This window comes from Vitis riparia, chromosome 18 (assembly GCF_004353265.1).
Source record: "Vitis riparia cultivar Riparia Gloire de Montpellier isolate 1030 chromosome 18, EGFV_Vit.rip_1.0, whole genome shotgun sequence".
Classification (NCBI taxonomy): domain Eukaryota; kingdom Viridiplantae; phylum Streptophyta; class Magnoliopsida; order Vitales; family Vitaceae; genus Vitis; species Vitis riparia.
The window spans coordinates 32,199,525-32,343,703 of record NC_048448.1 but is presented as its reverse complement, the minus strand read 5'-3'; the positions used below and the strand labels follow the sequence as shown (position 1 = coordinate 32,343,703).

The following is a 144,179-nucleotide window of genomic DNA, read 5'->3' as shown; positions in this document are numbered from 1 at the left end:
ATGAAATCATAAGATATAAAGTACGACTTATTGCTCAAGGTTTCTCTCAAAGCCCTGGTATAGACTATGAGGAAACTTATTCCCCTATAATGGACATAATCACATTTGAATACTTGATAAGTTTAACAGTCTCTAAAGGACTAGATATACGTCTCATGGATGTTGTTACAACTTATTTATATGGGTTTATAGATGCTAACATATATATATATATATGAAAATCCCTGAAGGATTCAAATTGCCTAAAACAACTAATTCAAAACTTCGAAACATATACTCAATCAAACTACAAAGATCTCTATACAGATTAAAGTAATCTGGATGCATGTGGTATAATTGTTTGAGTGAGTATTTGCTAAAAGAAGGATACGTGAATAATCCAATTTGCTCATGTGTTTTTATTGAGAAATTGAAAACTAGGGACTCCTAAAGAGCTCACAAAAACAACCAATTATTTAAAGAAAGAATTTGAAATGAAAGATTTAGGGAAAAATAGATATTGTCTCAACTTGCAGTTGAGCATTGTTCAAATGACATATTAGTCCATCAATTGACATATATAAAGAAAGTATTAAAACAATTTTATATGGACAAATTACATCCACTTAATTCCCCTATGGTTGTTCATTCACTTGAAGTGAACAAAGAAGAAAATTTTTGTCTTAAAGAAGAAAATGAAGAATTCCTTGGTCTAAAAGTACCATATCTCAATGCAATCGGTGCACTAATATATCTTGCAAATTGTACTAGACCAGATATAGCATTCTCTATCAACTTGTTGATAAGATATAGTTCTGCCCTAATTAGAAGGCATTGGAATGAGATTAAACATGTATTGCAATACCTTCGTGGAATGAGTGACATGGGCTTATATTATTAAAAAGAATCAAAATCATAATTGATTGGGTATGCAGATGCATGATATCTTTTAAACTCTCATAAAGCTCGATCTCAAACGGGATATGTCTTTACTTATGGTGATACGACAATATCTTGGAGATCCGTCAAGTAAACAATGGTAGCCACATATCTATGATCAATAAAGTTTTTGAAATAACCAATACAAGAAATTAAGAAGAGAATACTTTAGGACCCGTTTGGCCATGTTTTTTAAAACTTTTTTTAAAAAATTATTTTTCATTTTTTTAAACTTAAAAACGGTTTTTAAAAACAAGTTTTAAAAAACATGGTCAAATAGGCTCATGTTTTCCTTTTGTTTTTAAAAATTAGTAAAATTAACTTTTACTTGTTTTCTATAAATTGATATGTATTTCACTTTGTTTTTAAAAATTGTTTCTAGAGAATCATGACTAAATAGTGTTAGAAATCTTTAAAAACAGTTTTATGTTTTAAAAAACAAAAACTGTTTTTAAATTATACAACCAAACAAACTCATATATTTTCTAAGTTAGTTTCTACTATGTTTTTAACTCAAAAAATTGTTTTTGATAAGTTTTAAAATTATATTTATCTCTAAATTGGTGATTGATTCTAAAAAGAATTGTTGGAATGTATAAGAGGCAAATGCATATATTGGTAAAGTTTTTGGAATGAGTAACACAAAAAAAATAAAAAAAAATAAAAAAAAATGGTTAATACTACGTTTTTAACTCCAAAAATTGTTTTTTGGTAAGTTTTAAAATTTTGTTTATCTCTAAATTAATGTTGATTCTAAAAAGAATTTTTTTAAAATGTTTTTTTGGTAAGTTTAAAAATTAAGTTCATAACAATTTATATTTAATTCTCAAAAATATTTTTGGAATGTTTTAGAATTAAGAAACTTCCCATAATTTTAAAAATGATTTTAGAAATATAGAGATATTTTATTTAAAATAAAGTTGAATTTTTATGAACCCTAAAACATGGTCATTTATGAAAAGTTTGAACTTCAAACCCTCAAACTTTCAAGATATATCTTGATATTAACTTTGGTTTTAACAAAGGTTAGTGATCTCATTACGAAACTTTGGTAAAGGTTTTGAGTGATCCGTAAAGGAGTACAAGGGAGTGTTGTATTGGGGACATTAAAAAAATAAGTATATATGACGGCATAAAACCATAAGGAGTAGATGCATTATCATGTGAATGTGTACTATTTTTTTATAATTAGCGGATTGTTTTGAGGCCAATTGAGAAACCACTCAGAGTTTCTTACACCTAGTAGGTTGTTAGTTGATTTTTTGCACTATTCCCTTTTTTGGTGTAAAATCAAATTTATTATCTATGCATGAGATTTTTGCTCAAGACAAATATAAAATAAGCAATAAAAATTCTAATTTGAGAATTAGAATCTATTTTCCAGTTCTTTTTAAAAGTGTTTGTAACTTTAAAAACACTCTTAAGTGTTTTTAAGGTAAAGAATATGTGTTTGATAATATTTTGAAAAATGTTTGAAAAACAATAATTTTTTAGATAAGCATTTGGGAAGTGTTTCTTAAAAAAAACACTTCAATTTTTTTATATATTCCTAAATACCCTTTCCCCCTATCCTCCATTTTCCTTTCACTCTCCACTTCCTTCTCACTCTCCTTTTCATCTTTCATTTCCTTTCCATAAAAATATATTTTTTTAATTTTTTTTAATAATATAAATATTTATATATTTGTTTGTAATAAAATTTTTTAATTTATTATAATATTTATTGTAATAAATATCTTTTTTAGTAATTTATTATTATTAAAAATGTTTTTGTACTTATACTATGTTTAGATTATCATAAAAGTGTTTTTACGAAAGTGTTGTGGAAGAAAAAGTAAAAGCCCTTCCACTAAAAACAGTGCCGGTCTATTAATTGATGGAGTATTATTACCTATTTACCTGTCAAACATAAAACAGATTGACGGGTTGCTGACTGCTCTACTCCTCGTAGGGATGGAAAATAGTTGAATTCAACGGCATTCTCTATCAATAAGAAAACTGGTTGATGGCACCAGCCTCTCACAATAAAGAATGCTGATGAATTTGATTGACCAGTGAATGCAACCGCATGGACTTAAGGATCCTTTTTGCATGGACCATTAAGGATGTGTTTGGTCCGTGTGAAAACGAGAAATAGAAATAAATATTTTGTTTTCATGTCTATTCTCTTTGAATAGAAAAGAATTTAATAATTTTAATTATTGTGTTTGAATGTGTATAAGAATGTAGAGTTAAAATGATAACTTGCTTTCATTTCAATGTTAAAGTAAAGATGATAATGAAAATGAAAATAAATAAATAAATTATCAATAATATCCATGGATATAATTTAAAATATTTTTTTGATTTTTGTTTAAAAAAAATCTCTAAAATCATTTTTTATTTTCATTTAAAAAGAATCTTTGAGAGTGTTTTTTTTTTTTTTTTTGATAAATGACAAAAACCTAGTTGGGCACGTGATTTAAAAATAAAATTGTTTTTAAAAATTTACACCACTATTTGGTTGCTATTTTTTATAAATAATTTTTAAAAGCAAAATAAAATAGAGATTTTTTTTTTCTTTCATTAGAGAAAATAAATATCAAATCAATTGTAATAATCCAAAAAATAATTTAAAACTTAGAAAATATATGTAATGGTTAAAAAATTTCATTTTCGTAAATGTATGCTTATAATAAAAAATTAACAACAAGGGCTAATGATAAGCAATAAAGTGCTTCCCCTCTAATAAGATAATTAAGTATTCCTCCCATGAGTACAACTATAGATAAATTAATATATATATATATATAGATATATTATTAGAAATTATTAATTTTAAATTATTATTATTGTTATTATTTATTTTTAACAAAATAAATCAATTAACGTTAATATCAATATTTTTATAATATTTATAGAAAAATATAATTTATGAACTTATTATATAACTAATATTCATATTTTGTTAAAAAAAACTATTTATTTTTAATTTATTTATAAATAAATAAATATTTTTATTTTTAATAAGACGTAAATTAAATTTAATTTACATTATATAAATTGAATTTATAATTTGTGTTTTTTACAAAGTTAAAAAAAAGTTAAAAACAAGTTATCTAAAAAACTCTTTATTTCTAAAAAGTATTTTTAAAATTAACTTACACTGGGAAATGGGGAATCAAAATATTGAGATTAATTAAAATCCCACTTTTGATTTCATTTTTATTATAATTTAAGTTATTCAAATACGAGAATAAATGAAAATAGGATCAAGATACTCATTCATTCCCACTTTGCAGTCCCAAAGAGGAGTGGTTTTGCCATATTTGGTTAATAACTTAGAAAGTTTGGGTCGTTTTACATGTTAAAGAGTATTCCACATACATGCATTCTCATGCAAAAGTCTTGCATCTTCCTACACCAGAAAATGCCTAAGCGCTATTGCCCATTAATTCTCTGGGCACCCACTTGGTTTAGAGCCTCAAATCGCCTTCACTTTTTTGTTCCAATCAAGCTTCTGGTCATATTCCAATGCTCTACTCTAGTAAAACCAAGAAAACATACAAGGCAACACAAAGGACTCTCATTCATTTCATGAATAGAGAAGTCTCCAGCCCCTTTCTATCATTTCTCTGAGCTTGTAAACTTACCGATTAATTATTCCAATATATTATCATATTATGTGATCATAAGCAGTTGCACCAGCGGAACCACTCAAAGCTTCAGGAGGACTTTCTTGAGCTCTGTATAGGTTCTTTATTCCTTCAACATTGCTATATATTCAGCTTCAGTGGTTTAGTCTGCAATATTACATTGTCTGAGGTTGCCCCTTCCAAAAATAAACTTATAGCTGGCCTAATGTTGCTTAATTTCTAAGTTCTTATCTAACATAAAGTCAGCATCTCTGTCCCCAACAGTGGCTTGGTCTTCATGAATCCCATATATCATCTATCTTCTCATGAATCCCACAAATAGGCATGTAATTAATCTCCGTGCTTCACGACTACTTGAGAATATCTTTACAAAACTATCCAGTATTGTGGACTGGGTAGACTGATATGTTCTGAATCCCTGTCATGCCAACTGCATAATAGGAATCTGGTTTAGTTTATAGCATAGCAAGAGGCTTCCTCTAGTCCATAGAATCACAGGACCATGCATTTTTATTTCTTAATTTCTCCTCGAAAAAGGTAATTAAGAAACCTTTCTTGGAGTCATGCATTGTATACTATACTAGTATTTTATTTCATGATCCAACATGACATAATACAGTTGAGATTGGGATAGGTAATTTGCCGATATATAATCGAGATTCTCAGCTTCTTGGTCATGGAGAACTTCTCAGGTAGAGTTGTTCCACCAAGACAAATTTGTAAGAAATTTGAGTGACATGGAACTACTATAAATGCTTTGCAAGAATTCTAAAAGAGGTTCATCATTATGATGATGTATTTACAAGGAAACCTTTGTTGAGAGAGTTCTCTTTATATTAACAAGGTAATTGGATGATTGAGAGTGGCTTGCATGGAAGACTTTTCCATCTATGCATTAAATTCCTGCAAAATTATTTTTAACACAATTAGTGCTCAATTCAATGAACATTTAGGACCAATAATAATCAAGGTGGTCTTAAAATTACCTGAATGCAGCATTGATGGAACTTCTACCTAATCGATCAAGGCTTAAAATTTTAAAGCACAAACGCATTTACTACCTCTGGGTCAATCTAATTTATTGAGACAAGTTTTTTAATATAACATATATAGTGCCAAGGACTGTGAACCAGCATATACAACATCAACGAACCATCTAAGCTCCATTTTCCTAACCTCAAACTCAAGTTCGATATACCTTGGAAGACTTAATTAAGTAAACTTATGAGACACACAGATTGAATATCGGGTGCTCATGCCTTAAAAATACACCTAATAAAAACGCCAAGCATCATATATAGTCGAAGGTGGACATCACTTCACGCAAGGAAAAAGAAGAAATGCAAGCCCTACTGGAGCAAGTTTTCAGCCTGATTTATCTCCCAATGAATTCTGAAGGTGGAGAGAGCAGGCCTCCTGTTGGAGGATACTCCAAATCCTCCCTGAAAGAGACCGGAGGTGTGGCCGGCCACACAAAAGGAGGTTTTTCAATGGGGATAACTGGTGGGTCTACCTCTCCTGTAAGAACCCTTAAAGCAATTCTCATGGATGGCCTCTGGTACGGGTTGGGATGACAACAGGACAATGCCAACTTCAGTGCACATTCAGTCTGCTCCTTGTGGAAAACCCCATTCAGTCGCAAATCTAAGACATCCAGAATTCTTTGTCTCCTATAGTATTCCCATACCCATTCCACTATCCCGTTGTTGTATTTGTTATTCAAGCTTTGATCTCCAGGCTTTCTTCCACAGACAACTTCCAGTACAAGAACACCGAAGGCATATACATCAGTTTCAACGGCAGCCCTACCAGTATGAAAACTTTCTGGAGCCATATACCCAGGTGTCCCTGCAATCTCTTTTGTTGAGTGGTGAGTTTGATCACTTAGTTGAATGATTCTTGCCAATCCAAAATCTCCCAACCGGGCGTTGAAATCTGAATCCAACATTATATTGCTCGCTTTTATGTCTCGGTGAAGCACCCTCTTCTCGCATCCATTGTGAAGATAGTCCAATGCCTGAGCCACCCCACAAATGATTCCATATCTTGTTTCCCAATTCAGTGTGATTGGATTCTCCACATCGGATTTTTTGCAGAATATGAGCTTGTCTAGGCTCGTATTTGGCATGAACTCGTATATTAGAAGGAGTTCATTTTTTTCATAGCACCATCCAACTAATTTGACAAGATTTTTGTGATGTAGATTGCTGATTGTTGTGACTTCTGCTATAAAATCTTGCTTGCTTTGATGTGAATTCCTTGAAAATCTTTTCACAGCTACCTCCTTATTCTTCAAGAATCCTTTGTAGACTGTCCCAAATCCACCTTTGCCAAGCTCATTCTTGGAGTTGAAATTTTCTGTACCAGCTTTAAGTTCTTTCAGTCGAAATTTCCTTGGAGCTGTGGATGAGCCTTGAATCTGTTGTTCTACCCTCGGATCATCCTCCTCTTCCTCCTGCTTTCCACATTTGCATTTCCAAGAGAAATAGAAGGCAACCCCACTAACCAAAACTGTTACTGGAACCATGATCCAGACCCATAACAGGTCAGGATCTTCATCTACACTCGAACCACTGAATTCCCATGACCTTACACAGTTCAGTTGAGTGTGATTCCCCGTTGAAGCCGAGAATCCCACAAAAACTTTCTGTGGCAGATGGTCTGAGAGGTTAATAGGAAGAGCGATTGCTGGAGCCTTCATCTGTGTTCCAACAAAGGCACTCAAATTTTTCCCATCATATTGAACCTTCACTGTTATATCGGTGCCACTTGAAAGATTGATGCTTAGGTTCGCTTGTTTGATTGAGTAGACGCTGTTCACGTTCACGCCAATGTGGTTGTTGCTCAGGTCCTCCATGTAGCTTTTCCTTGTGTCAAATTCTACTGCCACTATCTGGTTTTGAGCTGATCCATTTGTGCTTGCATTCACAATCCCAAGCCATTTCCCTTCACTGTTCTCTGGACGAGTGGCATGCCCAGTTAAGATAAAGGCCAAGCCTTCACCACCTGGATCTGTCCTCGGAGTGATTCTGAACACAAAGGTCGTATTGAAGGATGCTGTGCCTTTGCTTTTACTCCACAGCTTGAATGGCCTTTTATACAGGGCCTGGCCAGACAAATTTGTAATAGGACTTCCAGAAACATCATGTGTAACTTGGATGGCATGCACAGCGATCTCTGAACGCATTAAGTGGAAATCATTCTCTGTAGACTCATTGAACAATGGATAATTGAAATGGAAACATTCAACTGGACTAAAAGAACCAACCAAGAGAAGTGCTAGAAGTAGAGACTCAACAACCACTGGGGAAAAGCATGCAAAATGACTTATACCTAACATGCTGTTAATTAACTGAATACAAAGACGCAGAGAACTGAAGAAAAGCTAAAAAATGGCTTTTATGGGATATACGAAGGAAAGGTTTTGTTAACTTCTTTGCAATAAGCCCTATTTAAAGGAAAGATGTTCTCTTCTACGTATATGACAGGCCTGATGAAGGTGAATTTTCAAAGTTCAAGAATTTTCAAAGTTTTCAAATTATGCGGTAATGAAAATTAAGTTTATTCCTTGATGAAATTCTCTATGAATTTACCAAGTTCATACCAATGGAATCAGTTTGGTAATGCTATTGACCCCACATGCCTCTAGAGAAAATAACTTCTAATTGATCATCATGGTGATGGTTGATCACAAACCTGTAATTTTGGGTATAAGAGATCATGACTATTGATCTATATATTGCCGATTGAAAGTCTTAGTCCTCAGCTCTACAGCATCTATTCTCATCAAATTATTTTGAGAATAAGTTGGATTATTTGTTCCTAATAATACATATTTCTGTTTTCTGATCTCCAACTATCGACTAGCCAAGATGTAGTCTTATAAACTAATAGCTTACTTCAAAAGTCATTGTTGATCAAAATCAAAATCGTGAGTTCTACCATGTAACTATCTTCATTTTTCTACATTCAACGATGCAGCTTTCCTGGACCTTTATGATTACAACATTCAACGAGGGAAAAGATGAATAAATGCAATACATTAAGCCCTTTATAGAATATTAAGCAGGCCCTGCCTCATAACTCCCTATCCCTGCTAGCTGGTTTCTAGGAATAAGCCCTTATCGGAATTAATGACACATACAAGAGCAAGACTTTTCCTTGTTCTGAATATCAAGACTTCTAATAGATGTTGGAAAATTTTTCTCCTCACGAGCGAGGACCAACGTTGTCGCACTCTCTTTTTCCTTTTCTTTCCACTTCCTTGAAAAAACGTGTGATGGCTTCTTCAGAAGTTTCATCAAACATCATCCAAAATCATACAGAAATTAACAATCGCTGGTACTGGGCTGGGAGAAGATCCATCTAACCTGGGTGTTTGACAGAGAAGTATACATGAAATCTATATAGTTCTAGTTCATTAACAAAACCCTAAAGTATTTTAGAAGAGCTGATGTATATGAATGTGCTGCACAAATTTATAGTATAAAACTATTAATATTATGGATTCCACTTGGGCTGATTTGATATGAAGCAATGTTTAGAACAATGAACATAAAATGATGTGCAGTTTCTTGAAACAGTACAATTACTTACTGATGTTGTCTGCAAGAAAACTTAAGCATGCATGATGAATAAGAATCTTCTGCTTAATTTGATTATTCGTCTAGTATTATTTGGTAATATGAACTCCTTGATGAATTGAGTTTGAGGCTTAACTGAATTGAACTTATCACTCATATATTCCCAGAATTCTGCAACTTTATTGTCCTATTAAAGCTAATTGATTAGTTGCAGCAAGATAAAAAGGCCGGAGACATATATAGAAGGGATGAATGCAAATCTGCAATATTAATTTGGAATTGAGAAAGATAAATGAATAGGTGAGCTACTCACTGAGATGGACTGGTTCTTTGGATGATAAGCTCTCTATATAGTCTTTCTGGTGTTCACTTGTGCTACCTCCAAGTTCCTAATTCAAACTAAGAATCTTCATAAGATGATCTAGTCTTTAATCAATACAGATGAGTTAGCTTGCTACATGTATAGAGCTTTCTTTCTTTCATTTTGTACACGCCAGGAAAAATTGTAGCCATACCTGCTGATTTAAACTAATAAGCAATAATATGTACTTCTATTGTTTTACTGCAGTTTTTTTATGATTCTAAATGTTATCATAATGCAAACTCTGCGTTGAGATGAATATGGCTTCTTGTCTGATTTATTCATATTGATGTGCCTAGTTTGCTCTTTAATTAAACTTATGAAACCACTGGACTTTAGTCTATTAATTTGTAAGGGCTGATGATATAAAAATTAATATAATAGACAACCACTAGTCAAATTACCACATAAACAATCTATTAAATCTGAAAAGAATTAAGATATACTGTTTTACTTTATCTGAATGCACATGTTTTCAATGGTACATTTATATTAGTCTAACACTTATTACCTCATGCTCCTTAGTAGATTACCTCAACATTTTGTTCAGGCTAGGACTTTTTGGCAAAACATCGCAAATTTTTCTAAAATCACAATTTTTTTTCTAAAATCCAATTTTTTGTTTTTTCTAACTTATCTTTTATTCTAAATTTATATTAACCTTTTATTTTATATTATCCTTTTATTTTTCATTTTTATCTCAATTATCCTATTTTAAAAAATTACTATCACTTCACTTTTAACTTTTTTTATTTATCCTTTTAATTTTATTTAATTTTAAATCTTTTTATTTTAAAATATGAAAAATAAAAATTTATTCAAATTTGTTAAAATATAAAAAGTTCTAATATTTTATTAATTAAAATTTATTTGATAAGATAAATTATTAATATAATTTTCAATAATTTTAATTATTTAAATAAATTAATATTAATAGCAAAAAGTGACCACAAATTTGTAATAAAATTTTAGAAATTAAATCTTAAATAAAATATTTTATATAAATCAATTTAATTTTTTATTTAAAATATAATAAAACATGTTTTAATAAAAATAATTTTGTTATAAAATGTGAGAATTTGTAACATTGTGGGAACTCATGGATGATTATCCGTTATTTCTTTGTGGCTTTCTATAAAAGAGAGGGACTCCTAATGAAAATCAATTCAATTCTCTCCGTGCATTTTATTCTCTCTTTCTTATTTTCCTTCTCTTCTCTCACTTTATTTTACAACACGCTATCAACACGAATAATCTCTGCAAAAAAAAAAATAGAAAGGCTTTTTCTCTCTTCAGAGAAATAGAAAGGCTTTTCCCATCTACAGCAACATCAGTTTCAACAACAGTTTGCTATTCACACACACATTCAAGGTAATGACAGGGGTTTTGAAATCTCCGTTCAAAATGAAAGTTTTTAAATTCAATTAAAGTGTGAATGCATTTATTTCTAACATTAAAATAATATAAACATTTTCTAACAAATTTTTCTTCTCTAACTAATTGTTCTTTGATATAATCTAGGTTATTTCTTAGCAAGTTATGGTTCTTGAAGTCTTCCAGCTTATTTTCTAATTTCTAAGATTGTGTTTAATTTTTCTACAGGTTTTATTTATCTTTTCTTGATTTCTTTTAAACAATCTATATTATTTTGGTCGATATTACTTTGGTTTTCTTCCTAAATTTGTTTCTTATGTTCTTGTAAGACTACGTTTGTTATTTTTAATTGTGTTTCTACTAGAAATTTTAACTGTTTTACCTCTTGGGTTTGTAGATGAGGGTTCATTAGTTTTAATGTTTCCTAATGAGATGAACTAGCATATAAATTATCAATATAATATTTTATAATTTCTCTTTTAATTAAGGTTTCTATAGCAAAAAGTTCGTCAAAAGCTTCTTGTATAGCTACTTCATATTCGTTTAAATATTTAAGAGAGGTTAGGTTTTTTATATCAGTGGTTAAATCTTTTACAGTAGTTCTTAAATTATGCAATTTATCACAAGTTTCCCTAAATTCTTTACGTTGAGCATACAACCTATTATTAAGTTCTTTTACACGATCGTAATCTATATTATATATACCAGGAGGATAAGGAATAACAGACATTAATTCATATCAAATAAGTAGAGTAAATAAAGATACAGAATAAATCAAGCAAATATAATCAGACTTTAAATGGGGTAAGATAAAGTTCGATACTTTGAAAAGTAATTTGAATCTATAGTCTCATTTCCTAATTAATATACTGCAATACATAGAGAAGCTCTGATACCAACTTTTTCCCATCTGCAACAACATCAGTTTCAACAACAGTTTTCTATTCACACACACAGTCAAGGTAATGACAGGGGTTTTGAAATCTCCGTTCAAAATGAAAGTTTTTAAATTCAATTAAAGTGTGAATGCATTTATTACTAACATTAAAATAATATAAACATTTCCAAATACTTATTATTTTAATATAAACATTTCAAACACTCATTATTTTAATATAAACATTTTCAAACACTTATTATTTTAATATTTATTTAACTTAAAGGAACAACAACAGTTTTCTATTCACACACACGTGACAGGGGTTTTGAAATCTCTGTTCAAAATGAAAGTTTTTAAATTCAATTAAAGTGTGAATGCATTTATTACTAACATTAAAATAATATAAACATTTCCAAATACTTATTATTTTAATATAAACATTTCAAACACTCATTATTTTAATATAAACATTTTCAAACACTTATTATTTTAATATTTATTTAACTTAAAGGAACAACAACAGTTTTCTATTCACACACACGTGACAGGGGTTTTGAAATCTCTGTTCAAAATGAAAGTTTTTAAATTCAATTAAAGTGTGAATGCATTTATTACTAACATTAAAATAATATAAACATTTCCAAATACTTATTATTTTAATATAAACATTTCAAACACTCATTATTTTAATATAAACATTTTCAAACACTTATTATTTTAATATAAACATTTCAAACACTCATTATTTTAATATAAAAATTTTCAAACACTTATTATTTTAATATATATTTAACTTAAAGCTCTCTACTTATAGTATGAAACCATTTAATGTATAAAAGTTAAGTTTTTGAAATCGGATATCTCAAAAATTCAGGTAATAATAATAAAAAATTTTAAAACATCACTTCGTGTCAAGGTAATACCCCCCTTCTGACCAGACAAAGTCTCCCTAACACACCAATTTTTTGGCAAAAGCGGGTTACAGGTCAAGAGTTAAGACTAAAGACTCTAGTTTAAAAATCTGATTTTACACCCAAAATTTTCTAAGCAACCCGATTTTTTTTTTTTTTTTTATGTTGTCGGGAACATTATATATAAAAAGGATCCATGTATATTGTAGGTATTAACTAGTAAAGAGAACTGAAAAATAATTCAAATAATTTTCATTTCTCTACTTTACCTTTTTACCCCTTTCACCCCCTAAGGGTAAGAAAAATATACAAAATAAAATAAATTCTAAATGAGCATAAATTTAACAAAAAAAATTCTTACTTTCTTATTGCTGATGAATTTATAAGGCTGAAGATACACCTTTCTTTCACAGACACATTTACACACTTTCGCACACTCCTTCGGACACCATACTTCTTTCTTCTACTATAACTAATTTATAGACAAAGCATTTACAAGTGACAGGTGAAAATTAATTTAAGTGGTTAGGGCAGTTGATGGACGGCAGGAAAAATATTTACAAGGTGTTCAGAGGTTTGGTACAAAATAACTACAAAATGAATACAAAGATGGTAAAGTTTTTATGAGATTTGACTTTTATTTTCTTTTGTTTTCTTTTACCATCCGACTTGTACTTCTTCCACTTTCTTCTTGTCTTTTTCTTCTTTTTTTAATCACATGCATAATACGTGGCTTGTAAATGCCTTTACTGCTTCTGAGCTTGTATTGCTACATTGAATTTTTGTAGTTGAAGACGCATTTACTACTTCAATGTCGTAATTGATGTCATCATCCTTCCATTGCATTTTGTAGATTATGATAACTTTCATCGTCCAGGTTTTTCCAAAATAATGCGTCATCGCTGAGGTAGGAAGATGGTTCTGGTATATCTACACTGAGCTCGGTTATAAAATCCTATTCTTTAAAGGTAATAAAAGGTTTTGGAACAATGATGTGTTCTAAAGGTTTGTTTCTCCATATGGACATAGTTTTTGTCTCACCAATGAGATGAAATAATTTGTTCCGAGTTGGTTCTGAGTTGTCTCACCAGGGGTTCTATCTACTCTAGCAAGGATTGCATATTTCCTAAATTTTTGTTCATATTCCCTTATATACAAAAGGTTACATAATTTTAATTGCTCTAACTTATGAAGGTGTATTGCGGGTTCTTTTACATCTTCTTGAGTTGTTCCTAAAAAATATAGTTTTACTAAATTTATAAATACAGATATGCTAAAATTATTTCTAACTTCTTGAAAATAACTATTGTTTTCTTGTTCCATGTTTCTAAGGGACTGTAATACGGTTCTTCTAAGGGTGTTTTTACAAAATTCATAAATTTCTTATTAGTTTTCAAAGAATACTACTACACCTGCTAAATTTAAAGATTGCTCCCAATTTTCTATGGTTTTTCTGAGATCTTGTGTATTATCTATATCTAGTATTGTTCCATATTCATATATTGGTTGCAGAGAACTAGAAGGTTCTGTTTTAGTTTTCCATTGATGTCCTTTTGGCTTACTGTACGACTTATTATATCTTACTATTTCATTTTTTACATTTACAAATTCTTTTTCTTCATTTATTGTATTTACTGACTCGTTTGAGACTATTTCTATGTTTTCTTTAACTTTTGGTTGAATTGTAAATTGATTTATTATTTCTATATCTATCAGTTTTTTGATCAAGTTGGCTTTATAAAGTTGTTCTATTATTTGCTCATCTGTATAGTTTTTACACATTATATCAACAAAGTTTTCTTGATTTACCATATTTATAATTGATAAATCTTAGGTTATTATATTTTTAAATATTATTTACTTGAAATATTGTTAAAGCATTTTGTTAATTTATTCATAGTTTATTCCAATAATTAAAATATTTTTCTCGTTAATATTATGCTATATATATAGTTTTTCAGATAATGTTAAACCTTGCAAAGTTTGAATTTGTTGCCCTTGATATTTCAGGCAAGAACTACTTATCTTGGGTTTTGGATGCTGAAATTCATCTAGATGCGATGAATATTAGAAATACCATTAAATAAGGAAATGATGCATCCCTGCAGGATAGCGCCAGAGCTTTAATATTCCTTCGTCGTCACATTGATGAAGGATTAAAAGGTGAATACCTTATGATCAAAGATCCTTTAATCCTTTGGAATAATCTAAAGGAATGATATGACCACCAAAAAACCATAATCCTTCCAAAGGCACGCTATGATTGGATGCACTTGAGATTACATGATTTCAAGTATGTTAGTGACTACAACTCGACCTTATTCAAAATTAGCTTACAATTTAAATTGTGTGGAGAAAAAATTACTGAAGAAGATATGCTTGAAAAAATATTTACAACTTTTCATGCCTTGAATGTGCTCCTACAGTAGCAATATTGAAAAAGTCGTTTCACTAAATATTCAGAATTTATCTCATGTCTTCTTGTGGCTGAACAAAATAATGAGTTTTTACTACAAAAAAAAAAAAAAAAAAAAAACCATCAATCTTGTCCTATTGGGTATGTTGCCTAAAGCCAATGCCACATCTGTTCAAACTCTTGGACATGGACAAATACGTGGATAGGACAAGGTTGAGGTAGAAGACGTGGTCCTAGTTGAGGTCGTGGTAAACACAATTCTTCTCATTGTAGTAGTTCTCAAAGTAAAAAAAACAACTCAAACCACCAAAAGTGGAATAATTCAAAGGCATAACCTGAAAATGGGATAAAACCACAAAGTAAACATGCTCGTGATAATAAGTGTCATAGATGTGGTATGAAAGGACATTGATCAAGTACTTATCGTACTTCAAAGCATTTGGCTGACCTTTATCAAGCCTCAATAAAAGCAAAAGGAAAATAAAGTTGAAATGAACTTCATTGATAGTGATGGCCCAGTAGATCTAACCCATTTAGATGTTTTAGATTTCTTTGAGAATCCTAATAGGAAAATTGACCATCTAATTGGTGATGGAAATATTTGTTATGATTAAATGTTATGTTTTTTTTCTTTGCAGACAGGTTTATTTTGTTACCATCTATTGAACACATTAATTATTATTCATATTTTATAGTTTATTTCACATTTTATTATTTCTTATTTAAATTTATTATTTATTTATACTTGAAGATGCATGGATTTCTCTTATACCTTGATACATCATACAACATCCAATGTAGATGCATGTCTTGCAGATTGTGCCACAACACACACAATCATTCGTAACAAAAAATATTTTTCCAACTTATCATTGGTTAAGTCTAATGTTAATACAATATTAGGTCCTATAGACTTGATTCAAGGCTTCGGAAGAGCAACTATTATTTTACCTAGTGGAACTAAAATCAACATTAATGATGCTCTTTATTATGCTAAATCCAAGTGAAATCTTCTTAGTTTCAAGGATATTCGCCGAAATGTATATCACATTAAAACTATGAATGATGGTAGTAATGAATACTTTCTCATTATTTCAGTTATTTCTAGAAAAAAAAACACATTTTGGAAAAACTTCATTCTTATTCTTGTGGGTCAAACAATCATTAGACCCATTAAGTCGTATGTTGATCATGAACCAAAAGTTCTATGACTTAAAAACTTTTTTGATTTGTCATGAATGTCTTGGTCATCTAGGATTATCTATGATGCCTCGTATCATCAACAATTCTTTTGGGCATCCTTTGAAGAACTAGAAGATTCCGATGCCTAAAGATTACAATTGTGTTGCTTGCTCACAAGGCAAATTAATTATTAGTCTATCTTTTACCAAAGTTGAATATGAATCACCGACCTTTCTAGAACACATTCAAGGTGATATTTGTGGACCTATTCATCCACCTAGTGGACCTTTTCATTATTTTATGATTTTAATTGATGTACCAACCCGTTGGTCTCATGTTTGTCTTCTTTCAACTAGAAATATTGTCTTCGCCAGGTTACTTGCTCAAATAATTCGACTCAAGGCACAATTCCCTGATCATCCTATTAAGACAATTCGTCTTGATAATGTTGGTGAATTCTCCCCTAAGATGTTTCTTGATTATTGTATGTTAGTTGGTATTGATATTAAATATCCTATTGCTTATACCCACACTCAGAATGGATTAACTGAATTTCTTATTAAGCGTTTACAACTAATTGCAAGACCACTACTCTGAGAACAAAATTGCCTTTGTTTGCCTAGGGGCATACTGTTCTTCATGCTACCACTTTAATTCGAATTCGTCCTATAACTAATCATGAATGCTCATATTTACAACTCACTTCAAGTTCCAACCAAACATTTCACATTTATGTATTTTTTGTTGTGTTGTCTATGTTCCCATAACTCCACCTCAAAGTTCCAAGTTAGGTCCTTAATGTCAACTTGGTATATATGTTGGTTTTAATTCTCCCTCCATTATTTATTATCTTGAACCTTTCATAAGTGATGTTTTTACTACACGCTTTGCAGATTGTCATTTTGATGAAATTGTTTTCCCACCATTAGGGTGAGGCAAGTCAATTCCAAAAGAATGGTGAGACATTACATGGTATGTATCCTCCTTGTCTCATCTTGATCCCTGTACAAGATAGTGAGATCTAAAAGTTCATAGGATTGTTCATTTGCAAGGACTTCCAAATAAGATACCTGATGCTTTCACATAAATAAATAAAGTAACAAAGTCACACATGCCAACTGTGAATGCCCCAACACATATTGAAGTCCTTGAAGGACAATTGGAGAATGCCATAGCAAGTGAATCTAAGAAGTGCTTGAAGCATGGTAGACCTATTGGCTTAAAGGATTAGTTCCTAAAAAAAAAAATGAACAACATATGAAAAACTTGGTACTCTTGAAAAGTTCACAAATATGAAAGGGTCAAATAATGAAACCCAACTTGATAAACAGTTAGCCCTTAAAGAGGCACAAATTAATCAAATACCAATATCTAGAACTGAAGAGATCTCAATGAGTCACACGGGAGAAACAAAGAACCATAGTAACATTATCATAGATAATGTATTTTCATTCCAAGTGGCTATGGACATCATGAGAAATGGTGAAGATCAAGAACGACAAATTGTGGATGAATGTCGAAAAAAGAATGATTGGCCAAAATAGAAAGAAAAATCCAAACAGAGCTAAACTCATTAGAAAAACGAGAGGTATTTAGACTTTTAGTTCAAACACCTGGAAACATAAAGTCTATTGCATATAAATGGGTCTTTGTGAAAAAATGAAATGAGAATGATGAAATCATAAGATATAAAACACGATTTATTGCTCAAGGTTTCTCTCAAGTACCTGGTATAGACTATGATGAAACTTATTCCCCTATAATGGACGTAATCACATTTCAATACTTGACAAGCTTAATAGTCTCTGAAGGACTAGATATGAGTCTCATGGATGTTGTTACAACTTATTTATATGGGTTTATAGATACTGACATATATATGAAAATCCTTGAAGGATTCAAATTGCCTAAAACAACACCTCGAAACATGTACTCAATCAAATTACAAAGATCTCTATACAAATTAAAGCAATCCAGATGCATATGGTATAATCTTTTGAGTGAGTATTTATTAAAAGAATGATATGTGAATAATCCAGTTTGGCCATGTGTTTTTATCAAAAAATTGAAAACTGATCTTACAATAATTGTAGTGTATGTGGATGATTTGAACCTTGTAGGGACTCCTTAAAAGCTCACAAAAACAACCAATTATTTAAATAAAGAATTTGAAATGAAAGATGTGGGGAAAACAAGATATTGTCTCGGCTTGCAAATTGAGCATTGTTCAAATGACATATTAGTCCATCAATCAACATATAGAGAGAAAGTATTAAAATGATTTTATATGGACAAATCACACCCACTCAATTCCCTTATGGTTGTCCGTTCACTTGAAGTGAACAAAGAAGAAAATTTTTCGTCCTAAAGAAGAAAATGAAGAATTGCTCGGTTGAGAAGTACCATATCATAGTGCAATCGTTGCACTAATATATCTTGCAAATTGTACTAGACCAGATATAGCATTTTTTATCAACTTGCTAGCAAGATATAGTTCTGCCCCAACTAGAAGACATTGGAATGAGATTAAACATGTATTGTGATACCTTTTTGGAACAAGTGACATGGGCTTATATTATTCAAAATAATCAAAATCACAATTGATTGGGTATGTAGATGCAGGATATCTTTTAGATCCTCATAAAGCTCAATCTCAAATGTGATATGTTTTTACTTATGGTGATACAACAATATCTTGGAAATCAACCAAGCAAACAATGGTAGCCACATTTTTAAATCATTCAGAAATTCTTGTAATTCATGAAGCAAGTCGTGAATGTGTATGGTTAAGGTCAATGATTCAACATATTCAACAAGCATGTGGACTATCTTCCATCAGAGGCAATGCAACCAAGTTACATGAAGATAATGTTGCTTGTTTTGCACAAATTAAAGGAGGATTCATAAAAGGTGACATAACTAAACATATCTCCCCTAAATTCTTCTATACTCATGAGCTCCAAGAGAAAGGTGAGATTGATGTTCAATAGATTCGGTCATGCTATAATCTAGCAGACCTATTCACAAAGGTGTTACCTTTAACCACATTGAAAAAGTTAAGGTATGGCATTGGAATACGAAGATTGAGAGATCTACTAATTGAAATGTTGAAGAAATAATAATTATGTCTACTTGAGAGAGAGGATACTAATACGGATATATTGCACTCTTTTTCCCTTCGTCCAGTTTCTATCCCACTGGGTTTTACTAGCAAGGTTTTTAACAAGGCAATTATCATATTCTTATGATCATCCGAGGGGGAGTGTTATAAAATGTGAGAATTTGTAGCATTGTGGGAACTTATGAATGCTCATCTGTAATGATGTTTATCTCTTTAAGGCTCCCTATAAAAGGGAAGGACCCCTAATGAAAATCAATTCAATTCTCTTTGTGCATTCTATTCTCTTTTTCTTATTTTCCTTTTCTTCTCTCACTTTGTTTTACAACAAGTTTTAAAATTTTAAAATAAATAAATATAAATATATTAAAGGAACTTAAACTAATTTTTTCTAAAAGAATTTGATAAATATAATATTTGATCATACTTATATTAATTACACTTACAAAATAACTTTAATATGTATATTCTTACTTATTTTATCATTTTTTGAAAATTTTCAAAGCATTTTTATGAATTTTGAACAATTTCTGTCTCACCAATATTTTTGTCAAAATATTCACTGATATTTTATTGATTTTTCCGATATATCCGTAAAATCTAAGTACCGATATATCTATATTTATCGATATTTTTATCCTTGATTTAAATAAAGCACATGCATTCACTCATAAAAAATTAGTCTTAGATATTTATTAAAAAAAAAACCCTAGGTATTTAAGTTGGATTCTAATCGGAAAGTAATAAATGATTAAAGTTGGAATATTTATAATTAAAATATGTTTTTCCAAAAAATTAAAAATGAATTTTTATAATTTAATTTTTTTAAAAAAATTCCACGAAATATTTGAACATTCACTATTGATGGTTCCAATGTTGCATTGTTCACTACTCAATTGTTGCACTACTCATCATTCAAACTTGTATTATTAACCACCCGAGCCTTCCATTTTTTTTTAAAAAAAAAAAATATTTACAGTGTCATTGATTACTTTAATCCACACATACGTACCTCACCATATATTCAAAACTCGAAAAGCTTGAACTAAATCAAAACCATTAAAACCAAGGAAGTAAGTTGTGTTAAATATTTATACCATCATTAATTTGACATACACATACTTCTCCTATAACTTTAATGCTTGAGAAGCTCTTGAACTTGATCAAAACATTAAGAGCTGAGGATAGTTGTACCAGACCATTGCATAATTAGAACATAATTGTCAATCAATTCTAAAGCATCAACAGTCTCCCTTTTTGTCAACTTTGTCACAAAACATAGTTACAATGAACCCCCCAAACTCTTAAATTTAAGGTTCAGTAATCTCACTAATAATCTTGTCTTAACCAAGATGCACTCTCTCACTAAAATCTATACTAAGTTTTTGAAGCAACACATCCATCACCTAGACACACTAAAACAATAAATCCACATAAAGCAATGTGTGAGAAGAATAACCAAAATCAATTTTTTAAAAATTAAGATATATATATATATATATATATATATATATATATACTACAAATCCCACTTTTGTCACAAAAGTTAATATGCAAATGTAGGATAGTATGCTGCAAATGATATCCAAGATGATACAAAACACTCACAAGAATGATAAGAATGTATCAAAACCATCAAAAGAAAACAAGATAATAAATAGGCATGATCATATATAGATCATCAAAGAAACAACTTAGAAATATTCAAAGTATCATCAATATATACAACCAATGGTAGTCATAATATTCAACTCATTGAAAGGTAAAAGTCTTTCCCCAACACAATGATAAGAATTTGTTCATTCCAGTATAAAAAGTTGGAACTGTTTCAATTGCGATATACCATAAAAGTCCCCTAATAAACAAGTTGGTATCATTATTGAAATAAAGAAACATGTTCATTAATACTGTTATGTTATGAGTTAATAATATTTACTATATATAATCCAGAATGTCACATAATCTATCACAAGATTTATATCTATGAAATTCCTAGTTTAGTTACTTTGGTGACTAATAAACCAATATATATTAATCAAATACCACGATATATATCTATATCTTCAAATAACTTCAAGATATAAGAAAATATAAATAATTTTTCACATGAAACTTCAAGCCACGAAAGTATATAAAATACTTTGACATAGCTTTAGGTCATGAAAGTAGACTTCTAAAATAGCTTTCTACTATTACACATCACAAAGTCACTTCTAATGAGAATTTGTAAAAGAAATTGCACATAATTTCAAACTATGATTAAAAAAATAACTTGAGGCTATGAAATTCAAATTCATTTATTCGTAACTTTAAGTTATAATATACACAAACTTCTTCATTCATAACATAACTTTAAGTTATGATGTGTGTAAATTCATTTATTCATAACCTTGTATTATGAAGGTAACATATAACTTCAAGCTATGAAAATATATTAATAATTTCATCTCAACTTCAGGTTATGATAATACAATTTTTTTTTATAATTTCAGACTTGAAAATCTAATTTTAATTCTTGAATCTTTACTCTCCCACTCTCACTTGCATACAATCATTACTAATAAGTAATGAATAATACTCGGATAAAGAGAATAATGAATTGAGAAAGGGACCAAGAATCTTGTATATATAGTGCTTTATAGTTCTATCTATAAATGAACTCAAACTTAGGTTCTTTATATCTTATTCTTGAACATGAACTCAATGAATGATGAATTCTTTTAGGAGAAATCTAATTAGTGTCATTAGAATATATGAATGTGTCCAGAAACACGTGTCAATCCATGAATGTAGTGTATCAATTACATGTATGAAGAAACCAAAAATTTGGAGAAACCTTTAGTAAAAATCAAAGATAAACGCTATATAATTAGCAACTGAAAAGCAAGGCTGTAATTTGACTGTGATGCTCCATGTGACCTTCTGATATTCATCTTTCATGGATTTGGAACAAGGTAAATGCATTCTAGCTCTCAGTCTCTATTTCTCCTTTGATTAATTTTCTTTTTTCGGGTTTTAATTCATCCTGTCAAGGCCTCAATGCCACTCAATTGCAAAAATACAACCAAAAGGAGAAGCTAATGTCATTAGACCCTCAGTTCAAGAGAATTGGTAATTCTGAAGATCAAGCAAGATTGCTCACAAAGGTTAGAGCGTTTGACCATTAGAACTCGGCGTTTTTTCCCCAACCAAGTACTTGTCCATGGCGGATCTCCTGAGACAACTGAATAGCCTGCATTTGAGTACAGTTTTCGAGCACCCAAATCATCTTCATAAGCTCTCAAGACCAGGTACTCAAAGCCCCATAAGAATAGAGAGCATGTCACAAGCTTTCAGCAAAGCTGTGGCGACCTTTTGCCTCCTGTTGGGTAATAAAATGCAGGTTAGAATCACAAAACCAGGAACAAAGAGAAGTAGTAACTAACACAGAATATATAGAAGCATTCTTAATCTGAAATCCTTCAAAACCGCTATCCCAGACACATAAAGATACTCTTCAGCTCCTCCAAGATGCTGAAGTACACCTTCATCTCTCAATGCTGTGACATCCACCACCCCCACAACCTCCTGCTCTGTCTCAGAAGCAGGCTCAGCAACCAGGCATGCATACCTATTTGATAATTACGAGTATTAACAAAGACTAATCTATAGAAAAAAGGAGGGTGGGGGGCAGTCTCTTGTAGAATGGAAGTTGTTATGAATGATCCATATTTTGTGGTGCCAATAGGCCCAGAAACTCCAAGATCCTCAAATGGTGCTTCAATCACAACTCAAAATAATGCTCTATTTTCCAAATATAGTCCATTTTTACCTGTCTGGAGGAGAGTTCCTAAGTTTGTATACAAGCCCAGAAGGCACTTCAGCCTGTATTTTCCGTGAAACAGCGAAAAAAGAGAGCTGATCACAGAGGGAAATACAGCAACATGGTGCCCCAAATGGGAAGAGATGAAATATACTAAGAAGAAGCTTCCCCAAAAAAAAGAAAGAAAGAAAGGAAAAAGAAGACTAGACCTGAAAGAACTCAAAGAATAGATCATTGAATAGGGCCACAGGCACATGAAAAGCTTGAGCTTGAACCTGAGCTACCTTTCTCATCTCACCATCCTCCTCAACCAACCTTCTCACCTTCCAGCCATACTCATTCACCAAACAGTCAAACTGGCCCTTACCATACTCCGTTTTTCCGTGCAAGGCAACCTTCCCAACCAGCCTCAGTACCCTTTGATCCTCAGCTGATGGGGTTGAAGAAGAGCTACAGCATTGCACCACAAACCCTCTTTCTCCCTTGAAAAGCCTCCCTTTCTCTATGTTGATTCTCCAACTTCTGCCACAACCTTTGATTCCAATTCTACCACTGTTGATTCTTGTGTATCTACATGAAGGTTCTGTGTAGTATTTTTGAAATACTGGGGCAGTTTTGCTGTGAAAACTAGCCATGATTCGGGGCATTCCTCTTCTGTTTCTCTCTGTATCCCAGGGAGAAGATCTATATTATAACTCATGCTATCATCCTTTCCCATTTTCTTTTTCCTTTCTCCACAAATGATATTTATAAAAAATAGTTAATGCTTTCTTAAAAAGGAAATTTAATTTAAAATTAATTTGTGGGAAATAATAGCAAAGATGTAGACCCCAATTTAATTTCTTCATAGAATTTTTTCCTTACCTTTTTCAATCAAAATGGTTGTGAAACAGCAACCACCCTCAGTTCCATTTCTTTATAGCTTACTAATAATTAAAAAATTTCTTATTTAAGGTAGGGTTTGTTTTTTAGTTTAATAGAAAAAGTTAAAATTTTTAATTTTTAATTTTTTTTATTCAACCAAAAAAAACATTACCTGAGTTCCATTTTTTTAAAACTTATATTATTTAAAAAACATCATATTCCAAATTTAGTAAGATTTAAATTAAATTTTGATATGATAAGGATGTTATTATGGAATTTTCTAAATGCTTGTGGATAATCTTAATTTTCTATTTTTTATTTATAAATATTCAACTTAATTATCACCCTCATAAAATTTGAGTCAAATGGTGTAGAGAGTTGACCCAAAAAAAATAACTTTAAAGAAAATTAATTAATCAATAATTATAATATGAATAATAGGCATTATATTATTATTATTACTATTATTATTATTACTACTTTGAAAAGCAATTTTGTCTTATTATTATTACTTTGAAAAGCAATTTTGTCTTATTTCAAGGTAAGATGTACATATGAGTGGCAAAGAATCTCAGAGAATGTGATGCCACGTGCAAACAAGGCAACGTAACACGTGGATTTCCAAAGTAGCCATATCTCTATACTCTGGTCAGTGGTCCAACTCACCATTGCTCTTAAAATTTTTATTTTTTTCAAATAAAATAACTTTTTGGAGCCACAAATTTAGTTCGTGGACCTCGCACAACTTTCTATTTGTTGAGAACAATGCCGCACTAATTTATTTGGCTAACTGCCTTTTTTTAAAATAAAAAAAAAATTAATAATCCTCGTATTTGTGATTTTAACCTCTTTTATGTTTTTTCTTAAAAAAAAAAAAAAAAAACTCATTTTTGACATAAATAATCTGGACTATTTCAAATATTTACATATAAGGTTTAAAAAAAATAATTTTATAAGAAAAAAATAAGGGTATTTTAGTCCAAATGTGGTTAAAAATTATGGAGGATTAGATTTCCAAAATTGAGTTTTCATCTACCCTTTTAATCAAATAACCCAAAAATTTATATAATTTTTTTTTTTGTACAATACAATTTGAGAGATTTGTTAGGATTTTTTTGGACTTCTTCCTCTTATCTCATAAATATTTGCATATAATATAATCATATAAAAATGATTTTCTTTTCTAACCTTTTTTTTCTTATTGATCTTTCAAAAGTGCCTTTTCAAGATCATGGAGAGAACTATATATTTTGGATTAACGTATAGTATGGCTTGTCAGATTTATTGGTGCAATTTCTTTTCCGTTGATACGCCTTGCAATTTATACTTGAATTTTTTTTATATCTACTCAACTCATAATTGATGAATTCATAGATTCAATTGTAGTGTCGGCAGCAGATTTGATGCAAACATCATTAATCAATAATGCAAAGATAAAACAATAACACATACAAGTACATATATAGCGTTTTAATGTGGTTCAGCCAACTATACCTATATATACGGATGAAAGAAAATCATTCTACTATACAATGAATTATGATTGATAAAACTTTTAGAATAACTAATACAATGAATTATGAAGATAATACTTTATATTTTCTAATGTGGTTTTTACTATATATGTTTTTTAACTCCAAAAAATATTTTTGGTGAGCATTAAAATCTGGTTGACTCTTAAAGAGAAAAAAAATTGAAATATTTTTTGGTAAATTTAAAAATTGTGTTTATCTCAAAAATTGATATTTAATTCTAAAAAAGATTTTTGGAATGTTTTACCATAAAGAAACTCTCCATAATTTTAAAAATGATTTTCTAAATATAAAGAAAAATATTTTATTTAAAATAAGGGTAAATTTTTATGAATCTTAAAAAAGTATAGTCATTTATCAAAAGTGTGATAATTCAATTCTCAAACTTTCAAGATCTTTTTTAAAAATAACTTTGATTATAACAAAGGTTAGCAATTTCACCGTAAAACTTTGATAAGGTTTCAAATGATGTACTAAGGGTATCAAGTGATCCAGGAAAGTGTTGTGTTGGGATGTGAAAGAGTATAGATGTTAAGGATATACGATCCTGGGAAGTAGATACATCATTTGGGTCGTTATTAGCGATCAAGAGACCATCCATAGTTTCTTGCACCCAGTAGGTGGTTTTTCAATATTATACCATGTATAGGGTACAGAATCAATTCTATTACCTATGTATGAGATTTTTCTCCTAAAAAAGAATTAATATAAATGGACCAATATAATGTAGGTAATGAAAACATTAATTTAGGGAATACTATCTATTCATCACTTCAGGTAGTAACATCATATTAAGATTAGACATTAAATTTATTCCATGAAATTTGAAATGATGGATGACAATGGAAAGATGGATGGGTGCCGATATGGGGTACTACTCTTATCCTCCTAGGGATGGAAAATTTGTCTTTTGGAATGAATTCTTATAGTTGAATTCAACAACATTCTCCATCAACAAGAAAACTAGTTGATGGCAGCAACCTCTCACAATAAAGAATGTTGATCAATTTGATGAATCATAAATACCAGTGAATGCAACCGCATGGACTTTGATTTTTTTAGGTAAACGATCCCTTTCACATGGACCACTAAGAGGAGTGGTTTTGCCATATTTGGTTAAAAACTTAGAAAGTTTGGGTCGTTTTACATGTTAAACAGTATTCCACATACATGCATTCTCATGCAAAAGTCTTGTATCTTCCTACACCAGAAAATGCCTAAGCGCTATTGCTCTCACCTGTGAAGAAGCTTACAGAAAATGCCTAAGAGTATTCCACATACATGCATTCTCATGCAAAAGTCTTGTATCTTCCTACACCAGAAAATGCCTAAGCGCTATTGCTCTCACCTGTGAAGAAGCTTACCCCATTAATTCTCTGGGCACCCACTTGGTTTAGAGCCTCAAATCCCCTTCACTTTTTTGTTCCAATCAAGCTTCTGGTCATATTCCAATGCTCTACTCTAGTAAAACCAAGAAAACATACAAGGCAACACAAAGGACTCTCATTCATTTCATGAATAGAGAAGTCTCCAGGCCCTTTCTATCATTTCTCTGAGCTTTTAAACTTACCGATTAATTATTCCAATATATTGTCATATTAAGTGATCATAAGCAGTTGCACCAGCGGAACCACTCAAAGCTCCAGGAGGACTTTCTTGAGCTCTGTATAGGTTCTTTATTCCTTCAGCATTGCTATATATTCAGCTTCAGTGGTTCAGTCTGCAATATTACATTGTCTGAGGTTGCCCCTTCCAAAAATAAACTAATAGCTGGCCTAATGTTGCTTAATTTCTAAGTTCTTATCTAACATAAAGTCAGCATCTCTGTCACCAACAGTGGCTTGGTCTTCATGAATCCCATATATAATCTTCTCATGAATCCCACAAATAGGCATGTAATTAATCTCCGTGCTTCACGACTACTTGAGAATATGTTTACAAAACTATCCAGTATTGTGGACTGGGTAGACTGATATGTTCTGAATCCTTATCATGCCAACTGCATAATAGGAATCTGGTTTAGTTTATAGCATAGCAAGAGGCTTCCTCTAGTCCATAGAATCACAGGACCATGCATCTTTATTTCTTAATTTCTCCTCGAAAAAGGTAATTAAGAAACCTTTCTTGGAGTCATGCATTGTATACTATACTAGTATTTTATTTCATGATCCAACATGACATAATACAGTTGAGATTGGGATAGGTAATTTGCCGATATATAATCGAGATTCTCAGCTTCTTGGTCATGGAGAACTTCTCAGGTAGAGTTGTTCCACCAAGACAAATTTGTAAGAAATTTGAATGACATGGAACTACTATAAATGCTTTGCAAGAATTCTAAAAGAGGTTCATCATTATGATGATGTATTTACAAGGAAACCTTTGTTGGGAGAGTTCTCTTTATATTAACAAGGTAATTGGATGGTTGAGAGTGGCTTGCATGGAAGACTTTTCCATCTATGCATTAAATTCCTGCAAAATTATTTTTAACACAATTAGCGCTCAATTCAATGAACATTTAGGACCAATAATAATCAAGGTGGTCTTAAAATTACATGAATGCAGCATTGATGGAACTTCTACCTAATCGATCAAGGCTTAAAATTTTAAAGCAGAAACGCATTTACTCCCTCTGGGTCAATCTAATTTATTGAGACAACTTTTTTAATATAACATATATAGTGCCAAGTACTGTGAACCAGCATATACAACATCAACGAACCATCTAAGCTCCATTTTCCTAACCTCAAACTCAAGTTTGATATACCTTGGAAGACTTAATTAAGTAAACTTATGAGACACACAGATTGAATATCGGGTGCTCATGCCTTAAACATACAAGGACAAATTATCTAAGACACCTAATAAAAACGCCAAGCATCATATATGGTCGAAGGTGGACATCACTTCACGCAAGGAAAAACAAGACATGCAAGACCTACTGGAGCAAGTTTTCAGCCTGATTTATCTCCCAATGAGTTCTGAAGGTGGAGAGAGCAGGCCTCCTGTGGGAGGATACTCCAAGTCCTCCCTGAAAGAGACCGGAGGTGTGGCCGGCCACACAAAAGGAGGTTTTTCAATGGGGATAACTGGTGGATCTACCTCTCCAGTAAGAACCCTTAAAGCAATTCTCATGGATGGCCTCTGGTAGGGGTTGGGATGACAACAGGACAATGCCAACATCAGTGCATATTCAGTCTGCTCCTTAAGGAAAACCCCATTCAGTCGCAAATCTACGACATCCAGAATCCTTTGTCTCCTATAGTATTCCCATACCCAATCCACTATCCCGTTGTTGTATTTGTTGTTCACGCTTTGATCTCCAGGCTTTCTTCCACAGACAACTTCCAGTACAAGAACACCGAAGGCATATACATCGGTTTCAACGGCAGCCCTACCAGTATGAAAACTTTCTGGAGCCATATACCCAGGTGTCCCTGCAATCTCTTTTGTTGAGTGGTGAGTTTGATCACTCAGTTGAATAATTCTAGCCAATCCAAAATCTCCCAACCGGGCGTTGAAATCTGAATCCAACATTATATTGCTCGCTTTTATGTCTCGGTGAAGCACCCTCTTCTCGCATCCATTGTGAAGATAGTCCAATGCCTGAGCCACCCCGCAAATGATTCCATATCTTGTTTCCCAATTCAGTGTGATTGGATTCTCCACGTCGGATTTTTTATAGAATATGAGCTTGTCTAGGCTCGTATTTGGCATGAACTCATATATTAGAAGGAGTTCCCTTTTTTCATAGCACCATCCAACTAATTTGACAAGATTTTTGTGATGTAGATTGCTGATTGTTGTGACTTCTGCTATAAAATCTTGCTTGCTTTGATGGGAATTCCTTGAAAATCTTTTCACAGCTACCTCCTTATTCTTCAAGAATCCTTTGTAGACTCTCCCAAATCCACCTTTGCCAAGCTCATTCTTGGAGTTGAAATTTTCTGTAGCAGTTTTAAGTTCTTTCAGTCGAAATTTCCTTGGAGCTGTGGATGAGCCTTGAATCTGTTGTTCTACCCACGGATCATCCTCCTCTTCCTCCTGCTTTGCACATTTCCATTTCCAAGAGAAATAGAAGGCAACCCCACTAACCAAAACTGTTACTGGAACCATGATCCAGACCCATAACAGGTCAGGATCTTCATCTACACTCGAACCACTGAATTCCCATGACCTTACACAGTTCAGTTGAGTGTGATTCCCCGTTGAAGCCGAGAATCCCACAAAAACTTTCTGTGGCAGATGGTCTGAGAGGTTAATAGGAAGATCGATTGCTGGAGCCTTCATCTGTGTTCCAACAAAGGCACTCAAAATTTTCCCATCATATTGAACCTTCACTGTTATATCGGTGCCACTTGAAAGATTGATGCTTAGGTTCGCTTGTTTGATTGAGTAGACGCTGTTCACGTTCACGCCAATGTGGTTGTTGCTCAAGTCCTCCATGTGGCTTTTCCTTGTGTCAAATTCTACTGCCACTATCTGGTTTTGAGCTGATCCATTTGTGCTTGCATTCACAATCCCAAGCCATTTCCCTTCACTGTTCTCTGGACGAGTGGCATGTCCAGTTAAGATAAAGGCCAAGCCTTCACCACCTGGATCTGTCCTCGGAGTGATTCTGAACACAAAGGTCGTATTGAAGGATGCTGTGCCTTTGCTTTCACTCCACAGCCTGAATGGCCTTTTATACAGGGCCTGGCCAGACAAATTTGTAATAGGACTTCCAGAAACATCATGTGTAACTTGGATGGCATCCACAGCTATCTCTGAACGCATTAAGTGGAAATCATTCTCAGTAGACTCATTGAACAATGGATAATTGAAATGGAAACATTCAACTGGACTAAAAGAACCAACCAAGAGAAGTGCTAGAAGTAGAGACTCAACAACCACTGGGGAAAAACATGCAAAATGACATATACCTAACATGCTGTTAATTAACTGAATACAAAGACGCAGAGAACTGAAGAAAAGCTAAAAAAATGGCTTTTATGGGATATACGAAGGAAAGGTTATGTTAACTTCTTTGCAATAAGCCCTATTTAAAGGAAAGATGTTCTCTTCTACGTATATGACAGGCCTGATGAAGGTGAATTTTCAAAGTTCAAGAATTTTCAAAGTTTTAGAATTATGCGGTAATGAAAATTAAGTTTATTCCTTGATGAAATTCTCTATGAATTTACAAAGTTCATACCAATGGAATCTGTTTCGTAATGCTATTGACTCCACATGCTTCTAGAGAAAATTTCTAATTGATCATCACGGTGCTGGTTGATCATAAACCTGTAATTTTGGGTATAAGAAATCATGACTATTGATCTATACATTGCCCATCGAAAGTCTTTGTCCTCAGCTCTACTGCATCTATTCTCATCAAATTATTTTGAGAATAAGTTGGATTATTTGTTCCTAATAATACATATTTAGGTTTTCTGATCTTCAACTACCGACAGGCCAAGATGTAGTCTTATAAACTCGTAGCTCACTTCAAAAGTCATTGTTGATAAAAATCAAAATCATGAGTTCCATCATGTAACTGTCTTCATCTTTCATCATTCAACAACGAAGCCTTCCTGGACCTTCATGTCTACAACAGTCAACATGGAAAAAATGAATAAAATGCAATAAATTAAGCTCTTTATAGAATATTAAGCAGACCAGTCCTTATCAGTCCCTATCCCTGCTAGCTGGTTTCTAGGAATAAGCCCTTATCGGAATTAATGGCACGTACAAGTAACTCCAAGGAAGGCAGACTTTTCCTAGTTCTGAATATCAAGACTTCTAGTAGATGTTGGAAAATTTTGTTTCCTGCAAGGACCAATGTTGTCCTGCTTCTCATGTCCTTTTCTTTCCACTTCCTTGGAAAAACATGTGATGGCTTCTTCAGAAGTTTCATCAAACATCATCCAAAATCATACAGAAATTAACAATTGCTGGTACTGGGCTGGGTGAAGATCTATCTAACCTGTGTGTTTGACAGAGAAGTATACATGAAATCTATGTAGTTCTTGTTCAGTAACAAAACCCTAAAATATTTTTGAAGAGTTCATGTACATGAATGTGCTGCACAAATTTATAGTATAAAACTATTAATATTATGGATTCCACTTGGGATGATTTGATATGAAGCAATGTTTAGAACTATGAACATATAATGATGTGCAGTTGCTTGAAACAGTATAATTACACCCTGATATTGTCTGCAAGAAAACTTATGCTTGCACGACAAATAAGAATCTTCTGCTTAATTTCATCATTTGTCTAATATTATTTGGTAATATGAAGTCCTTGATGAATTGAGTTTGAGGCTTAACTGAATGCCTATAAATATGAACAACCCTTTCTCAATTCTCTTATGGATATCCAAAAGTAATGTGTTTGCATCCAAACTTATTGAATAAAGGAAAATCACTCATATATTCCCAGAATTCTGCAATTTTATCATCCTATTGAAGCTAATTGATTAGTCGGAGCAAGATGAAAAGGCCAGAGACATAGAAGGGATGAATGCAAATCTGCAATATTAAATTGGAATTGAGAAAGATAAATGAATAGGTGAGCTACTCACTCAGATGGACTGGTTCTTTGGATGATAAGCTCTCTATATAGTCTTTCTTTTGCTCACTTGTGCTACCTCCAATTACCTAATTCAAACTAGGAATCTTTATAAGATGATCTAGTCTTTAATCAGTACTAATGAATTAGCTTGTTATGTCTTATGACTAAATACATGTATAGAGCTTTCTTTCTTTCTTTTTGTACACACCAGGAAAAATTGTAGCCATGCCTGCTGATTTAAACTAATAAGCAATAATATGTACTCTATTGTTTCGCTGCAGTTTTTTTATGATTCCAAATGTGATCATAATGCAAACTTTGGGTTGAGATGAATATGGCTTCTTGTCTGATTTATTAATTTTGATGTGTCTAGTTTGCTCTTTAATTAAAATTATGAAACCACTGGACTTTAGTCTAGTAATTTATAAGGGTTAATGATATAAAAATTAATATAATAGACAACCACAAGTCAAATGACCCCATAAACAATCTATTAAATCTGAAAAGAATTAAGATATATTGTTTTACTTTAACTGAATGCACATGTTTTCAATGGTACTCTTATATTACTCAACACTAAATTTTAATTTTTTTTTACATTCATGACATGGTACCCCATGCTCATTAGTAGATTACCTCAACATTTTGTTAAGGCTAGCAGACACCAGAAAGACTTTCATCCAGACACATTCTTGACAGGTTTTGAGAGTTTGAAGATTAGGGTAGAATAATGACAGATATTTAAATCATGGATTGGAAAATAGGGATATTTTACTGAAATATCGGCAAAATATCGGATATAAATGGATACAAATAGCTAAGATGCATGTTTGTTTGAGGTCTTTTAATTTCAATTTTACTACATAGCTGTTACTTATGTTTTTTTTATTATTATTATATGCTAATGAAGTGATCATTAATTTCACCTTTAAGGAAAGGGGCTTAGCATATGGAATATTAGGTAGATTTGGAGATATGAGATAGAAAATTTTCACATTTAAGAATATTTGTTTTATTTCTTATTTTCTACCACGTTAGTTTCTTTTCAGTCACACTAATGACACTTAGATTGAGATATAGGTAAGCAATAGTTTAGGATTCAGAACCACCGTTGACTAGGCAATTTTTTTGTTGTCTTTGTTTAAGATAGGCTTGCTTTTCATTATATGGTTAGACCATATTTTGAATGACTGTATAGCAACAAATATTATGTTCTGGTTGATATCTAAGAAGTTAGACAAAAAAAAAAAAAAAAAAAAAATTATCCTTTTTATTTTAGCCACTTCAACCCAAAAATAAAAATAAAAATGCAGGCAATTCTCTTACTAGTGTAAGTCTCTCTCTCTGATGCTAATTTTCTACCTCAATTGCTCAAAAAATAGAGGAAATTAAGCTAATAAAATTTGGATTAATCTTACAAAAGGGTATCAAACACAAATATTTGCATGTTGTACAAATCAGTTAAGGTTGAAGTCATCCCACATTAGAAGAAAACAAAAAGGAAGGAACTTTCTTGTGTTATAAAAGGAGGTCTCCACTCCTTACACTATTCATCCTAAACAAGGCTTTCATTATTTTGTAAGTTTTTATGTTCTCTCATCCTAATTAAGATATATTGTAATTAATTTTATCTTCAAAGTAGATATTTTTTCGAACTTGTCCTCTGAAGGTTTCCCTCATAATTAGAAGGGTTTTACCATGTCAGTACGTAGTTTTACCCATTGTTTTATTTATTATTTTCTTTATTGCTATATTTTTTATTATTTTTTTTTGAAATTATAATTGCATGTATTATTTCGTAGTAGTGGTATCAAAGCCCTAGGTTTAGGATAGTAGGTGGTTACTTGTATGGTTAGTACACATCTAGGAAAATTATGTCAAAAAGGTGCTAAGAGCGTAAGGAAAGTGGGAACATTGTGACTCATCCACTTTCGTAGTGTATTTAACACATAAACACTTACTACTATTTTGGGTAACCGTTCACTATAAAAGTGAACAAATGTTGGCAAAATTTAAAATATAAAAGTTTAATAAGAGAACTTTTAGGCTATGGAAAATGAAAAGAAAGCCACCTTGAGGAAGAAAAATTACCTAGAAGCAATTGGTGAAAAATCAGAAAATGTTGAAGGTAGAAAGCAGGTGCTAATGGATGAGAATGTCATTTTCAAGCTTGCATTTAGCAGGCAAATAATATATTTCCAAGCATCTCATAATCACAATTGGCAAAAGGAATTTGGGATAATTTGACCAAACTATATGAAGCAAGTCATTGTACAACAAAATCTTTTGAAAAGAAGACTCTACACTATTTAGATGTCATAATCTACTTTGATGATTGAACAAATCAACACCTTCAAAACTCTATTCTCTCAGCTATTTGTCATGAAGCATAACATAGAAGAGAAGGAACATGTTGAACTTCTACTTTAAATTTTACCTAATTTGCATGATCATCTCATCATAAATTTACCCAATGGTGCTTTGAGAACAATGCTAGTCTTTAATGATGTTGTGAGTACTGCACTTGAGAAAGAAAGTAGGCACAAAAACAAGGAAGACAAAATATCATCTACCTAGCAAAGTGAGGCTCTAATTATTTTTAGAGGAATATCAAGAGAACGTAGTTTTAGTGGGAGTCACAACCAGAACAAGTCAAAGTCCAAGGTAAGAAGAAAGATAAATGTTATCACTATGGAAAATAAGGGCATGTGAAAATAGAGTGTTGGCACTACAAAAGAGAAGCTAAGAAAAACATGAAAAAGAAATAATATGTGCCATCAAATACTCAAAGTTGTGTATCAAATATTTTAGATGAAGGTGAAATCTTATACAACAAGGCAATAACCATTGTGAAAGGTAGAAAGGAAAAGATTTACTAAAGTTTGGTTAATTGACTCAATAACATGACACATGACGTCTCAAAGAGAATGGTTTCACCAATATGAACTTATCTTAGAAGGATCAATGTACATATGTGTAATTATCGTGCCTTGGAAATGGTTGGTATTGGCTCCATCAAAGAAATGATGGATGATGGTGTGATTAGCACTATTCCTAAAGTATGACATGCGAAGGGCTTAAAGAAGAATATGTTATCAATGGGATAATTGGATAACCTTAGAGATGAATTTTAACTTAAAAAGGAAATCATGAAGGTTGTCAAAAGTATGCTTGTGGTGATGAAAGTAAAGAAGATTGTTGCAAATTTGTACATGCTACATGGAAGGACATATCAAGAAGCGAAGACTTTTGCTACAAACTCTATAGAAGAATTGATAATTAGGTGGCATCGTAAACTTGGTCACATGTCAAAAAAGGGATTGCAAATCCTCTTCAATCAAAAGTTGTTTCCTAGACTCAAAACTATAAGTCTACCATTCTATGAGCACTGTGTTATTAGTAAGCAACATAGATAAGATTTAGTAAATCTACTGTAAGAAGTAAGGGCATTCTAGACTTGGTTCATTTTAATGTTTGGGAATCGTCGGTCACATCTCTTGGAGGCACAAACTATTTGATATTGCTTGTAGATTATTATTCTAGAAGATGTTAGGTGTACCCCATCAAGAGAAAGTCAAATGTTTTTCCAATATTCAAAACATTTAAAGCATAGAAAGAGCTTAAAATAGGAAAGAAAATTAAATGTTTGAAAACAGACAATGAAAGAGAATTTTGCAGTCAGGAGTTTGATACATTTTTAGTCAAGAAGGCATACAACGGTAGAAAACGGTTGCTTATACTCCACAAAAAAAAAATGACATAGCAAAGTGGAAAAATAGAACTCTCATAGAAAGAATGAGATCTATATAGAAGACTACACGACTACCCAAAACATATTGGGTTAAAGTAGCCAAAAACTGCCTATTGTATAATTAATAGGTCTCCATTAACAACAATTGAGATGAAAATGCTTATAGAGAGATGTCAATTGGTAAGCCAACAAACTATTCCTCCTTACACATATTTGGGTGCCCTAATTATGTAATGTATAATGCCTAAAAAAATAACAAAGTTGGATCCAAAATCCAAAAAAATTATATTTTTTGGATATGCTGATGGAGTAAAGGGGTATTGTAGATCCAAATTTCTCACATTCGTCCCCACTCAATGCTAAGACTTGCTTTTAATGGTGAAAAACTATATTTTATGAAAAACTGGAGTCACCACTTTTTTTTTAAAAAAAAAAAAGAAAATAAAATTAGAAACTAAAACCCTAAGAAAAATAACTCTTTAAACTTTTGGAAAAATGTGTTTTTGAAAAACCCAAGTCTAAGACCGACAATCGGGTTACTTATTGGAAAAGTATCTTAGAAATCTAGCACCTCTCTAAGCTCTAAAAAGGTCTCTACTAGTTAGGTTGAGAGAAGTATTACAATTAGTTGATTGATTGAGGATACCTAGAAGTTGGAACTTGGGCGATAAAGGGATGACTCAACAGCCTTTCAGTTGTCCATATCTCTATTGAATCCTTCTTTAGACATCTTCTTAGAAAATATTTTGCGTCTTTTAAAATATTTTTTAGTACTTTAAGCACTTACCTCCAAGAAACTATTCGAACAACCAACTCATCCACATCTTTTCAAATCATCCAAACTAATTTTCTAATAAACATCTTGATCACCATACACCTAAGAGATCATATATCCTTAGACATCTCATTTTCACTGTTTTCACTAGAATTCTGCAACTATAGGGACCTCTTAGGATGGTATAGTGGCATGAAGTGGAGTCTCAACTGTGTAGACCCCTTTGTATGCAACCATGTGAATAGTGGACTATGATGTATGTGATTTCTTTTTCTCTAAAGAAAAAATAGAATCTCAAAATTCCATGGTGTAAGTGGCAGCATGCTTATTCCTTCAAAGTGGGTTGTGCATGTAAGTGTCTTTTTGCCATGAATACGTGTTGACCTCCTTCTCCAATGGAGGCATGTTTTCTTTTTAGACTCCAATGGTACCACCTCTAGATGTCTGAAGATCGAATCCCCTTGAGAGGGTGTGGCCCCTGTCTTCCTTAGTTGATGTTTCATTTGTCCTTCTTGAATGGGTTGCCCCTCCCTTTTAAAGATGTCGATCCTCCATATATGAATCCTTGATGTGTGTTCTAGAGATTTTTATGGAAAGTGGACTGTGCATATCTTCTTTTAAATTGCAGCCCCATGGAGTTTAAATCAAAGTTTTTAAACACAAAAGCGTAAAGCGCAACATTTTTGTGTCTGTGAGGCAAGGTGTAAGTCTCGAAGCATTAAGACATAAGCCTTTTGAGACCATCATTTAACAATTAATAAATAATTTAAAATATATAAAAATTAATAGCATAAATGAAAAAACATGAAAACAATCCACTAGAATTATAAAAAATCATCATTAAGTCACAAAATAACAAATAGAGTTAATCATGCTAATAGTTTCATACTTTCACAAATAAAAACCATAACTAAGTCACAAAATAACAAATAAAGTTGAATAGATATGATTAAAATGTTTCAACTTAAATCCTTCTCTCAAATGTCATCATTATCCTCATCTAATGTATCAATAGTAGGAATGTTTCCACTATCAAATCCTCTCATTTCATCTAACTCCTCATCTTCATGAATTCATGTCAAATTCAACTCCTTTTATTTGTCTTTGCCTCTACTTTTACCTAGCATAAAGTATAAATTAAGTGTAAATATTACAAATTTATAAGTTCATTAATAAATTTAATCCAATTTATAACTTCCATTTTTTAGTACTTGCAAATTCATCATGTTTTCTTTTGTGGGAATGTGAAGAAACTATGTTAGCTGATGGTGCTTGAGTCTTTAGTCTTTAGATGACACAAGTCTAATGACATCAACATTAAAGAGTTCATTATCTTCAAGCCAACAAAGATCAAGTGGGATGAGGGGAGCTTTTTTTTTCTACAATCCATTCATCATTTGAATCAATCTCCTCTACCATAATTGGATCAATATTTTGGTTTTTTTGTAGACTTCGCTCTCTCAATCTAGTGTTGTATCTCACATACACTAGAGCATTTAACATCTAATGTTCAAATCTATTTCTCTTTTTTGTATGAATCTACAAATAATAAAAATAAATAAATTTATATGTTAATATTAAATTAATTTTCTTTGACATTAAAAATTTAGAATATATATATATATTAAAAAATAGAAGTATTATCGATTCAAAAGTGCTCCAATTTCTCTCACACCCTAAAGCATTACAAATGAGGCTAAGGACCCAAACAAAAAACTTTTGTAACTCCGATGTTGAACCCCCAAAACGCATCCACCAACTCGTATGACTTCTTAATTTTCGAGAATCAATTGCAACACGATTTCCAAATTCACTCTTTGTATGATCATACGCATCCAATTGAATGTCAATTTTTAAATGGTCATGGTAATTTAAGATCCTATCCATTCATTCAAATAATCCCTTCCTCACCTCATCCACATTAGAAAACTTATCTTCACAGTGCAATTGAGGATTAAGATAATATCCTAATGCATGTAAAGGTTGATGAAGTTGTGGAGTCCATCTTGCATCTATTTTTCTCCAAATTAGACCATATTTTCTCTCTATGCCCCCATAATTAAATGCAATATTCTCCTTCGTTGAGTCCATCAACTCATAAATATAACTCATGGTTGGTCTTTCCTCCGAATCAACCTTTCTTAAGACACTAATTAATGGAGTGGTAGTTTTTATACAAAAAGCAACATGAAGCCAAAAATTTGGATCAAACAACACTGTACTTCAAGCTTTTACACCTTCAACTTTTTTTCCCATGTACTCGAACACCACTTTTCAAAGGAGAACATTGCTATGAGAGCTTGTTTTTGTTTATAAAGACTTTGAAGAGTGAGAAGTGCAGTAGCAAATTGTGTGATTGTTGGACAAATAAGTTCATGATTTTTTGTAAATGTTCTCATCAAGCTAAGAACCCAAGTACGTCCATATATAAACTTCACCACTTGCCTAGCTTGTATAAGTGTATTAGCATGAACCTTTAGCTTCCCAACATCCTCTAACATCAAATCTATGCAATGAGCAGCATAAGGAGTCCACCATAATTTTGCCATTTTTTCTATGAGTCTCATTCTATCATTCACATAGTTAAAGGCATTATCAGTGATAACTTGCACAACATTCTCATCTCCAATTTCTTCAACCACCTTATCAAGGTATTTGAACATCAATTCTCCATTTTTTATTGTATCAAATACATCAACTGATTTTATAAACCAAGTGCTAGCAAGACTATTCACCAAAAAATTAATAAAACATCTTTTTTTTTTATTTGTTCAACTATCTGACATAATCGAGCATCCATATTGCTTCCAAGATTTTTCATATTCTTCCATCATGATGTTTATGTCTTCACCTCTTCTTTAAGAATCCATATCCTCAATTCATGCATAGATGGAGGCTTAAACCCATGACCAAAATTTGGAATAACATCTATCATAAGAACCCAATAAGGATCATTTACTATATTAAATAAGAGACATTTTGAGTACATAAAACAATCAATTTTTCTACACACTTCCTTTCTTTATTCTTGCTTCCACTTGGAAGACAAAGTACTTTGTCTAGGTTCTGAAGTGGTGAACTTATCCATGGGTCCCCTAGGTATAGGTTACTCTCTCCCACTTTTACACTCACTTTCACTTTCCAATGTTTTTAAGAAGGCACTCTTATGCATTGTTTTTGGACTCATACCAATTTCTTGGAGCAATTCATTTTTTTTTTTATTCCTTAAAATTGGTCAATGTAATTTTGCATTCTAATCCGACATCTTCATTGACTTTACTACATGGTTTCATACCATGATGAGTTCCAGTCAAGTGATTCTTTAGTCTATTTACCCCTCTTGAACATCTTTGATTACAAAACTTGCATCTTATATACTTCCCTTTATAAACTTCAATAACATATTTCCACAAAATCTTTCCGTAAAACTTTGGAATTAAAAAAACTCATGCTAAAAAATAATCAAATTAATTTTTCCTATATACTGTATTGTGGACCTGCATTTTTCATGTGCATCCCCACTCGATCGGCGAGACTCACTTTTATATTTGTGAAAAATTAATTTTTGGAAAAAGTCAGAGTCGCCACTTATTTTATTTTTATTTTAAAGGAAAAATAAAACAAGAAAGAAAAACCCTAAAATGTGACTCCATAATTTTTGGAAAAAGCATGTCTTTGAAAAACCCGAGTCTAGGTCCGAGGATCAGGTTACTTATTGGAAAGGTACCTCACTCTTCTGATCGTGACTCAGATCCCATAGATGAGAGAGTTTCACCTACTATAGGGAATGTTGAGACTATTGATTTTGGCATAGAGGATCAGCCTAGAGAGCTAAAGATTGGTTCACCCCTATCTACAGATGAGAGAGATAGACTTATTTATTTACTCAGGTCATACTTGGATGTTTTTGCATGGTTTTATGAGGACATGTCGGGTCTGGATCCCTCTATAGTCCAACACTATCTACCTATCTTGCCACATGTTAGACCAGTTAAGCAGAAATTGAGACGATTATACCCACATTGGAGTCTACAAGTGAAAGAGAAGATTCAGAAACAACTCAATGTTAGGTTTATATCAGTGGTTGAGTATCTAGAGTGGTTGGCTAATGTCGTCCTAGTTCCCAAAAAGGATGGCAAGGTTAGAGTGTGTGTCGATTTCAGAGACCTTAATAAAGCCAGCCCTAAGGATGATTTTCCTCTCCCACACATTGATCTGTTAGTTGATAACACTACAGGTCATTCGATGTTATCCTTCATGGATGGATTTTTGGGGTATAATCAGATTTTGATGGCTCTAGAGGATATGGAGAAGACAATCTTCATTACCGAGTGGGGTACCTATTGTTACAGAGTTATGCCATTTGGGTTGAAGAATGCAGGAGCTACTTATCAGAGAGTCACTACCACTTTGTTTCATGACATGATGCATAGGGATATGGAAGTTTATGTAGATATATGATTGTGAAATCCCAAAGCAGATCAGATCACCTAGCGGCTCTAGAGAGATTCTTTGAGAGGATTCGGAAGTTAAGATTGAGACTGAATCCCAAGAAGTGCACCTTTGGAGTGACTTCTGGGAAATTGTTGGGGCATATGGTTAGTGAGCGGGGTATAAAGGTTGACCCAGATAAGATCAAAGTCATACTTGACATGCCTGTGCCGAGGACTGAGAAAGAGATCAGGGGTTTTTCTGGGTAGGTTATAGTATATTAGTCATTTCATAGCCAGATTGACAGACATATGTGAGCCCATATTTCGTCTTTTGAGGAAGAATTAGCCAACAGTTTGGAATGATGACTGCCAGACTGCATTTGAGAATATCAAGGAGTACTTGCTTTCTCCTCTTGTTTTAGTGCCTCCTATGCAAGGACGTCCACTTCTTCTGTATTAGTCAGTTTTAGACATGGCCTTGGGATGCATGCTAGCTTAGCTCGATGACTCCGAGAAGGAGCGAGCTATTTACTATTTGAGTAAGAGGATGTTGGAGTATGAGATGAGATATGTTATGATTGAGAGCCTTTGTTTAGCTTTAGCTTGGGCCACCAGGAGATTGAGGCATTACATGATTGAGTATTCAATGTGTTTGATTTCTCAACTAGATCCATTGAGGTATTTGTTTGACAGACCTGCATTGACCGGTAGATTGATGAGATGACTCGTACTTTTGTCAGAGTTTGATATTCACTATGTTTCTCAGAAGTCTATTAAGGGAAGCATTGTCGCCGATCATTTAGCCTCATTACCTACATCTGAGGGTAGACCAGTTGATGATGATTTTCCAGATAAGGAGTTCATTGCCATGACTAGCTTATCAGGTTGGCATATGTACTTCGATGGTGCAGCCAATCAATTAGGGTTTGGGATAGGCGTTTTGTTGATATCCCCTCAGGGTGATCATATTTCGAGGTCAGTTCATTTGGCTTTTTCAGATCGACATCCTACCACGAACAACATATTTGAGTGTGAAGCTTATATCCTTGGTCTAGAGACTGCATTGGAGCTTGGCATTAGACAGATGGAGGTATTCGGTGACTCTAATTTGGCACTTAGACAGATTCAAGGTGATTGGAGGACTAGGGATGTAAAGCTTAGGTCGTATCATGCTTAATTAGAGTTACTGGTTGGGAGGTTTGATGACTTGAGATACACTCGTCTACCTAAAGCGCAAAACCAGTTTGTTAATGCCTTAGCTACCTTAGCTTCTTCCGTGGACATTTCGACTAATGTGGTTATACGTCCATTGCTAATTGAGTCGAGGTTTGCACCTGCTTATTGTTGTCTGATTGGAGAGACGAAGGCCTAGGATGATCTACCTTGGTATTATGATATTTATTAGCTTTTAAGATCTGGCACATACCCAAAGGCTACCACAGCCAAGGATCGAAGGGCATTGAGGCAGTTGGCCACTAGATTTGTGATTTGTGGAGAGACTTTATATAGGCGATCAGCTAATGGTATGTTTTTATTATGTTTAGATTAAGCCTCTGCAGATCGAGTTATGAGAGAGGTTCATGCAGGAGTTTGTGGTCCACATATGGGAGGACACATGTTGGCCTGTAAGATTATGAGGACAGGTTACTTTTGGTTGACTATGAAGACAGCTTGCTGTCAGTTTGTTCAGAGATGTCCCGAGTGCCAGATTCATGGTGATCTCATCCATGCACCGCCATCAGAGTTACATGCTTTGACCTCGCCATGGCTGTTTTCAGTATGGGGTATTGATATTATTGGGAAGATTTCACCGAAATCTTCCAATGGTCATGAGTTTATCCTAGTTGCCACAGATTATTTCACCAAGTGGGTGGAAGCTACATCATATGCAAGGTTGACATATGCTAGAGTTGCCAGTTTCATCAGATCACACATCATCTGTCGTTATGGGGTGCCACATAAGTTGATTTCAGATAGAGGGGTACACTTTCGAGCTGAAATTGACACTTTGCTATAGAAATATGACATTCGACATCATAGATCTTCTGCATATAGGCCACAGACTAATGGGGCAGTAGAGGCCGCGAATAAGAACATTAAGAAGATTTTGAGGAAGATGGTTGAGACTTCTCAAGATTGGTTAGAGAAACTCCCTTTTGCATTATGGGCATACCGTACCTCTTTTCGCACCTCTACGGGAGCCACACCTTGTTCTCTGGTGTATGGAATGGAGGTTGTTTTGCTAGTCGAGATAGAAATGGGTTCACTGAGAGTAGCTCTCGAACAGTGGATCTCTGAGATAGAGTGGGCTCAGGCTCGATTTGATCGACTTAACCTTTTAGATGAGAATAGATTGAGAGCAGTAGATCATGTTCAAGCCTATCAGAGAAAGATGGCTCGTGCTTTCAAGAAACAGGTTAAGCCTAGACCATTACAAAAAGGGGATTTGGTTTTGAGGATTCTCAAAGGCTTAGTTGGAGACCCCAGCGAGAAGTTCAGACCTAGTTGGAGTGGGCCTTATGTTATTCGAGAGTTTACTCTAGAAGGGGCTGCATGGTTGACCAACTTAGATGGAAACAAATTTTTAGAGCCTACCAATGTAGATCAGTTGAAGAAGTATTACGTTTGAGATTATGGTCGTAGGATGGGTGGCCACCATTTCGGTTAGCCTTACACCTTGTCACCTTTATTGATATATTAGACCGTTGCTAGCCCATTGAGCCTCGTGTGATATGCTATAGCATTTTCTTCTCTGTAGCCTTGTTTATCATTTCTATACCCGGTTGGGGCCCTTTGATGTATAGTTATGCTTTGCTAGGAAAGCCTCATGAGTTGTGGACTTATAGGTTTATCTTTCTCATATTTTCTATTATCGCTTCATCACCCTGTCTGTTTGTGGACCCGCATTTTTCACATGCGTCCCCACTCGATCGGCGAGACTCGCTTTTATTTGTGAAAAAATAATTTTTGGAAAAGTCGGAGTCGCCACTTATTTTATTTTATTTTAAAGGGAAAATAAAATAAGAAATAAAACCCTAAAAAAAATGACTACATAGTTTTGGAAAAAGCATGTCTTTGAAAAACCCAAGTTTAGGTTCGGGGATCAGGTTACCTATTGGGAAGGTACCTCTGAAAGGTAGCACCCCTCTAAGCCCTATAAAGGTCTCTATTGACTAAGTTGAAGGAAACGTGGCAATTAATTGGTTAATTATAAATACCTAAGTAGGCTAGGTGATTTCAAAAAATAGCATGCCAAACAAGATCAAATCACAATAAAGAAGAGTGAGGGTGCGTACCTGAACCACTTCTTAAGCACTATCATGGAAACATCAAAGTTAGTTTGAAAATATGACACATAACATGCATTTTTATCAAAAATGATCAAACAAGCATCAAGGCAATCAAGTATGGCATCAAACGTGGATATGGCAATGGAGGAAAATATCGGGATATATCGGTGATATATCGCCGATATATCTTGTATCGGGAGGCGGCGACACGACATTTTGAGGAGAAAAATCGAGGAGAGATATTTCCGTAAATATCGCCAAAATATCGGCGATATATCGGCGATATATCGGTTCTGGGAGATATATCGGAGATATTTTGAAAAAATCGCCTCTGGTGACAAAATATCGGTGATATATCGGCGATATATCGGAGATATATCGGTGATATATCGGAGATATATCGCTGATTTTTTTGTGATATTTCCCCTCCTTCATGCAACTTGATCTGACGGCCCAGATCACGCCCGTGTTGATCCGACGGCCTATATGTGATTCCAATGGTAATATGGCGATCCAACGGCCAGATTGCTCCCAATTTTTTATCCAACGGCCAAAATTGATTTTCAACGGTAAATTAATGTTCCAACGGCTATTTTGGCCCAAATTTATTCTATAAATAGCCCAAATTTCATCCATTTCATCCATTTTTGCTTTCATTCTTCATTTGCTCTCTCATTACTCCAATTTTTATTAAGGTTGCTCAATTATTTAATCATTTTAAGGTATATTTGTTTTAAATTGTAATTAATTTTGTTTGTAATTGTAATTAATTCATGTATTTTCAATTAATTAGTATGTTTGCAATATGGATGATTTAATGCTATTTTTACATTCAATTGTAATTAATTTTTATATTTTTATTGAATTAACTTAGGTTAATTTGATTATTTAATTATAAATTGATATGTTTATTTTAGATGATTATTTGTGATTTATTTTCACATCTAGAATTAAATTAAACTAGTTAACTTAGCTAAATTATTTAATTAATTTAATTAACATGCTAAATTATTTAATTAATTTAATTAACATGAACTAGTATATTTTGAATATGAAATATGTTTATTTAATGAATTTAATGTGTACAAATTATTGATATTTAATGAAATGAAATATTTTATGTGACTTTATAATGAGAACAATTACAAAATTAACATTTCTTATAGATCGATATGATATAACTACATCTAATATCGCAAATTATATTATATATATATATCAAATTTTTCAATAAAACAACTTTAAAATGTCCATTATACTTCTAATTATATTATTATGAGGTTTTCCTTGCATTTCTATGAGTTTTTAATAATTTTAAGCCTACCGATATTTTTTTCCAGAATATCTGCCGATATATCTCCGATATATCCGATATATCCGTAAAATCGAAGTACCGATATATCCGTGATTATCGATATTTTCCTCCATGGATTTGGCTCATGATAACATACACATTCATAGAATTTTAGAGTTTGAGGGTAGAAAGAGCGTACCTGATTAGCGAGCATAGTACTCCTCTATGGAAAACAAAGTTAGCTAAATAGTAGATTCAAAATATATACCACAAAGAGGAAGCACAATTAATTAAATATCAAACAAAAAGTATTGAAGAAAATATCACGGATGTTAGGCCCCCACCAAAGCCTTAATTGATTTTGCATGAATTGATTCTATGAATCCCATTGTTTGGAATTATGAAGTTTATTCATGCTTGTTGGAAAAAAAAGGAGAAAACCATGAAAATTAGTTGAAAATGATGAAAATGCATGCCGGAAGGGAAAATGGCAGCAAATAGTATGTTAAAATCTGGATTTTATGCCTAAAGAAAGTTTGAGGATAATTCTCTAAAGTCAGGGTTATTTGGATGAAAACGATTTTGAAAACACAATTCAAAACACGTAAAAGCACAAGGAAAACAGGAGGGTGCAAGAGGAAGAGGGTAGTGTGCACCAGAATGGCCATGCCGGACTAGGGCTGCAATACTGGCATTGATGGTGCTGCTTGATGATGTTTTCCTATGGTCAAATGCAACCTTCAGAACTGACACATTTGTTGTACTCAGAGATTCAGCAAGATGTCTAGGATCAACAACCATGGGGGAAAGTCCTCTGACTACAAGCGATTGCCTTGCTTTGAGGATTAAAAGAGAGAACGCTTCAGTAAAGGAGACTTCGAAGGCAGAAAAGTATGATGCTTCAAACGTGACAGCTCAAAATCACAAGCTTTGACAACCCGGTCTTTATCAAGAAGAAGATCTGGAGACTTCAGATTTTCATGTACAGTAGTAGGATGGCTTGCGTGCTAATGATTTCATTCCCTTGGCCACGTCAAGAACCATTCTCAATCTCCATCTGTTAAAATAGCAGGCCTAAAGTTCCCATCCTTTTAACTTGGAGGAGCAAAAGCGCCAACTGAATGATTATATGCAGTGATACCAACAGATTGCCTACGCTGAAGAACTAAGTATAAAGGAAATCACAACTCCCCACCATTAATCTCATACTGATCTTGAGTTTTATGAAGCAAGGTAGGCCAAGAATCAAACTCTGCATTTTCTGAGTATGTCAAGAGAATAATAGGTTCCAGTTGATCTGAGAAAACAAATTTGAAGCCATTTTCTTGTAATATCCAGATTCTGCAAAGCAGGAATTGCAACCCTGAAAGAGCCTTAGCAAGAGGGGTGCTTGAAGGAATGACCAGTAGCATTTCTATAACACCCAAGATTTTCTAGAGATCAAGACGTTCTTCTCATTTAGCGTCTGCCTGCAATTTGATTTATGAATGTATTTCCAACTCCAAACTTTGGTTCTTGGTCAGTTAATAACAGTCTTACTTGATACAGCGCTGTTAGGATGGCTAAGTCTGCTAGGACAAACTAATAGGTTGCCTGTACTCCTGAATTTTAAGTCTGGATTCCAGTCTGGTCCTCTCTTTATGCACATTGGAGGTGGCTAATGATATGTGGACTGAGGGTGCTGTGCTGGAGCAAGGAGCCCATGAAACTTCTACTTTAGAGTTCTGAAAACCTGTACTCTGGTGACCATATCATCCGATTGAAGTTGCTGAGGCAGGAATTCCAGCGTCAGGTTGCATTTTGTTGTACATTGGAGATGCATTTATTCCCAGCAAATTGTCTTGAGTCAAAATTGTTGGAAAAAGAATTAGCACGGTATGGAGAAGCTACCCCAGCTATATTTGGTTTAGCAGTAGAGCCACCAGTGGGTGAACTATTGCCAAAAGATTGAGAATGCCATTGACCATGCAGTACTGGTTATGATTGTTCTCCAATAGATAGGTAGCTACAGTCATTTTGAGATTTCGTAATCAACTACTGTGGATGTAACAACCCTTGAACTTGTTGTGAATTTTGAGACGCTGATGAACACATATTCTGTGTTCCAGATGATAGAGAGTGCAATTGAGCACCTCTAGAATGGTCTTCAGAAGAGATCTGCTGGAGTTGATTCTGCAACTCAAAAAAATTGAAACCGATCAGAAACCTGTGAATTCAGAATTTTGTTATGGCGTTCCCTTCCAAGCTCAGCCTTTACTTGACTGCTTAGATCAGATGTCAGCTAAAGTTGACCAAGGGCATCATTCTTTATCAAGATCTGGTGTTGCTGACTTGATGGCTTCTGTTGACGTTGACGTGGAACGAACTGTTGTTGAAACTGATGAGGTTGTTGCTGAAATTGTTGCTGTTTTCTATGAAAAGGTCCCTGTTTCAGAATAACATGTATTTTGAGTCCACTTGCAAACTGACCTCTACGAGCCTGTGAATTTGACAGCTTAATTCCCAAGTGATTCACACAATTTCTCACTCCCACTACTGATTTTTCTATTTTCCGCACTCCTTGCATAGAGCTTCTTAATGTTCCAGAGCCTATTCAGGACTTATTTCAAATGCAAACAAAAATAGAGAATCAGGACCTTCAATTGATACCTGTGTTCAAAAGCTGTAACTAGGCATCCTAAAATCATCTAGGCATAGATCAAAACCCTCACTAGGCACCTTAGCAATTTATTGGCTTGTCTTGAATCTCCTTATTGACACTTAAAACATGACCGGAAACAGTTTTTCCTACTCCACAGCACTTCGGGAATTCTTGAAGTTCATTAGGTTCACATGAAGTGTCAAGTAGAAATAGCTGAGCCTTAATATGACGCGATATCATTAACCAGATCCATTCATTTTCCACTCTATACACATAACCAGTTACCCGTTATCCAGTTGAAATCCTGAATTCTACATCCACAAACTTGTTCTCAACTTCAATGGAACCTGTAAGCATCTCTGGTTTGATTGGACAGCTCACATTGGTGATTTTACCATTATTTTATGATTTATTGGCTTTTGCAACAATTCTTGCAGACACTGTTTGCCCAATCCTGAAGTTACTAAAGGGATTCTCAATAACATTTTCATCACATACCTCTATTATATGAACCCTCCCATGGAAACCAATTCCAAATTTCAACCTTAACTCGAGAGGCTTTATTTCAGTAATCTCTGCTTGAACCAGAGGTCCCACATTATAGCTGGACTTCTTTTTGGCTCTTTTCGAACTGGAAGTCTCTGTAGCCTCAATAACAGATTTAAGAACCAAAAGCAACATTCCAACTATTGAAGGGCTTGGAAGTGCCATAACAATAGCAATGACACTTTGCCTATGAGGGAATTGTTTTTTAGCAAACTTTTGTGTGTTGTAGTCAGATATAGAGGCATATCCTGTAGCATAGTTATACTCTGGCAATGAAAGAACCAAGTAATTTTCTTTCACAATTTCCGCAATTGCATTTATAGTTTAACGTGGTTACAACTCCTTACGTGTTTCTCTTCTGCATTTCTTTTTACCAACCTGGCTGTTAGAACTGTCTTCCCTGTGTCTATCAAGAAACTCTGGCTTTAAAGATAAATCCACAAGGTGTTCTGTCTTGGCAACATCAAGAACCACAGCTTGAACTGGGGAACCTCTTTCCGTCGTAGTTCCGTTTAATTGATAGTACGAGATAAAACCAAAAACATCATTATACTTTTCAAAGTTGATGACAACTCCAAAATCTTTTGCATCTTGAATCCTTCCTTCAGTGACAGTGCCAAAATTAAAACCTTCAGCCCATTTTAACTCAGAGTCTTCGGAGTCTGATTACTGAAGCTTAGCAATCTTCTCCTCCAAAAGAAAATATTCTTGAATAAATGATGCATCTGTTGATGAGCAACATGACTGTTTCAAAGAAAGTGTTATTCTACCTGTTTCACTGTTAACATTGAGTGTATCACTCTATACAGATTACCCAATGAGAAAAAGGGTCTGTTGCATAACAAGCTTGCTCTGGCTCAAACCTGAAGGGAGAAAAAAAAAAATGAAGACTGTATTTCACATGGTAGTTGATATTAGATGCAATCTCAACAGGTTCTTCTGCCAAGGGGTGAGCAGTAACCGGAATTTTAGCAGGGATGCCTGGAATTCTGGAGATAGTGACTTGAGGCTTCTTGTGAATCAGTAGCAAGCTTAACCAGACCATTCTTGAAGGCAACTTCTCATGTCAATTTTCACCCCCTGAAGTCAAGCTGCGAGGCTTCGTCTGGTCTATGAAATTTGCCCCACATAAATAGGTAATACCAAAAATACAGCAATGTCATTGAGCCTACTGACAGTTTCTATCACGGGGATAGAAGTTCTAAGCAATCACCTGTTTTACAAGCGATCGAAGCATAAACAGGAATACGGTCTTGCATAGTTTCCTTTCAGCAAACTCTTTTCTTCAAACAAGTCATGCATTCCAGAATATGCAACTCTCCTCTTTCTGAAGTACATAACATGCCTAAGATCTACGTCTGGGGGCGAAATGTTTTCATAATCTGCATAGGACTATGCTCAATTGCTTACAGAAATATCATTGAATCAGTAGCGGATTTGATGTTTTTTTCATTTAGTTGTTATGTGACCATCATCAAAATTGTGCTACTTGTCTTCATCTAGAAGTTTTCTATGTGCAGTGCAGTACTTCGTCTTTCGTTACCAAATCAATTCAATAATAAGTCTTGAATCTAGGCTGGTCATTTCACTCAAAGGACCAGCTTAAAAAAAAAAAAAAACAAAAGTGTAATAGGTACTGTTAGCATTCTGTTCATTGGGCAAGGGATCATACTCTGTGCCATGATGATTTAGAACACTGTTATTTGGAAAATAACCTTCATAAATTCCTGGATTATATTGAGGCTACTTGATGAATTATTCGCTCATAGGTTTATAGTGCTCAGGCGCACGATAGAACTGGTCAGACACGGCATGAAATTGAATTCCATTTCTTTTATTCCTGTAACAATTTACGAAGTTTCTGAATCAATGCTGTCCCACCAGGCTTCGAAAATTCAAGATTTCTTTGAACTTTGTTCAATATAACCTGAGGATTTGTTGACGAGAAATACATCATAGAGCTATGATATCAGAACTCACGAGACACCAATCTGTTCAAAACAAGGCACCGAATCTGGCAATCATGGGAAGTTCTCTAATTTCCATCCTGAAGTCTCATACTGATTTGAAATGTTTTCAGGAATTAGGAACGACGTCTCGAGAAAGCCACTTCTGCCGATTCTTAAACTGCCGTTCCCCGTTTGTGTTTGCTGATTTACAGGCGGCAGCACTCAATTGAGAGCTTTGGAACTTTTACGGTCTTTATATTTCAGCTCCAGAAAATTATCTATAATAGACATTACTTCAACACACTGGAAAGAGTTCAAGACGAATCTGCGTGTCCACTCCTGAGTGACTCAAAGATGACCTCATCTGAAACTCAAAGCCTGTAGAATTCTCCAACAGCATCCTCTACTTCTCAGCTGCTATGAGAGGAGATATCGTATTGAACAAACACTTCCAGCTTTAGGGCTGCAATCTCTTTGATCAGATTCTCAGAAGGCCAGGCACTAAGCTTGCATTTTTTATAGCATTTTCATATATTATGATATGTGAAAGACCTAACAGTATTCAGCTCATTCTCTGACTTCTCCATTGAGTCTTTAGGATGAAAATTCCCGGTTTCTGCCATCCCCAAACCTCGACAAAAATTGGACAAATTTAACTCTTTGATTCTGATTGGATACCGACATTGTGAACGATCTTCCTTTACCTTTCATATCAGTCTTTCTTCTCCTAATACTCTGCTTGGAAATAGCAATGACTTCATTTCTACTGCCTTGTTTAGATCCTCCAGGATCAATATCTTCTTCGTCTCTCACAAATTCTGGTTCTGTTGATAAAGTCCTGCCCTCAGTCCATTTTGCAAAGCATAACCTAATTTTACATTTGTATAATTCCAGGTTTACACACAAGTCGATGGAATTCATAGCCTGACGTAGCCTTTTCTGAGAAGTTAGAGAAATTGCTTCTCTGGTAGAAAAGCTTTCAAGACCGTGCTGAAGCTCTAAATGTTGATAGTTTTCCATTACAATTGACGTGAGTTCCTCATCAGTAGTGTCATAAGAGTGACTTCATGAGAAGTTTCTTGCTGGATCAGAACCAGCACACATTAGGGGTTGCTTCACCTCTATTGCAGGCAGATCTTCACCTTCAGGAACCAAACAGCTAGTTGGATCATGGCATGAATTGGAATTCTAAGATGAGGTGCAAATTCATGGTTCAAAATCTCGGTCGAGACCGGTACAACTCGGCTGAGTCGTATCCGCCTCGACCATGGCCGGTACCAGACCGATACCCGAGTTGGAGTAGAAATTGTGGAGAAAATCAGATGAGAGGATGAGGATCAAAACCCATGAAAATGAAAAATACAGAGTTAGAACCCTACATCTTGGAGTTGCCGACGAGGTCAAAGAAGCATGCCTGCTTGTTCGGATCGCCCAAGTTCCCGCCGGAGATGGAACTGAGCGACATGAGGAGTAGAGTCGCCGAACTTCGGCACCGCTGTTATCATCGACGGTCCTGATGGGTTTGTAGTCGGGACAAACTATGTTATGGAACTTCTGCAAGGATTTGCCTCCGGTGATCATGTAGGCAATGTCAACACCCACTTCTACAATCACCTGTTGAGGCACCACAATCCAGAGGCCAAGCTTTTCACCGAAGGCATGCTATCCTAACTCATTGTATCTGTCAAACCGCTTTCCAGGAACCATTTCATGCATCTCAACCATTTGCCAATGAAATGGGTACCTTTGATACAGACGGGTGTTCAGAGGATTTAGGTTTTAAATAATATGTATTTATTTTTTAATTAGATTATGAGTATTTGGTGGGGATATGGATTTTAAATAATTTGATAAAAATTATAATGATAAAAAATAAATAATAAATATTAGACTTATATCAAATAAATACGAAATTAATATTTATATAAAAATTAAAATTAATGAATATATTTTATAAGAAAAATTATATTTATTTTTTTAAAGATGAATCATGGTTTTATTTTTTTAATAATTGAAAATATTTTTAAAAAAATTCAAAATATTTAATTTAAATAATTTTTTATTAAATTTTTTATTTATTATTTTCATCTTCAATAAGAAACATTTATCAAGTGATTAAATTAAAATATTTTTAAAGATTTTTAATATTATTATAAATCATCCAAAAAGCATGCTTTTATTATAATTTGAATAATTTCAATATAATAGAAGTTTATTTTATTAATTTTTTTACTCTACTTATTTGTATTTAATTTTTTTAATAATTTTTATAATTTTTTAAAATTATTTTGAGCTCTTAAATTAAAATTTTTTGTGTATCACCCGATACCGATCCGAGATACCGCGACCGATGTGCCTCAGGACCTCCCGAGTCAATGACCGATACCGCAACTTTGAACTATGGGTGCAATTGCCACCAGGGATAGTTACGGGATTGGCTTGAAGGGTAGAAGGCAAATCCCCCGTATGATCGTCCTCAAACACATAAGCAACACCTCCATGATTTGGTTCCATGCAATGAAGGCTATTATCAAAGACAGTATCAGGCACTTGAACCGCATTACTATTGTTTAAAGAATAACTTTCGGAGCTATTGCATATATCAGAACTATGTTCTGGAGAGATATCCAGAAGTGAAAGTGTTTGTGGAGAGATGCTTTGGGTCAATAGCTGTATAATATACCCTTCATTCTTAATCTCTGATGCAGGAGAAGCTGAGGCAAAGTTATGCTCCCTGGTTGGAGAAATTGTTAGTGGAGGGATGCCTTGGAGCAATCGATAAGTAATGAAATCCTCATTCTTAAATTCTGATACAGACGAAACTGGGGCTTGGTTACCAAGAAGGTGTCCAGTGGACTACTCTGCTTTGAGCATCTTAATCTGCTGCAGCTCTTCCATAAAGCTTGACCAAGCCTGAAAGTGCCTTGATTGGGATCATCTTTTTGGGGTACAGTTTCTTCATTGAGAATTTTGCCAAGTGGTTTCTGGATGCCAAAAGGATATTGATGCAGTTTGTGGGTTGAATACGACAGGAGGCCTTTTAGGCGGAATGAAACTCTTTATATTGGGATTGAACTTGAAATCCTCGGCGTGGGGATTCGGTGTTGACTTTTCTGAAGACAATGCGCCCACGGATGAACTTGGTGGCAAACTGGAATCAATTGAAATTGGAACAGCATGGCCAAAGGAACCAACCATCAGATTTCTTCGTTTAATGACCTTAAATGCTTCTTCCATTTCAGCACTGAAAACTGTGGATGCTTCAACTGATCGTGAATCTTTATAAAATTCATTCAGCATAAAGGAGAAGCTAGTGGCCAATGTGTGCGCAACATCAACCTTTCCAGATTTCGCATTTGAGGTCAGGTGACCTATGGTGATAGGAGACAAACGCAATTCAGAAGCAATAGCTGGCTTTCCAGATCTGAGGCTTACAACTTTTGGCGCTCAAAGATGAAGAGTTCCTGATACTAAGAACATCAATAGAAACTAAATCTCCTCTACCCCTTTCCTGATGAGGCAACTCCCTTGATAGGCTTTCTGATCTTTAGAGTGGATGGACTAGTGTCATCTAACGCAATGGTTTTGGACATTGGAAACAGCTCCGCTGGCATAGGATTGAGCAACGTCATCTTAAGCATGATTTCTGGACTCATTCAAATCAAGAGTTTCCTCGTGAAATGAAGAATAGACAGTAAACAACTGGACAATTGAACATTCATTGCAATTCAAAATTGAAGAATTACTTGGTCTGCACTATGCTTCAACACCATTGCTGTTGGATTTGATTTGATCTAATTTATTAAAAATAGTAAAATTGTTTACAGAGTCGATCAAACCAGTGGACTATTGAAGAGAATGGTTCAGTCTGATGAGTGTTGATAACACTAGAAGTCATGCTAAGCATAGCAAAATCATCAGACTCGTGTACAACTGATTTTCCGGGATCGTGCGAATTAATGCTTTCATTGATAGAAACATCATCAGATAATTCTGTACTGCTGGTAGGAATAGAAACCTTATCAGATGGTTCAGTTTTCCCCTTTTTTTTTTACCATATAAAACCCATAGAATGCAGAGTCATCCATCAATCACGAATATCAGAGGAGCATCTTCATAGTTTAAATCTCCGAACATTGAACCTAGAATGCCACAAACTAAGAACCCTCAGGAACTATGGTAACCTTTGCATCTGTCTAGTCTAACTCCAAGTAACCTCGTTATACACAACCTTTATAAAGTTCCCACCTTTCTCAGAATATTCATCCTGTTATGGTCTTTGTAGCCCAAAACACCAAAGGAGGGAGAAGGAAGAAATACATAGATGCAGAAGTAAAGAAAAATAATCCAAAAAAAGAAAAGAAAAAAAACAAAGCAAGGGAGATAGAGATGGGTAAGCAGGCAAGCCACATTTCATTATTTTCAAAAGGGCTTGAAGAATTGAACACGTCAAGACGAATTTAGTTAAAACTTTATCAAGATTCCACAAGTATTCAAGCTCAAACATAAATCTCTGTTTCAGCTATTTGTAGAAAGAATCAAAGAAATCAAGAACACAACCATAACAGAGCAAGTTTATAGGCAGTTTTGATTCGATCAACACAAATAAGTGGCCCTTGATGTCCACTCCAATCATCAAAATAAATGCTCAGAACCATCATTGAATCATCAAGAATCGAACACAAAAGAAGACATGGAAAATAGCTGAAAACGTACCTGGTAGTCTCCACCCAGTTATTTGGCTCCCCTGCTATGGTTCTTCTCTGAAAATCCTCCCCAAAAACCAATCCTGTGAACCTCCTTCCCCCCCTATTCTCTCTGCGTGCTGCTAGTCCTTCTTTTCCCAAAAAAAAACCCCACACCTTTTTTCCTCCTTTCCAGCATCCTTTCTTACGTATATATATCAGCCCCCAAAAACTCAATTTTCATGAAGGAAATCCACTTTCCTTCTTTCTCCATTTCCATGCAGGATTTCCTCTTTCCATATGTATGCTGCCACATTAATTCCCTTTTCCCTCCAAAAATATTTTTCTTACCTTCTTTGAGTGCACGTGCCTTAGTGAGAGTTGAATAGCAACCCCCATTCTCTTGTCAAACAATAAAAACAAAAATAGAGAGAATAAAACCAAAAAAAAAAAAAGTTAGCAATGTTGCAACAAATAAATAAATAAAGTAAAACAAAATAATTAAATAAGTTAAAATAAAATAGTCAATCCTATGTGTGCCATGCAAGTCATGTGACTATGTGAATCATGCAAGAAACGCTAAAAAATGGTTTAATAGGCCAAGTGTGCCTAAGAGGGCCTAAGTGAACCTAGACAAACCTAAGGTATCTAAATGACCTAAGGTGGTGCCTAATGGGCCGGGTATACCTATACGGGCCTATGGTGAGACTAAGTGGGCCTAACTAAGTCTAACTTGAAATGCACCTAAGTGAAGCCTAATCTAAACTTGAAGGGCTACCAAGGTCATAATGTGGAGTTGGACAAACCCTCAACCAAAGTCCCCAAAGTGGCTTAGAAAAAAAGGTAAGTAGTATGAGTAGCAATGGGCCACTAAGGAACTATTGTGGAACATTAGAAGTGAACTTAAAGACATGTGCTAAAGGGACAAAATAGAGGGTCTACACTATTGCACTCCATTATTTCCACATTTTCATCTCGATCCCAACTCTTATCATTTGTTGTTACACTTCATATTTTCTTCACTTGGAATGTTGATTCTTCACATATTGATGCATATTGGGTAGTTGTATTACTCTCTTCATTCCATCATTTGGCATTGATTCGGAGACTTTAGCTTGAAAGGTTGTCTCATAGGATAGGGTTTCGTGTGTTCATCAATGATTTGAGAGAGTTTATTCATTCCTTGTAGTTTCTCATTGGAGTATGACTTATTAATGACTAGAATACGTGTAAGCAAAAAAACAAAAAACAAAAAGAAAGAAAAAGAGTAATGACATGTTCGTATATGGTACCTTGCTCCATTAGACACTTATGTCACCTTTTGAGGTTTTTTATTGGGTATATTTGTCATTGTGGATTCTTGTGAGATTTTTATATGAGTTTTCACTCCTTGAGCCACTCTTGTTATGCATTTGGAGTGTCGAGGGTTCATGTGAGAGTTCTATGAGATCCTATGCTTCTTGGATCATGGTTGTTATGTATTAGGTATGAGAGATGAGTAACTTTTTTTTAGTAGGGTCTCTGGATCATTGTCCTATCTGCCATTCCATCATTAGTGATATGACTTTCTTTTATTGTACTAATATGGGTTGATTATCATTCATTCCACTTTCTTATTGCCTTTTTTTTTCGTGTCTCATTACTTCTTTCCAGATCTCGTTCCACCTTTTATCCATTTCCTACATATTAATACAAATTTTTTATTCATACCTTCTTCACATCATTCACATGTTTCATTAATGGTTTAAGCACTTATCCTTTTTCTTGTTCCGCCATAGACATTTCCTTTGGTTACCTTTAGGTCCATGGCTCATGAGATTTTCCTATGCGTTGTACACTATACACGAGGGTATGAGTTTGATCATTGGGTATTTGATCCTAGTTTTCTTTAATTTCTTTGTTTTCTCACCCTGGCCTACGTTACGTCCCGTGTCTTAAGACCACCCTGAGGCCATAGATCAGACGTTATCTTTGACAGTCTTCACTTGGACAGACTTTTGTATATTGGTTGAAGTATAGTCGTTGCTATGCTTTCTCTTATGCAAGATACTTTTGGAAGCATTTGGTTTCTCTTTCTGTTTGGTATATCGATGTTTGCTAGATTTTTTAGTTGAGACAATCCATTGATGATATTGGACTCATCATTTTGTTGTGCATCAAATATCCACACTAGGGCATATTTCCCTTTTGCTCTGAGATCCTTAGTTGTGGTTGGGTTGTGTGGCTATCCTTGATCTTGATCATTGAGATGCTTGATTGATGTTATTAGGAGATTGATTGATGTTGACAGATGTTTGTTTGATGATGTCATGTTCTTTATTGTGTACCAGATATCCATATTGGGGCATGTTCCCTCTCCTCGATGAGATTGTGTTCGAGCAGTGGTACAAGGATGGACGATTAGTGTTGATTGTTTACCTCACAACTTCGATATCATACAATATACTGGGGCATATTCTCTTCTCCTTGATGAGATTTTGTTTGCGCTGTGGTGTGACGATGGATAATAGGTGTTGTTTATTTACCTCATGACCTTGACATCAGATCTTATTTTGGGGTATATTTCCCCATTTTCCTTGAGTATCCTTGAGATTAAGACAACAGCCAGCTTGGTTTTAGATTGAGTACTAGTATGGGGCTTTCGACGATTGACTGTATCAGGACCTCCCTACATGGATTTGTTGAGACAGAGATGGATCACATCAGGTTTCATCCGAGGAGCATAAGTGGATCCTTTAGCTAGGTGTTCATGAGATAGATTGCTTTCGTCATTATTACCTTGCGGGTTGGGTTATCCAGATGAGCAGTATTTTCATGCACTTTGAGATTTTCTTTTAGATGAGTCACGATATACACACTCTGAGATTTACCACTTAAGGTTTGTCACCAGAGCAGTTTGTGAGACATAGAGAGCTCTTTCAGTTCATATTTTTCAGAGGTTTGTCATGATGCATCGGTATCTGCCTCATTAATTTTAGCGGATGATTGGTTTATTGGTTGTTTCAGCGGTGTGAGCACCTTGGATATTGGGGCATATTTCCTTTCCTAAGCCTAGTAGTCTAACCCTTGGCATGTCAAGTATACGGCTTTGATCCCATTTGCTTCCTATCCACTTTCGAGTTAGTCATTGTTTTTTCATTTAGAGCCCAAAGCTCTTGACCCATAGTCGTTTTTCATTTATGACCCAGAGTCATTTCTTTTCCATTTAGAGCCCAAAGCTCTCGACCCAGAGTCGATTTTCATTTATGACCCATAGTCATTTCTTTTTCATTTAGAGCCTAGAGCTCTCGACCTAGAGTCAATTTTAATTTATGACCCAGAGTCATTTCTTTTTCATTTAGAGCCCAGAGCTCTCAACCCAAAGTCATTTTTCATTTATGACCAAGAGTCATTTCTTTTCCATTTAGAGCCTAGAGCTCTTGACCTAGTGACCTAGAGTCATTTTTCATTTATGACCCAGAGTCATTTCTTTTCCATTTAGAGCCCAGAGCTCTCAACCCATAGTCGATTTTCATTTATGACCCAGAGTCATTTCTTTTTCATTTAGAGCCCAGAGCTCTTGACCCAGAGTCGATTTTCATTTATGACCTAGAGTCATTTCTTTTTCATTTAGAGCCCAAAGCTCTCGACCAAAAGTCAATTTTCATTTATGACCCAGAGTCATTTCTTTTCCATTTAGAGCTTAGAGCTCTCGTCCCAGAGTCGTTTTTCATTTATGACCCATAGTCATTTCTTCTCCATTTATAGCCTAAAGCTCTCGACCCAGAGTCGATTTTCATTTATGACCCAGATTCTTTTTTTTTTCATTTAAAGCCTAGAGCTCTCGACCTAGAGTCGATTTTCATTTATGACCCAGAGTCATTTCTTTTTCATTTAGAGCCCAGAGCTCTCGACCTAGAGTCGTTTTTCATTTATGACCCAGAGTCATTTATTTTCCATTTAAAGCCTAGAGCTCTCGACCCAGAGTCGATTTTTCATTTATGACCCAAAGTCATTTTTTTCTGATTAGAGCCTAGAGCTCTCGACCTAGAGTCGGTTTTCATTTATGACCCAGAGTCATTTCTTTTCCATTTAGAGCCTAGAGCTCTCGACTTAGAGTCGATTTTTCATTTATGACCCAAAGTCATTTCTTTTCCATTTAGAGCCCAGAGCTCTCGACCCAGAGTAGTTTTTCATTTATGACCCAAAGTCATTTATTTTCCATTTAGAGCCTAGAGCTCTCGACCCATAGTCGATTTTTCATTTATGACCCAGAGTCTTTTCTTTTCCGATTAGAGCCTAGAGCTCTTGACCTAGAGTCAAGTTTCATTTATAACCCAAAGTCATTTCTTTTCCATTTAGAGCCCAGAGCTCTCGACCTAAAGTCAATTTTCATTTATGACCTAGAGTCATTTCTTTTTCATTTAGAGCCTAGAGCTCTTGACCTAGAGTCGTTTTTCATTTATGACCCAGAGTCATTTCTTTTCCATTTAGAGCCCAGAGCTCTCGACCTAGAGTCATTTTTCATTTATGACCCAAAGTCATTTCTTTTCCATTTAGAGCCCAAAGCTCTCGACCCAGAGTCGATTTTCATTTATGACCCAGAGTCATTTCTTTTCCATTTAGAGCCTAGAGCTCTCGAACCAGAGTCGATTTTTCCATTTATGACCCAGAGTGATTTCTTTTCCATTTAGAGCCTAGAGCTCTCGACCTAGAGTCGATTTTCATTTATGACCCAAAGTCATTTCTTTTCCATTTAGAGCCCAGAGCTCTCGACCCACAGTCGTTTTTCATTTATGACCTAGAGTCGTTTATTTTCCATTTAGAGCCCAAAGCTCTCGACCTAGAGTCGTTTTTTTCCATTTATGACCCAAAGTCATTTCTTTTCCCATTTAGAGCGCGGAGCTCTCAACCTAAAGTCATTTTTCCATTTATGACCCAGAGTCATTTCTTTTCCATTTAGAGCCTAAAGCTCTCGACCTAGAGTCGATTTTCATTTATGACCCAAAGTCATTTCTTTTCCATTTAAAGCTTAGATCTCTCGACTCAGAGTCGTTTTCTCATCTATGACCTAGAGTCATTCTTTCCACATAGAGCCTTGAGCTCACGACCTAGAGTTGTTCCATTTTTGTGATTGCGACCCTGTGTTCCGAGCTTACTCCTGTCATGTGCTAGGACAAAATCTCTAATCCTTTTCTTTTAGTTCTTCGGTATAGTTCACTTTGTTCCACTCATTATTCGTATGTTACTCACATTCCCTACACTCATGATCTCCACCGAAGAGGGGCATATTTATAGACCCTCCATTTTTTCCTCCTAGCACATGCCCTTTACAGCAATTCCCTGGTGGCCCATTACTACTCGTATAACTTATATTTTCTAAGCCACCTTAGGGACTTTGGTTAAGGGATTCATTTAACCACATTGTGACTCTTGGCAGCCCTAATTCAGACTAAGACTCACTTAGCCACCTTAGGTTCACTTAGATACACTTAGGCCCATTAGGCACCACCCTAGGCCCACTTAGGCACTTTAGGTTCACTTAAATACACTTAGGCACCACCCTAGACCCACTTAGGCACTTTAGGCCCACTTAGGCACCTTAGGTTCACTTAGATACACTTAGGCCCATTAGGGCACTTTAGGTTCACTTAGATACACTTAGGCACCACCTTAAGCCCAATTAGGCCCATTAGGCACCACCCTAGGCCCACTTAGGCACCTTAGGTTCACTTAGATACACTTAGGCCCATTAGGCACCACCCTAAGCCCACTTAGGCACCTTAGGTTCACTTAGATACACCTAGGCCCATTTAGGCACTTTAGGTTCACTTAGATACACCTAGGCTCGTTTAGGCGCCTTAGGCCCACTTAGGCACCACCTTAGGCCCACTTAGGCACCTTAGGTTCACTTAGATACACCTAGGCCCATTTAGGCACTTTAGGTTCACTTAGATACACCTAGACTTGTTTAGGCACCACCTTAGGCCCACTTAGGCACCACCTTAGGCCCACTTAGGCACCCTAGGCCCACTTAGGTACACTTGGGTTCATTTAGGCCCACTTTGACTTTTTCTAGGCCCATTTAGGTATGATTAGCATGTGCTTGATTTTCTTATTTTACTTATTTATTTATTTATTTATTTATTCATTTATTAGTTTTATTCATTTACTTATTCACTTTTTCGGAAAATTGAATGAGAATCGAGATTTTAGTTTTTTTTATTGCATGAATTGGTATCTCATATATATTCATATATTTACTTTACTTTAATTGTAGGAAATTGCTTGAGCTTCATATTTTAATTCTCTTAATGTATTTGATGTCTTAGTTTTAATTGCATAATTTTAATCTTAAATTTGAAATTTTCAACTACATGATTTTTTGTTTCATTTTTTATTTTTTATTTTATTTTACCATTTACTTTCTATTTCACAAAGGATAAGGAAAGACTTTTCTTTTGGCAAGGTAGTCCAATCATCATGCTGCAGATTGAGAATGAATATGGGAAGGTTGAAAGCTCATTTTGGTCAAAGAAAGAAAACCTTTGATGTTGTTCCTTCCAGGACCGCGATTGGAGAAAGGAGTTGAATGTGGGATTGAAGGAAGCTTACCAAAGCGGTTTGTCATAGAAAAGGGAAAGTGTAGCATGTATGTAGATGACGGGAAGGGTTGTATTCAAAATGAAAAAGAAAATTTTGAGCACTGGACTGCTGCTGAAGGATTTTTTAAGGAACACCGGGCTGCTGCTGAGTTTCTTTTGGGGATCACTCGGCTGCCATTTTGGGATGAGAGAGAGGTTTTGACAGTGTGAGAGAGTGCCATTTTGAAGGGATCGGTGCAGGGAGTTTTTTTTTTTTAGAGCAGAAGGTTGTTGTTAAAGGGAATAAAAAAAGAGAGTTTTTGAGAGCGGGGGTTGGCTGGTTTTCTTTGAGAAGAGAAGCTGACACCTTTGGGGAAGGAAAGACCGACCAACTGCACCAATATTAACACGCTTTCAGCCGTATCATTCTTAAGGCGCATTTAGCACACACCAGAAAAGAGAGTAGAACGCAAGAATTTCGAAGAAAAAATGAAGGCGACATTTGGACCCATCGACGCCCGTCCACTCACGCATCATTGAAAACACATACCAAAATACCATTGTTCCCGAGCACATAGGAGAAAATATCTACATACCATTGTTTTAGTAAGCTGGCTAGGTGAGTCATTTTTTATATATATGGGTTTTCATGTAACAGTGAAAGTTTAATTGGTTTTTTAGTGGAATTATTATTATATTGCGTTGTTTGACTACCATTACTAGCTCCAACGTGAATTTCTTTAAATATGGCAGCATTTAACTTTTATATATATGGGTTTTCATGTTACAGTGAAAGTTTGATTGGTTTTTTAGTGGAATTATTATTATATTGTTGTGGTTTGACTTTATTTACTAGCTCTAGCATACATTTTTTGTTTTAATATGTCAGAATGAGAATTGTGTTTAGGTTTAGTTTGGTATATTATATTAAATTCATAAAATACAAATTCATGTAATTTTACTTTTGAAAATAATAATAATAATAATAATATAGTTTGATCTTTATTTAGTTTAGTTGTGATTCATTTAATTATTAGTTGTTTATTTATTTATTTGCTACTAATCTAATGTTTTGTAACTTATTTATTTATTTATGAGATTGAACCTATGGGTTAAAAATTCAGTTTAAAATATAAAAGAAAAAAATCTATTGAAGGTGGTTTGAATTGGCTTTAGATTTAGTTAAAATTATAGTTTGTTGGAATGATTGATTTTTATGTGTTAAGTATTATATTTTAAACTTGTCTTAATTAGTGATAAAAATGTTTGTTAAGCTCAAATTTATTTTACTAACGTAAGTTTATTATAAAAAAATTATTTAATTCATTGAGTTCGTATTTCGTTTCATTCATATTTTATTTTATTCATATTTTTTTGTCTGTGTCCTCAATTTATCCATTTGATTATGAGTTTAATTTTATAGGTTAGAAATTTAGTCTAAGGTAATTTTATAATTTAATTTTTGGTTAATGTAAAATTTTAGTTTGTTAAAATAATTGATCACGTGTGTTAAGAATTTAAGTTTGGATTGGCTTTAATTAGTGTTTAATTCATTTTAAGCTTAGATTTCATTTTTATAATGTAAGTTTATTTAGAAAATTGATCCATTAATTCATATTTTTTTAATTAATTATATTATTTATTTATGTGTTGTCTATTTATCCATATGTCAATAAAATTAATTCTATAGGTTAGAGATCTCGTTTTAAAATATATTATGGTTAGTGTTTTTATTTAACTTCAGGTTTGGGTGCTCTTGTAAAATTTTTGTTTGTTAAAATAATTAATATTAAGTGTTAAATATTTGATTTTAGACTTGTCTTTATTAGTGTTACAAATATATATATATATATATTATATATATATATATATATATATATATATATATATATATTTTTTTTAAGCCTAGATTTCATTTTAATAATGTAAGTTTATTTAGAGAGTAGATTCCTTGAATTCATATTTTGTTTTTAGTTTGCTTTCATTTTAATTATTTTAGGTGTATTTATAATTTTAAGATATTAATAAAATCAATTATATATTCAAAGGTGTCTGTCCTTAGTTTATTCTGATTTGCTTCACTCATCTATTCAGTTTAGGTATTTTCTATAATATTAGTTCACTAATAAAATTAATTTTAGGATTGAAAATTATTGTTTGCCTTGATTTGATTTGGTCCATTTTAATTGGTCTAGATGTGTTTGAATGTTTAATCGATCACATGCTAATTCGTTATTATTACTCTTAATTGATATGCTTTTTTAAAAAATATATATATATTAGTCATTAATTTAATTGGTTTAAGTTTGAATAGTTTATTGCTTAAGTAATCTCTAGTAAAATTTACTTTTTGGAAGCCATCGGAAGATAGTGCAAATTGGCTTCCATTCTCACCACTTCAATTTTTTATTTTTTTTTCAGTTGTCAAAAATTCTACTTGGTGATTTTGTTTTCTATTGTTTTGCCCGATATTCTGTCTCATACATTTTGTTGTTTTTTTCAAATTAATTTCTTTTATTTTAAAATAAAATACTTTTCTCAAAATGTTCCTCATAAAGATCTATTTTAAAAATTAATTTAAAGTCCTTAGAATCCAAATTTCATTTTCTTAAAACAACATGCAACCATTTTCGATCGATTCACATCTTTCTCGGTTTTCAATGAAAATTTTGGTTTTAAATAAAACACGAATCAAAGCTTGTGGTCCCAAACAAATAGGATGATTCTAGGCTAGATTTGTGTATACCAATTGGGGAATTGGTGAAACCCCTTCATAAGAATTTTTTCAAAACTCCTCCTTGCTACCAGTTTTCACTCGGCCACTGACCTTTTAGATTGAAAATTCGTTTTAGGAACTTCAGAATATTTTTAAAAATTTTCCAAAACTTGTATGACTTTCCTCACTTCTCGAACTTGAATTTAAAGTTTTGTTTGAGTTAGAAAGTCACTCTAGAATAGAAGATATAAACAAGTCTTTAGGGGGGCTCCGATTTCACCCAGTTTTGGACACCTGATAGCTTTTTGCAAAAATAAATACCAGATGACTTTTTAAATTTGATTCAAAATTTTTTCTCAATTCTAAGATTTTTTAAATTGATATTAGACACATAAAATATTAAAAAAATATGCCTTATTGAGGGAGATATGATTTTTCAAAGTCATGCCTACCGTGCATGCTAAATTCTGGACATATAATTAGCTTGAGTGTCTTAAAAATATTTTTGAGTACTATCTAACCTCAGATTCATTTTTTATGTGATATAGACACTTTGAAATATGTGTACGATTTTTTTTATGATTTTATGTGATCATTTATCATTATTTTTTTTTTAAATTCGTTTATGCAAGACAATTTTTCTTACTTAATCTAAACCTTTTGGAATTTTTGGGTGTCTTTGCTACAATTTGTCATTTGAATTAGTGTTTGGCTTTGGGTATCTCGTTTTAGATGTGTAGGAGTTGTTTCCTAAAAATTGTTTTTGTGATTAAATTCCACTTCAAGACGTTTTTTTAGAAATTGTTTTCTTATACTCTCTTTACTAATTGCATGATAATAATCCTTGTATTTTGCCTAAATTTGTTATTTATTTTTAGGGTCATTTGACTTATCTTGGCTTAGTTTTAGTACTGTATGTTAGACACTATGAATATGTTACATAATTTATACTTGTCCTAACCACTCTAGCATTTTTGAGGAATCTTATGGATCATGCATCTATCCAAGTACACTCTCTATCACTTGTTTTTTTGGAATTTTATGAACATGCATGTTGTTGTGAACCATATCTATATTTGATTCCATCCTTGGGTGTCTAAATGTCTATTCAATTTGCTTTGATTAAATGCATGTCATGTGCTATATTTCTGTGTTAACTTTGATGTCTTTTGATGGCGCTTAAGGAGCGGTCCAAGTACGCATCCTAACTCTCCTTTATGAGCGTGATTGGTTTTTCTTGTTTGACATGCTAGTTTTGAGATCACCTTAGCTAAGTACCCTCAATTAATCAGTTGATTGCCACATTTCCCTCAACGTAATCAGTAGATACCTTTGTAGGGCTTAGAGGGGTGCTACCTCCTAGAGGTACCTTCCCAATAAGTAACCTAATTCCCGGACTTAGACTGGGGTTTTTCAAAGACATGCTTTTCCAAAAACCATGGAGTCATTTTTTAGGGTTTTATTTTTTTTTTCCCTTTAAAATAAAACAAAATAAGTGGTGACTCCGACTTTTCTAAAACAAGTTTTCACAAATAAAAGCGAGTCTTGCCGATCGAGTGGGGGTGCACATGAAAAATGTGGGTCCACAAGTATGTTTTAGATCAAAAAGGAAAATAAAACCATGTGGTGCATTTCCATTTTTAAATACTTGGAAAGTGATGATATAAGTGAACTAGAATGGAGAAGCATATTGAGAATTTCTTGATGGGTGTAAAGTAGGCGTCTAGGAGACTGAAATTACTGAAATTTGTATTTGGAGAGGAAGAAAATCCTTGGGAGAATCGGGGATAAATTAACAATCTCAAGTGCAGGTTCTCTGTCTCATGTCTGTCTTCACAATTCTAGCTAAATTGATTACAACTTACAACAAATTGTGGATAAGAGAAAGCTGAGCTGGCACTTGATATGGCAGCCACCATGTCTGTCTTCACAAGGAGACCTAAGATTGGTGGTGTTTTTAGATAACACAGAGGACATATGAGTAGAGCCTTCTCCAATCTTTCAGGGGTAGGATTGGTCATTGAAGTTGAGATCCTGGCTTTGGGAAAAACTAGAAAGCCTATGCATTGCAAACAGATTGGGCTTCAACAACCTTATGGTAGAGGGAGACCTGGTGTTGGTGATAGCATGGATATCTTACAGGGTGCGGCCATAGAAATTAAATTTATGGTTCTGTAAATTTGTTTAAATCCTTTTAGCGGGAACTTTTTCCATCTCATGTTTGTAGCTTTTGTTTTGATAGCTTATTTTTCCTTATCCATGTCATGTTTTGAGGTTGTTCTTCTTTCTGAAGGATTATTCATCGTTCCTGTTTCATTTGAAAACAGTTGTTGGCAACAATAGAGAACATCAATTTGTTGTCGTCCAAGAAATATCCTATGTTTTAACATGTTTTTGAAAAATAATTTTCTGAAAACACCAATTATTGTTATTTATATATGAAAAAATTCAAAAGGTTTAACATTTGCATTTTGAATTCTATTGTTATTATTATTGTTAAAAAAATTTCCTTTCTTCTTTTCCTTCTATCAATTCCTAAGGAGGAAGACATGTTCAGATTTTGCTACGAGACATTCCCTGGATTTCTATTGAAAAATCAAACTGACCCCAATCCACCGTCATACAAAATTTTTTACAGTACCGGAAAGGGCGAAAGACATGAAGAGTTCTTGGAGGAAACAAGAGCTCACACTTCTGATTCTGTATGCTGTCCTCTTCTACGCTGTCATCATTCGTCGCTCCCTTCAAATTTCTCATGGTACTTTCTGGGCAGATTGGGTAGACTTCCAAATCTTCACTTTTCAATCACAATTTCTTATATTTATCTATTGTTTTGCAGATTATTATCACAAAGTCTTGGGCTTGCGTCCTGGTTGGGTTGCTGATTGGCTCAGTGTATGTTGTCTTTGCATCAACTCATTCGTCAATATATTTATTTTATTTTTGGGAATTGGGTTGTTGGGTTTGTGGTTTTGAGGGTAAAAAATCTATTAATGTGTTGTGATTGAACTGCTTCTAGTTTTGTGTTTTATTTTCTGTTTTGATTGGGTTTTTGCATGTTTTAAAATGACCCACTTTCAGGAAAAGTCACCAGGGAATGATCCCTTTTCTGGAAATATGATTGCAAAATGATTCATTTTCAGAAAACCTTTTGACAAACTAACTGGTTTTGAGGCTAAGTTTTCATTTACTGAATGCGTTTTTCCCCTCTTTTGGTAGCATCATATTTCCTATTAATTGCTTCAACTATTTTTCTTCTCATAAAGGTGGGTCTTTGCTGTCATCTTTATTATTTTTATTATTATATATTATTGTTGAAATTGTTATTTTGCAATTTTCCCTTAAATTAATTTACTATACTTATGTTATTGTAGATATTTGCACAGACGAAGTACTTCTCATTTGTACTTTGGATTTTTAACATATTTTTTCTTATATATAACTATGTTCATGAAGGATATTCATTCTCCATTATTGGGTGAGTTCTATACGCTAGTTTATAAATTCTTTGTTGCTATGAGTAGCTGGATAACATGTTCAACCTGTGCACCATGCCTAGTGACCTGTGATCGTGTTTGCTTATTTTGTGTAGGCAACATTGGGCTTATTTGGACAACTTCCAGGGTACCTTTCAACTTTGGTATTTCCTTTTGCCCTTTTATTTCTTGGGCTCTAGTCCTGATCATATCCATAATCCTTTATCCACCACTTGCACAGATGAAGTCATATCTCAATTTTTTTTAATAAGAGATGATGTATGTGATGTAAATTCAAAATGCCAGTAATGAAAAGGCTCAACATCCTTCATTGTTATTGTTATAATTTATAATGTATTAGTAACTCCACATGTGTTGTATTTAGTGTCTAATTTTTCACTCCATCTGCATCAAGCTTAGAGAAATGGGAGGTTATTTTTTTATTGGAAAAGAAGTGGTATGTTATAGATTGAGATTAAGTAACAATCTCAAAGCATAACCTAGCCTTATAACAATCACACCCTTGGATTCCATTAAAGGTGAGTTTCTTCGCTTGAAAGGCTTGTTGGGGAAAGGTTTTGACTTTGGATTAGCTTCAAAAAAGAGGGTGGACTTTGGCCGATAGATGTGCTTTATGCAAAGAGACCATAGACCATATCCTTTTTCATTGTGACAAGGCGAGATTACTATGGTAGCTGGGGTTCTCCATTTTTGGTGTTTGGTGGGTTATTTATAAGATAGTTAGGGAAACTCCCCTAGGGTGGAATGGAACTTTAATTTTATAGAGAAAAGGCGTAGTAAGGCTTGGAGAGTACCCCCTATTTGCATTTTCTGGATGCTTTGGAAGGATAGAAACAAAAGATTTTTTGATAGTGAGGAATTGTTTGATCAAAGGCTAAAAAAGCTTATTCCTAAACAATTTCTCTATGTGGGTTAGGGTGTATATAGGTGATGGGCATACGCATTTAATTGATTTCATAGTATTGGGTGAGGGAGGGAGTTTTTTTTTTTTTTTTTTTTTTTTTTTTTTTTTTTTTTCTGCTTTTTGCTTGTTTTACTTGTATATTCTTTTCGCGCTTTTTTAATACAATTTCTTACTTATAAAAAAAAAGGAAAAAAACCTAACCTTATAACTATGAATCCTTGAAAATTTTCATAGAATTTAAAGAAAGATATAACATTAGACTGATTTGAATTGCATAACATGATTCATGTTGTGTTCACTAGATTTTGCCATTCTTGAATTTCTGCAGTTGTTGGGTTGTGAGTTCATTCTTTAAGCTTGTAAGATTGATGAATCATGATGTTATCTCAATATGTTTGTGCTTCATGGCTATATGCCTGCTTTCTGGGCACTTTGACTGAATCTAATGAGTGTTCACATGTTTGCAGTGGTAACTTGATTTTTATTTATCTAATATTTTCTTTAATACTCAATAGCATCTTCATAAACTATTTTGATTTAACTATTAAGGATGATATGACAACCATATTTTTCTTTAAATGGTAAGATAAATACTTCATTAAAAAGAAAGAAAGAGAAGGTGGTAGCTGATGAACAAAGACAGTTCTTCCTCAGGCTAGATATGCAGTAGAACAGCAAGAAATTGACTGACCCTGAACCATGATTACAATGATTACTGTTTATTATTACAAAAAAAATTATGGTTTTTGACTTCTATCAAAATGCATACTGTGTTGATCCACTTCCAGCTGATTTTTACTTGAAACTTGTGGAGAAGAGAACTGCCTCTATTCAACTGTAAGCATTGTGCTAAAAATTCCAAACTATAAATCTTGAGAGATTCTTTGGATGGTTGTTATTTTCAAGTACAGTTTTGGGTTTATTTTGTATGACACTTATTTGGCACATGATAAGCTTCGAATATAATTTCCATTGGGCACATCAAGATTCTCATTTTGATAAGAAGCTATTCCGTTTTCTGTGACTTCCTTAGTCTAAACATCAGAGCGTTTTGATGGACTGCTTGCTTTCTACTTAAACTAAATGCCTACTTCATTTTTGAGGTGTTTTTCTTTTAAAACCTTGTTTATTGGGAAACTGAAATTCCAAATGTTTTAAGCTTCTGACAGCGGCAGTTTTATTTTACCAATGACAATGTTTCTAAAGGACATTTTTCATCTAAATCCCCAGAACAATAGCTTTGTGTTTTCCTATAAAACCAATGTCTTAGGCTACCACCTTTGACATAATCTTTTTGTTCTTGTAAAAATCATATTGGTTTGAAAGTTTTAGGTTGAAGATTAAATTCTTTCACCTATCTTGTTATTTTTTTGTGGTTACAAGTGATCAATGTTAAAAGGCTAAAGATGATCTTGAGTCATTTTGCCTAAATGAGGTGAGACATAAGCCTCGACATATGCCTTGACTTAAAAAAAAATAATAAAAAAATATTTAAAAATAAAAAATACTCATAGAATCATGATAAATTGAATAATAAAAAAGACGTAAACTTTGTAATGATAAAATTAATTATTTTTTATTGTTAATAGTTCTAATTTAGTTCCTTTTTCTCTCATCAAATTTGGCTCTCTCATGGTTTATTTTTTATGAACATTCTAAAGCCTTGACGAGGTGAGGCTTAAGCCTCGATTACCTTATCTGAGGCTATAGCCTCAAGGCCAATTTGTAGAGCCTTGCCTTGAGGGTGAGCCTTGAGGCATAAGCGTCAATAGCCTCCCATACTGCTCTAAACTTCAAAGATGCACCTAGAGAGAAATCTAAATAAGTAGGAAGCCTCCCCATTTTGCATCCTAATAAAGAAGCAAAATCCTCCCCATTAAGGAACCCCTTATTGAAATCTCAAACCACATAAGGATCCAACTTAAATACATCATTTGCTCTTCACAAGCATCGCAAAAAATAAGAGTATCATCTACAAACAAAGGATCACTTCAATCCTTCACCACTCTCCCTCCTACCCTAAAGCTTGACATGAAGCCTCCTTCCCTAGCCCTTTTTGAAAAATTGCCAAAGGCCTCTATTGCCAAAATAAATGAGTTAGCAGCAAAAGGATCTCCTTCCCTCAAACCCCCTGAACTTTGAAAAAAAAAAAAAAACTACAAAGATTCCATTCTCCAACACAAAGAAACTAGCTATTGAGATGCACCATTGAATCCAACCAATCCATTTATGCCTAAAACTCATCTTGTTGAGAACTTCTAAGAGGAATTGACATGGTCATATGCATTCTCTATATCTAGCTATTAGAGCACTCCTCCCTTAGAGCTCTTCAATGATGAATCTATTGTCGCATTTGCAATGAGAACAATATCCAAAATTTATCTTCCCTCCACAAAGGCATTCTAAGCATTGGATATCACTATTTCAATGACCTCTTGAGTTAATTAACCAAAACTTTTACGAGGAGTTTATACAAACTACCCACCAAGCTAATAGGTCCGAAGTCATCTATATCATTTGCCCTTCCTTTCTTAGGAACTAAGGCCAAGAACATAGCACTTAAGCTTCTCTCAAGAACACTATGCTCATGGAACACCCTAAAGAGATCTATCACTTCGTTCTTCGCAAAGTCCTATCTAAACTGCTAAAAACTCGTGGAGAAACCATCCAGGTCAAGGGCCTTATTCCCAAACAATCTTGTTAAAGCCTCAAAGACACGCATTAGAGAAATACTGTAGGAAGGTGCTTCGCTATTAGTTATGTATTTAAATTTGAATTAGAAGCTTTATAGGTTGAAGAACTTGTAACTCAGTAACTCTTAACTGATACCGTATATAAGAAATTCATGCAAATTATAGTAGATAACTCAGTTGAAACAAATACTAATCTCATTAAAATTAGAGCCACAAGGTGATCTAGAATAGCAACTACACAAAAGAAAGTTAAGGTCCCTAGAGCTTCTCAAAACACAACTTAAAACTGTAACACTTATTTAAGGTATGAAATTTCCCAAAACTAGTGGCTGGGTACGTATAAAAGAAGTAAACTATCAGCTAGTGTATCACCATGAAATTCTATTTTGTAATTTGGTCATACAACTCAAATCACACTGAAACAAAAATTCTAACAGCAAAGTCTTGCTTATGGAAAAAGTATTTAAATATAAAAGAATCAAGGCATAAAGGATATTTGTGTAAAAATTAATGGAATTTTAACCCAATGTGAGATAAGTCTTGCTTTGTTGTTCATGAGCTATAGTTCCCAGTTTGCTGACCTATTCTCTTGTGTTTTTTTTTTCTTTTGTTTTTGCACAACATTTATCTTACACTAGCTGTCAGCCAGGTTTAGATCCAGACATAACACCTGGATTGCATTGATGTTCAATGTCAAAATGGATACTGTTCATCCATTAGTTTCAGACCTTTGAATGATACTAGATTTTTGAACAAGATTGATTGCAAGAATAGTCATGTTACCTCCATGGAAAGCAGAAAGAAAAAAAACTTCCTCCCAAGAAAAATTTGCCAGAGAAAAAAGAAAGGGATTCTAGGTACTGTGCTTGAGTATTTGTTTAGCAGACCTCAGGTATGAACTGCTGTTTGGTTTGCTTTGAATTTGTGCTGTGTTTTACCTTTGGTTAAGAGAAGTGATGGAGGTTCTATGGTTCCACTGAAGAGAGAAGTGGCGAAAATTGTTGGATAGGGCTGGAGAGAGAGGAGAAGCCACTCTTATTTGGTTTTCAGACAAGTTACTCTTTGTTTCATTTAGAGATCCAATGTCCATTTTCAAGAATTAGTTCCCTAGAGCAGTTGGTTAATTTCTTGATAAACTGTTTCGTTAGAAGTTTCAGGCATAATTGTAAGAATAAACATGAGAACCAATAGAAAGAATAGAAGTTGATAATCTTTTTCTCTTTCGATCTAAAAAAATTAAATAACCAATAGAAGTTGTCCTTGAGGCCTGGCTCAAGCAGTAAGGTTTGTGGGAGGTTCCAGGTTCAAGTCAATGGGAACACAAATTTACCTAAAAAAAACAAAAAAAACAAAAACAATGGAAGTTACCTGATGTATATTAAGATGGCTTTCAGATCATCTGCTTCACCACCAAGTTTTCACAACTAAAAAGAAGGTGCCTATAGAGGCGTCAAGAACAAATGCTCCAGATGGAAACTCGATCACCTGAATTCCAGTTTTATAACCTACATGGAAAGAGCACTCAACAAATGTTGCATTTCTTCCAAAAGGAGGATTTCGCTTTGGCCATCTGAACACTGACAATAGGCATTAGGCATCTTGTTGTTACTCGAAACTTTCTTCCCCAACACGAGTCTGGTTTCCTGCGTCAGAAACCTCAGAAAATTTCAAGGGTACCTGCTAATGATTGGAAGAGCTGTATGAGATGAAAAATGTCATGTATGGTACTGGAACTGATAATTTTTAAATTGAATTATGACCATCTCCTTATTCCATATCACTTTCAGACACTTTCAAAGGTAACTTTTCCAGCTTTATTTTCCAATCTCGTTTCCTCCACCTGCTTCTCGAACTGATAACCATGGTTTTCCATGGTTAATCCATCTCAATTAGTTAAAACATTATGGATTCAGGAATTATGTGAGACAAACAATTCAAATACCCAATTTCATCCCCATTACCAGTAGTCTCCACAAGAACAAGAACCATCTCTGAAGCAATGGAAACGAATTGGATCCCTAAGAATTATTTCCCTATTTTCCAACCTTGAGAAGAGCTTCATTGTTTCATGACAATGCCAACAGCTTCTCAAGTTCTTCATTACTCTCACAGGAGCTGATCTTGGTAAACCAATTATCCCAAAAGTCACAGCTAACTTTTCACTATGGTAGCTGACCATTGAGTTGTCCTTGTGCTTTGGTTCTGAGACATCAGAAACAGGCTTCTCATCAACATAATCTAATTTCTTTATCTTCTCCAACATTTCCTCCAATCGCACATAAATGACTTGACTATTAGGGTGAGACCTATCACCCGCCACAAAGGAATGAACCACATTTCCAACCTCAATCCAACTTAGACCAGGTTCTTTTTTAACTCCTCGATCTTTCATCAAGTTCCTGATTTCTGTGGCCAGCATTTGTATTCCAGCATCATTGTAGATGTTGTAAAGAAGCACATATGATGCAGCAGCTTCAGGTTCAAGCTCAATTACTCTCTCTGCAACACGTTTCCCAGTGTCAGTGGCCTTATGGACCCTGCAAGCACTCAATAAAGATCGCCACATTACTGGATCGCCCTCAAAGCCTGAGTCCATAATGAAGCTTTCTGCCTCGGCTAGTCTTCCAGCTCGACCCAGAAGGTCCACAATGCAGGCAGAATGCTTTACATTTGGCATTATGTCATGATCCTTCTTCATGATTTCAAAATACCTGCAATCAGTAATAACAGTTAGATTCTAGCGACAACTCAATCACTAAACTCAAAAAAGGCCTTAAAGAGTCATATAAATTAGATGTCAAAAAATAACAATCACCCTAAGATTCAGAAAGTGCAGTCATGAGCACACTCATCTTATTCCATATATTATACCTTTAATTCAGGACGCACGAGCCCCAGCGTAGTTTTTATAATTCAGTTTTTTAATTCAAGGCCGCACAAACCCATTTGAATATCAAAGGATAAACAGATAAATAAATAAAAAACCACCATCAGCACCAAAATATAAGAGAAACTAATGTAGCTGAAACTTACCGTAATCCTTCTTCTACAAGTCCCCCATGACTACATGCAACAAGAACTCCAAGAAAAGTAATGTGGTTAGGTGCAATCCCAGAACCCTTCATCAATTCAAAGAGGTCCACAGCTTCTTTTGCACATCCATGTTGTGCATTGCTAGAAATCATCACAGACCATGACACTACGTCAGGATTCTTTGTCTCTTTAAAGGTCATATTAGCAGAATCTATGTCTCCACATTTGGCATACATGCAAATCTGTGAATTTTGAATGATGGTGAAGTTTCCGATTCCAGTTTTTATTGCATAGGCATGGATCTGCTCACCAGACTTTACTGCTGCCAAATTTGCACAAGCACTCAACATGATTGATATTGTGAACTCATCCGGTTTTCTTCCAGAGAACAGCAGTTCATGGAACAGAGTCAGTCCACCCTCAAATTGTCCATTTTGAACATGACCCACAATAAGGGACGTCCATGAAACAACATCTAGCTTGGGAGTTGAATGAAAACATTTTAGGCCATCCTCAATTGAACCTGACAATGAATACAGCTCAACAAGTGCATTTCCAATGAACTCATCAGACTGAAGATTGTATTTACAGATTTGAGCATGAATTTGCTTTCCGCACTCAAATGCTTCAATGGTGCTACAAGCTTTGAGTATGCTCGAGAATGTAAACTCAGAGGGCTTCATTCCTCGACTTTGCATCTCAAAGAAAAGATACATGGCTTCATTTGTAAATTCATCAGCCATAGTCTCCATTTGCAGGAATCCAGCAATCATGGCATTATACATGACAACATTTGGATCAGGCATGAGCTTGAAAATTTTGGTTGCGTTGTCTAAATTTCCAATTTTTGCATATGTATCAAGCAATGCAGTTCCAACAACAACATCCAAATCCAACCCAAGTTTGACTGCACACCCGTGAAGCATTTTCCCACATTCTATTGAACAACTAAAGTTTGAGCCACATGCCTTCAGGGCACTTCCTAATGCATAACTATTCAAATTCAGTCCATGCCGAAGCATTTTCACAAGAAGTCTCAACATTTCATCATTTGAGCCAATTCGAACATAACCTGCGATCAAGGAGTTCCAGGAGACAGAATCTAATTCATCCACACTCTCAAACACCAGCCTTGCCCAATCAATCCGGCCACACTTGCAATACATATCAATAAGTGAATTGGTCAAAAGAACTGGACCACTCAACCCACTGACAGTAATCAAGGCATGAATCAACCTACCCAATCTCAAATCCAGAGTTCGTCCACAAACGCTCAAAGCATTTGAGAAAGTGAATTTGTCAAGCCTTAAATCGGACATTCTCGCTTCCTTAAACAGATTCATAACCTCATGATAGAAACCCATCTGTATATACCCAGAAATCAAGGAGTTCCAAGAAACAACATTACGTTTAGGCATTCTATCAAACAACTTCTTTGCAACATCCGTTTCACCACATTTACAGTACATGTAAAGCAGATTGTTCAGCAAAAACAAACACGGTTTGAAACAAGTTTTGATCATGTGCATGTGGGCAAGCTTGCCATGGATCAAAGACCCAGTTCTGGTAGAGCATTGCACAAGTTTTGTATAGGTAACTGAATCCAGCGGCAACCCCAAATAATCTGGTTGAGGATTATGAGGTGGGGTTTGCATCGCTTGATCGAATGTGGTCAATGAGTTTCTGGGTAGCCCTTAGGACTTGATTTCTGACAGATATTCAAGCTTTGCCTTCAGCAATAGACTCCTATTACCATAACTGCTGTATGTTGAAGAGAAACCCGAATCATATGAAGCCCAAAGTATCATAAAAATTAATTCAAATCCACCATATAGCATATCACTAGCTTATAATGAAACTGAGGATTGGCAGTTACCATTAGAATCGAGGAGAAGTTATATTACCAATGACATAACTGCATTGCAATTTGCAGTTTAGATCACTGAGAAACAACAAAAGTAAGGGATGACATTTTCCTTTGAGGGTCTTCAACGTAAAGCCACTTTTTCTGTAATATCCGGTTGATCACCTGGTCAAAGGGGTCTCACTTCTGACCTGGAGAATCATGCAATGATGCACTACCTAAAAATCTAACATTTTTGTGAACTTCGACTAACTTTAAGAGTCCATGAATTTTGAGGAAAGTAATCCGTAAAACGTCCATTCTAATTGTAAAAATAATCGATATATCAAAATTACCCTCTAACCCTCCCTCCTTTCATTTTATTGCCAATTACCGTAAATTTTTCGTTTTTTCTTTTTCTTTTTCATATTTTTACCTTCACATCAAGTCAAGCAACCAATCATGTCACATGATTTTTCATTTTTATTCTCTTTTCTCCTCATAATACCTCCATCTTTTTGTTTTTTTTAAACGTATTGGCTTCATGAAATATTTTAAATTTCAATTTTTTTTACAATTTCATCTTTCAATATTTATTAATTTTAATTATTTATGAATATTTTTAAAATAAAAAATATATATTAATAATTAACAAAAAAATTTAATATAAAAAATATATAAATATAAATTTAAAGATTTAGGACATAAGATTTTTTATATTCTTACTAAAAATTTATTTATTTATTTTATAAATCTTATTACATTGTCATATTATTTTATTATTTATATTTTAAAAAATTTTAAATTTTCATATGAAAATCAGAGTCTATGATTATGGTTTTAACTTTTTACTTAGGGCTATTTGGTTAAATGGGTTAAAATAACATTCATATTTGCAAAAGTAACCCATCCTCAAAAAGCATAAAAAATTACTAGATTAGGACAAAAATGCCCTTTTTGTTTTATTTCCCTCCACCACTTATTCTCTTTCAGATGCTTTTGTCTCTCCTTCACGAGCCCTAGATAAGTTCTCATCTATCATTCCCAACCCTAGAAGGCTTCTCATCTCTCATCTCTTCTTTCATTCCCAAACCTTAAAAACTTCTTATTCTTTTTTTGTGAAGTTGTCTCATATTTTATCTCTAAGCAGGAAACAAAAAATGATTTTATTGAAGAGTGATAAGCCGAAAAGATTGAAAATGGTGGCCAGAAAGCAAAAATCTCAATTGCAAATGGGAGAGGAAGTAAAACTACTAAGAAAAAAATCTCAATTGTCAATAAAAGAGGAAAGTGAATCTCTGGAGCCAGTGAGTGCAGTCTTTATATTTCATAAATTTTTGGAACTTTTAATGATTTTATAGAATAATGTTTGAGTAAGATTAGATTTGTTACTTAATGTTTTTAAAATTTTGGGAATTATTGATTCAAAATAATAAATTGTATATTTATACTTTTTTTTAGTTCTCCATTACTATTAGTTATGTATTTGGAGTGAATAAAAAATATATAACGATTTCATGCAATGACATGTGATTAAGGACATATTTTCAAATAATTTATGAAATTTTAGGGTTTTTTTTTAATTTTTAGGGATATTATGTAATGGTGTTTGAGTAGGATTATGTTTGTTACTTAATGTTTTTACAAATTTGGAAACTACTAAAGTGTGTTGAAAATAATAAAAATCTCATATTAATTATACATACATACATACATACATATATACATACATACATACATATATATATATATATATATATTATCATCAATCTTGTGTTTAGAGTGAATTAGATATATTCAATGTAGTGATATTTGATTGGGGTTAAGTTGAGTTTCTAGAAAAATTTTAGGATTTTTGGTATTTTTAGGGATATTATGTAATAGTGTTTGAGTAAGGTTGGGTTTGTTACTTGATGCTTTTAAAAATTTGGGAGCTATTGAAGTGTATTCAAAATAATAAATTATATATTTATAAATTTGTTTAGTTCTCTATTATTGTTAGTTATATATTTGGAGTAAATAAAATATATAATAATTTCATGCAATGATATGATTAAGAATAAGTTTTTAGAGAATTTATGAAATTTTTGGAATTTTTGGACTTTTTAGGGATGTTATGCAATAGTGTTAGAGTAGGGTTAGGTTTGTTACTTGATGTTTTTAAAAATTTAGGAACTATTGGAGTATATCCAAAATAATAAATTGTTATTAGGTTAATATGTTATTGTACAACATTTACAATTTTGTAATAAATATTTAGTAGCTTCATTTTGTTTAATTTATACACTACTAATACCTTGACATATTTTATAGTTAAAATACCTAAAGAAGAGCAGTTCCCAACAAAGGCTGCATGTCTGTCATACGTTATTGTAATAGAAAATATTTATAAAAAAACAAAAAAAAAAAAACTCAATAAGCAACAATTAGAGATGCTCGAGAATTCTTGCTTTGGGTTTTTTCTTTTTTTGCTATACCATAACTTCAATTTTCAACTCAAGTTGTGCACCACATGCTATTACATCATTGTATTACAAAAAAAAAAAATGACAAAATGTGGTTTTTAATAAGGTTGAAAGGATTAAGATTTAATCAAGATAAGTTTGGATTTTGATTACTTGTTTAAGTTTTGGTCTCATTCCTTAACATGGTCAAGAAGTAAAAGAAAAAGCTTGACAATCTTAAAGATGAAGACATGGTCAACTTAGTTTTATTGTACTTTCTTAAGCATGTTCTACTTGGGAAAAAAGGGAAAAAAAATTAATAAACATGCAATGAGTTGGCCTTGTTGATAGTTTGAAAGTTTTAAATAAATAAATATTAATGGGGTAGGATTTGCTATAAAAGAACTCTTTTTGAGCTACAACAGGCCTTGGAGAATTGAGTGTTAAAATACCAAGGTAAGAAGCAACAAAAGGGAAATATACCACAATAAGCATATAGTCTAGTTGGATTTCCATATGTTTTCCAAGTTTAGGTGTATTATGCTATTTCAATTATCAGAATGAAATATGTTAATCATGTTGCTAATAGTTGCTTACAGATATTAATTTTGAGTATTACTTCCACACTGAGGTTCATTAAGCCCCAATGAATTCTTTTGGACTCCAATATGATTTGATAGTGTTGTTACTTACGTACTTATTGTCTAGTAAGTAAATGTTTTTATTATTTTTGTTTTAACTTATTATTATATTGACATAGAATCAAATAGTATAACTAACATTTTTTTTGTATATTGTCTAACATATTGATATCACTTTTAGTTCTCATATTATTAGATAATTATGTTATTTTAACAATTCTTTTTTACCTTTTCTTATTAGCAAATGTTAAATCAAGGTGGGAGAAACATGTCAAAAAATAGAATCAATTTCAAATGCAAGCAAATGATGTTCTTATTAACTATGTTAATGGGCTTCATCTAGTTCCTTCCATAAAATGGTTTAAGGTGTACATCATCTATGTCCCTATTAAAGCTTCAAGTATGTATTGGGTATTGAATGTAGTTCACCTTGCACAAAAGAGGATATTTGTGTATAATTCATTGATAGGCATTAATAGTGATAATTGATTGAAAGGCGTCATCATACCTTTAGCTAGATTGTTGTTGTATATATTACATGTCATAGCATTTTATGGGGAGAATGGTGATCCTAAGGATGACCAACAATGAGACATTGAACAATTGCATGATGTTCCTCAACAAAATATGAGTAAGCAAATAAATATCTAAACATTCATCTTATCATTTTACCTTTATGTTTTATACAATAAAATTCTTATAATGATCTTAAATTTGATTATTTGTGTTTTATGCAGTGGTGATCGATGTGATGTTCTTAATAAAATATGCAAAATACTTAATGCATAATCATCCATTCAACTCACTAACCGGTGCCCATATGGATTGGTTTCAAGAAAAAATGGCAACTGAATTGTTCTACTTTAAAATTTTACCTACGTAGTAGGTTTACATGTTATTGAGGGTTAATTGTTAGTTCGGATGAATTTTATTGGTGCTCAAAGTAATAATTTATTTTAATGTAGTTTGCTATGTTAAAAGCATATTTTGAATTGAAGTGAATATTTTGATTATAATATTATACATTTTGTTATTAACACTTTATGTACTATTGAGAGATATATGACCAAAAGCTATGTGAATAATTTGATTTATGGAACTTAATTCATTAGTTCTTTATAAATAAATCTTAACTATAGTTAAGTCGAGGTGAAAATTTAGACCTCAAAACTTAACTATTAAGTTAAGGTGAACATCTTGATTTTGGGAAGATAACTTAACAGTGTAATTTTTTGAAGATGAAAATCATAAGGAAGTCAAAGTAAAGATTTTTAATTCACAATTTAATACAAAGTAAAGTTACCGCAATCAAATAAAGGTAAAGATTTTTAAGTGACCATTTAACCGTATAGGTAAACATTCTAATTTTAGAGAACTTACATAATGGTTATTTGCAAATGAAACTTAACCAACTAAAGTGTAAGCTCTTTTTAAATGAAAATCAATCATAGGTTAATTAAAGGTCACATAACATTTCGATTAACAACTTAAATGGAGTTTAAGTACTCAATCAAAACATTCAATCAGTCTATGAATTAACTAAGAAGAATTATTTAGCATGGTCTCAACTAGTCTAAACCTTCTTAAAAGGAAAAGGCAAGTTGAGCTATTTGATAACCATGATGATCTCAAATGCAATGTTTAGGATGAAGAAAACTCCATGATAATGTATTGGCTCTAGAACATTATGCAACCTAAGATTAGTGGGACATGTATATTTCTTACCACAACAAAGGAAATCTAGGAAGTAAAGTTACAAACTGATTCAAAGGTCAAAGATGCCTCACATATCTACAAGATGAAGATGAAAATTTTAAGAACTATGATTAGGTTTGTGTTCTACATTAACATCTAAACTCAATGTAGAGTATGATTAAGTTCATGTTCAAATTCTTAGAAAGAAGCCCTTATTGCCTTTAGAAGTTATTTTCTCTATAATAAGAACTAAGGAAAGACGTCGAATAGTGATGCTTAATGACCACTCTTTGGAAGGTTGAACACTTATTACTACCAAACAGAATAGTAGAGCCTCAATGGTTGATCTTGGGGTGTAGATTAATTCCAATGAGTATGTGGTAGAATTTGGGAAGAAAAAAACTCAAAACCATTCACAAATAAGGATGGTTGTGGGTATAACTATTATAAAAACCGAGGCAAAATGTATTGGAAGCTTTGATAAAAAACTTAGTCCTTCAATCAAAATCATGATAATTTGAGTGAACATAATAGGCAATGAGAAGGACAAGCACATGTTACTTACTTTGAAGGAACCGACTAAAAGATGAATAAATCAAACAACTCTAAGATTAGTGGATTCAAGAAAAAAGAGATAGATCAACTTAGAAGCCTTCTTACATCACTAGATAATCTTAATGCCCTACGTTCTCTTGCACACTTAGGTAAGTTCTCATATGCGCATGCTCTTAATGTGTCAAAAAAACTATTTTTCAACAGACTAGGTAGTTAACTCAAGTATAATTGACCATTTGAAAAAAAATATTTCCATTGGTTTTCTTCATATAGTCCAATGTCTTAGAAATAGGAAGCTTAAAGTTTAATGTACATTGGTCATAATAGCTGGTCATGGCACAGTAAATTTGTCACTCATTCTATCATTAAAATAAATATTACATGTCCTAAGATTATCTATTAACCTTTTATATGTCCATCAAATCACCTAAGATCTTAAATGTTATATAACATTCTTACCAATTCATTATGTTTTTCAGGACCACGCTATGGGGAAGATGATTGGGCATGCTAAAGAATAGAAGAGACTCTTCCTTCTTGAAGCTTGTTGTGGAAACAATGTCAAGTTGCCACTCTTATACCTATTTGAAAAACTTTCATATAATAAGGACTAGATTTGGCTACAAAATTCGACGATTAGGGCATTCATCATTTCTTTTATTGAAAAAAAAATGTTTCCTTCTCTCTTTGAAAAATTAAATGTCAATGCATTCAATTGTGAGGTTTATGAGTTTGCTCAACACCATAAAACCTTGTTTTCATTGAAAAATATTTTAGTCAATTTACTTTGATTCACATTAATGTATAGAGTCCTTTGAGAATTCCAAATATTTTTAGTTTTAAATAGTTTTTATAATTCATAGATGATTGCACTACGATCACTTGGCTTTATTTATTGAAAGATGTTTAACGTAAACAATGTGTTCCCTATATTTCATAAAATTATTGAAAATTAGTTTGAAATGAAAATAAAAAGTGTCAAATCCAACAATGGGAGGTAATACTTTAATTAGGTCCTATCATATTTTTTTCTTCTAAGAAAAAGGTATTATCCATTATTCACTTTTTATTAATACCCCATAATAAAATGGGGTTGTAGAAAAGGAAAAATAGGCATCTATTAGAAGTCATAAGAGCCCTATTATTCCAAAATGATGTCCATAAGTCCTATTGAGATGAAGCTATTCTAACAACAATTTTGATAAACAAAATGCCTACTAGGGTCCTAGATCATCGATCCCCAATGGTTATCCTCTCATAACATTTTCTTGACTTTGATGGTTTTAATCAAATACCTCTTAAAGTGTTTGGGTGTATCTCATATGTTCATATCTATAACCAAAACCGTAGTAAGCTCGATCTTAAAGCCCTTAAGTGTATCTTTAGTGGTTGCTTTCTAACAAAGAAAGGGCACAAAAGTTATCACTCATTTTCCAAAACATTCTTCACATCCATGGAGGCTACCCTTATGGAAAACTAACACTTTTTACCCTAGAACTTATCTTCAAGGGAAGCTTTTTTTCAAAGGTAAGTCTCTTATTTTGTTGTTTCACTTACTCATGACCTTTCCTTTTTTCCTTTACCTATCTAGTATCTTTGAGACATCATTGGAAGAGAAAAAGACTTGGCAATACTATCACTACACCATTACAAGTCTATTCAAGAAGGAAGTTGTTTTGTTCTTCGCACTAATAGGTTCCATCATTGGATCTTATAATAGTTATTGAACTCCTTCCAAGTTCACCTTTTTCATAACACATTAACTAACTCATAGAAGAGCATGTGGATGAAGTTGTCTTTAATGATATGAATCTGCCTATTTCCATTAGACAAGGTACCTAAACATGCACCCAACATCTTATTTCCAACTTTGTTTACATTTACAAATTGTCACTCTCACACAAAGCCTTATTTAGTCACCTAAGTCCCTTAGAGATCCCAAAAACATTTCAAGAGTCATTTAGAGATGAGAATTAGAGAAATGCAATAAGTGAGAAAATGAGAGCATTTGAGAAATATCAAACATAGGAATTTGTAAAACTTTTTAAGGAAAAATACTAGTTCGATGTAAATGGGTATTCATAGTGAAGTCAAAGATGATGGGATTCTAGAAAGATGCAAAGTTAAATTAGTAGCTAAGGGGTATACATAGACTTGTGGAGTAGATTACTAAGAAACCTTTGCATCAATAGTAAAGGTGAACATTGTTCAAGTCTTCTATCTTTGGTTATTAACCGTGGTTGGTTTTTACAACAATTTGATGTTAAACATGTCTTCTTACATGATGATTTGAAAACAGAAGTCTATATGGAGGCTATCAAGTTTTGATGGGAACTATGGTAATAATAGTGTGTAGACTAAAGAAAACGCTATATAAACTAAAGCAATCTTCTAAGGCATGGTTTGGAAGATTTTATAAAGTCGTACTAAAGATAATTAAGTACCAACAAAGTCATGAAGAACAAACTCTCTTTACCAAGCACTCAACATTTAGAAAGGTCATGATTCCAATCACTTATATAGATGATATAGTTATGACTAAAGATGATTTAGAAGAAACTAAATAACTTAAAAAACATCTTATTGTAGAATTTGACATTAAGATCTAGGGAGGCTGAGGTACATCTTGGGTATTAAGGTTGCTCATTCAAATAAGGACATCTTTATATCATAACAAAAATATGTTCGCAATCTCCTAAAGAAAAGTAGGATATTAGGGTGTAAGCCAATTAATTCTCCTATTGAACAAAATCATGGACTTGTGGATGATAAGGACGAGTCAGCAATGAACGAGCTATGTATCCAAGACTAATGAGAAAGCTTATAACACAATAGGTATAATATAACCCATGTTAGAAGTGTGGTTAGACAATTTACGCATTCAATGAAGATTAGTCATCTAAAGGCGGTCTATAGAATTCTTAGATATTTGAAACTCACTTTGGGAAAGTGCAATCTATTTGTGAGGAAAATGGAGTTAAATTTGGAAGTTGATGAGTGATTAACTCACATATCCTAACTCAAAAAGAATTTATGTCAAGTTCCATTTAAAGGACTATTATGGTCATAGTTTACTTAAACACGTGTCTTCAGGATCACTCAAGGGAATACACTATCTCAATCCTTAGGGAATATATGATCACTTTAGGATCTCATTCGTAAGTTAAAGCCATTGCTAACTTTGGGACAAACTTAGTATTCTCTCAAGGTTGAGAGATGATACAACATGGCAGTTTGGTGAACTCATGACTACCCAATCGCCTTACGTTATGGATCATCGTAGGTTCTATCTAATATGTAATCGTACATACTAATGCACTCACCATAGGAACCTCAACTTGATAGTCAAGACCAGTTATCCTCCTATTAGAAGACAGTGCACTACAACCTCAAATAGATTATCTAAGTCCATGAACCAACTATGAACAAATGATCAACTTGCAAAGATCCCATGACTTGGATCTTTGGTGCAACTCCTAATGCACCTAATTCATGTACAATGCAAAAGATGTAGGCCAAAATGATAATAAGAATATAAGGCATGGAACAAAGATAGATAAAAGTGAAATTAGAATGTTATTAAGTAAATAATAAATTCTGAAATTTGTTACATCATGTTATGCTTTTAAGGATTCTATCCTAACAACTAAAGCTCTCTCTCTCTCTCTGTGTGTGGAATATAGAATGGTTGAATGTTTAAGCCCTAAACCCTTGAGAGGTTTATATAGGCTTGCTTATGGGCTTAAGTGACTGGACCTTATCTTAGGCTTGGGTCGCTTAATCAAGCCCATTAGGTTATAATTAATTAATTAACCTTATTAGGCTCTTAATTATTTAATCCAATTCAAAAAAACCATTCATAAGCTCTTGTGCAATATTGTTTATTTACTAAAACGCCTTTATACACACATATGAATACAAAGCTAAAATATCCCTCAAACAATGTGCTAACAAGGAATATAAGCTCAAGTTTAAACCAATAAGACCCATAGGAAAATATTGGCTCCTTTAGAATTTAATTTTGAAGTTGACTCAATATCCCTTTATAGGGACTCAACTATACTCTAGCATCACATGATATTAAATTGAGATATAAAACTTGGGTTTATGACCTACTAATGACTACATACAAGCTCCTTATGAACGACTATGTAAAATCTAATAAGGTGAATGCTATCAACTTTTCAAAATTACTGTTATAATCTTTGAGTCTTAGATTCCCCTATTATATGTTCAACTAACATACTATGACTCTTCAAGAGCATATATCAAATTCCTCTTAAGGAATTATTATGGTCTATGTTTTCATGATCACATGTCCTTAAGATCACCTAAGAGGGTACACTGTCTCAAACTTATGAAATATCATGGTGCTTATCTTGAGAATACTTGTTGTCACCTATATTAATCAATAATGATCCAATCCATAGGGAATATATGACTACCTTAGAATCTTACTCATAGGTTAAAGCCACCAAAAATCACAATACTTGCTCAATATTCTCTCAAGGTTGAAAGCTCATACAACATAGTAGCTTAGCAAATTCATGACTACCTAATAGTCAATGTCATGACTCGTTGTATTTCTTGTTTAATGTATACATACTAATGCAGTCACCATAAGAAACCCTTTTATAACCAAGACAAGTCATTCCTCAAATTAGAAGGTAGTACACAACAATCTCATATGGATTGCCTAAGTTCATGAACTAGTTGTAAATGAATAATCAACTTGTAAGTAACCCATGACTTGTATGTTCTGTGTAACTCCTAATGCACCTAAGTCATGTACAATACAAGTGATATAGACCTCAATGTTCAACATACATAATGCATAAATAGGATAGTAAATGGAAAACAAGAATACAACATAAATATTAATGAAATCTATTTATTTTTACATTATGTCATGCTTTTAAGGGTTCTATCCCAAAATAGGAAGGTCAATTTTTATTGTATATAAAAATTTAAATTAGAAAGTTAGAATTAAAATTCCTATGATTTTTAGGATTGATTTATAAGAGTTAATTTGTTTTCTTTTTCATTATAAGTACCTATAAGATGTACATTTTTTTTCCTCAAATCAAAATATGTTTATTCTCACATACTTATTGGACTTTATCTGTTAGTCTCTTCCCCGGGTTCTGAGAAAAGCTGGTTTATAGGGCACTGGGCTAGATCATAAGGAGAAGTTGAATCATAAATATCGAGCCTACACTAACTCAGTTAACTTTTTAAGTCAATAGGAGTAGTTCATGCACTTGATTTTTTAGCCTAAGATCGAAGTCCTTGATGGTATGTCCTAGAACAAGAATGGTCTTAGCTCTTTCTTCTCTTAAGTACAAGAATGTTGCTTTTAAGTTTAGGGGATAGGTTACCTTAATGATAAATAGGCTTGTGAGGTGTGAAATTGAATGTTATAACTGGTTTGACCTATCCTCACTGGATATCAATGGTTTTTAAATGAGACAGTCAAAACCTAATTCAAAAAATGGTATGAGTTAATGGTCATAAGTTAAGAGTGTCATATAAACACCAATTATTTTGGATGGCTTTTCTTTAGAGCCATCAATTTGAATTTTTGGTCTCTAAGCTAGCCATAGTTTTTATAAGTTTTTGATGCCTTTAACCTTGGGATTATTGTTCAATTAGCCATAGAAAATTGCACATATTTACATAAAAAAAATTGTAGAATATGGATAAGAGCTCAATTATTGATAAAATGTGGATTTTAAGTGCCAATAAACTAGGTTTTCAACTATTTTCAAACATCAATTAAAATGAATACTTACCTTATAGATCATTGAAATATGTCACGAGAATCAGAAAAGTACCAAAAAATCAATAAATTTTAAGGTAATATACCATATAATTGGTGATGTTTGAAGCCTCAAAAAATGATATCAAAATGATGAAAAATCATTCTAAAAAACATGGAAGAATTGCTCAAATTTTAATGACCAAAGGTGGAAGCTGTGAAGCCAAAAAAGCATGATAAAAAAGGTTTTTCAAATGCATGCAAAAACGCTAAGTCCTTCAAAGTGAAAGATGCTTGAAGTGTCATGTGTTGATGCATTTAGCCCAATCTAGTGCTTGAGAAAAATATTAGGCATTTAAGTGCCTCTAAGTAATACTCTATACAATTTTCGTCGGAATTTTTTCTAAAGCACCAAACACTAAGTTTTATAAATAATATATTAGTTACTAATAAATCGTTAAAATTCCTATAACTTTAATGCCATAATATCATTTTCATCCAAAATGGGAACCAATTTAAAGAATTCTTATAACTTACATGGTAAATAAATTAATTATATATTATACTTTTAATCAATCAAATTATATGGATTAAAAATATGATAAAACTTGGAAATCTTGATACATTTATTTTGAATTAATCCACCAGTAATTTTATTTTTAAAAAATACTCATGCTATCATCTTTTATTCTATGCTAATATGGTAGATAATGATTGGTGTTTAAAAAATACTCATGCTATAATCTTTTATTATTTGCTAATATGGTAGATAATGATTGGTGATAAAGAAGCGTGATATGAATAAAATAAAAATAAAGTCACTCTTAACATATTCTACAGTGAGATTTTTATTCTTCTCACAATTTCTACTCTTAATTTTCATCATTGTTAGCAAGTAAAAGTAGTAGCTAAAATGATGGTGCAATGTATATAACGCCTTTAAATATTTTTTATTCTTATTATATTCATTAAAGATTTGAAATCCTTTATAAATTGATAAATTTCCATCTTTGGGATTCTCGCCAACTTGACAAAATTGACTTGAATTTGACACATAAATCCTAGTTGTAAATGACAAATTCTGACGTGATCACCTCCACGTGGTAAACACGTGAAATGTAAAACAGAAATCAATAGAAACGCATCTCACCAACCTTTTACTTTCCTTTCATACACTCATTTGAAAATTTTTGACTAAAACTTATCTCTTCTCTTTTCATAAAAATAAGTACAAATACATCTCACCAACTCCTTTTTTCTTTCACCGACTCATCTAAGAGGCTTAGGTCAAGCCTTTTTTTTCTCTTTTCCTTGCAAATCCACCCTCAATGGAGTCCCAAAATCATTGTTCATCATCTCTTCATTTTTCCAAAAGATCACAAAATAGTGTTACTATGCCTCATCTCCCAAATGAAATCATACTAGAGATCCTATCTCTTCTTCCAGTAAAGTCGTTGATGCGTTTCAAATGTGTTTGTAAATCATGGCGTTCGATGATCTCTGATCCAGAGTTTGCAAAAAAGCAACTCAATGTTGCAACAAAAGAGTCTGGTAAACTTGATAACTTGAGGTTGATCTTGCATTCTCCTTATTTGAGAATTAAATCGTGCTCTTTACCTTCCCTTTTCTATGAACCTTTTGGTTATTCCATCAATCATGATTATCCAGGAAGGGATTTAGGTGTTATAAATGAGATTGTTGGCTGTTATAATGGGTTGGTTTGTATTTCTATTCGAGATATGGAAAAAGATACAATCTTTGTGTGGAATCCATCGATTAAAGAATCAAAAAGATTGCCCTCCAAGCCTTTTGAGCAACTTTTTTATTTGGTGTCATATGCATTTGGGTATGATAGCATCACAGACGATTATAAGGTTGTGAGACTTGTGTGCTGCTCTATTGACGATTCATATGAATATCATGTGGAGGTTTTTTCATTGAGGAGCAATGCTTGGAGAAAAATTAGGAGCTTTCCATATTTTCTTTTTACAGATGAGGCAGGGAAACATGTAAATGGTTCAATCAATTGGGCAGTGTCTAGGGACAAAAACAATGATCATTGGTTCATTGCATCACTTGATTTGGCAACAGAATCATATCAAGTTGTGCCACAACCTGATTGTGCAAATGAAACCTTGAAGCCGATAATTAGGGTTTTGGGAGGTCAATTTTGCATTATTTTTGAATATGATGATATTATTGATGTGTGGGTAATGCAGGAATATGGCGTGAAAGAATCTTGGAGTAAATTGGTCACAGTTCCTTTTTTCTCAGATCCGTTGGATGCTAATTATGCAAAACCACTATTTTATTTGAAGGAGGGTGCAATTCTTATAGACTTCTATGGGATGTTAATTTTATATAATTTCAATAGAAATGAATCGACCTCGCCTATGATTTATGGAGTTCATCATTATCATGAAGTTGAAGTCTATTTGGAGAGCATGGTGTCGCCCAATTCTTATAATTAATGTACTAATAGGTGCTTATAATAACTACATGTTTTGAAGAATAGTGTATTGCATTTTCAATAAAAATATGTTATGTTATTTTCTATTCTTATTGCTTGCCTCTATGATATCCTAACTTGAACAATAAGTTAATGACCAAGCTAAAATCTAATACATTTGTCATTTTCTATTGCTATTTTTTGCCTCTATGATATCCTACTTGAACCATAAATTAATGACCAAGCTAAAATCTAATACCAAATAACACTTACATTACATACATAAATAACTTCTTAATTCAATCCCTTCCAACCAAAAAGAGAAAAATCTCATAGAAACTCAATCAAAATCATACAAATGTGACGATGATAATTTATAATTGTGAAATATTGAAATCATCAACATTCAATATGACTAAGAAAATGAACTAATTATAGGAAAAAAAAGTATTAGATTGGTTAAAAGATAATAATGTAGTGAAGTAAAGTAATTTTTAGTTCTCCAAAATTTCATTTACACCAATTCATAATTTCATACCATAACTCATTGAAAGCCATGTAAATAACATTAATAATTGTGATAATAATAACATTAAGACTCAAATCAAATTGAGATAAAGAGAGAAATTAAGGATTTAGGTTTGAATTCATTGTGAGTTGTAATCTCTAAAGTTAATAAAACATCAATATAACTCCTTCTGGATTTAGAATTATATTAAAGAATGTCTAGTTAAGATGGAAAATTTTAACCTACCTTTCAAATGGGAGGCTTTCTATTTTTCCTTTATTTTTGGTAGGAAAGTTATGAAAGTTGAAAACCACTAAACAGAGATATAAATTTTACCTAAAATCTCTAAATGTAATGGAATAGCTAAATACAAACTAGGTTTAAAACTTGTAAAAAAAAAAAAAAAAAAAACCCTTAAATCCCTAAATCCGATAGGTTTGCTCTAACCTACTATAAGCTTAAAGCTTGAGAACCCCTTAATAGGCTCCAACCTAGATTATTTAAGTTTAAATACAAGTAAGATGAGTTGTGTCTATCTTATACTTTCAAGATTAATTGAAACAAGTAATTGTATCAATCTAAGGCTTAATAAAAGCCTAGAATCATATTAGACCTACATAAGACTTGCAAGACCTTTAGGAAAAATTAAAAGCATATTAGAATTTGATAAGATTTATTCCAATTTCCTATATGTCTCATTAGTATTTTTTAACCACAACAAATAAGTCTTCATTAAAAAAAAATGTTTAGCCCAAGGTTTTCCAAAGACAATCAATCGATGTTTGATGATAACAAAATAAGGAAATTGTTCTAATAGTTTCCACAAAGCATATACAAGAAAAAAAAGATCATAAGACAAAGAGAAGTTCAATCAAGAAAACAAACCTTGTTAAGAATTTTTTAAGATGGAAACTCTCAAGGATCAATCCTAGTTGAGTTATTTTTAATCCTATGTAAGTTAAGAAAAATGTGCAATCAATGTCACACATGCATTTAAATTTTTCCTAAGGAATCCAAGAATCATTATAGATGGACCAAACTATATTTTTCATGGAAAATACTCTTTTCATAGTGTCTATCATAAAAGTCTTGAAAACTAGAATTTATTGAAATATTTGAACTTACTAAGGTTTTCAAACATTGGTTGCATTATGAGCCTTATGGAATTTGGTTTAACTTTAGAAAATAGAGCTTCAAAAGAAAGGGACTAAGAGTAATCAATCAATTAGTCAACTAGTAGTACCTAATGTGGTACTCCTCAATTTGGTCCATTGGTAGAAACTTGGAGTGCCTATGATGGTCACTTATAAATTCATTTAATGCCTATTAACTAGCTAGGAAGTCAACTATTCAATCGACCCAGGCTTCAGAAAATTGTTTCAAATGGCTATTTTACTTCCAAGCTTTATCTAAAAGCCTTTTAACTCATGTTTATATTTTTCTAACAACCCACCATTGAATACCATTCATTTCGAGAGGGATAAAATCATTAAAGAGTGCATTTATTCTCAAATTTGCAAGTCATTAATTACATCCTTAATATTTTAGCCAATTTCAATCATTGTATTTCATTTTCCTAAGCTATAAATTTCGTAAAGAAACATCTTAGTGTGATTTAATCCACTTGTATTACCTTACATACTAATCATGTGTAGGAACTAAGAATTGTTTGGGAGAGAGAAAGAATGTGTGTGTGTGTGTGTGTGTGTGTGAGAGAGAGAGAGTGAGAGAGAGAGAGAAAGAAAGTAGTTTAAGGATAATCCTTGGTGCATTGTTAAGGTTAATTGTGTTGGAAATCTTGGATTACTCCGTTCTCATGCCCTGGATCTCGTAGGGTACATGTATCTATTCCTAGGAATATTTAGATCTAACATAACAAAAAATAATGCCTTCAAAACTATTTTAGAATAAAGTTTTAAAGATTTGAAACTCATATATGTGATTTGGATATTCCTAGATCAAAATTTATTTGATGAAGAGCATGCCTGAAAAATCTGGAGGTCTCGTACACTCAAGATTTTTCGTCCGATGACTCAAACTATGATCTTGGCAACTCAAAATGTGGCAATGGAAAGGAGAAAGCTTTAGCTCTCTCTTTATTTGAAAGTAAAAGATGAATAATTGAAAGTCATTAAGAAACTCTAACCCATAAGGGGGTATTTATAGGGTTGCCTATTAGGCTTAAGTGACTCGAGTCCATCAAGGCTTGGGTCACTTAATATAACCCAAAACGGGTCTAATTGATTAATTAACCACACAGGGTCATCTAATTAATCAATTAGCTCAATCCAAAGGTCTTGTTCATTATTCCATGTGCAATCTTACATAATTACCAAAATTTCCTTATGCACAAGAATGAACCTAGAGTCAATCCAACCCTCATAAACCATGTCATCAAGGTATATGAGCTCAGAGCAAGACCACTAAGACCAATAGGAGTATTGGTTCCCTAAGAATCCAATTCTGAAATTGATTCAATATCCCACTAAAGAGAACCAACTACACTTAAATATCTTATATGAATAACCAAACGATAAAGCTTGAGGTCCATGACCTACTATCCACTACATGTGACTCCCCATGAACTAGTGTCTGTAATCTAACAAGGTAGTGATATCACTTATCAAGATCACCACTCAAATTCTTGAGTTACAAATCTTACTTATTATGTGATTAATTGACATATTCTAGCTTGCTTTAAAGAGCATATATCAAATTCTACTAAAGGAATTACTGTGGTCACAGATTTTATGATCACATGTCATTTGGATCACCCAAAGAGACACACTGTATCAATCCCATGAGATATCATGGTACCTTTATTGAGAATACTTGTTGCCAACAGCCTCCCTCAACAGTGACCCAATGCATAGGAATATATGACTACTTTAGGATCTTATCCATAAGTTAAAGCCTCCTATTAATTTTGATATAGGCTCAATATTCTCTCAAGGTTGAGAGTCCATGCAGTATAGTAGCTTGGTAAATCTTGATAATTGATAGCCTTGTATCATGATTCATCGTAGGTCGTGTCCAGTGTACATCACATACACTAGTGCACTCACCATGGGAAACCCATCTCGACGACCAAGACAGGCTATCCCTCCAATTAGGAGGTGGTGTACTACAATCTCTACTGGATTGCCCAAATCCATCAATTGACTATGGATAACTTATCTACTTACAAGGAACCCATGACTTGTATATTTTGTGCAACTCCCAATGGACCCGAGTCATGTACAATGTAAGAGACATGGGTTGAATTATCAAATCAATGCAAATGCATAAAAACAAGATGATTGTCAAGTCTAACTTTGTTACATCATGTTATGCTTTTAGGAGCTCAATCCCAACAAATTAGAACCTTAACATTCTCGAGTAAAATGTAAAGCTTTGATTGAGAAAGCTTTAGAAGATTAGTGGATTGCCCTTTAACTTGGGATTAAATCCAAAGCAAGTGGACATAGGTAGATTGTTTAACCATTATAATACTGTTACGATCTTTTAACTCTTTTCTCTTTACTTGTTATTCATATTGTTTCATGCATTACTCTCATAGCATTCATAAATTGTCAGAATTAATTAAGGTTTTAAAAAATTGATCAACATCCAATTCCCTTTCTTTCCCTTTCCATCTTAGGTGTATACCTAGGTTAGATTATTAGCTTTTCTCCATAATTGATATAAGAGATAAACCTCTTTGTTAAGGCTTAACCATCTAAGTGGAATGATTAATCCATCTTTATGTGAAAGGGTTCTCCACTAAATATGCCCTCATTTTTTTTTTATAAGAATAGATAACACTTATAGGAAAAATAGGAAGACATGATTTTTTAAATTTATTGACTATGATTTATGGGATGTAATCTAAAATAGTCTCCATATTCCTAAATAAAATTAAAAATGGGGTTTCTATTTCAAAGCCCAATTATGAATGAGATGAACATGATAAAAAGGAAGTTCAATTAAATACTAGGACCATTTATTATCTCCATTGTGCAATAAATAGAAATGAATGTAATAGAATATATAAATGTGAGAAATATGGAGTTTATTTAAGATAACCCATGAAGGGACTAATGATTAAGGAATCTAAAATAAACATCCTTGTGTATAATTCGTCAATGCCCTTATAACAAAAACTTAAGGTTAGATAATCATAAAACCTTAAAATACTAGTTGCTACCACCAGGAACGCTTGAGTGCTTGAGTCGCTCGAGTGCTTGTCTCCAACACTTGAACGTCTATGTTTGCAACTCTATTAAAAGAACTAAGCATCTATGTTTGCAGCTCTATATAGAGAACTTCTTCCTGCTAGTTGATTATTTTCCAATTTAAAAAAAAAAAAAACTCACCTTTTTGGAATGATTTTTCTCCATGAATGTCCTCAAATCATTAGAGCCTTTGTCTTTTCTCTTAAGTGATCATAGAAAAATCAAAATTACAATAGATTTAAGAAAAATTAAAGATTTTTACTTAACAAAAAAATCCTATATTTTTCAAACTAAGCTTATAACCCATCTAAGAAAAATTAAAGATTTCTACAATGTAAATAAAATCCCATACTCCTTATGGAGTTTACAATCCAATTTAGAGAAGAAAAATAATCCAAATATTCATACATTTATATATTTTAAAGATAGAAACTATTCATTCATCCCTATTAGGCCTAACATATCTCAATATTTATATTTCTGATACCAACAATTATATTATCTTTATTCCTAACCAATTGCAGAATATCCCTAAAAGTTAAAAATCATATTTTTATAAATATAAAGATTTTGGGGATAATCCATTTAATAATTTGGGATATCCTTAATAACTATTGGAATTATTAATATTTATTTAAATTTTTAAATCACCCATTCATTCCCCTTTCTAGGTGTTCCTTATTGGACTTTCGATTGTTATTCAAATGGTATTAAAAGCAATACCCATTTTTCAATAATTAGAACATTGAGTCTTGTTTATATGTTGGCAATTTTGTTCCAATTAATGTTTGGTCATAAAAGTTTTTTTAGATACTGACTTACTCTCCATTGAAGATTAAGGGTTGTTATTCATCCAACCAGGAAGTCACATGTAATCTAAAAAGTTTTGACTCGTGGCATATAAGCCTTCTTTGAAGTATAAAAAGGTTCGGTATCATATTTTGACTTAAAATGTTTTAAAATGATTTTTCAAAAGAAGTAAGGGCTACTCAAGCAATTAATCCTGCTCAAGCGGTCAACCTACTTAAGTGGTTAGGATCGCTCAAGCAAAGCGCTCAAGCGATTTAAGTTTGCTCGAGTAGTCATGACAATACTATTGAGTTTAGAAATGGATTTTGGATGAATTTTCAAACTCTGATTTGGTAATTTAAGAAACCGACTCTTTTGGCTTTTGACTATAAATACATCTCTAATAACCCTTTGAGGGTTAAAGATTCGGGTTAAGAGATTTGAAATGTATCATTGAGAGAACTTTCATTCCTAGGAAAGGATTTCTTTGAGAAAGCCTAACATGTCACACCATTCCTAATCTCTCATTCAAGGATTTCATATTTGAATCATGGGTTAAAGACCTTAATCCATTCGGAGTGGCCGAATGATCTACTAGGGAGCAATAGGGAGTTGCTATGTCGCGGACATAGATCAAGTTGTAGGTATTGACGAGTAAGTCTTTAAGGTAAAGTGATTATGTTAATATGTGTAACTTGATTTTGAATAGTGGATTTAGATTGATAGGTCTTAGACCTCATGGTTTTTTATTTCCATAGTTTGTGGGGATTTTCTAAGTAAAAATATTGTGTCTCATTGCATATTTTTTTTTATTACTGCTTATATTCTAATCGATGATATTGATAACCTTATGATTGATTAGTTAGTTGGCTATTGAGGTTGTTGGGTTGGTTATGTTGAAGGTTATGTTGTTATATCTATAATCAATTATTGTTTTCCCTAACTATTCTCGAGATATCTTTTGATTGATTTGTTGGTAGTTATTGGGTTTATTAAGTTGGTTATTTTGGTGGTTATTATTATTTCTAACATATCTCAATATATATTTCATATATTAGCAATTATATTATTCCTAACAAATTATAGGGTATCCTTAAAAGTTAAAAATCATATTTTTACATACCTAAAGATTCTAGATATAACCCATATAATTATTTGGGATATAAATGATATCTCTTGAGATAAAATTTTAGTATAACATATACTTTTTATTTAAATTCTATAAATCACATATTCATCCCCTCTGAGTGTTCTCTATTAGACTTTCAATAGCTTTTCAAGTGGTATGAAGTGTCATACCATTTTTCCATAGACGAATCAAAATTACAATACATTTAAGAAAAATTAAAGATTTTTACTCAACAAAATAAGATCTTATGCTTTTCAAACCAAGCTTACAACCCATCTAAGAAAAATTAATGATTTTTACAATACAAAGAAAAATCCTATACTCCTTATGAAGTTTACAACCCAATTTAGAAAAGAAAACAATCCAAATATTCATTCATTCATCCCTATTGGCCATGAGATGAATACAAACATCGTACCAAATAGAGTTAGCACACCTTAGATTAAATCTAGTATGTTTTTCATAAGGGAGCAGTTATGTGCATGCTACTTTAGTATTTTGCATATGACCATATTTGATTTGACCTAAAGGGACATTAGTAGGAAAGTGACTAAGCTAATGCTAAGTGACATGAGAGCGAATGAAAGACACTTTAGCTACGCATCACAATCTATCACAATCTTGACTCCTTGTCGACAATTTATCCTACATATTAGGCATGCAATATATTTATGAGTGGACTAGTGAAAGCATAGTGTTATAGTATTTCTTTCAAAGGAATCAAAGGTGCTTGACTTGACATGACTAAATGAGTTTGAGGCATACTAACGCAATTTTTTTAGGTTATGTTTGGGTTCTGGAAAATGTGAAGGAAAACATAAGACAAAGAAAATAAAAAGGAAAAATAAAAAGAAAGAAGAATAAAAAATGGATTTAAAATCAATAAATTATTTATATAGATTATTTTCAACTTGTTTTACTTACATTAACATTTTATATAAATTATTTCATTTTTTTATTCTATTGAAATGCATGTTATATGTCATGAAAGTTGTAATATTGATTAGTGAATAAGAACCCATTTTAGTTGTGATAAACTACCCTTTTCAAATATATGAGAAATTTTGGTACAAAATAAGAATATGTTTGATAATGATTTTATAAAGAATTTTTAACATCTTTAATACTTGAAAGATAAAAATTTTTAAATGTTACTAAAAATATTTCCTAAAATTAGTACCAAACGCATTCAATCAAATTTTCATTTCCACCACAAATCCCTTGGAAATCCCCATCAAACTCGAAGGAAATTAAAATCAAAATTGGAGTTGCCACGCAAGGCTGAAGGCTCCACTGTAGTTGACACATTCCAACATGGCCATCTCCACGTGGTGACCATGCAAAAATGTGAACGATAAAGCATCCAAAACGTCTTTCACTAACTATCCACCCTTTTCAACTTCCCACACCCTCACCCTCACCCCAAAACCCTCACCTCTCTTCTCTTTCCCTTCCCAAACCCACCTCCACACAACATTGCAGACATCCAATGGAGTCCCGGGATCGCCCTTCCTCTTCTCGCCGGCCCTCTAAAAGGGTCCGCATTACTGCAACCCTGCCCCATATTCCAGACGAAATCATTCTGGAGATTCTGTGTCTTCTTCCTGTGAAGTCCCTGATGCGGTTCAAATGCGATTCCAAATCATGGCGTGAGATGATCTCCGATCCCGATTTCGAGAAGAAACAACTCGCAGTTGCGGCACGAGACTCTGGTGAGGTCTATAACTCGAGGCTTATTATGCATTATCCTTCTATGAAGCTTAAATCTTGCCCTTTATCTTGCCTGTTCTATGAGCCTGTTGGGCATTCTGTGAATCATGAGTATCCGGGTAGCGAATTGGGTGTTATGAATGAGATCATTGGTAGCTATAATGGGTTGGTTTGTTTTTGTATTCGGGATACAGAAAATGATATAATCTTTGTGTGGAATCCATCGACTAGGGAATTTAGAAGATTGCCCCCCATTTCTTTTATGCAGTGTTTTCATTTGGTGGCGTATGGATTTGGGTATGACAGCATTGCCGATGACTATAAGGTTACGAGAGTGGGTTGCTACTGTATCGGGCGCTATTATGAATATCAAGTCAGGGTTTTTTCATTGAGAGGTAATGTTTGGAGAAAAATTGAGAATTTTCCCTGCTATCTTTTCACTGATGAACCAGGGATACATGTGAATGGTTCAATCAATTTCGGGGGAGTTGGGGACAGTGAAAATTACTACTGGAGTGTAGTTGGACTTGATTTAGCAAGTGAATCTTATCGGATGGTGCCGCTGCCTGATTGTGCAGATCCAAATGTGAAACCAATGATTATGGCTTTAGGAGGACGGTTTTGCACTATTTTTGATAATGACGAGGCTGTTGATGTGTGGGTAATGGAGCAATATGGGGTGAAGAAGTCCTGGAATAAATTGGTTACTGTACCTTATTTCCCGGACCCAATGACTGTTGATTGTACAAAGCCAGTGTTCTTTTTGCGAGACGGAGCAATTTTAATGGAATTCTATGGGTTGTTAGTTTTGTACAATATCGATAGAGATGAATCAACGATTCCTACAATCTATGGGACTCGTCATTGTCATGAGGTAGAAGTCTACCTGGAGACCATAGTTTCACCCAATGCCTACTATAGACTGCAAGCTGGCCATCAAAATGGAGGAATAGGAAGACAAGGTAATAAGAATTTTCTGATGATTTATTTTGCTGGTTACTAATTTCTCTGTTTGATGTACAGGATGCTCATTTTCAAATTTTTTTACATGTTGCAACATCTGAGCTCTTAATCCCAATTGCTTGGAATTTTCTATGCTAACCATTTTTCGTCACTCACTTCATAGGCAATGCTGATAGAAAGCATATATGTCAAATTTTTATGGCTATTTTATACCTTTGAGTTTGTATATTTTCTGTTTACATAGCATAAATAAACTGGATTATTTCAAAACCAAGCATTTGTCCCTATGGGATGTTTTAAGAGTGCGGCACTTCATCATTGAACTCTCTTACTGGATGTTGATTGAGCATTTTAACCAATCATCACCACCCCCTGTTTTAAAATTTTTAGTTGATAATATGGATGAACCTTAATTCATGCTGTTGAAAATTTGTAGTTTTATTTTCCACCTACTAGGCCAGACACACTTTTGTACAACACCCAATTTTTCCCATTTTGATATGGTTGATTGCTGTGTTGGATGATTGTAATGTCAGATTTTGTTGTCATGTCTTAATTTCTACTCTAGGGTATAAGCATCTTAATTTTAAGTTGTCATGGGCACTGGATGCTAATTCTTGATTGAAACTAGTTTATTTATATATACATTTAATATATACTTATATGTTTATATGCTTTTGGACTAGTGGTATCTCATAATGTTGAAGTTGGTTTTGAAAATCTTGATTCATTTGTGTGATTGGCTGTGGTTAAGTTGTTAGACCATGTTTTACTTGGTGAAAAAGATGGCTAAAAGGTCATGTTTCTATAAATTTGTTCAGGATTACTTTTGTTGCTAAATGGCTACGATTTGTGATGTGTGAAATTGTGCTGCACATGGGTTTGATCGAGTTATATGACGGATGATCCAAATGCCAAACTTTGTTGTTATGCTCTTAGATTATATTTAATGCTAGTATCTCAATTATAACTTGTTGCTAGTGTTGGAAGTTGATACTTGACTATAAGTAGTTTGAAGATGTTCACTTGATGTATCAGCACTCTAAAATTTTATTTCTATTTTTCAGGTTTATCCTGAGCATAAGGTATGGAGCCCAGACTAGTTCCTTGCAAAATTTGGAGGATGCTGTCTTTAGGGAACTAGAAATACCCTTTAGTCTTGTATGTGCTTAAACATTATAGTGCTTTATTTATGTGGACTTTAAGGCCAAATACATACCTGAGTATGAAGTTTAAGGCCTTATGTTAGTACTTAATGTAGTATATTGTAGTTAGGAAAGCATAAATGCTTGTTTGTGACCTACATGCATGCAAAGGCTGAGTACTTTATACAGGGCTCTGAAGTTTAATACTTTATGCCAACCTAAGTATGAACTTTAATTTAAGTGCATACTTCTAATATTAGTTTTTTGTCAACCTGCCACCTGTTATGGAGATCCCAGTCTTTAGCTTCTGTTAGCAATAGAACTCAACAATGTGAAAATCTCCTTTCATTAATTGAATTATAGTTAAGAATTTCTGTCTTTGTTTATCTGTTGTCATTAGAGTTCTTCTATTCATGTTTTAACTTCATGGTTTGCCTTAAAGTTCTATCTCAGTTTTTCCTTTGGACGTTTAATATAACCCTAAGCCATGTCCACTGCTAATCATGTATGCTGTTTTTTCCTTTCCTTTTGCCTTCAATTATGCTTGTTTATATGTTTCTTTTCTAGCAAAATCATTGAAAGTAAAGATTTCTGCTCAATTAATTCTTATTTATTGCTAGTTGTAAATCCATATCCCTCCACATTGATATGTTTACCTTTTGCTCAGGTAATCAACTCTTTAATTGCCAATCTAATATCACTCCTAACAAAATTTCCTAGCATATACTCCCTAAGCTATCCCTTTTTTGTAATGGTAAATTTTTGTCCCCATTAGGACACGAACTTGGAACCTCCCACAAACCCTCCCAATCCTTTACCACTTGAGCTAGGCCTTAATTGATACTTATGCTCTTCAATTGATGATCTTAAGTATGAAGCCCTGTAGTGATCTCATTTAAACTCAATTTGCATGTAAGATGTTTGATAACAAATGCCCCTTCACTTAATGGACTTATGCTTTTTATTCTTTTTTTTTTTCCTTTACTATTTTTTTTGGGACAAAATTTTGGATTATTTCTCTTTTTACTTTAACCCAGCGAAATCTAATTTTTCATTATTTTGATTTTGTTCTCTAGTTTCACATTCTTTCCATCTGTTGGGCTTCATCTTAGTCACTATTGGTAATCTTTATAATATTGTTTAATTGATGGTCAACTTAGCGATTTTTTACATGGCTTATTATTTTTCATTTATTAACTATTTTTTGTTGGCAGTAGAAGCATTAGCTATAAGTACATATATTATATTTTGGTTTCTATTTATGTTTAAATTAATGCAATTGTTTGCTGTTTTTCCAGCTAACAATTGTTGATGAATGTATGCTACTTATTTATGGGTGTATGGGAATAATGGGTTTATGTGTAAATTGATATGATATTTGAGAATGCAGTTAGTTAAGGTCTATGGGATTGTAAAAAAATTGACCATGACTACCATATTTTCATTTTGCAACATGATGGAAAGAATCTAATTATCCTTAAATTTTAGTGAAATGGAGAGTCATTGTGTTATCTATAGGTAAATTATAATACTTTAAGTCATGCAATTCTATAATACTCATGACAGAAGATAAAGAGTGCTTTGTGCTAAGTTGGAAATGGCTTTAATTGTCCAAGGGTGCTAAGTTGGATGCTGAGCAACAGTTCCTTCGCGATTCAAGGGAAAGGTAAAGAGTGCTTTGTGGAAATACCCATTGGAGATTACAAATTGGATACTTGGAAACGATTGTTCAAGATGAAGTTGCTAAGGTTGTGATGGGCCTTGAGGATTCTATGAATCGTCTTACTGACCAACATTCTAATTTCGAATCCTGGAGTAGCCCATGGGGGTGGGCACACTTTGGAAGCTCATCAATGTGTTTGTTCATAAGTGGTGAGGTTGATGGCATAGTAGGTGGGTTCATGTTAGTGAATATGGCAGGACTAGTTCCTCTTGTGGACCAACAACAAAGGTTATCTCAAAGTACTCGACTAAGTTGTTGGTGTTTTTTTTTTTTTTAATAGATAAAGAATTATATATAAAAGAAGTACTAAAAGACCGACCCAAGGTATATAACACATATACCAAAAGGCTCAAACAAGAGAAAGAATTACAAAACAAGAAGGGCTACAACAACATCGCCCTCAACAAGAGTCCAACCAATCAAAGAAACGAACTAGAGTCGAAGGATCATCATTTATAAACATCCTAGTCTCCGACCAAAGAAAGCAAATAAAAGAGTTTTTTAGCCTTTAGAGAGAAGCATGTCACCATCGAAGGCAATTCTATTCTTTGCCTTCCAAACCGCCTAAAAAAAGCATTAGGGCTTTGCTCTCCAAGCTTTATTACACTTTTTGCCCACAAACAAACCATGTTAACTTGGTAGAGTCTCTCTAACTGACAAGGGGAGCACCCAAGACACCCAAAAAAAAGTAAAGAGTAACTCCCATAAAACCCTTGTCCTTACACAGTGAATTAGGATGACGTCTATGGATTCTTTATCCATTTGGCGAATATAACATCTATTTGCTAAAGACCATCCTCCCCTTTGAACTTGATTCAAGATTAAAGCTTTAACCCATTTCGCCTCCCAAGCAAAGAAACTCATTCTAGGCTGCACCCAAGAGTTCCAAATGATTCTCATTGGAAAAGACACTAAATTGCCTAACTCCATGGCAGTGTAAAGAGACTTAACTGTAAACTTGTCGCTCTTTGTCTTTGTACAAAGCAACCTATCTTCTTCATACCTACTCACTCTCGTCCCATGCAAACACAATAGAAATCTCTCCACACAATCCACGTCCTAATGTTGAAGGGTTTGGAGAAGCAAGGGTTCCCCTTCCCTTTAAAACATGAGAGTTCAACATTCTCTTGAGGAATATTAGCCTTATGAGATCGCAACTTATGCACCATGTCCTAGAAAATGAAAGGAAGTCTAGGATGATCCTTAAAAAAAAGGAAGAATAAGATCAAAATGAAGCATAGGAGAATCAAGTAGAAACTAATACGTAATTAGATAATTCGGTTGAAGAATGTAAAGTATCACTGGGGAAAAAATTTCCAACCATGAAGAGGCATGAATTTCCTCCTTTTTGTACACAAAAATGATTCTTCTTTAGCTACTAAACGAAGCCCCCTAAAAAAGTATGGCAAATGGTGGGAAAGTTGGCATGTATGAAAGTTGCGTGGTGCATTTAATGTGTATTGACATTCTAAACACAAAACAAAAGGAAATAATAGCATGGCATCAATACTCCTTGCCATTTGTAATGCTTTAAGACCACAAATTTGGAGGGGAGAGGTTTGTTGTTGTTTAGTTTGGGGGTGAGGATTTAGCCTGTGTTTGTGTTTGTGTTTGTTTTTGTTTTGGTAGCAAAAAAGGAGGTGATGAAGTTGGAATCTAGTCCCTAAAGAAGGTTTCCATATCATCTCCCATTTTCATTGCAGACTAGCACCATGGCAATTAAGATATTTACAAGATGAAATTGTATCTTGGATCTATATCTAACAACTCCACTGGAAAGGAAACAAATTAGGAACAATAACCCTACCGTCACAATTTCCATATCAAGTAAAAATCTAAGGTAATAATTGAGGCTCTAATCCCTCAATATTACCCCATAATAAGCAATAAAACATGAAGATGTGTAAGCAAAAAAGATAATATTTTGCTCCTACCCTCTTGGTGAACATTCCTCTAACTCGAGTGTAAGAGTCTTCCTTAGCTAGCGTTAATCATACTAATAGCAAAATGAGGAGTCTATGGGTTTGTATTCTACATGGGTAAGTAGAGGGTTGGTTTTGTTTTTACCAAAGACGATGTCAATCCCTCCCAAACAAAAGGGATTGGAACTATTCCACATATATCTCTTTTAGGACAAATCTTAATTAACATTGCTGTTGCTATTGGTCTTGACAACAAAACTATTATTGATAGAGTTAAAGCATGGTGAGCTAGGAAAAGCATGACAATTCATCAAAAGAACGCAAAAGCACATTCTCCTCACCTTGATAACAACAACACTAAAAAATGACATCCTAAGCGTACAAGAATTAGGATAAAAGAAGGAAGGAGATAGGATCCACCTGCATGTGCGTTTTTAGCAAGATATTTGGATGTAATGGCAATTCTTGTTTAATCTACATCTATTTTTTCCTTTTAATCCTACAAAAATCCATTCTTTTGGAGTCCATTTTTTTTACTGGTATGAGTTTAGTATCCCTTATAGATAAACTGATTTAATGAACATATCAATTGAGCCAAAATAGGAACTAGAGGTTTAATGGACCTCTTATTTTGGAAGAACGTAATTTAGGTGAGGTTCCTTAAATAACTCAAAATTATGGCAAGACCTTTTAAGTATTTGAAAGGACTAATTGGAAATGCCTACAAAATCTTTTATTAATACTTCAGGAACTGTTGTTTCATAATGTTTCATGTATTTCTTTGAAGTTTCATCAAATATTTCCTTAAGTTTGGTTATGGGTTAAGGTCTATCATATCCCTTTTCTAACAATTGCATTTCTACCATCAAACTTGTCTCTTACATTTCCAACATAAGTTTTTATTTGATTCAAAATCATTTGTCCCAAAGATTTGAATAAATACCTATTATTGAAAAAAAAAATGCTTATAGTTTTTAGTTCTCAAGGACAAAAAAGGATATGTTCTCTTAAAAAGTTATGGAATTTTCAGGTGCTAAGTATGGACAATGTCTATATGGATGGACTTCATATCATAATAAGATCATTGTATAACTTATCATCTTCATAACCTTTTTTTTTTATACAATACACAAATGTTGAATTCACTATAAAAGCACCTAGAAAAGAGAAGGTGCATGGCGTAGGAAGTATACAAGGGTTGTCAAAGGCCCAAAAAGAAAAATGGAAGAAAGAAGACACAGGCTAAGATAGGCTTACGCTATCTACAAAGTCAAAGATAGACATTCGTTTCCTCTATGACTATAGCCTTGGTTATAGGATTTTGAGTAAGGTTCTTTTAGCCACTAGCATTGGTTGTAGTCCACCCTTGAAAGTTCCTCTTTCTTTCCTTTCTTGCCCCTCTTGTCCAAGAGAACACTGCCATCCAAGTACCAAATCTTTGAAAGAGTGAGGACTCAACAGAAATTAAACAATGCAAAAACTAGACTCTAGTGCAAATATTGACTTCTTTTAGGCATTCATTTTGTTCTTTCCCACATTTGTCTGCATTCAAAGCAGTGAAATAAAGAAGTTCTAAAAAACAAGTCTTCTTTCCTTTTCTTCTAAAGGAAACCTAACCTATTTTTGGTTAGCAAAATTCCCTATGGTTAGCCTTCACTTGATTAGTGGCTTGCAAGAAAGTGAAATGATTTGTAGTAGATAGGAAGAGCCTCTAGAGCTATTAGTCCTTGCACCTATTCTCTCCCTAGGAGGAGTAGGGGATTTGCTAACCATTTATTTCTCTATTACATCTTTTCTAGTGACCTTCCATGGTACAACTGAGTTGTTGCAAATGTTGTAGTAAATTGTATTATAGAGGATTCTTCAGACCTTAGTTATTTCCCTTTAGGGATAAGAAGAGGTTATGAAAACAAAACTCTTTGATATTATGCACTGCTTGCCATTGTTTGGGTGATCTAGAATGAGAGGAAATGCCATAACTTTCAAGAATTTATACAACTCTTCTAACCAATGTTTCATGGGGTTTGGGTGTGGGTTGTTTGATTCCTCACACCCTTAAATTTTGGGATATGAGGACTCAGAGGAAAAAAGGAACTAAACAATGGATATCAATTCTTGGGTACAACATAATTAAAAATAATAATAATAATTAGAAAACAATCATAAAGCAAGATGTCCTTCATCTAAAACCATCTGTCTTTTTCCCTTTTACCCCTAAATATTCTCATAGACATTCACTTTTCAGTAAAATCTCCTCTTTCTTGAATGAAATTATTTGCTAAGAAATAAAAAAAATAAATATTAAACATCCATACCTGAAGTAAAATATGCATATCCGGAAAGGATTCCATGTCCACAGCCATGTTGTGTTGTCTTGAAACAAATATGCTAGGTAAAATTGAAGAGTCTGTGTATCACAACTTCTACCTGATTGAAATAGTACTTTTCTTAACCTCTCTTTGCATCTTCAGAATCAAGAAGTTTGTTGGTATTCCCGCTGATTTGGTTTTTCTTCATTGAGGGGTCATTTGTTTGAGCCATTAGAGTCGAGGTTCATTTCATGTTCTTAAATTTTCCTTTTGCTCTTTAGTTAGGATGATCCTGAGGTAAGTTAGTTTTTGCAGTACTAGAATGAAGGACATCTAATCCTTCTTTATTCTTAGTAAAACTTCTCTATTTCTTTGAAAATAAATGAGTAAATAAAAAAATAAAAGACTAGGTGCTCTTTATAAGTGGTTCACTATTTAGCATATTCCTGATGTCACCTTTGTGTGTGTATGTACAGGTATATCCATTGGTACTTTAATTTATTGTTTTTGAGGGACATGGAATCAAACCTAGAAAGCCATTACATTCATCCTAATCTTTTGCCATCTGAACTAGGCTTTTGAGGTACTCACTTATATTCATCAATAGGTTAATAGTAATTACCATCTCTGCTCCTTGTCTTTTGTCTCTGGGTAGCAAGAAGTATCTCTCATCCTTGTATTCCTTTTCTGTCATTATTAGTATTTTTTCCAGCTCCTATTGAAATATGTTCTCTTTCTGTTTGTAGAGTGATGGACCAATTGTACTACTGTACTTGGATTCAAATATTTTAGTAAATGTTTATATCTTTCATTATATTTTTTTTGCATGATCTCTTAATATGCAGCTCGTGTATGTATACATGCATCATAGTACCATTAAATTCTTTTATTGTGAATAAGCATGATACTTGGCCTGCAATTAGTGAATGTACAACAATTTTCCTTTCCAAGAGAGGGTAAAATTACTTTTCAGATCTTATCAATTAGTTTATCATCTGTTTCTCAAGGTCTTTGTTAGATTAAAGAAGAACAATGTCGATATAGGTGAGACCAAAGCTTGTACGTAAAACACTAAACAATCATATATGGTAGAAACTGGATATGAAAGGCATAAAATACTTACAACACTGTTCACTATACCGTGGCGGCTGTGTTGTAGGTAGCAGATCGACAAGAAGTTACTACTAGTGGACAAGTATATAAATTTTTTCAATTAGGTTTATATAAGATCTTAAATTTCATGTATGTATGTAAACTCTGAACCTCTTCATGCATATATGGTCACGGACGAGCATTTGTAATTTCCTAACTATAATATACTGTGGGAAGTATTCAAGATAAGACCTAAAACTTCATAGTAGGTCCACATGAGGCCTTACTTCCCACATGTAGGAAGTACTTTAAGCTAGTATAATAGCAAAAGAGCATTTGTAACTTCCTACAATATTCCTTGAATGTTGCAAATATAATTCACCCAGGCTCCATACCTTGTGCTGAAGTATATCTTGATAGATGTTTTACATAAAGTTTTAAACCTCACATAGAGCTCCTTTATGCTCTTTTTTGCCTACCATGTTTATATGTAGCACAGTTTGAGTATGGTCCTTCTGTACATGGGTTGCACCCCCTTTGTCATTTTGCTCCATAAATCCCTAATTATCTACAGAAAATAGTTTAGCATCCATTTTGATCAACATTTTATGTATTGCTTGAATTGACTCCATAAAGATCTTATTCAGAATGAAGCACAGACAAGTCTCCCTGTCCTTCTGTACATGGGTTGCGCCCCCTTTGTCATTTTGCTCTATAAATTCCTAATTATCTACAGAAAATAGTTTATGTCCATTTTGATCAGCATTTTATTTGTTGCTTGAATTGACTTCATAAAGATCCTATGCAGAATAAAACACAGACAACAGTCCCCCTTGGCATTCACTACCTTTTTGTATGAATATTCAGTTCTTTTCATTCAAAATTTTTTGGACCTTTACTTGATTGTTGAGCATTCTTGCGTGATAAGTTGAACGTCAATGTAAATTTATTCCAGTGATGTGCTTATTTAGAACAACATATATAATAATGTTACTTTGTTGGACTGACTCTTTGATTGAAAACTCAAATGAGACACAATCGACAAATGCCCTTTACTTCACAAAAAGTTACAGCATGCTGCCATTACGTCTTCTGGAAATATCTTCTGACTGATTATTATTTTCACTCCTAATATAGCATGGAAATATCATAGAGCTTGTTAATTGCTTTGTTTCTATGTCTCCCTTTATGAGAAATTTTATGTTTAAAATCTCGGGTTTCCATGGTATAATTATGTATGTAATTTGTGCATCTTTAATTGATTTATAAGAAAGGAAAAAAAGGGATATTGGACCATTAAGAATTTTTTATCAGGAAATTTATTTTATTTTCTACATTTTATTCCTTTTATCAGGAAATTTATTTTATTTTCGCTGTTGCTCATTTTACTTCTTGAAATTGTATGGCTATTGTTTCCAGTAGGCAGAGCAGGGTGCTTATTTAGTATATTGCAACTAATACACTGAAAAGTTTTGAGGTGCAGATATTTCCGTTTCAATCACCTCCCTTCAAAATGATGTGATTTACATGAATTTTTGTATTTTCAGTGTCTAGGATTCTATTTCTAATTATGTCTGCAAGAACTTTCTCCATATTCCAAGTCAGTATATACAAAAGAAAAAAGTAAGGAAGATTTGTACAGTATTTTGTTTGTAGTAGATATTTACTATTGTATCACATATTGATTATGACATCTCTATGAAACTAAAAATTCTTTACTTGAAATATTATGGCCTTTGATAACACAAGGCAATAAATTTCAGGCCACATGTGCTGCATGTGGCTGTTAGCACGTGCAATTAGTGTATATGCGTGGAAGGATGTTTTTGACCCTATCTTCTTTCCAGTGGAAACTGTTCCATTTTCTCTTCTTTGTCAAAAGTATAACAATAATGTAACTGGAATATGACCAAACACGAGTGATTTTTCAAGTGAGTTGCATCGGGTAATTGCATTTTTTGTGATCATTATTGTTCAAGAAAAACCAATTATGTCTTTGGCTCCTTCACACACTCATGTTATATGAGATCATAAGGTTTGATTCCTGTCTGTTTTAGTAGGAACTCATTCTATTGTTCCTCTCTTTTCTTGTTGGCTATGAAGCATGATGAAGTAAAAGCTGATATGCTGACTAGGGGGCACACGAGGATGCTCTAGAAACAAGGTAGCTAGCAGCAAAGCTTGATCATCTATTGAAGAAAAACCCTAATAATGATGATGTACGTTTGACCAATTTTAAAGCAGATATTTTATGGAGAACTTGATTTCATTGGATTTATGGTAGTGGAGTTGAGACAATATTGAGCACAAATCAAAACCAGGAAGCAGAATGATAGAAAGAGGTAAACCAAGTGACCTCTACTTCCCCAATTACATGTGAAATTTGCTTGTTTATTCAATATTTTTCAATGCTAGCCTTTCTCTTTATGCATTACCAAGATATAAGTTTTCTTTAGGGCTAATGGAGTTGTTTTCAACTACTGGGTTTGAGTCTAGCTTTATGAGCTGGTTTAATTGCTTACTACAGTTACTTTTCTAGTTCTTTCCATGTGTGTAGACCATGAGTTGACAATTAAAAATACAAGCTAGGAATCTATTTAAGGGTTTTCCAAATTTCTGTATGTTAATTTTCTCCTTTAGTTTGATTGCAGATGTGACCTAATTTTCACCTTTTTGTGTTCATTTATTTTATTTGCTAAGGATTATTAACAGTGAGTCTGTAATTGGAGGTTTTGAGGATCTGAAACTCAAAGACAGGCAGAAAAGGACAGAATAATTTGATTTGGAATTCTTATATGTCCATCCAAGGTCCAATAATCCAGCCACAGGTGATCCCATGTCTCCCACCTCAGACAGTTGCTTGTTCAGACTCTGGCACTAGGTAGAATTGCTATCCTGACAGCAGAAACTACAGATCTTGGTACATTCTGATTCAGTCTGTATTTTGCCTTTCTCTTCTGGTTCCATTTTAATGTTTGTAGAGAAGTTACGCATTATAAGTCATTATCTATTGATGTTGATTATATCCTTTTTGCATATATAGAAGCATTTATTGAATCTTTGCAACACTCTTTTGAACTTTCTGTCATTTATGGCATGCCATATTGTTTTGTAAAAAGTCTACTATAAGAAATGAATCTTTGCTTCGGCCAACCATGATTCACTTCCCTAATATATCTTTATATTGCTAATATCTCCAAATGGCATTACCTTAGGTGCTCCCTCGGAAACGTTGTTAAGCAAAATGGATCTCAAATTGTCTGCTTTTTTGGTATCCAAGGTCTTCAAGCTGAGGTGTTCTTTTGTGCATGAAGGATCTGAGATCATAATATGAACTAAAAACACACTTGAAATCTACCAAAAGTTTGATGGGAAGGGAAGAGACTATAATATTGTGCATTCTCGAGAAGGTGTCGCATAAGCAGTCAATCGTGTCTGCACATGGACTGATCCATGACACACTCGTAGTCAAACTTTTGGTGCATTCAACTTATATGAATTTCTCTCTCACAATCCATTAGGGGGTTGTTCTGAGTTTGGGTAGATGAAGAAGACATGGGCTTTGGTGAGCAGGTGAGTAGTTTGCTCTTCTCTTTCCCTCTTTATAACTGTTCCATGCATAATCTTTATTCTGCCAACATCTCCATATGTATATATATATATATGTTTTCAATTTATATCTTATGTATAACTTGGTCAGTATAATATATTTTCAGGAATCTTTGCTGTTCTAGCATGTACTCAATCAAGTCAGGGTATTTTTTATTTTTTAGCATCCCTAACTCTTCAAATTTGTTCTCTTCCCCAAATCTTTCACTGGTATATGCTTATGGAGGAGCATGTGGAACAAAATTTGGATTTTCCATTCTCTTCTTCTCGAACTTATCAATAAAAGGTGATCCTGAATGGGTATCAAGATCAGTCATTTCAAGTCTAGTCTAGATGTAGACGTTGAAGATAAGACGGATTCCTATTTGCACTCAAATTAAGATTCCTATTTGCTTTAGAATTAGGATTTCTAATCTTATTAAAATCATTATTATTACTTTTTAATTTATTTCCAATTCTTGTTACTTAAGTTCAATATTTCAACAATGATTAAAATTGTATTTCCTTTAGGATCAGTATTTTCAATTACTTATAGATAGCACTGATTATAACAGCATGGAATATTATTAATTTTGAGACATATTCAGAAAATTTCTGTCTTTTCTCTCTTCTTATTCCCTTGTAATTTCTCATTTAGTTTCTTTTTTTCTTGTCATCTAATTCCTTTGTTAGCCTATTTCTTTATATATATAAAAAGAAGTGCTTTCGTTGTCCTCCACCGCATTGATCCATCTAAAAAAAAAAAAACAGAAATTGTGATCTTAAGAAGTTTCAAATCAGCTGATTCACACCCTACAAGCTTTAACTACAAGACTTTGCTTATTCTAGAGAGTAATTGGAGAATTGATAACGTATGTGTGGAAAGTCAACCTTCAGATTTTTATTTTCTTATCAAATTTACTTCTTGATTCTAAGCTGTTTGATTGAATATATTTAGATTGGTTCATAGTTTACCCTTTTTTGTTATTCTTTTGTAAAGATTTCTCCTTGATTTTTTATTGTAATTTAGGAATGTTATAGCTGTAAATCTTCCTTCCCTAGGTATTTCCCATTGTGTATAAGTGACCTATTGTAGAATTTTGAGAAGACATAAAATTATATTCAGAATTTGTACATGGTATCAGAGTTGTCTTACTGTGCAAACCTGTATTAGACCATTCACCAATTCTGTTGGATGGGGGGTGGTTTGCAGAGAGGACCATCCCCTTTTAGGTTTGAAAATATGTGGCTTTAGGAGGGAAGTTTCAAAGATGCAGTGAAGTTTTGGTGGATGGGCCTCAATTTCAGGGGGTCCCCCAACTTCATTTTGGCAAAAAACTTGAAAAGTCTAAAAGGTTTTTGAAGAGGTGGAACACTGATGTCTTCGTCGATGTGGCAGTTAAGAAAAATTTGGCTCTGTCACAGGCGGATTTTTGGGATTCAGAAGAGCTACAGGGAACTTTATCTTTGGAGGAGTTTGCCAAGGAGGCTTCAAGGGCAGAATATGATAAATGGGTTCTTATGGAGGAAACAAGCTGGAGACAAAAATCTAGGGAGATATTTTTGGAGGCTGATAGAAACACCAGTTTTTTTTTTTTCAAAAAATGAAAAATGCATATAGGAGGAGGAATACTTTGGCTAAGGTGAAGATTAATGGGGTTCCTCTCACTAAGGAGACTGGTATTAAGGTAGGGATTGTTCAGGCATTCCAATCTCTTTTGATGGAACCATCAAGGGAGTGGAGTCCCAATATAAGGGACATGTGTTTCGATGTTTTACATAGTTAAGATGCAACAAAGCTGGAGGAACCGTTTTGAGAGGGGAAGGTGTTCAATGCCTTGTTAGAATTTAAGGGGGATAAAGTGCCGGGACCAGATGGATTCTTTATGACTTTCTGGCAATGTTGCTTGGATTTTGTAAAGGAAGAAATTTTGGGTTTCTTCAAGGAATTTCACGAACATAGTTGTTTTGTGAAAAGCCTCAATGCTTGTTTCTAGTGTTGGTGCCAAAGAAAGGAGGAGTTGAAGATTTGAAGCATCACATGCCGATAAGTTTGGTGGGCAATTTTTACAAGTTGTTGGCTTACAAGTTAAAAAAAAATGGTGGGCAAAGTGGTCTCCAAATTCTAGGATGTGTTTGTGGAAGGTAAAATTCTTGATGCAATGCTTATAGCAAATAGAGCAATTGACTCGATGTTGAGAAGTAATAGATTGGGGGTGTTGTGCAAACTGATATTGAGAAGGCTTATGAACATGTTAATTAGAATTTTTCACTTGAGGTTTTAGGAAAAAATGGGCTTTGGGTGAAGGTAGATCAATTGGATCGGTTGGTGTATCTCAACATTAAGGTTCTCGGTGTTGGTGAATGATACTTTGTCAGGGTTTTTTAAAGAGCTCTAAGGGATTAAGGTAGGGGGATTTGCTCTCACTATATTTGTTTGTACTAGCCATGGAGGCACTCAATCAGGTTTCAAAGTGTTTGGTAGAAATGAAAAGGTATTGGAGGTTTCCCATCTTTTGTTTACTAATGATACTTTGGTGTTTTGTGGGGCCACTTCTAACCAAATGACTTACTTGAGTTGATTGCTTATGTGCTTTCAGGCCATTTTGGGCTTAAAAATTATCTTAGCGAAGAGTGAGCTGATTCCAGTTGAAAGAGTGTTGAATGTGGGGGAGTTGGCTTCTGAAGTTGGTTGCAAAGTGGGTGTACTTCTGATCACTCATTTAAGGCTCCTGCTAGGAGTCGCTTATAATTCCATGGTGGCTTGGGACATGGTTGAAGAAAGGTTCCAAAAGAGATTGGCAATGTGGAAAAAACAATATATTTCCGAAGGGGGGAAGGTTAATGTTGGTCAAGAGTACATTAGCTAGCTTGCCAATCTACTTTATGTCTTTACTCTGGATGCCGATGAGAGTTTGTTTAAGGTTGGAGAAAATTCAAAGGGATTTCCTTTGGGGAGGTGGGTCTTTAGAGAGTAAGTCTCATTTAGTGAAATGGGCTATTGTGTGTTCAGACAAGAGAAAGGGGGGTCTTGGAGTTAGATGCCTTCACTCTCTAAATAAGGCCCTCCTTTGCAAGTGGAATTGGCGCTTTGCTACTAAAAGGGATGTCTTCTAGAGAGAAATTATTTATGGTAAATATGGGGAAATGGAAGGGGATTGGTGCTCCAAGGAAGTAAGGGGTCTATGGTGTTGGGTTATGGAAAGCTAAAAGGAATTTGTGGGAGTTAGTTTCTTGCCGGATTTCCTTCACGGTGGGCAATGGGACGGTGTTTGGATTCCTAATTTCTCTAGACCTCTCAATGACTGAGAGATTGAGACTGTGGAGTGTTTTTTGTCAAGGCTTCAAGATAAGGCGGCGGATGTGGAAGGGGAGGACTAGATGTTTTGGGTGGCGGCAAAGAGTGTATCCTTCTTTGTTGAGTCCCTCCATTCTATCCTTGAGGCGGGAAGGGTAGAGCCTTTCCCTTCAAGTGTACTGTGGAGTGCATGGGTTCCTTAAAAGGTAAGCTTTTTCTCTTGGGAGGCATTCATGAGGGATATTTGAACCCTTAGGCAGTTACTCAGTGTTTGTAAAAGTGGCAATACAATATCTATCCTCAAGCCAACTTTATTTGTAAATTTAAGCCCTTAGCATAGGTAGTGGCTAATGAGAAGGTTAGTACTGATTTCTTGCCACAAATTAGAAGGTCCTTTAAAGCCATCAACCTTAAGTGGTATGCTCATGCCTGGTGAGTGGTGATACTGCTGACCATCTTTTCCTCTACTGTTCTATTACTATGGGGTTAGAACAGAGGTTTAGGCTTGACTTGTGTTCCACCTATAGATATTGCATGCGTGATGTTTATTGCATCTTAAAATTTTAGAAATCCTAGGGGAAAGTGTTATGTACACAGCTATGTTAACCATTTTGTGGGTTCTATGACTGGAGAGGAATGCTGGGATCTTGGAAGAGAGAAGGTCAGTTGATGTTTATGTGAGGTTAGGCACTATCTTATATTGCTTTGAGCATTGGTCACTAAGGAGTCCATAGTAATCCCTATTTTAGTATATTTTTGATGGACTAGAGGGAGGCTTGTAGTTATTATTGGTGATGAAAGCTGTGAAAAGGCGCCTTCCAATATGGGTACTTAAGCTTGATTTAATGGTTGTTTGTTGGACAATTTCAGGGCAGACAGATATTGGTGGAGTAATCCAAGACCACAAGTGCAATGTGCCAGAGCCTTCTCCGAGTGAGTTGGGTAGATTTGGCTATTGTGGCAAAGCTCCCAGCATTAGTGGATGTTAGTTGCTTCCAAGTGGAGAGGGATTTGGCCATTTTTACCTTGAGTCTCTTGCAGTTGAAGATGATCTTGGGACGTATAATTACATGATGTGCTGTATTTTTCACCTTTCAAGAGGTTTGGGTTTCCCTCTGTTTGGAAACCTAGGTTTGCCACCTAGATGGCAGACAAGGGGCAAAAAGAGGAACCGCTTTGTTGGTTGTGTTTGTTGGGAACACCATCCTCCTTTAGAGCCCTTAGGTTCAGAAGGTCTTAGATTATCAAAGACCTGCTTCTTTTTATTTTAGTTATGTATATTGGGTTTTCATTTATGGAAAGTTAATAGATTTATGGGATTATGAGAAACTGTGGAATTCTATACGCAAACTATGCATGTAAAATTTCTATCCTTTTAAGAAAGAAAAAAGATGCCAAGATATATAAAATATTGAGTTATTAGCATAAGTTTATTTTATTTTCTGTACTTGATTTCCATCTTGGATGTCTCCATACAACTGATAAAATCATTGCTCTAGTATGTCATGTTATGGGCATCCATGTGGAAGGACGTTCTTTCATCCCATTTTCTGTCAAAATATTTAATATAAAAGAGGTCATGTTTTCATTACTTCCCATCAACTAAATCTATTAACCATGAGGAGAAATGATGCATCATTCAAGGAAGGGGTATTATCATATGGTCGGGAGGTTTCTGTGTGTGAAATCTTTAATCTTGTCTTTATATTTCTTTCCATTACTGCTTGTTTCAAGCAGGAGCTATTACTTTTGTTCTTGTTTCTGGTAAGTACAACAGAAATGGTGCTATACATTCAAATTCTATCATGATTCTCTCTTTTGAAGCTAAGGGCTGTGAAAGAACTGATGTTTAAGTGGTTTGAGCCAGTGACTCTTGTTTTCTGAGGAACTGGGGCATGAAATGTGGAGGATGATTCAACTAGAATATTTTGAAATATTCTCCTCTTTTCCTCCGCAGTTTCCTCTGTAAACTGTAATATTAGAATGTAGAATTGGAAAGTTTGGCTTTTGGTAAAATCTGGAATAGCGCCATTTATTTTCCTAGCAAGCTTGATCAGGTTTGCTCAATTTGTGAATACACAATTGTTCATGCAAAATCTGTTAGTCTTTTGTTCTGTACCTGACCTATGTGCTTTATAGGCTTATAGGGGCTAATTTCTTTGTGTTCTAGTAGAAGCTCATTCTTTTATGTGTCCTTTATTTGTAGGTTCGGAACAGCAACAGGGCTGAAACTCCTTGCTAACTAGTGGCTCAAACTAAGTAGACTAATTGGCTGGCTTGGCCACTCCAAACTTCTTGGATGCTTCTGCAACAAGGAATATTCTAGCAACAAAGCTTAATTGTATCAAAAAAAGAAGAGACGAAAAAACACAATGATGTGGACAAAATCTTTGGTGCTTGTAAATTTTTAGGTGTAGCTCTTGAACACTAAGTCTACTATTCAATTCTCCACCGGGAAGTTGAAGTAAACTTGAAGATTGCATAATCCCGTTGCCCAGGGTTGTGACTAGTCCCAACCTAGATGGACTTGGTTATGATTTCTGCATCTGAATTCTTAGTTTGTGTATTGTCATTTGGGGTTTAATGTCTATGTCAATTCACCAAGAATCAATTCTGGAACACGGGTTTGATTTAGTTTGAAGTATCTACCTACATGGAGAGCCTTATTTCTCACTTTTTTTTACTACCCTGTTGTGGCCCCAAAATGTTAGTAAGAGCAAAAGCGGCACCCCACCAAATCTTTAGCTCGCTCTATCGATTGATCTTTCTCTTCAATCCATCGTTTTCTCTTGCAAACCCCACTCCCTGAGGCTTCTCTTTGTGCTGTCAGGTATATATGATTTAATTTATTTTTATTTCCGGATTGCAACAGATGGAGATTATGGTTTGGCTTCTGGTTTTGATTTGGATATGAATTAATTTGAGCATCCATGGGAAATGCCTAAATTCATAGTAGGAGAATAGTTCAAAACTACTTCTCATTAATAAATGGAATATTTTGATACACAAGGTGAATATTTTGATACAATGTTTTTTTTCCTTTCCCTTGCAGTTCATATGATACAAGTGAGACGAAGGCAAGAGACAAAGGCAGAACTTCTTGATTGTAAATGTTGCTTGGATAAGGTATTTTCTTCTTTTCTGTCTTTTGTCCTATTTCAGTACGATTTCTCTTCCCTATAACTTATTTCTCTTATTGTGGTAAAAAAAATATATATATCCTTCTTTCCTATAAAAAATAGCCAATTGTGTTTATGGCTACAACAATAATTTCACTTCGAGCATCATCCATAAAACCACCCATGAGATGTTTCACTCCGCAAAACATCTTATGGTTTCCCACTCTTTATATCTACATCTTGGAACATGAGTCCCTTCATTCTATCAAATGTCTCTCATTCTTTCTTGCTTTTTACCCACCACGTATGGTGTTCATAAGTTAATTTTTATCTTATATTTTTTTTTCTTTATGACCTAGCCTAGTAATATCATATTAACATATTAATACAAAAGTATTTTATACAATATTCTTCCAAAAAGAAACATATATCGATTAGGAATAAGACACTTTGCAACATGCTTGCTAATAGAAAATGAAATTATCTTGAAATTTATGCACTTAACCATTAAACTATTATCATATAAAGCACTTTGAATGATACAATGCCTACCTTTTAAATAATTACACTAATATTATTTCATAACTAATTTCATTTTTCATTTTTTAAATTCTTTATTGAGGAAAATAGGTTAATTGCCTCAAAATATATTCTTGATTTAATTTGCAAATATTTTTTAAATGCCATTTTTTGTACTGCAAAATTTTGTTGTTTATCTGATTATACATCTAAGCAAGTAGATTAGGTGTACTCATTCATTATTACTCTAGTTTAAAGAAAATAGTTATGATAATAAGACAACCTACAATTTCTAATTATTTAAACTTATTTTCATCTCCATGCAAAATAAAAATATAAACATGGTGGGGTTGAATACTTTATATTGAAATAGAGTACTAGGTTTTGTGCAAGTACTCACGATATGGGAGAAGTTGGCTTCTTCCATTATTTGTGCAATTACTCATAACATGGGAGAAGTTAATTTCTCCTAATTTTCGTGTAATTACTTATAATTTTAGTGGTATTTGTGCAATTACTCATAATACGGGAGAAGTTCACTTCTTCCATTTTTTGTCTGATTCAATTTTTTATTTTTAAATTCTTTTTTTAAAATTGTAATTTATTAATTATAAAAATAATATAATTGGTATAAATATATGTTATAAAGGGGTATATATATTTAAAAATAAAATAAAATAATTTCAAGCTCATCCTCACTTGTTTATCCTTGTGTTAAATTTGTCTTAGTAGGGACTGGGAAGATAGGTCCCAAAAAAACTCTTATTATCATCCTACATCTAACTATGGGTGACCCTTTAATCTTTTATGCATAGGACATTAAGGTGTCCCCTTCACAATTTGGAATCGAGCCTACATTGCAACAAGTTCATATATATATATATATATATGGAGAAGTGAGTTTTGATTTACTAATATCACTACAAGAAAAGAAGCCTTCGTTGACAGTTTTTCACTGTCAATGTAAGGTATATCTGTGAAGGTAGATTATTGTTCATTTATGTTATGTATGCCAGTGACAAGAAAAGTTTAAAGGTAACTTAACATATACATATGTTAAGATTTCTCTATTTTTACAAATGATGAAATCTTATTAGTATATGATATGTCAATGTTTTTTCATATATGTTAAGGTTGGATTCAACTTATATCAAGATTACTTAATCTTATGTCATTGTTAACTCACTCTTTTGTTAAGATTAGTCCAACAAATGTCAAGGTTAGGTATCATATATGTCATGATTAACCCCACATATATCAAGGCTTTTAGATACATATGTCAAGGTTAGATTTTATATATATCATAATTGGCTTATATATGTCAATGTAGGGAATAAGTACAACGGTCAAGGTTCCCCTCGAAAAATTTTAAAATTATTTTTTAATATGAAAAATTGAACCTATTGCCATGTATAATCAATTTGATATTATTTAAGACTGATAATGACAATCAAATTATCATGATTTTATATATAATCAAAACATATTTAATATACATTAATTATTAATTAAAGCACAAATCAATGAACTTATTTAAAGTTATCCCCAATTTCTCTATATAGAATAAACTCATATAATATACAACGAAATTAAAAACACACTATAAGACAATATACATAAACTTAAATTAAGTTGCTCATGTGTATATCTACAACCAAGTCTCTTGCCTCCATCTTGAAGCATTACTTTATAGGAAAGCCTTAAATTTCCAACACCCAAACTTCGAATCTGTAGCAAAAAATATAGAGCATATTAACAAATTGAAAAGAAAAATGTATAATGAGGAGCAATCAAATATCAAGCTTTATGAAGAATTTTAATAGCAAGCTAGCCACTACACCTTTATTAGACAATAATAGATTATTTTTTAATAACACGGGTAAACAAGCCAACTCTCAAATATTAAAATATTGATATAGCAAAAACATATAAAGGCTAAACCTAGGAGCAAAACCTAAAATATAGAAATCATTTTAACCTAATGAAGTTATTGTTTTGATCTAACCTTAATCAAGATATTTAACTATTTAGATCATTATTATGATTTTTTAACCTAACACTTTCCATGAAATGTCCCAAGGTTTCCATCAAACTATACAAGTCAAAGATAGCCTACAAATCATGCACACATGCTTCATTTGGTTGCTTAGAAAGACCAAGAAAAAAATGACAACACAACTAGCTATAGTTTACCAAGCTCTACAGAAAGGTACATGAAAAAAAAATAAATATGACATCATATTGAATGAGGATAGGAAAAATAAATGAACAAATTTAACAAGAACTAAAATAACTCCAAATTTATGTAAATGCAAACTATACTTGGTTTCATCTAAAACAGCTCATTTAAGTTTTTTTTTTAAAAATTATTTTTCCATACAAAAAGAACTTATTCTTATAAAATCTGAGGAACTTGTCTTTCCACATTTGGAGCTTGGAATTTGAGGACAATGAATTGTTGTTGATCACCAAAAAGCTGTTCTGAACAACCCCACCAAAGCCAAATAATGTGGGGAGCAAAACAACTCTAAAAACCATAGCAACACATTTGCATGTCTAGAATTCAAATGGTAGCCAAAGAATCTCAAATTCTTACAACTTGACAAATCCATTTGAGACTCAGAACCAAAAAAACCTAGTAACTAAATATTTCAACCATCACACAATCCACACTTTTTCTTCAGTAAATCACAAAGCAAACCAGAACGTACCCAATAATTAAAGATCTAATATGTGGAAATTTTGAGGTTTATGATCTCAAGTTTGTTGTAGGTAAAACCAAAATCAACATAATCTTGATTCAATGATGTTATACATGACCAAAAGATGAAAATAGATTATTATAATTTAACTAACAAGAACAAATAAAAAGATGAAATATTACAATTTCCACACCTTTATTTAATCGATTGAAAGAGGCAAAGACCCATTCAAAGCCACAAAATTAAGTGTCTAGGGAAGAAGAACCCATTTGATTTGAAACCCAACAGCATGTATTTATCGGTATTTTTATCAATTTTTCAAGAAATTTCCCAATATTTCCTACTAGTCTAGCTCGCACACAGGATACAAAATCTATCCATTTAAAAAAAAAAAAAACATAAGATGCTATTTGGTAATCTAATATGATCATGATTTGGTAATCTGATCATCACTTCAATTATTGATGGATAAAGACACCCATAGAAAATGAAGCATTAAAAGAGTATTAACATATGCATCCAAAATAAAAGACCAACTATTTTCCAAATATCATCAATTTAATAAAGTGTTATATGTAAAGACATACTTGAGTCTTTCGTATCTTCAGTTCGAGCAACCAATACAGGTGGCAATGGAAGATCTATGAAGGTAAAGGAATGACAACTTAAAACAAGTGAACTATGAAAAGATTATAGGAAAATTTATTTCCTGTGTCTGTGTGTACCATGTGAAATTTGGAAGAGAAACAAAATTTACCATCAATAGGTAGAGTGTCTCTCATCCATTGCTCATCCACAATATCCATAAGCACACCAAGGCTTACTTCAGCCATATGTGATCTATACTTGCCTCAATATCCTTTAAAAAAACAGGCATACACATTACTGAAAATGAGTAAATTAAAGGCCTCATTAACATATTCATTCAAAAATTAATAGAGAAACAAATTTTTGACTCCAAACCATGCACAATCATGATAGATATACAAATACACCTCATAATGGGATCAAGGATTGAAATGTCGAAAAATTTCGGCGGCCAATTATCGGTCTATGGAAATTTCGGTAATTTATCGAAAATATCGCCGATATTTCAGTATTTATCAGTATTTTTACCAATTTTTTGGGAAATTTCCTGACATTTCCTACCAATCCAGCCCACACACATGATACAAAATCTGTGCAATTTTTTTTTAAAAAACATAAGATGCTATTTCGTATTATGATCATGATTTGCAGGCAAAGGTTGTGTTTTTCAGCCTGGCTCAAAAATCGTGGATTTAGGGTTCGTGAAATTTAAATCCAATGACACAAAAACAAAGATACCCTTAGAACAAATCTAGAAAACGTTGGGAGCAAAAAAAAAAAAACAATTTTTTTTTGTTTTCCTTAGGGTTTTGCATGGATTTTCTCGGAAATCAAACGAGGATGAATTTTCCTGGAAATCGAATGGGGGATGGATTTTCTTGGGAATAAACAGGGGTTTGGTTTTGCAAAGAGAAAACACAGGCAACAAAAAAAAAGCAATTTTTTTTTTGTTTTCCTTGGGGTTTTACACGGATTTTCTCGAAAATCAAACGATAATGAATTTTCCCGGAAATCGAATGGTGGATGGATTTTCTTGGGAATCAAACGGGGGTTTTGCAACCAAAAAACACAAGGAGCCAAAAAAAAAAAAAACATTTTTTTTTTTGTTTTCCTTGGGGGTTTTGCATGGATTTTCTCGGAAATCAAACGATGATGAATTTTCCCGAAAATCGAATGGGCGATGGATTTTCTTCGGAATCAAACGGGGGTTGCAAAAAAAGAAAATAATAATAATAACATTATTAGATTAGTACCTACTAGGATTGAGAGTCGCAGAGAAGGGCGGATTCTCTCGTCTGGAGAGCAACTTCAGAAAATGCCTTCTTGATGCCCGATGCCCCAAGTGAGAAAAGTGGTGGCCCTTTTTTATTTTTATAGTTAGTAGAGATAAAAAAAAAATAAAAAAATGAAACAAATCATGAGAACAATTTTCCTCTCTCTATATAAATAATTCTTAATTACCCATCTTTATTTTGATTAAATCACATTGAAATTTCCGTTTTTATGGACAATATTTTATGAATTAAAATTAATTTGATAAAATAAATTATTAATAATCTTAATTATTTAAATAAATTAATATTAATAGAAAAAGTTGTTATCACATATTTTTAATAAAATTTTAGAAATTAAATCTCAAATAAAATATTTTATACAAATTAATTTAATTTTTCATTTAAAATATAATGAAACGCGTTTTAATAAAAATATTTTAAAATTTTTTAAATAAATATTGTCTTCAACAAAATGGGCTCCCTTCATCTAACAATATGGTGGAACTACATCAATCTTCATTTTGATGCTAAGACTATTGCAATATCATATGTATTATATTTATGTATAAACTATTTTTATTCAATAAAATTAAATATTTCTTAACTCAATTCTAACTTTATACACTTCCAAAATTCATATTTATTATTCTTAAAATTCAAATATCGAATTTATTGATATATCGCTGTCTACCGATGTTTTTTTTATCATATTTATATCAATTATATTTACAAAATAACTTTAAAATATGAATTCTTACTTATTTTATCATTTTTTGGAGTTTTTCCAAGCATTCTTATAAATTTTAAATAATTTTCGCTCCACCAATATTTGTGAAAAAATATCCACCGATATTTGTGAAAAAAAATCCATCGATATTTTTTCGATATTTCTGATATATCCGTAAAATTGAAGTACTGATATATTCATAATTACCGATATTTTTATTCTTGGTTTATAGCAAAAAGTTTCAAACCCTAAGCTCTCAAAATGAATATCGGGTTTTGAGAAAATGAGGAGTGTTCTTTGTAAATACCACAGGGAACCTTGACAGGTAATTATAACATGATATCTTGACTTATAATCCATAGGTCATTGAAGATCATTTTACTATAATTAAAATGGCATATATGTTTAAAATCATACCTTGACATATGAACATACTAACTATACATTGACTTATAAATTATCTGTCAAGATTTTATTATATAAGTCATGAAAGAATTCAACAAAATTTTATATATGTCATTATTGGTTTAAACAAGTTGTATATGTCATAGTTGTTTATTTAAATAGGCAATATTGACACATATCACCTTAAGTCAAGATAATATATGTCAACAATGACCTTTTTTTCTTGTAGTGTATGAAAAATATATGGAAAAAAAAAAAAGAAACTTCAACATTTTTTAAATTAGTATTATTTTTATTTATTTAAAAATAATTTAAAATACATGTATTTTTTAATGAGTGATCTAAATATTCCCTAAAATACCCTTTTTATTTGTCATGTTATCAACATCAATTGACAATTAGATTTCATGTAAATGTTTTTCTTCCTTTTAAATTTATTGTTATTATTATTATTATTTAAGATTTTCTTTCATTTCTAATATCCACAATCTTCAAATTACTCACTTTTGTTACGGGATGTTTATTTATGAAGAAAAAAATAAGTATCAACTTTTCCTTAAGATTTGTTTGTTTTTTGAGGAATAATAATAATAATAATAATAATTAAAAAAGAAAGGAAACGTTTATGTGGATGATTCTAATTGTCAATGGATGTTAAACATGACAAGTAAAGAGGGTATTTTAGAGAATAATTAAATGATTCATTAAAAACTATATGTATTTTAAATTATTTTTAAATAGATGGAGATAATATTGATTTAAAAATTTTAAGATTATTTTTTCTACGTATTTTGAGTAAAAACCCATTAAAAGGTTGTCTATTTGATTGGATCGCCATTATTGTCAAACCATATGCAAAAGATGGTTGTGTAAGGCCTAGTAGTTGTTTGGCCGGTTGCCAGGAAATAATTTAGGATTTTTTATAAATGTACTGTTAACGGGGAAATTATTTTTGAAAATGTTGTAGATTGGAAAATAATTCTAATTTTACAACACTTTTGAACATGTAGGCTTGAGAATGGAATATATATATATATAGTATTTTAAATTTGAAGAGAAATGAAAACCCATTTCACCATCCCATTTCTTCTCTGTGTGATTACTACTCAAAAAGTGCTATTTGATAGCCTTTTAATTAATCCTTTTAAACACTTTTGAGTAGTAGTTAGTGCCTTTTAACCCAATTAGCATGTTAAGGCTCCTTGCAATCAATTATAATCAAATTGCCTTAAGTTTTGGTGTTTTGATAGTATTTTGACCACCAAAGCATTATGAGAATTGAGGAGAGTGATATGGAATCCTTAGAAAGCTTTGGGAAGCTAAGAGGCATGAAGAATCACAGCCTTGAAGCTCTTATGCCATAAGCAAAGTGGAAATGCAAAAGGGGAAGCAAAGAGGATTCAGCCATGGAACACTCTTGATGACAGTCACTGCGGCTAATTTTGGAGCCCTTCCCGAAGTCCATTTCCTGCATACAATATGTCATTTGAAAGCTTGGGAAGTCAACAATCCAATGCCTCAAACCGTGTGCAATTTGGATCTGAAATGAGGAAGCTACAGCCGTTGGAAGATAACTGCTCCAAGCTGAAGGAAGGAAGACTTCAGTAAAGTGCTGCGAAATCACCATTCTTGTTGCGGAATGGTTTCGCAGCCTTTTTGCACAGTGCTATGAAGTTCCCCTGAAGCTTTGCGCCGCGATGGAAGACAAACACCTCAAGTTGGAAGTTCACTTTACAAAGGTGTTGAAGCAGCTGGCTGCTATGAAGGAATTTCGCAGCTCCTCTTGTGCACCTGCGAAATTCCGCAGACTTCATCTTTCACCTGCGAAGTGGTCCTTAGTGCTTCCTGATATTTGTAACCGACTCTTGGAGATATTTTTCATTAGATTTTTGTTGCTTAAATGCCTAAATTCTCCTTGTAAGTCACCAATGAAAGATTTCCTTAGCTTTTAAGTTAGGAATTTAGCAAATTACCAGGGGATAGCTGTAATTGGAATTTTTGGTATAAAAGGGAGCCCGAGGAGCCTGTTCTGAGGGTGTTCTGGTTGTTGAACTTTTTGTAAATTCCAAAGAAAGAAATACAAAGAGCTTTAGCTCTTGACTGCCTTACCTTCTCACTTTGTATTTTAATATTTTTTCTAAGTTATGCACTCTCTGAGGAATTTTCCCCAGAGAATGAGTAGCTAAACCTTTTAGTTCCTTGGAGTTAAGGTTGCCGGGAAAGGTTCCAAGTGCATCAATCAGAAGCTTTGTGGTTTCAGCTATGAATGAAGAGTAAGTGTGTCCCGTGAATGGTTTCTAATGTTTTTAGTTAACTTAAAACACCTTGGAGTCACCTGGGCCAACACTTGGTAAGGCAAGTGATCTTCACCCATGGAGATGCACTAGTTTACCCCTTGCGAGCTTCTGGTAGGTGACTTGAAGGTAGGATTTTCTAGAATAGCCAACACTTGGTAAGCTTTTGGACTCTTAGGAGACATCCATTAGTTACCTCTTGCGAGCTTTTGACGGATAATCCAAGGTTAAAGATCACCTTGAATGGTAAAAGCTAAGTGAGAGGCTTGAACCATTGCAAGTTGCATCAGTGAGAGAATTAAAGCTGAAATCCAATTGAGGGATGCATTTATGCAGCACCTGTTAGAGAATTGACTTTATGTTAATTCTCTAATGTGAGGAATTGAACCAAGTGACCGGAGCTATGCTTTTGCATGAGAAACCTCCCCTGTATACCTGAATCTCCAAGGAATGCTTTTCTTCTTAAGTTATTTTCATCGCTTGTTGTGTTGTTAATCTAAGTCCAAACCTTTTTCAAACCAAAGTTTGTGTTTTATTTCTTAAGCTAATCTTGAAATGAAACAGCACCAATTCACTTTGAATTGGTATCATTTTCAATCTTGAGTACCCTTCCCAGTGGAACGATCCTAGAGCCACTATACTATAGTAGCTTTGTATTTGCTACCCTAGTTCATGGTGTTATAGGTTAAAAATTTTGTTGATTGCACCTGCCATCAAGGAGCACCAGCTGGACGTACATCAGCTGAGACACCAATTAGGCATGAATCAAATGGCGCCGTTGCCGGGGGAGGTGTCAAGAATCAGTGATACTATTTCAGTGTACTTGTGATTTTCATCACAAGTGTGGTAAAGTTTCTTTAGCTTTATTAATTCTCATTATTTTCGTTTTGCTAACTCATAATTTAAATTTAGCTTTTAAATTCAGCTTAGTTTTATTTTGTCTTTGTAGCCCTGTTTTCTTTTGTTGTCCTCTGTTTTCATTTTAGTTTCAAATAATTGCTAGTTGTGTATGCCAAAGTGGATACGAGGTAGTAGAGGAAGGCTTGTTAGAATTGAATCACCTCATACTGAGGAATTGGAATTGAGCTTGAATATCATGGAGACTACCCCTGAAGATCAGCATAGTCACCAAGTTCGTCAAGACAATCTCAATGAATTTAGATCAATGAGGGACCGTATGCATCCACCTCGTATGAGTGCACCATCATGTATAATACCTCCTACAGAGCAGCTAGTTATCAGACCATATATTGTTCCACTTCTACCAACTTTCCATGGAATGGAAAGTGAGAATCCCTATGCACATATTAAGGAATTTGAGGAAGTTTGTAATACATTCCAAGAGGGAGGAGCTTCAATTGATTTGATGAGGCTTAAGTTATTTCCTTTTACTTTAAAGGACAAAGCCAAAATTTGGCTTAATTCTTTAAGGCCAAGGAGTATCCGTACTTGGACTGACTTACAAGCTGAATTCCTTAAGAAATTTTTTCCCACTCATAGAACAAATGGCTTGAAAAGGCAAATTTCAAATTTCTCAGCTAAGGAGAATGAGAAATTCTATGAGTGTTGGGAAAGATATATGGAAGCCATAAATGCATGTCCTCACCATGGCTTTGATACTTGGCTGTTGGTGAGCTATTTTTATGATGGGATGTCATCCTCAATGAAGCAACTCCTGGAGACAATGTGTGGAGGAGATTTCATGAGCAAAAATCCGGAGGAAGCTATGGATTTCTTGAATTATGTAGCTGAAGTTTCAAGGGGATGGGATGAGCCAACCAAAGGAGAAGTGGGAAAGATGAAGTCTCAACTGAATGTTTTCAATGCTAAGGCTGGGATGTATACTTTGAAAGAAGAGGATGATACAAAAGCAAAGTTTGCAGCTGTGACAAGAAGATTAGAGGAGCTGGAATTGAAAAAAATGCATGAAGTGCAAGCTGTTGCTGAATCATCAGTGCAACTGAAGCTTTGTCCTAAGTGTCAATCCTATGAACACTTGGTGGAGGAATGCCCTATAGTTTCAGCTGAAAGGGAAATGTTTGGAGATCAAGCAAATGTTGTTGGACAATTCAAGCCCAATAACAATGCATCCTATGGAAATACTTACAACTCAAGTTGGAGGAATCATCCAAATTTTTCATGGAAGCCTAGAGCACCTCAGTACCAACAGCCGGATCAACCATCTCAGCAATCTTCAAGTCTTGAACAAGCCATTGGGAATCTCAGCAAGGTAGTGGGAGATTTTGTTGGAGAACAAAAAGCCATCAATAATCAGCTTAATCAAAGAATTGACAGAGTAGAGAATATTCTGAACAAAAGGATGGATGGAATGCAAAATGATATGACTCAAAGATTTGACAATCTCCAGTACTCAATATCAAGGCTCACAAATTTGAATACAGTGCAAGAAAAGGGAAGATTTCCTTCTCAACCCCACCAAAACCCCAAGGGTGTCCAAGAAGTGGAAAGCCATGAGGGGGAATCATCACAGATGAAAGATGTCAAAGCCTTGATCACTCTGAGGAGTGGTAAGAAAATTGAGCAGCCACCACCTAAGCCACCTGTGGAAGCAGAAGGAGAGACAAAGAAGCCAGAGGAAATGACAGACAAAGAAGGAGAGATCAGTGATAAGAGAGAGGACTCTGAGGTAACAATGAATGCAAATCCAGAGAAGGAACTTCTGAAGGGAGAAATGCTGAAGAAATCAACTTCTCCACCTTTTCCTCAAGCATTGCATGGGAAGAAGGGGGTTAGAAATGCAGCTGAAATCCTTGAAGTATTGAGACAAGTTAAAGTCAATATCCCATTGTTGGATATGATTAAGCAAGTTCCAACATATGCAAAATTCCTAAAGGACTTGTGTACTATCAAAAGAGGGTTGACTGTAAATAAGAAAGCCTTTTTGACTGAGCAAGTAAGTGCAATCTTACAGTGTAAATCTCCTTTGAAGTACAAAGATCCGGGAAGTCCTACCATTTCAGTCATGATTGGAGGAAAGGTAGTGGAGAAAGCTTTATTAGACTTGGGAGCAAGTGTGAATTTGCTTCCATATACTGTCTATAAGCAATTGGGGCTTGGTGAGTTGAAGCCAACAGCAATTACTCTATCTCTAGCAGATAGGTCAGTAAAAATTCCCAGGGGAGTAATTGAGGATGTCTTGGTTCAAGTTGATAATTTCTACTATCCAGTGGATTTTATTGTTCTTGATACGGATCCTACTGTTAAGGAAGCTAATTTAGTTCCTATCATCCTGGGAAGGCCATTCCTTGCTACTTCAAATGCAATCATCAACTGTAGGAATGGGCTCATGCAACTCACTTTTGGCAACATGACACTTGATCTCAACATTTTCTATATGTCTAAAAAGCAAATCACTCCGGAAGAAGAAGAGAGTCCAGAGGAAGTGTGTATTATTGACACTCTGGTAGAGGAGCACTGCAATCAGAATGTGCAAGATAAGCTGAATGAAAGTTTTGTGGATTGTGAGGAAGGTTTGTCTGAACCCCCTAATGTGCTTGCTACTCTACAAAGTTGGAGAAGGATAGAAGAGATTCTACCTTTGTTCAATAAAGAAGAAGGAGCAGATAATGAACAAAGAGAACCACAGAGGATAGTCATCAAGAAAGAATTGATGAAGAAACATATGCCTCTACTTTTCCTCCAAGCATTGTATGGCAAAAAGGGAATTGGTTTCGTTGCCATCATACACAGCAAGCCTCAAATGAAGGATACTAACTTCATATGGGATCCGGGCAAGCTAAATCAGGATCAAATTCTTTGATGGACTTAGTCTTTTTAAAGACTAACTAGTCCATAGCTTTTTGTTTTACTTATTACTTGTTTTAATTTTGATTTCAATGTTTTAATTTTGATTTCAATGCTTTAATTTTGATTTTAATGCTTTAATTTTACTTTGTTTTGATGTAATATAGGTTTTTGGATGATCAAAATCAGGAGAAAATGCAAAGGAAAAAATCGGGAAGAAATCGGAGCGAAAACAGAGCAAAAACAGAGCAAAAACAGGGGAGGAAAAGAGCTCTGCGAGATTTCGCAGCCAAAGAGGATTTCTCTGCGAAAATGGTTTTTTAGTTGCGAAATCACTTCGCAACACTTTTAAACCCTCTGCGAACGATTTCGCAGCTGCGAAACCGGTCTTTGGCACACGAGTGCCACTCCGCAGCACAGGAACCCCCATTTCGCAGCTGCGAAGTGCTCTGCGAACCACTGAAGCGTAAAAAAGCTCCATTCCGCAGCGATTCCTCAGCAATTTCTCCATTCCGCGGGGTGTTTCGCAGCTGCGAAGTCACCTTTTGGCACACGAGTGCCATTTCGCAGCACAGTGACTCCAATTTCGCAGCTGCGAAGTGAGCTGCGAAAGCGATTTTTGAATCCGAAGCGCCCAAATTTGCTGCGGAGCCGTTTTTCTTCTGCGAAACCCCAAATGACCTTTCATATTCTTATAACCGTTATAAATACCGGTCATTTGGGCTGCGAATCCATTTCAGAAAAGGGCAAAAATCGCAGCGACAGACCGTTCGTCTCCTCTCCATACTCCGACGCCGTTAGCAGCTCCAATCGCCCCCTCCGTTCATCGCCGCCGTCCTAACCCTCGTCACCTCGCAATGGCACGAACCAGGGGCGCGAAGTCTTCATCCCCTTCCACCCGAAAGCGAACGCCGCGCGAAATACCACTGCAAGCTTCAAGTTCTGAGCCGCCGCGGCCAGAAACCGTGCCGCCGCCGGCAAAGCCCTCGCCAAAGAAGAAGCAGGCCAAACTACCATTGCAAACCCCTCCGGCGAGGCGCTACCTTACCAGGTCAGGGGGCCGGCCCCTCCAAAAGCGAGCTAGGGTACAAAGCTTGGAGCCTATCGATTTAACAGGGCAATCCCCTGTTCCTTCCCCTGTTTCTTCCCCTGTTTTGTCCCCTGCTGCGTCTCCTGCCCCGTCTCCAATTCCATCTCCGGTGCCATCTCCGGCACCGCCTGCGAAGCTTCCAGCAATCCAGCCGCCGCCTGTTGTGCCTCAAATTCCATCCGAACCAGCTCCGAAAGCGATGATTAGGCGACCAATTCTAGCTCAGCCTCCAATTGAAGGCAATTTGGATTGCCGAGACCGGCCATTCCATTCGGAGCTATGCTTTGACATAGCTGCTTTCCAGCTGCGCCCGGAGCTTGAAGAAACATTCCAATTGCTGCGAAGATACCGAATGGAGCAATTTCTGACCCCGCGAGACTTCTTCTACCCCAGAATAGCAATGGACTTCTATCAATCCATGACTACTCGACAGGTCAGGGATCCTACCTCAATTCATTTTGTTATTGATGGTAGGCATGGTATCTTGGGGGCTCGGCAAATAGCTGAAGCTTTGGGCATTCCATATGAGCCCAGTCATTTCGATGACTTCAGAGCTTGGGCCAATCCATCTCAGCTGGAGATGGTGCATGTTTTGTCTGGAGGAGCATCCAGAAACCCGTATCTGCTGAGGGGGGAACTACCCCCAAAGATGTTCCTTATTGATGCCCTGTTGAGGCATAGTATCTATCCCCTTCAACATTGGACTCAGAGGAGGGGAATTATGTTGGAGACCCTGTTTAAAATGTCTGAGGGCTATTATTTTGGCCCTCACCACCTGATCCTGGCAGCCCTTCTTTATTTCGAAGAGAAGGTGCATAGAAAAAAATTGCAAAGGGCTGATTCCATCCCCCTTCTCTTCCCACGACTGTTGTGCCAAATTCTTGAGCACTTGGGATTCCCAGCAGAGCCTCAGCAGGAGCAAAAGAGGATCTGTAGAGAGATTTTTACTTTTGAAAAATGGAGCAACATGACAGCTTACAAGGTGGAGCAACAAGAGCTTCCACAGCCAGTTCAGGCTCTACCTGCCAGGAGAGTATCCCCACGCTTCATACCTGAGGGTATGCCTGCAGCCTCTCCCTCCATGGCCAGTGCATCTCCAGTTCCTCCAGCAGCCCCTGCTTCAGCACAGCCTTCCACATCAGCCGAGCCTAGGATGGCCATCCCTATCTCTGAGTATAGGGATCTATGCCAGGCATTGAAGACATTGACAGCCTCTCAGAGCAAACTTGCTCAAGAGATGGCAGCTTTGAGATCCCACCAGCAGCAGATGATGGCTACTCAGGCTCACCATACTTTCATTCTGAGGCAGCTTCAGCAGCATCTTGGCCTCCCATCAGCTGAGGAGGAGGCCACTCCTTCCACCATAGAGCCAAATGCCCCTCATCAGTCAGCAGCTCCAGCTTCAGCAGAGCCATCTTCATAGGCTATCAGCTTTAGCATTTCTTTCCTCTGAACATTTCTATATCTTTAATATATTATCTTTTTGTGTATTTTGTTTTGGTTAGTCTTTTGTGAAATCTCCTACATTTTGATAATATATTTGTGGAGATTCTTTGGATTGTTGTATTACTCTCTTTTTATAGCTGTTCACAAATGAGTAAAGTAATACAAAATCTAATTTTTGTTGTTAATTCTTAGCATCAATTTACTCTTTCTCCCTTTGCTCACATTGTTTATTCTTTTTGAAACATGTGGTTTCTCCATTCAATATTCGAAATTGAAATCGATCAGGAGGTACCACTTCCTCCCTTTATTTTTGATCACCCATATCACATTGGGGACAATGCTCAGCTCGGTTGGGGGGGGGGGGTGAAATGAGGAAGGAAGTTTGCTAAGTTGAAGGAAGTATATGCTAAGTTATTTTGATTTTTTTAACCTTGTTTAGTAAAGTAGTTGAAGTTGTTTTGCTTATTACTACAATCTCCATGGATTTTGAGGAAAAATTTTCGAATTAAAATAGGAGAAACTGAACTTTTGCTTTGCATCTAACTTAGAGTTTGGATTATGCTTGCTAAAGTGGTTCAATTGTTGAAACTTCTATTGAAATCAAATTTAGTCTTTCCACTTTAAGCTATTCACACACTGTGCACAATAGATTCCTTTTATAAAATGAGAAACTATTTCCCCCTTGACTTAGAAAATTTTGGGACTTGGTATCTTTGACCTCATTTTAATGATATTGAGACACCTTATGAAAGGCCAATGAGCCTTTGAAAAAAAAAGAAGAGAAGAAAAAGAAAGAAAGCAAAGTGTTTGCTTGCCTTGAAACCCGAGCAAGGTCTGAAAGGGTATATGGTGAAAACCTTTGAAACCTGGTGCCCTAAACCTTAATTGGTTGGGAGTCACCGGCCTCAATGCTCGTTACAAGGGTGAATAGGTGGAGTTAGCATATGGTAGGCAAAAAGGGTATATGAAAAAGTCCGGGGTGAAATCCGAGGAGTTAGTGGTTGAAAGATCCTTAAAACTTGATGCCCTAAACCTTAATTGGTTGGGAGTCATCGATGGACCCCCATTACATGGACAAAACAGAAAAGAATGCCCCTTAAGCCTGTTGACTAAAAAAAAAAAAAAAAAAAAAAAAAGAAAGAGTGTGTTCTCTGCTTATTGAATTGGGTCAGTTTACTAAAGTGTTGAAAAGAGATAGGTTGGGGGGAGAGATTAGTTTAGCATGCTATATTTGGAATCTATCATATTACACTTAGATTTTTGTGGAAGATTAAAGTTTGGTTCTTTGAAAGTGAAAATGATTCTAAAACTTCAATTTGCATAATGCATTCCCTTGATCAGTGGTATTTAGCAAAGTTGCTGATTTCTCTTATTGAAATATTGAAGTTATAGTTCTTTAATGATCCATGAGAGAGTTTTTCAGTCATGCCTCTTAAATATTTTTTGGAAGTGATTAGCATGCTTTGTAAATTATGGTAATTTTGTTTTGTTTTTCTCTCCTTCATTGCTAAGGGACTAGCAATATGTCGGTTGGGGGGAGTGATTACTACTCAAAAAGTGCTATTTGATAGCCTTTTAATTAATCCTTTTAAACACTTTTGAGTAGTAGTTAGTGCCTTTTAACCCAATTAGCATGTTAAGGCTCCTTGCAATCAATTATAATCAAATTGCCTTAAGTTTTGGTGTTTTGATAGCATTTTGACCACCAAAGCATTATGAGAATTGAGGAGAGTGATATGGAATCCTTAGAAAGCTTTGGGAAGCTAAGAGGCATGAAGAATCACAGCCTTGAAGCTCTTATGCCATAAGCAAAGTGGAAATGCAAAAGGGGAAGCAAAGAGGATTCAGCCATGGAACACTCTTGATGACAGTCACTGCGGCTAATTTTGGAGCCCTTCCCGAAGTCCATTTCCTGCATACAATATGTCATTTGAAAGCTTGGGAAGTCAACAATCCAATGCCTCAAACCGTGTGCAATTTGGATCTGAAATGAGGAAGCTACAGCCGTTGGAAGATAACTGCTCCAAGCTGAAGGAAGGAAGACTTCAGTAAAGTGCTGCGAAATCACCATTCTTGTTGCGGAATGGTTTCGCAGCCTTTTTGCACAGTGCTATGAAGTTCCCCTGAAGCTTTGCGCCGCGATGGAAGACAAACACCTCAAGTTGGAAGTTCACTTTACAAAGGTGTTGAAGCAGCTGGCTGCTATGAAGGAATTTCGCAGCTCCTCTTGTGCACCTGCGAAATTCCGCAGACTTCATCTTTCACCTGCGAAGTGGTCCTTAGTGCTTCCTGATATTTGTAACCGACTCTTGGAGATATTTTTCATTAGATTTTTGTTGCTTAAATGCCTAAATTCTCCTTGTAAGTCACCAATGAAAGATTTCCTTAGCTTTTAAGTTAGGAATTTAGCAAATTACCAGGGGATAGCTGTAATTGGAATTTTTGGTATAAAAGGGAGCCCGAGGAGCCTGTTCTGAGGGTGTTCTGGTTGTTGAACTTTTTGTAAATTCCAAAGAAAGAAATACAAAGAGCTTTAGCTCTTGACTGCCTTACCTTCTCACTTTGTATTTTAATATTTTTACTAAGTTATGCACTCTCTGAGGAATTTTCCCCAGAGAATGAGTAGCTAAACCTTTTAGTTCCTTGGAGTTAAGGTTGCCGGGAAAGGTTCCAAGTGCATCAATCAGAAGCTTTGTGGTTTCAGCTATGAATGAAGAGTAAGTGTGTCCCGTGAATGGTTTCTAATGTTTTTAGTTAACTTAAAACACCTTGGAGTCACCTGGGCCAACACTTGGTAAGGCAAGTGATCTTCACCCATGGAGATGCACTAGTTTACCCCTTGCGAGCTTCTGGTAGGTGACTTGAAGGTAGGATTTTCTAGAATAGCCAACACTTGGTAAGCTTTTGGACTCTTAGGAGACATCCATTAGTTACCTCTTGCGAGCTTTTGACGGATAATCCAAGGTTAAAGATCACCTTGAATGGTAAAAGCTAAGTGAGAGGCTTGAACCATTGCAAGTTGCATCAGTGAGAGAATTAAAGCTGAAATCCAATTGAGGGATGCATTTATGCAGCACCTGTTAGAGAATTGACTTTATGTTAATTCTCTAATGTGAGGAATTGAACCAAGTGACCGGAGCTATGCTTTTGCATGAGAAACCTCCCCTGTATACCTGAATCTCCAAGGAATGCTTTTCTTCTTAAGTTATTTTCATCGCTTGTTGTGTTGTTAATCTAAGTCCAAACCTTTTTCAAACCAAAGTTTGTGTTTTATTTCTTAAGCTAATCTTGAAATGAAACAGCACCAATTCACTTTGAATTGGTATCATTTTCAATCTTGAGTACCCTTCCCAGTGGAACGATCCTAGAGCCACTATACTATAGTAGCTTTGTATTTGCTACCCTAGTTCATGGTGTTATAGGTTAAAAATTTTGTTGATTGCACCTGCCATCAAGGAGCACCAGCTGGACGTACATCAGCTGAGACACCAATTAGGCATGAATCACTGTGTCAAAAGCCGTTTTTTTCTCTTAACCGAAAACCCATTTTCCCTTCGACTCACCATGGAGTGGAGTTCCTTGCATCAAGTACAAATCCAAGACACCATTACCCCCAGATGTTTTCTGTAAGTTTTGTGGTTATGTTTGATGATGTGGTTGTGTTTGGTTATCGAGAAAGTGTAGGAAAGTTGAAAAAAAAAATAAAGTTTTCATTTTTATTTTTTTTACAATGAAACCGAGCAGACTAAAAATCCAGGCTTTGTTTTGTTTGTCAAGAAAATCTGAATAAAATAAAAGAATTGAAAATACTTCTACGCGACAACTTGCTTTGTAGTTTATGTTAGGAAGTGTCCCAAATTCCTAATTAGTATAGATTCCTTTTTGTAAAGAATATTATATAGAATATTTATAGGTTGATATATTATTGTAATATTAAACTTCCTTATAGAATAAGGAAGATTGTTGGAAATATCTCTATAAATATTCTAGGTCATGAGGGGAAAAATTTATGAGATGGAGATGGGCCTATAGAGACTATACGAGGTGGATAGAGATGTGAGGAAGAACGGGAGGTACCCAGTGGAGCGAGAGGGCTCGTAGTAAGGTATGGATACAAGGAGTGGGGAAACATGAGATGATTCGGGAACCCAATAGTTGTATTTGGTTCGGTCCTTTGTAATATTCTCTATTGTATAGTGGAATCATTCTCTCTCATCCATGGACGTAGGCATGGTTGGCCGAACCACGTTAAAACCTCGTGTACTGTTTGTGTGATTGTTTTATCTTTGTGTTCTTGAACTAACATTGTAATATCTTTTGTTTTCATCTTGTGTGCTTTGTGATCTTTTACTCTTCCAGAAATCTTCAACCCAAGCTCTGATACCAGTTGTTGTGCCAACGAAAGCTTTGATGCCAACAATGTTAGTTCAAGAACACAAAGATAAAACAATCACACATACGGTACACAAGGTTTTAACGTGGTTCGGCCAACCATGCCTACGTCCACGAAGTTGTAGGGATAGCACTATTATAGAGAGAAAATACTGTAGCCGTTGTGGTTGTACTCTGTATTCTTCCCTGATAATAGTGATATCCCTACAACTCCGTGGACGTAGGCATGGTTGGCCGAACCACGTTAAAACCTTGTGTACCGTATGTGTGATTGTTTTATCTTTGTGTTCTTGAACTAACATTGTTGGCATCAAAGCTTTTACTGGCACAACAATTGGTATCAGAGCTTGGGTTGAAGATTTCTGGAAGAGTAAAAGATCATCAAAGCTTTTGTTGGCACTACAACTGGTATTAAAGCTTGGTTGAAGATTTCTGGAAGAGTAAAAGATCACAAAGCACACAAGATGAAAACAAAAGGAATTTTCACTGAAGGTGGAGTTGATTGCTCTTTCGTGGTGATATGATACAAAAAGGTTTGTGTCATGGAGAGATTGAAGATTAACTTCATGGAATTTGGTCCAAGGTGGAGATTGTTAAGAAGTGTCCTAAATTCCTAATTAGTATAGATTCTTTTTTTGTAAAGAATATTATATAGAATATTTCTAGGTTGATATATTATTGTAATATTAGACTTCCTTATAGAATAAGGAAGGTTGTTGGAAATATCTCTATAAATATTCTAGGTCATGAGGGGAAAAGGTCATGAGATGGAGATAGACCTGTAGAGACTATACGAGGTGGATAGAGGTGTGAGGAAGAACGGGAGGTACCTGATGGAGCGAAAGGGCTCGTAGAAAGGTATGGATACAAGGAATGAGGAAACATCGGATGTTTCGGGAACCCAATAGTTGTATCTGGTTCTGTCTTCTGTAATATTCTCTATTGTATAGTGGAATCATTATCTCTCATCCGTGGACGTAGGCATGGTTGGCCGAACCACGTTAAAACCTTGTGTATACCGTATGTGTGATGGTTTTATCTTTGTGTTATTGAACTGACATTGTTGGCATCAAAGCTTTTGCTGACACAACAGTTTATGTTGCAAATAAAGAACAAGCAAAACATTAAACTTTATTATTTTTCTTCTTTTCCTTCAGTTTCCAGTATTTTCCAAGCAATCAAACTAAGGTTCAAAATCTTGGTCGAGACTAGTATAACTCAGCCGAGTTGTATATGCCTCGGCCATGGCCAATACTAGACCAATACTTGAGTTGGATATTTTGTTAGCTTGTGAACAAACTCGGTTGAATTGAAGATAAATGAATAGTCTTGAAGTGAATCCCATGGAAACTTTGAGACAACTCCAAGATCATATTGAGACTAAGCTATTTGGGTAATTGGTAATAGACAAAAAAAAAAAGGTAATATTATAGTAGAAATGGTGGAGAAGATGAGATTATCAAAACCCACAAAAATGAAAAATACAAAGAGTTCGAACCCTGCATCTTCATCCTTATTTGCATCTTCATCCTTATTTGCATTTTCAGCCTTCTGTATCTTCATAAAGATATTTTGTCTTTGGTCTAAACACTCTTCAAAAATGAAATTTGCTTAAATTTGTTTTTATTAGTAATAATAGGAATAATAATAATAATAATAATAATAATAATAATTTTCCAAACTTCCTTTTTAGAACATGTTTAGATATTTCTATTACTTGGCAATTGTGGATAATTTTTTACAAAATAATATAATCAAATCCAAAGTTGACTATTGGTTGATTTTTTAAAATGGTGATATGAAAATTACTATTCTATTCCTTTTGAAAGTTAATTTTCTTTTTACGCAAATACGAGATTTTTGGTATTTTAACTAAATAAGGTATTGGGATTCAATCATTACTACTACTACTACTTCTACTGTTATTATTAATAATAATTAAAATAATTATAATAATAGTTATAACATTAATAAAAATAAATTTAGCTCTACTAATGCTAATAATAATAATAAAATTATTTAACTGAAATTAGCTTAAATTTGTTTTTAATAATAATTCAGGACATGTTTACATATTTCTATTAGTTGGCAATTGTGGATAATTTATTATTATTATTATTACTATTATTATTATTATTATTATTATCATCATTGTTACTATTCTTTTTTTTTTCGTAGTTATTATCAATTCAATCTTATATATCAATAATAATAATAATAATAATAATAATATTTCAAACATCCTTTTTAGGACATGTTTAGATATTTCTATTACTTGGCAATTGTGGATAATTTATTTTTATTATTATTATTATTATTATTATTATTATTACTATTATTATTATTATTATTATCATCATTGTTACTATTCTTTTTTTTTTCTTAGTTATTATCAATTCAATCTTATATATCTTTTAGTTGATTGTTTTTAGGTACTTGAATGGATAGTTTGATTAGGACTGTGTGTTACAAGGATGGTGAAATAATTGATGGCCCAAATGGGCTGTGTTACAATTGTCCTTTTGAAAAAGGTGTTTTAGTGAACAATTTGATAAAATATGATGACTTAGAGAATAAGTTGTGTCATGTTATGTTGATTGATCACACTCATACGATGTTATCCATGATATTTCGATATCAATTCTTATGCCGATTGGAAATGGGAACATCAACTATATACAATTACCAATTAAAGATGATGATGATGTAAGGTTAATGTTTCATATTATAGCACAAAGCCCACTATCGAATACTATTGAAATGTACTTGCCAGACACGTCTAAGGGATCATTCATCTGGGCTAGGTCAAATAGAAGATAAATTAAATTCTTATAAAAATAAAATAAACTTTAATAAAAAGATAAAACATGAAAATTACTAGTAGCTCATGGAAGGACCCGATCCGAGTAAGAAATTGAATAGTAATGGAGGGATACCACACCATGTATAGATCATGATACCTCAATGAACCTATAGCCATCTTTCCTTTAGCAATATGCTCACGCCTAGAAGTTCAATGTCGAATGTAGTCTCCATGTTGAGTAGTCCAATCAACATCATGTTTACTTCTCAAATAACATTTGTGTAAGATTGACTCATTATCACATGGCTGAGGAATCTCTTGACGAAATCCAAACTATCACAATACCTGATCAAGTCTATGCCATTCAATTATGTGGAAACCATATGCCTTTCCTAGCAGTACAATAATTAGGAAAACCAGCATTCATGTTATCAACATAAGGTTGCCATATAATATATACTTAAGAAATGTTAGATATAATAAGTGGTTTGGAATTTGTTTAGAAAAACAAGTATAAGAAATGAATCACACTTTTATCACCTGATCTGTTGTAAATCGATCAAGATGGTGCCTATACTAAGCTAAGACGTGCATGCTAATTGAAGTAGTCCAAAACTCATATCTCCAACTATAAAAATAAAATAACAAAGCATAAATAAATAAATAAATAAAAATGTTAGAATTTAAGTTTATGCATGTATCCTCGTAATAATAAAATTTGTGGTAATATTATAATATATACTGAATGGCCAATGGAGGTGGAGGTAGTTGGTCATCATGTGGAGCTATATGTAAACGATGAGGTGCAATAAATAAGAACCTCTCCCATACCCATAACTGGAGCAAAATCAATGGGTCAGATATATCAAGTGTATCAATATGAGAGGCTCGACATAGCTGTCGATAAAGTCAAGCTAAACAGGTACCACCCCAACTATACCTACCAGCAACCTCAAAGTCCTCTAGAAGGGGTAAAAACATAAGATGCACCTTATCACTAGACTTTCTTGAAAATAGAAAACATCTAATGAGCTATAAGATATAAGTCTTAGTATAACGCTGAATAGACTCCTTATTAGCATCTAGTGCCAAAGTAGGAAAGCTCTGACCCAACCATGTAAGATGAAAGTGCTACCGATCTATGTTTGTATCTCTAGGAGTGAGTCCTAATAGAGAATAACATACACGCCTCCAATCTAAAGATGTGCTACCAGTAACTAAAGCTCCATTTACTGGTAGTCCAAGAAGAATGGCAATGTCCTGTAGTGTAATCTTGCACTCCCCCTGAGGTAAGTGGAAGGTATGAGTCTCGGGTCGTCAACTCTTGACAAATATAGTAATAAGGTGCCAATCTAAGGAAATGAATCCTAAACGTGCAACACCATAGAAGCCTGCCTGTTGCAATAATGGAATAATACGCCCATCAAGTGTACTAGTGTGATTGAAAATCATCTCACGATGTTGATAATGAAGTTCCTTAGAGTCAACACCTCTCCAAGCTAGAGATGACCTGTGTGTGCCCTGTCCATGTAGAACTGTAGGATCTAATGGTCTTGGCTCCATCTTGTGATGATACATGCATATAGTTAATAACCATTAATTCTTATTGACATTAGTATGATTACAAATTTAAAGACATTACATAAAAATATCATATTATCAAAATGGATAATCTTTCATACTTTAATTGTCATGAGGAAAAGGATTAGAGGATTGCTCTCCATCTTCTGTGGGATAGTTGTGACGATTATGCCCCTCTATTTTACATAAGCCACATCTACCCCTAACACTTGGTTTTTTCAAATCCATTTAATTCCTTATCCTTGATGATCTAGGACGACTCTTATCCCTCATTGAAGTTGGGTCAGGGTAGAGGATAGGAAAATCAAGATATGGCCAATAAGATTCATGTGGAATGAGATTAAATTCAGGAGCATAATTGTTGGCATAGACATTCATCCTGTAGTATTTTTCAAAAAATTGCCAACCATTAATCCTCATATAAGCACAAACAACTAGCACATGTGAGCATGGAATGCCAAATGATTGCCACTTATTATAACTACATGTGCCTTCATTCAACTTAACAACTTGTTCGTTATGTCCTTTATCTATATGAAATCCATGGAGAGCAGTTATTACTTCAAATGTTTGATGAATTTGATGGAAGATAGTTACAGTATGTCCACTAGCTTTGGCTTCAGTTCTTCTAAATTTATTAATTGCATACGCAGTATACACATCTCCAACTATCATTCTAGCACGTATCTCTACTCTACAAGTCTCAAAGTATGACACACATCGATAAAAAGTTAATTGAACAAGTGCATTGATAGGTAACATTCGCGCTCCCTTAAGCACCCCATTTATCCATTCAACAATATTTGTGGTCATTCACCCATACTGATATCCTAGATCATATGCTTGAGTCCATTTTTTAGTGTCTAACTTTGAAAACCAAGCCACATTTTTTTCATCTAATCATTTTAACTCCTCTATGTATCTCTCATACTTCTACGGTTGATGTTGAGATCCAACTTTATACGCCAACTCTTTTAAGACTTTATTCTTAAATTTGTCATTAAATTGCTCACTACATGCCTAAGACAATATTGATGTTGCGCATAAGAGAGACTCTATTCAACTGATAGATTTCTAACAACAACATTTATTCCTGCATGGCGATTTGAAATTTAGGCATATCCCTTCTCTTTGAGTGACATGATGCCTTAATGCAATAAGAAACTAGAACCAACTATCCTATGATTCTTCCTCAATAGTTGCAAACGCAAGTGGGAATATATGACCATTTGCATCAATTGAAGTAGCAATTAAAAGCTTTCCCATGTATTTCCCATATAAGAATGTACCATCAATTTGTATAATTGGTTTGCAATGCTTGAACCCTTCAATACTTGGCCTAAATGTCCAAAAAACACATATAAAACGCATGTTCCCAGAAATTCCTCCTAAAGGTATTGTTTTCCAAACAATCTTTGTTCCAGGATTAGTTAGCTTAAGAATGTTCATCCACTCTGGCAATGTTTGATAAGATTCATCCCAGTCACCAAAAACTCTAAGTATTGTTTTTCTCTTAGCTTCCCAAATTCTCTTGTAATGGACATCATATCCAAATTTATCATTCACTATCTAATGTAATGTAGCAGTAGAGGTGGTGTGATCCCTCTGAACTACATTTTGGATCTTTCTTGCAATCAATGTAGAGCCTAATTGAGAGTGGTCTTGTGATAATTTAGGATAAACACAAGTGTGAGGACCTGCATACTTGGTTATCTCAAACATTCTATGGCTTTTATGACGACATGCACGAAGCCTCCAATTACATCCTTCCTGCCACTTCTTACATCTCATTACCCACAATAGTGGCTCTGATTCACAAACAACCAAATGTTGATTCCTACATATTGCATAACGTTTTATAGCATATTGCAAGTCTTCTTTACTCTCAAATCTCAATCCTTTAAACAACTCATTGGCCTCGACCCGACACCTTGAGTCGGAAAGTATCCTGATCGGCTATCTATTTAGAGCCCAGAGCTCTCGACCCAGAGTCATTTTCCATCTTGACCTAGAGTCATTCTTTCCTATTTAGAGCCTAGAGCTCTCGACCTAGAGTCATTTTTCATTTTGACCCAGAGTCACTCCTTCCTAGTTAGAGCCCAGAGCTCTCGACCCAGAGTCATTTTCCATCCTGACCCAGAGTCATTCTTTCCAATTAGAGCCCTGAGCTCATGACCCAGAGTCTTTTGTCCTATTTTTTGACCCAGTGTCGTTCATCTTGTCCATGATCTAGAGTTATTCATCTCATCCATAACTTTGAGTCATCATTTTCATCTCTTTCCATCTTTGCGCTACTCATCACATACTTTCTCTCTTTATTGTCATTCCCCCACGTAGAGTTGTTCCATCCTTGTCGTTGCAGACTCATGTTCCGACCTTACTCTCGCCATGTGCTAAGACAAAATCTTTGGTCATTTAATTCTTCAGTATAGTTCACTTCATTTCGCTCATTACTCGCGTTTCTACTCACATTCTCTACACTCGTGATCTATACCGAAGAGGGGCATATTTGTAGACCCTCAATTTTGTCCCTTTAGTACATGTCTTTAAAATTCGTTTTCAATGCTTCACAATAGTTCCTTGGTGGCCCATGGCTACTCATACCACTTACCTTTTTTTGAGTCACCTCGGAGACTTTGGTTGAGGGATTATTTGATCCCTTATTGTGACCCTTGGCAACCCTAATTTAGACTTAGGCTTTTCTTGTTTTTTTTTTTAGGATAGCTTTTAGATACACTTGGCCCATTAGGCACCACCCTAGGCCCACTTAGTCTCATCATAGGCCGTTTAGGCAC

General features: G+C 33.9%; 5 protein-coding genes and 1 pseudogene across 9 annotated transcripts; 2 read left to right on the top strand and 4 right to left on the bottom strand.

Annotated features, from left to right (window-relative positions):
* Nucleotides 1–5,928: 5,928 nt before the first annotated feature.
* LOC117905724 (probable L-type lectin-domain containing receptor kinase S.5) lies at nucleotides 5,929–7,740 on the bottom strand. Its single transcript, XM_034818605.1, has one exon. The coding sequence runs from the start codon at nucleotides 7,738–7,740 to the stop codon at nucleotides 5,929–5,931; it is 1,812 nt and encodes a 603-aa protein (XP_034674496.1).
* Nucleotides 7,741–22,138: 14,398 nt separating this feature from the next.
* LOC117906404 lies at nucleotides 22,139–23,853 on the bottom strand (annotated as a pseudogene).
* Nucleotides 23,854–28,540: 4,687 nt separating this feature from the next.
* LOC117905723 (probable L-type lectin-domain containing receptor kinase S.5) lies at nucleotides 28,541–30,352 on the bottom strand. Its single transcript, XM_034818604.1, has one exon. The coding sequence runs from the start codon at nucleotides 30,350–30,352 to the stop codon at nucleotides 28,541–28,543; it is 1,812 nt and encodes a 603-aa protein (XP_034674495.1).
* A 36,402-nt stretch (nucleotides 30,353–66,754) lies between these two features.
* LOC117905722 lies at nucleotides 66,755–67,909 on the top strand. Its single transcript, XM_034818603.1, has 4 exons — nucleotides 66,755–66,920; nucleotides 67,416–67,535; nucleotides 67,617–67,672; nucleotides 67,859–67,909. The coding sequence occupies exons 1-4, from the start codon at nucleotides 66,755–66,757 to the stop codon at nucleotides 67,907–67,909; spliced, it is 393 nt and encodes a 130-aa protein (XP_034674494.1).
* A 5,247-nt stretch (nucleotides 67,910–73,156) lies between these two features.
* Nucleotides 73,157–76,998, bottom strand: LOC117906392 (pentatricopeptide repeat-containing protein At3g13880). Of its 2 annotated transcripts, none has more exons than XM_034819396.1 (3): nucleotides 76,781–76,998; nucleotides 74,905–76,665; nucleotides 73,157–74,582 (listed from the first exon to the last, which is right to left on the bottom strand). In XM_034819396.1, exons 2-3 carry the CDS (start codon nucleotides 76,557–76,559, stop codon nucleotides 73,829–73,831), a joined length of 2,409 nt encoding a protein of 802 aa, XP_034675287.1. In that variant the 5' UTR covers nucleotides 76,560–76,665; nucleotides 76,781–76,998; the 3' UTR covers nucleotides 73,157–73,828. The 2 variants fall into 2 exon arrangements, with proteins under 2 accessions (XP_034675287.1, XP_034675286.1); XM_034819395.1 differs by having other exon boundaries at nucleotides 74,905–76,662.
* A 21,393-nt stretch (nucleotides 76,999–98,391) lies between these two features.
* On the top strand, nucleotides 98,392–117,026 carry LOC117907606 (F-box/kelch-repeat protein At3g23880-like). 4 transcript variants are annotated; one of them, XM_034821203.1, is made up of 5 exons: nucleotides 98,392–99,601; nucleotides 109,897–109,957; nucleotides 110,038–110,674; nucleotides 111,009–111,366; nucleotides 116,886–117,026. In XM_034821203.1, exons 1-2 carry the CDS (start codon nucleotides 98,419–98,421, stop codon nucleotides 109,899–109,901), a joined length of 1,188 nt encoding a protein of 395 aa, XP_034677094.1. In that variant the 5' UTR covers nucleotides 98,392–98,418; the 3' UTR covers nucleotides 109,902–109,957; nucleotides 110,038–110,674; nucleotides 111,009–111,366; nucleotides 116,886–117,026. The 4 variants fall into 4 exon arrangements, with proteins under 4 accessions (XP_034677094.1, XP_034677093.1, XP_034677095.1 ...); XM_034821202.1 differs by having other exon boundaries at nucleotides 109,897–110,135; nucleotides 110,523–110,674; XM_034821204.1 differs by having other exon boundaries at nucleotides 109,897–110,135; nucleotides 110,506–110,674.
* The last annotated feature ends 27,153 nt before the right edge of the window (nucleotides 117,027–144,179 follow it).

Coding starts and splice junctions, on each gene's coding strand:
- LOC117905724 (XM_034818605.1), bottom strand. CDS start 7,740: ATGCGTTCAGAGATCGCTGTGCATGCCATCCAAGTTACACATGATGTT.
- LOC117905723 (XM_034818604.1), bottom strand. CDS start 30,352: ATGCGTTCAGAGATAGCTGTGGATGCCATCCAAGTTACACATGATGTT.
- LOC117905722 (XM_034818603.1), top strand. CDS start 66,755: ATGAGTAGAGCCTTCTCCAATCTTTCAGGGGTAGGATTGGTCATTGAA. Junction 66,921..67,415: donor TAGCATGGATATCTTACAGG/GTGCGGCCATAG, acceptor AATTTTTTACAG/TACCGGAAAGGGCGAAAGAC. Junction 67,536..67,616: donor CTCCCTTCAAATTTCTCATG/GTACTTTCTGGG, acceptor ATTGTTTTGCAG/ATTATTATCACAAAGTCTTG.
- LOC117906392 (XM_034819396.1), bottom strand. CDS start 76,559: ATGCAAACCCCACCTCATAATCCTCAACCAGATTATTTGGGGTTGCCG. Junction 74,583..74,904: donor CTTGTAGAAGAAGGATTACG/GTAAGTTTCAGC, acceptor TACTGATTGCAG/GTATTTTGAAATCATGAAGA.
- LOC117907606 (XM_034821203.1), top strand. CDS start 98,419: ATGGAGTCCCGGGATCGCCCTTCCTCTTCTCGCCGGCCCTCTAAAAGG.